At 35.6% G+C, this 142548-nt stretch overlaps 9 protein-coding genes, 4 long non-coding RNA genes, 2 other non-coding genes and 1 pseudogene across 26 annotated transcripts in view; 7 read left to right on the forward strand and 9 right to left on the reverse strand.

Moving 5' to 3' along the window:
- The window catches only part of LOC121261995 (alkane hydroxylase MAH1-like), a 1449-nt gene extending 801 nt beyond the window's left edge, over positions 1 to 648 (forward strand). The window contains exon 1 of the mRNA XM_041164444.1: positions 1 to 648. This exon is cut by the window's left edge and continues 801 nt beyond it. Within this exon, the coding sequence (XP_041020378.1) occupies positions 1 to 648 (648 nt within the window).
- Positions 649 to 3911: 3263 nt separating this feature from the next.
- Positions 3912 to 6551, forward strand: LOC121263182 (small nuclear ribonucleoprotein SmD3b-like). The gene is made up of 5 exons (XM_041166008.1): positions 3912 to 4144; positions 5563 to 5615; positions 5734 to 5800; positions 5888 to 5944; positions 6251 to 6551. The coding sequence occupies exons 1-5, from the start codon at positions 3986 to 3988 to the stop codon at positions 6311 to 6313; spliced, it is 399 nt and encodes a 132-aa protein (XP_041021942.1). The 5' UTR covers positions 3912 to 3985; the 3' UTR covers positions 6314 to 6551.
- Positions 6552 to 7948: 1397 nt separating this feature from the next.
- Positions 7949 to 8548, reverse strand: LOC121263243. The gene is made up of 2 exons (XR_005940216.1): positions 8286 to 8548; positions 7949 to 8178 (listed from the first exon to the last, which is right to left on the reverse strand). It is a non-coding gene; the product is annotated as an uncharacterized LOC121263243 (long non-coding RNA).
- A 276-nt stretch (positions 8549 to 8824) lies between these two features.
- Positions 8825 to 8897, forward strand: TRNAE-CUC. Its single transcript has one exon. It is a non-coding gene; the product is annotated as a tRNA-Glu (tRNA).
- A 590-nt stretch (positions 8898 to 9487) lies between these two features.
- Positions 9488 to 12894, reverse strand: LOC121262954 (G2/mitotic-specific cyclin-2). 6 transcript variants are annotated; one of them, XM_041165669.1, is made up of 12 exons: positions 12576 to 12894; positions 12371 to 12429; positions 12141 to 12255; positions 11846 to 11902; positions 11710 to 11755; positions 11477 to 11623; positions 11265 to 11390; positions 10844 to 10933; positions 10515 to 10736; positions 10321 to 10419; positions 10055 to 10233; positions 9488 to 9946 (listed from the first exon to the last, which is right to left on the reverse strand). In XM_041165669.1, exons 2-12 carry the CDS (start codon positions 12423 to 12425, stop codon positions 9802 to 9804), a joined length of 1281 nt encoding a protein of 426 aa, XP_041021603.1. In that variant the 5' UTR covers positions 12426 to 12429; positions 12576 to 12894; the 3' UTR covers positions 9488 to 9801. The 6 variants fall into 6 exon arrangements, with proteins under 6 accessions (XP_041021603.1, XP_041021602.1, XP_041021601.1 ...); XM_041165668.1 differs by having other exon boundaries at positions 12572 to 12894; XM_041165667.1 differs by having other exon boundaries at positions 12141 to 12273; positions 12576 to 12893.
- Positions 12895 to 23538: 10644 nt separating this feature from the next.
- LOC121262923 (catalase isozyme 3-like) lies at positions 23539 to 38968 on the forward strand. Its single transcript, XM_041165625.1, has 9 exons — positions 23539 to 23557; positions 35545 to 35600; positions 36443 to 36539; positions 36814 to 37091; positions 37204 to 37980; positions 38121 to 38210; positions 38313 to 38380; positions 38507 to 38600; positions 38707 to 38968. Exons 2-9 carry the CDS (start codon positions 35586 to 35588, stop codon positions 38764 to 38766), a joined length of 1479 nt encoding a protein of 492 aa, XP_041021559.1. The 5' UTR covers positions 23539 to 23557; positions 35545 to 35585; the 3' UTR covers positions 38767 to 38968.
- A 6785-nt stretch (positions 38969 to 45753) lies between these two features.
- LOC121263218 lies at positions 45754 to 49465 on the forward strand (annotated as a pseudogene).
- A 1890-nt stretch (positions 49466 to 51355) lies between these two features.
- LOC121262828 (protein NLP5-like) lies at positions 51356 to 56477 on the forward strand. Of its 4 annotated transcripts, none has more exons than XM_041165458.1 (5): positions 51356 to 51704; positions 52229 to 53352; positions 53824 to 53871; positions 53962 to 54787; positions 55198 to 56477. In XM_041165458.1, the coding sequence occupies exons 2-5, from the start codon at positions 52459 to 52461 to the stop codon at positions 56049 to 56051; spliced, it is 2622 nt and encodes an 873-aa protein (XP_041021392.1). In that variant the 5' UTR covers positions 51356 to 51704; positions 52229 to 52458; the 3' UTR covers positions 56052 to 56477. The 4 variants fall into 4 exon arrangements, with proteins under 4 accessions (XP_041021392.1, XP_041021391.1, XP_041021394.1 ...); XM_041165457.1 differs by having other exon boundaries at positions 51356 to 51594; XM_041165460.1 differs by having other exon boundaries at positions 51356 to 51594; positions 52297 to 53352.
- Positions 56478 to 57366: 889 nt separating this feature from the next.
- LOC121262802 (NPC intracellular cholesterol transporter 1-like) lies at positions 57367 to 80106 on the reverse strand. Of its 2 annotated transcripts, none has more exons than XM_041165409.1 (39): positions 79903 to 80106; positions 79335 to 79396; positions 78718 to 78817; positions 78300 to 78407; positions 77290 to 77406; positions 76405 to 76555; positions 75066 to 75313; positions 74733 to 74909; positions 73271 to 73347; positions 73075 to 73192; positions 72502 to 72585; positions 72041 to 72136; positions 71789 to 71890; positions 71163 to 71231; positions 70306 to 70401; positions 70110 to 70217; positions 68969 to 69082; positions 68687 to 68770; positions 68422 to 68550; positions 67926 to 68124; positions 67664 to 67807; positions 67473 to 67516; positions 66959 to 67042; positions 66760 to 66828; positions 66597 to 66673; positions 66200 to 66269; positions 64536 to 64685; positions 63965 to 64030; positions 63687 to 63831; positions 63466 to 63530; positions 63316 to 63381; positions 63081 to 63174; positions 61336 to 61372; positions 61133 to 61190; positions 60892 to 61002; positions 60333 to 60400; positions 58586 to 58652; positions 58432 to 58500; positions 57367 to 57795 (listed from the first exon to the last, which is right to left on the reverse strand). In XM_041165409.1, the coding sequence occupies exons 1-39, from the start codon at positions 79966 to 79968 to the stop codon at positions 57709 to 57711; spliced, it is 3876 nt and encodes a 1291-aa protein (XP_041021343.1). In that variant the 5' UTR covers positions 79969 to 80106; the 3' UTR covers positions 57367 to 57708. The 2 variants fall into 2 exon arrangements, with proteins under 2 accessions (XP_041021343.1, XP_041021342.1); XM_041165408.1 differs by having other exon boundaries at positions 61133 to 61226.
- A 12797-nt stretch (positions 80107 to 92903) lies between these two features.
- Positions 92904 to 97916, reverse strand: LOC121262959 (probable serine/threonine-protein kinase PIX13). The gene is made up of 6 exons (XM_041165681.1): positions 97736 to 97916; positions 97095 to 97441; positions 95843 to 95978; positions 95514 to 95650; positions 95280 to 95403; positions 92904 to 94162 (listed from the first exon to the last, which is right to left on the reverse strand). Exons 1-6 carry the CDS (start codon positions 97809 to 97811, stop codon positions 93699 to 93701), a joined length of 1284 nt encoding a protein of 427 aa, XP_041021615.1. The 5' UTR covers positions 97812 to 97916; the 3' UTR covers positions 92904 to 93698.
- A 6217-nt stretch (positions 97917 to 104133) lies between these two features.
- On the reverse strand, positions 104134 to 108622 carry LOC121262977 (probable serine/threonine-protein kinase PBL21). Of its 3 annotated transcripts, XM_041165710.1 has the most exons (7): positions 107864 to 108622; positions 107675 to 107710; positions 107394 to 107572; positions 106751 to 106940; positions 105249 to 105640; positions 104574 to 104922; positions 104134 to 104146 (listed from the first exon to the last, which is right to left on the reverse strand). In XM_041165710.1, the coding sequence occupies exons 1-6, from the start codon at positions 107964 to 107966 to the stop codon at positions 104614 to 104616; spliced, it is 1209 nt and encodes a 402-aa protein (XP_041021644.1). In that variant the 5' UTR covers positions 107967 to 108622; the 3' UTR covers positions 104134 to 104146; positions 104574 to 104613. The 3 variants fall into 3 exon arrangements, with proteins under 3 accessions (XP_041021644.1, XP_041021642.1, XP_041021645.1); XM_041165708.1 differs by lacking the exon at positions 104134 to 104146 and having other exon boundaries at positions 104386 to 104922; XM_041165711.1 differs by lacking the exons at positions 104134 to 104146; positions 107675 to 107710; positions 107864 to 108622 and having other exon boundaries at positions 104386 to 104922; positions 107368 to 107483.
- Positions 108623 to 110204: 1582 nt separating this feature from the next.
- LOC121263249 lies at positions 110205 to 113459 on the reverse strand. Its single transcript, XR_005940223.1, has 2 exons — positions 113161 to 113459; positions 110205 to 110611 (listed from the first exon to the last, which is right to left on the reverse strand). It is a non-coding gene; the product is annotated as an uncharacterized LOC121263249 (long non-coding RNA).
- A 267-nt stretch (positions 113460 to 113726) lies between these two features.
- LOC121263908 lies at positions 113727 to 113829 on the reverse strand. Its single transcript, XR_005940391.1, has one exon. It is a non-coding gene; the product is annotated as a U6 spliceosomal RNA (small nuclear RNA).
- On the reverse strand, positions 113727 to 114791 carry LOC121263255. The gene is made up of 2 exons (XR_005940228.1): positions 114563 to 114791; positions 113727 to 114085 (listed from the first exon to the last, which is right to left on the reverse strand). It is a non-coding gene; the product is annotated as an uncharacterized LOC121263255 (long non-coding RNA).
- Positions 114792 to 115240: 449 nt separating this feature from the next.
- On the reverse strand, positions 115241 to 119111 carry LOC121262916. Its single transcript, XM_041165612.1, has 9 exons — positions 118638 to 119111; positions 117954 to 117990; positions 117750 to 117828; positions 117611 to 117656; positions 117430 to 117528; positions 116990 to 117058; positions 116573 to 116906; positions 116311 to 116459; positions 115241 to 115781 (listed from the first exon to the last, which is right to left on the reverse strand). Exons 1-9 carry the CDS (start codon positions 119037 to 119039, stop codon positions 115452 to 115454), a joined length of 1545 nt encoding a protein of 514 aa, XP_041021546.1. The 5' UTR covers positions 119040 to 119111; the 3' UTR covers positions 115241 to 115451.
- Positions 119112 to 126428: 7317 nt separating this feature from the next.
- Positions 126429 to 128181, forward strand: LOC121263245. Its single transcript, XR_005940219.1, has 2 exons — positions 126429 to 126679; positions 127820 to 128181. It is a non-coding gene; the product is annotated as an uncharacterized LOC121263245 (long non-coding RNA).
- The last annotated feature ends 14367 nt before the right edge of the window (positions 128182 to 142548 follow it).

The raw sequence follows: 142548 nt of genomic DNA on the forward strand, positions 1-142548 counted from the left end.
TTCTTATACAAATGCATCTCATCAAAGCGAGAAGAACTAAGCCGATGCAGAACCCAATTGGAGGAAGCCGCGGACTTCAACTTGCTGACAGAATACATGATGCATGAGGATAAAGAAGGACGCATGGGAGGTACGGACAAATTTCTAAGGGACACAGCATTTAATCTCATGGCAGCAGGGAGCGACACAGTTGGTTCAGCTCTCACTTGGTTTCTTTGGCTCGTTGCAACGCACCCATCAGTGGAAACAAAGATTTTAGACGAGATGAGGAAGAATGTCATGGTTAAAGATGACCAAAAGGGTGCATGTTTTGGTATAAAAGAGCTAGATAATCTGGTGTATCTCCATGCAGCCTTGTGCGAGGCATTCCGGCTATACCCAGTGATTCCTTTCCATCCGAAAACTGCAGTTAAAGCAGATACTCTTCCAAGCGGCCACCGGGTTGGTGCAAATGGAACGATTGTAATATTTCTGTATGCAATGGGAAGAATGGAGGAATTATGGGTGAAGATTGCTTGGAGTACAAGCCAGAGAGATGGATATCAGAGCAAGGAGGAAATATCATATCTGTGCCATCTTACAAATTCTCTTCGTTTGGTGGGGGTCCCAGGAGTTGTTTGGGTAAGGCCATGGCTTTCATTCAGATGAAGATCGTTGCCACCTCCATCTTATGGAATTATCATGTTCAAGTGGTAGAAGGTCACCCTGTTTTGCCAAGTGTTTCTGTTGTACTTCAAATGAAACACGGTTTGAAAGTGAAAATCAACAAAAGAATTGTTTGACTTTGATGCAGCTAGAGATATTATATATATATATATATATATATATATATATATTAATTAATATTTGAAGAGAAATATATTAGTCATAAAATAATTATATAAAAATAATCTCATAAATTGATGTGATTTGATGTAATTTGTTAGATTATAAAATTATTTTTATTATAAATAAATCTGACAAATCACATAAAATTACGTCAATTTATAAAATTACTTTTACGTAACACGTGTAGCACTCCTCGTACCTGAATTATAATTATGTAAGATATTTTTTATAATGCTGTAGTCAAATCTTGACATGCCACAAATTAAAATTCAACGCAGCCTGAAATAAAACTACAATACATATGTCAGCTCAGCCGATAAGATGGACCTTGGCCTTCAACAAGGTCCGTCCATTCAAAAAGATTGGCTGGGGAGCCTGCAAATATAAAATAACTTAATAAGGCATAAGATTTCTCACTGGTAGGTCAAAGTCTTGCATATGCCTTATTTGGTTTAGACCGAGCTCCATATATACGTACGTAAGGTGGAAGGCTTACCATAATAGGGTTAAACTTATCCTTACAAAATCAAGTCCATGCAGTTTGGTTATATATCTTATTTTTACACATTTTTTTCAAGAACTTTTTTTTTTCTCAATTCATTTGCCTAAGTTTTAATGAAAAATAAAAAAATAAAAAAAAAAATTATTTCAAGAAAATATTGATCTTAGATGAAATTGCTCCTTGAATTTGTGAAATCATCCTTTGTTCTTAAAGTTTAAGTTGATCGAAAGATATTGATTTTATTATTTATTTTACATCTTAATACTCTAACTCAAGTGTGGGTCAGACTTCTCATCAATGAGCGAGCCCAAGACGTGGAATATTTAATTAAATGAAATAAAATGTAAAGTCAAGATTTGAACTCAGGACCTCTACTCCGATACATGTGAAATCATCACTTGTCTCATAAGTTTAAGTTGATATAATTATTTGTATTATATGCTTAATAAAATTGGTAAGTCCTTATAGCATTAAGGCATTAAAATGATTAACCTACAACTATTTTGCAACTTTATTTCAAATTAATTATAGTTTTGTAAAATTAAAATTTATTTTTAATGAAGTGACATGCTTATATTAGTTGATTGTAAAATGAATTGTAAGAAAGTTATAAGAAAATTGTAAGTAGGGCTGAACATATAACTTGTGTTCCACCCAAACCGATCTTTCGAACCGACCCGACCTGATTTGGCCGACCTGAAACAGGAAACAGGTGGAGTGTTCCACTTCCGATTTGTTCCGTTTGAAACCGGTTCGGAATCGAGTAATTACCTGATACCCGTAAATTTAGCCTTCATTTTTCCAGAATCCAGTCTGCGTGACTTTCCTCCCATCTTCATTCTTCGATTTCTCCAGACTCTTGATCTTCAAAAGACCTTTGAGCCATATCGTGGTTGGACACCGTCGAAGACATATCGATACTAAAGGAAACTCTCCATTTGCATTCCGCTTCATGTCTGGAGCATTGTTTTCGAGTAACATCCTCAATACGGAGTACTGCTCGTGCATGAACAGGGTATCTGGGTAGTGCAAAGTTTCGGTGTTTGAATAGTGGCCGAATGAGTGAAATGTCTCGCCAAAACCGATTCTTGTTTTGCTGTTGTACATAGATGAATTTATCAACCGAGGCAACACTGAAGGATGCAAGTCCTTCGCATAGGAACTCAGGCTACCCAACCCTAAAACATGAGTTTTCTTCGCAGCTGAGATCTTCTTGAAGATTCTGCAGATAACCCACTCACTCTAAAGAGAAAGGAAATATAAAATGAAGAAAATGACAAGAAATAGAAGATTAAAGAATTGCAAATATAAAATGAGTTTATGGACGACGTGACTTCTAAAGCAAATTCAATTACTAGTGATGTCTATTGGGCCACGTATTCAACCTCATATCCAAGAAAGACTACTGACTGCTATTAAAGACTGATATATTTAAAAAAAAAAAGGGTTCGAAATACCCGATTATTCCGAATTTATTTTCTAATCGGGCAATCGGTTATTCACGTAAAATGTCCAATTGGCTAATCGGAATGCACTTTATTCGGGTTGGGTTGGAAACACGAAATTCGGACCGGGTCAGGTCGGATGAACAACCCTAATTGTAAGTGTATCAAAGAACAAATGGTGAATTCTTATGGAGATAAAACACAAAATAATTGGGCTAAAAAAATACTTTATATAAACTAAGGGAACAAGGCATGGTGATTAGAGGTTGAAACTGTTTGCCAAGAGGTGCTATTATCCTTAATCACGGGGGCCTAAATGAGTCCATGAGAAGCCCCTTACACGTCCGGGTCAAATATGGGATCATAGGCGTTTCTTCCTCAAGCCATATTCTAAACCCTGACTCCATCAATATAGAGATCATAATTGGCATGAATCTTGTCCCATTAGAATCCATTTTGACTCGTATATCACTGTTTTGATAGGAAAAGTACTACAGTCACAAAAAAAAAAAAAAAAATCACATAAAAATAATTCTACAAAGTAACATGACTTCATATGACCTGTTAAATCTACTTTTCATCATAAAAGAATGTTTTCAATTGTGTATGAGAATGCATTTTATAATTAGATTTGGCTTGAGTCTAGTTCCAACAAGCTTGATCGATCCAAATCAATGTTAAAGAACAATCTTAATCACAAGATTAGCAACTGATAGAAAAGGTTTGTAGACTTGTGAGTCGAATTTCTTGTTCTTAAAATTAATAGCAATGTCTATTTGGTAAAAGTTTTTCTTTTGGGGGGGGGGGGGGGGGCGGGGGGGTATTCTAAGACTTATTAAGACGACTATTCTCGCCGGTTAAACAAAATCATCGTCTTAGTAATTAATAATTTTAACCCTTGCTTTCATTTTCGCGTTAATAAAGCAACCTATTGCGGCTGTGTAGCTCCTTTATCTCAAGACACTCGATACAAGTACAACCGTTGCAATCGATAGACTCTCGAGCAAATATAACGCCACGTGGATAAAGCTAAATTCTTTCATTCCAATAATAGCACCATATACTTTCGAAATGACAAAAATACTCCCGATTGCTGTTGCGAAGCATAATAGCTTATAAATTCAATTTATGACTCGAGTCCACGGAGAAACACACCGATTAGTTTTGGGGGTTGATTAGGGTTTTGCAGAGAGCGGGCGAGAGAGAGAGAATGAGCAGGAGCTTGGGGATACCAGTGAAGCTACTGCACGAGGCTTCAGGGCACGTGGTGACGGTGGAGCTCAAGAGTGGAGAACTCTACAGAGGTAGCATGATCGAGTGCGAGGACAACTGGAACTGCCAGCTCGAGAACATTACCTACACTGCTAAGGTATTTAAGCCCTACTGTTTGTTTCTTCAATTAGTTCTTTTTTTTTTCTTTTGGTGGTCTGGATTGATTTCCTGCTGCTATTGAAGCCCGATGTGGATCTGGTTGCTTTAGTTGTTTTCTTAGTTGCATTTCTTAAATCCTAATACAAAATCAGGTCGCATTACTCCCAGAGTAGACATTTTTAAACCCGTTATTGGTCGTTCAGGTAGTTATGCTTCATGAAAATGTCGTGTTCTCTGTGGTTTATTCTAAAACCGTAGGTCATGATGGATATACCTGAGAAAATTCTAGGCCGCTTGAGCTTTGAATGATCGGTCTGAATATACTTGATTCATAAGAGTTTGAATTGGGGAAATGTTTACTCACTTTTTCAAAAGTAGTTGCACGGTGATTGGGCACTCAATGACTGAAAATATCATTTCTCATATGGAAATACCTGCAAAGTATGGTGGCTATAGAATAACAAAATGACGTGATAGCTTAGGGGTGAATTGCTGGTCTATCATCGCTCTTTACAGAAGCTCATGTTAACCTCATGTGTCATCACGCCACACAGATCATGAATTTGAATAATCATAACCTTCCTCTATATCTATGAATGCTGTCCTTGGATATATGTGCATCTATTGTTCATTGCTGAATTTGGGATCATGAGTTACTTATCAAAAAGAATTTGAGATCATTAGTTATTTTGCCACTTCATTTAATATATTATATACACCTTATAATTTGGGTATAATGTATACCTGGGTAACAAGTGTGGTCAATAAAAATATAATTTCTAACAAAGATGGAATAACTAGGGCCACCTATGCTAACACTTGCTGGAATAAGTTTCAAGCGATCCTCTCTTGTATACCATCTTGTGTACTTGGGCTTTGCCTATCTTTATTAATATATCTTTGATTACTTATAAAAAAAAGAAAAAGAAGTTTCAAGCGATCCTCCTCAGTACCACCAATATTCTGTTTTGAGACATTATTCCTCGTTCAAAGAGGGTTTCTTTTTCAACCCCTAGGGGTTGGCTCAAGTGGTAAAGGCCTTGGACTTGGGGGTCTGCTCCCTTTAGGTCTAAGGTTCAAATCCCCTTGGGTGCAAGCAATTTCTAGGGGCCATCGGACTGGGAGATTTTTCCCTTGAATTACCCGAGGTGCACTCGCGGGAAACTCCTTGCCGAGGGCCTGTGCACCCCCAGGATTAGTCAGAACGTTGTTCCAGACACCCGGTGCCAATAAAAAAAAAAAGGGTTTCTTTTTCTTTTTCTGTATCTGCAAGCTCTTTGGCTTATTTCTACTTGTTTTTTTTTTGGTTCTAATTGAGTCATTCATTCCTTATAGCATATTTAAATTATTTTTTCCTCATGTTTCTGCTCTTGTTCTATTTCCAATGGTTGCTCATTCATGTTGACACATCCACAGGATGGGAAGGTCTCACAACTTGAGCACGTCTTTATTCGAGGCAGCAAAGTCAGGTATCTAAATGATGTGTTGCTTGATGAGAATATCTGTATCATTTGTTTCTCAAGTCACTTATTGCATGCTACTTGCAAATTGACTGCAATTCATTGAAATGATGTGAAACTTTAATAGGTTTATGGTCATACCGGACATGCTGAAGAATGCTCCAATGTTCAAACGCCTGGATGCCAGAATAAAGGTACCTTTCCGTTTTGAAGTAATTAGACACTCCTAAATTTTACTTTGCTTTACTTTTTCTAATCTATGCTTTGCAAACTTCTTAAAGGGTAAGGGTGCAGCACTTGGAGTTGGTCGGGGTAGAGCAGTTGCAATGCGAGCTAAGGTAAAATGCCTCCTTTTAGGGAGTTTCCTTAAAATGAGGGTTAGATCTTGATACTGAACTGGCAGTTTTATGTTTGAACTTGATTGAAACAAGATAAATGATTTGTAATGCTAATAAAATGAGGAGAAACTCATAAATGTAGGTTACTGCACGAACATTGTTTCTTCTTTTTGGTCTTTGAGTGCTGGGTGCCTGCCTGGCGAAATGTGTGTTTAAACACCTCGTTTTTGTTGTTCTGCATAACCTGTTTCTTATCTCAATGGATGGGAAGTGTCCTGACCCCATAAATAATACATTTTACTGCAGGCTCAGGCTGCTGGACGTGGAGCACCACCTGGTAGGGGAGTTGTACCACCTGTTCGGAGGTAGAATCAACCTCTGAATGGCTTCTTTTTGTCTCCATTCTTGAGCATGGATTGTCCCCGCTCTTGATATCTCCCAAATATGTGTAGAAAGATTGAGTTTTTGGTTGGGAAGGGAAAAAGAATGGAGACCCTATTTCTGAACTTCGATGGACTGCTCTTACTTTGTGTGCGTGTATGGTATTCTAAGTTAGTTCTTTTGACCACTTATTTATTTACTACTTATATAAGCAACTTTGTCTTTAGCGTTTGCGATTCTTAATTCATCTTTATAATCTGAATATTTAAAAATAAGAGGAAACAAATTGTGGGCAAAAGAGAGATAGTGAGATGAGATAAAATGAGATGGTTTTAGATAAATTGAATAAAATATTGTTAGAATATTATTTTTTAATATTATTATTATTTTAAAATTTTAAAAAGTTGAATTGTTATTATATTTTGTATGAGAATTTGAGAAAATTGTAATGATGAGATGAGTTGAGAGTGTTTCTGGATCTGAACGGGTAAAGAATAGGAACAGATTCGCTGGAAGACATACCCCTCATTCAGAGACATGTTACATTCGTTTAAATGTGTAGCACAAGTTTAACTAATGCAACGGCCACACTGTATACATATTTGACAAGGTGAACTGTGAATTTTGTCCTAACCAAACCTCGATACCGCAGCAGTAGTGCGTTGGTTATCACTTATAATTGGAGATGAGTGGATGAAGATTTCTACTCCCATCTTTGTAGGCAGAAGTAAATACATTTTCAGTTTTGCATTTTAAATTCAGAATTACCAAAATCAACTCATTGTATTCTTAAACTAAAAGAAATTGACCTATTTCGCCCTTCACCGTCATCTATATTAACGGTTTTCCGAATTGAAATAAGGGTACAAGATACAAAATCTTGATAGTTGAACTGTAATGTGCGAGTCAATTTTAATAGACTATAGTACAGAATACAAAACTAACAATAATTTAATAGTGCAGCTTTCATTTGCTTTCATCAATATATATTTAAAAAGGGCAAGAAAAAGAATGAGTTAATCTTCTAGCCGGTCCATCCATTATTATCCAAATTATAGCCCTCCAATAAGTGAGTGCCAAGTAGGCTTCTCAACTTAACTCCCATGTGACCGCACATCAGGAGATCATGCACAGTCTAGCCCCTCATCCCCTCTCTATCCTCTCGCACGGAAACACACCAGAAACCTCGCATCCCCCTAATCGTGACCCTCACCGTCTACACGATTAATAGCTCCACCCAATCCTTGACTTATTCCATAAACGACCACCACCCCAAATACAAAAACAACCACAAAAGCACAAATTCGAATGCAAAAACAACCACAAAAATCTTTTTGAGACTCTTTTTCCCTCTCAGTATCACCAGAGGCTTCTTCGAGATTCTCATCCTCCACCATTATTCACTTCTTCTGATACAGACTTTGAGAAAACAACAAAAATGCAGTTCATGAATCAAGTCTCCTGATCTGGAAATATCAAAGCGATCGCGTTTCCTTAGGAAAAATAGAAATTCTTGAAGTCTATTGTGTTTTCAACACCATATTTCTTGAAAAACAAGAAGTCAATAGCCACTCAGTTCGACAAAACAACATTTACTCAAATGGGCAACACCAAAGAAGATTGAAAATAAAATAAGATCTCTGATATGAGTTCTGTTTCCTGAACTGGGCTTCTTCAAACCGATGGAAATTCCTCAGACAAGAGGAGGAACTTGCAAAACCAAACCAAAGAAAAAAGGTAAAATTTCATATGAAGATTTCGGTGAAGAAAGTGGTCTTTATAAGCTCATCACCATCAAATCTATCTGGTACTTTTCTTCTTTGTGATTCTCAGCCACATAGATCGTTGAATTCCTACATAACATTTCCAAAAAAAAATAAAAAATAAAAATCAGATATAAGTTCACAGCTTTACAAGCTCTGGACAGAAAAGTTCAAAAATAAAAATCTAAAATGCTCACGTTTTTTTCACTTTTGCATCGTCGTAATTATCATCCAATTTGAGCACAGATGATTCCTTCTTGGTGGAGGTGCAAAGAGACGGGCTTGAGAGCTTGGAGATAGACGAAAAGGGGAAGAGAACTCGAAGAACAACAATTTTTGCCTCTTGCGTGTGGTGATTCTGTGCGGTGAGATCTAACTATTTTATTGTGTTTTTTCTTACGTGTCACTGTCTCAATGGAGGGCTGCTCTTCCACTTTTAACAGCCCTACCGTCCTGCAGCGTTTCTAAAAAAGAATACGACATAAACAACAATTGTGAAAGATGAAGATTGGGGGGGGAAGGTGAAGAAAAAATGAGAAAAAGTATGATACGAGTGAGCGAGTTAAATCGGGATCTTACCTAAGGAAACAGAAAGATTCAAGCTTGAGTTTCCCATCCATTCTAAAACATGCTCAAGGCGTAGTAAAAGATGCTAAATCTAGTTGTCTTCCTGAATCTAATACGATCTCTTTGTTTTGTTGTATTTAATAAATAATGTAAGCCAGTTTACCAACAATCCGTTGTAGTCTAGTTGGTTAGGATACTCGGCTCTCACCCGAGAGACCCGGGTTCAAGTCCCGGCAACGGAATTTTCTGTGGTTTTCTTTTTTTTAAAGTCCTGCTGTGGTAGGATCCTTTTCGATCGAGTCTCACATATAGCTCGTGTTATTTTTTATAAATTTGGCTGTCATAAAGTGATCATGTGGTTGGTTCATTTGACTTGTTGAAAACTCTAGCAAGTTTGTATGAATGATGAAGATATCAAATTATGAATGTTAGTTATTTTTATATACTATATGATTTTCAAAACATGATGAAGTTACTCTAAATCCAGTGCAAAAATTTCTTTGTAAAAAAATGAATTCCTAATAAGAATATTTTTTTTACACTTCTTTAAGGGGAGATCTACTTTTTTATAAATACACACTTACACGATGAGATTTGTACAAATTATTTCTCAAAAAAAAAAAAAAAAATGATCCAGTGGTTGTTTTGATCAGGAAACTGCGAATATCCTGACTTTAATTTCAAACCGCGATACTGTGCACAGATTGGTTTTTAGACATCCACTGCATGATGAGGGGGGCCGTTTTAACCTTCAAGATCAAACACATCATCATAATAACCCTAGTTTTTTATACATTTATTCGATATGGGAAAGAGAAGCAAACAACTTTTGAAACAAACAAATTCCCTTCAATCTGAATATCCACAACGAACAATATCCAAAACAAGTTCTGATACACACAACTTGCTCAGGAAAAAAGTTCAACAGAACTTAAACTTATTTTCCTCCGCAGACAAAAAAAAAAAAAAAAAGAGAGCTGGAAATACCTCTATGTTCAAATAAAACACAGAACAAAAGACCCCTAAATTTTGGAATACCATATCAGAATGTTCAAAAGCCCCAGGGGCAACTTATGTTGCTCAATTACACCCCATTTCCCCCAATTGCCTTGTAAAAAAGTTAGTTTCTTGAGCCAGCCCCTGCTGCTAGAATCTGGTCGCCAAGAGAAAGTTAGCAGGATCAGTTTTTGCTGCATAACCATACTTGGATGTACTGTACTTCCGGTGAACACCTGTGAGCTTCCCTGTGCCAGATTTCTGATGGAAATTAACCATCAACCTTGAGCATTCCCTGTGCATAGTAAAAAAAAGAAACAATTTTCAATTCAGTAAGAATGCAACCACCTAGTTAGTTAGTCAATCCCCAAAGTTTCTAGGGAATATATATATATCCACTTACAGCAGGTGCTCCTCCGAGTAGTTGCTGTGCCACTCACAGGTCTTGCTCCAGTGCTGGAACCCACAAAGAGTACATTGAGCTGTAAATATTGCAGCAGCAGCCAACAAAGAAGGTGGAAACTTGAGCATCTCATACTCAACTAGGCACATTTCGATCATGTAGAATGACAGCAGCTCAATCTGATTATTTCAAGGTCACAATCAAAATCATTGCAAAATATACAAAAGGCTGTGTGCAGTTTAGTTGATTCATATAAAATAACATACCTTCGTATCAGCTTGAGCAGCTTTGAGAAACCTCCTCATAAACACATATGGCGTGGGAACTGACAGATTGAATTGTAGGGTGTTGACCATTAGCTTCTCCTGCAGGCACATGAGCAAATCATATACCGAATTCTGATTTTTTTTATTTTATTTTTATGGAGAACCTAAAACATCAGGATTTTAGTTCAATCTACCATCTCAAGTACTTCTTTTCTGCTGTAAGCCTTGTCAGAAATCACAATGAAATCCTCCACAACAGGAACTGAAACTTCTTCATATTTGCAGGCGAGAAGCATTGCTGTTACTCCAACTAGCTGGAGTCTCCTCCTCACCACGGGCTGAGCGGCTAGGAATCTATCAATCAGGTTTATAGTGAGATATAAGGTCTCATCCATCAGCTCAAACTTGTAGTGCACCTGTTATTGTATTCACTAACGTGTTAGTGATTTCAGTTAAACCAGATAGCAAGTTCCTCAATCAATCAGGTTTAGCAGATGTAAGTCACAAACAGGATTTTAGGTACCTCAATCAGCCAATCAATGAGAATGGCTCTCATTCTCTCATTAATATCAGATTGTTGTGCTATATAGTCTGGTGGGACACAGCAAGAACTCTGCAAGAACACATTGAACCACAATATTAGTAAATTGTCAAAGAGGAGAAATTCGACAAACCGACTCTTCTTGTGACGCTAAACATCTCTCATCAACCGCAGATCAACATAGCGAAAAAATTCACCAAACCAACATAAAATCTCAAAGTTTAGATATACTATTCTTGGCTGATAATTGTGTAACATTCATTCTCGTTAATTAAAAAAAAAATTGCTTATGAAAAAGCATAAGAATTCGGAATTAAACAAAAAAAAAAAACTAAATCCACTAAATGAGTTCAAACAATCTTGAAAATGCCAAAAAAAAAACAGGGTTTTACGACACTAGGACCTCTGCTTTCTTGTAGTGTACATATAAATCATCAATATACTCAACAACTGCAAGCGTGTTCTTCTTATCACAGCTGTCTATGTCAACAACTGGCTCTTCGCCTATGTCCTCCATTTCTATCTCCTCCTGCAAGGAATTAAAACACAAATGGCATCCCAACTGAAACTTCCATATATAAATTGCAGTTAAAGGAGGGAGAGGTCGGACAATACCATCCGATCAATCTCCTCTAGCATTGCTTCTGTGTGTTGCACAAACATTGGCACATCATCAGTCTCCTTGTAGTCTTCCACATCTATGATGCTATAATCTTCAGACTCACTAGGATTTGGAACCAACTGCAGTGGTTTCTTAGCTTCCTGTTAAAGCAATAACCCATCAATCAATTACAACATCAATACTATGCAGTCAAATTAACTATCTTTAATTTTTACAGAAATAGGACCTCGGGTATAAGTTGCTGCTTGTTGGACATCTGGGCAGCAAATTTTCTGAAAATAAAAAAGCCACAATCAAAATCCAAAGAAAAATAAAGGAAAAACCGTTTAACATAAAAAACCATCTTACAGAAGACAACTGACCTCGTAATTGGTCGGTGTGCCGGAATTGGGGGTTTCTTATTGCGATCTGCATGTTTTCTGGCGACCAAACGGATCGTTTTATTTTCTTTGTCCTTGAGAATTATTTTTTAATCTTTTACGATCTTTTATATACAATCAGAAAGGAATGCATCGATTTTTCCCACTTTAATTAAGTTGATCAATTTTGCAAGAACAAAAGCAACAAAAGAAGAACACAACACTGGATTTTCCATTTCTATACTTTCATCTTGTTTTTTCGCAGCGACCAAATAGACAATAGGGTTTAAGAGCTTACTCTGAAAAGACATTTTTGTTGATTGCATAAGGGTAAGGAGGAGCTTCTATTATATTCCGGTCAATGCTGCTCAAAGCTCGCCGATTGTGTCCACCGCCCAAACCAAATTTTCCACCTCCAGCACGAAATCCACCTTGTAAGTCGCAAAGCAAAATGAGAAAAAAAATCCAGGCTGGGGTTTCGAGCGTAGACTTATATAAGTTTCACAACAATATCAGTGGGTCAAGTACCTTGAAAATTCGCCTGTCCGATAATGCCCGGATTGTTCTCGTCTGATCCAGCCATTTATCTGACAGAAAAGAAGAAGAAAAACGAAAAAGACTCAGAATCCAATTAAAAAATTATGAAAGGACACCGATCCCATCGGTCAAAATCCGAAGTAAAAGAAATGGGAAAGAACCCAATCAAGAACAGAGATTAACAAGCAATACCCAGGTCTTGAATTGCAAACTCCAGAAACAAAAACAAAGAATTTCTCGGATTCCCTTTACTGATTCCAACCAAACAAGCGGAGTCTTTCAGCCCGAGATACGATCTTTTCTTGGAACACGAAAGAAGAGAGAGACTACTCAGAAAACTCCATTGAAACCCAAAGTGGATCTCTCTCTCTCTCTCTCTCTCTCTCTGGCTCTATCGTGAACAGACTATTCTCTGAATCTTCTTCAGGTTTTCATATGTTTATACAAAGGGACAAAACAATAAAAAGAAGAAAAAAGGAAAGGAGGTAAAAAGGACGAACTGTATAAGCGATACAGGGAGGCAAACAGCGGATATATGTCCGCACATAGGTCCTCTCTCTTGTCTCTACAAATTTTTAAATCTAACGGCTAGTAAATCGTAGCCGTCAGATCTCGAAGATGAAAAGTCGCGTTCTTCCGTCTCCGCCTCAACGCAACGGCTACTTTCGCATCGCATGTGCTTTCAAAATTTCGTAATCACACTCGCACGTCATCTATATGCCCCTTAGGGTTGTATTAATTAATGAGTTATTCTATTTAACAGTCCTATATTATATGTTTATTGAAAAAAATTGATAAAAAAAAAAATAGATGTGTGGTGTAAAAATAATGAGGAGAATAACTCATTAATTAAAGGAAAATTATACAACTACAATTAGTTTATAATTATTTTACCTACTTAAAACGAATAATAGTTATGTAAAATCAAAATTATTTTTTAATAAAGTATTGTGATTATATTGGTTGATTTAAAATGAATCGTACAATAATCGTAAGATAAAGTAAATTAACAATCATATAGTACACAAGCGTTGTACACTCTTTTTTAAAAAACTGAGTAAATATAAGATTTACATAAAAAAATAAAAAATAAAAAATAAACATAATTTTTTTAATAGTGGATCCTACTATTTTTTAAATGACTTACACAACCCATAATTGTATCTAGTATTAATTTAAAAAAAAAATAAAAATTATAGTTGAGCCCCTCAAACTTACCACTCAATCTTACCTCTTATGCATTTTAATTTTTTTATTTTTTATTTAATGGTTAAAGAAATGATTATTAGTGAAATTATATACATATTTTTTATTTTTTCTTAATAATTAAGAATATTAAAAAAATACTTAAAAAAATAAAAGAAAAAGAACAACAAATTTATAAGTAGGGGTACGTGCTAGCACCATTTCGAAAAAAAATTCTACTTATCATTCATTACCTATCCTAATTGTAAAAGAATTGTAAATGTATCATTATCCTTAATTAAAAGCTACCCATCGTGTTAATTGCCTACCCTAATCTCGACTTCCTTAAATAATTATTAACTAGAAGAAACTTCTATTATGTTATAAAAAAAATTAATGTTATAAAAAAAATTATTCGTTTTCAAAAAAAAAAAAAAATGGATGGCATTAGGCATATATTTAACGTTAAGATTAAAGTATTTTGATTATTTCGCTCGTTAAGATAATGTGAGATGACTTTAATATTTTATGTTTTGACATCAAATGGATACTATCAATTTTAAATAAAAATAGAGAAAATCCTATCTCGTAAGAGTATACTCTTCACGTGATATGATATAATATATATTTTGAGTGATTTCAAAAATCAACTACTTGAATAAGAAAAATATTTAAAATGTAACCCAACAATGATTAAGAATAATAAAAGGATGCGGCTACTCGGTCATATGAGTTTATCGTTCAGACAGACTGCTAGACGTGGTAGTGCCATGTTATATTAAAAAAAAAAAAAAAAGGTACGGATTCGTTTCGAAACCAAATCAAACTCAATTCATCCTAATTCATCATTATAACTTTTTTAAATTTCAACATAAAATATAATAAACAATTCAACATTTTCAAATTTCAAAGTAATAATAATATTAAAAAATAATATTCTAACAATATTTTATCATATCAACTTAACTCAGCTCAACTCAATTTAACATCTAAACGCACCCTAAAACTCTTCTTCTTTTTTTATTATCGTGAATATTTACTTGTTATTACGATAAATATATCATTATTTGTGAATTAATGAGTGATTGATCCATAATTCTATGTAACTTATTATTATTATTATTATTATTATTATGAAAAATGATTAACCTATATTAAATAAATGATTAGCTTTTATTACAATTCTTTTGTAATTCTATAATAAATAATTGACAGTTTTATAAAAATATAATTCAATTTTAATAAAATTACATGCTTGCACTGATTAATTATAAAATAAGTTATAATAAAAGAGTTACAATATATTATTAGTCATTATTATTACTTCTTTTGTAGGTGGAGTCCACTGTCACGACTCCAGAATACGCTCTACAGCACTATGAAACTATGAAGTTGCGACTGAGCTGAAAGATCTTCTTTCAACACGTGGCTTGCTATCGTTTAATCTAGGTTTATCCAAGATCTTACCTGTTTGGTTACACAAACTATTTTATCTTATTTATTCATTATAATTTTTTTAAACTATTACACAATATATAATAAACAATTTAAAATTTTTAAATTCTAAAACAAAAATTATATTAAAAAATTATATTTTTATCTTATTTCATCTGAGTAACCAAATGATGACTAACCTCTTAATTACCTGGAAGTTATCAACTCTTTTTTGTAATCTTATTGAAGGACACTGCTATAGGCCTGTTCATCCAGGCCGAGTTTTTCCTGGCCCAATTCGAAACTCAGATAATCGGGTTTCAGTTACGGGTTCCAGCCTAGAACAAATTTGAGTCGGTACCTTTATAGAAAAACCTGGGTACACCTGGTACCTTTTTTTTCGGTTTGAATGTATTGATTTTTTTTTTTTTGTTCATTTCTAGCAACTAAATGGACGGAAACTCAAAAGGAAAATGTATATTATGTCCAATGAATCATTCATTTTATATTTTTGTTAACACTATTCTCCACGTGGTTTTTTATTAGTGGTCAAGAAACATAATTTAAAAAATTAAATGAATAGAGTTTGAATGTTGCATCAACATTTTTTTCATGAAAAAATATTCATAACATGTAAGCTTTGATTTAAAAAAATAATAATAAAAAAAAGGTTCAACCCGAAATCAGGGTTCCGGGTTTTTAAAAATCAATTTCAATTCTGATTCCGGTCTGGGTTTGACTCTGGCAAACCTGGTCCAGGTTCCGGCCCAGTTTTGAAACCCTGCTTCTGGTCCGGGTATATCCGGATTCTCAGACTAGAACCAGATGAACAGTCCTACACTACTACTATGCATGTGCAGCTGGGCGTGTCTTGTAGCAAATTTGTATTTATTATAATTTTTTTAAATATTTACAAAAATGAGTAATGCTAGATACAAGTCCCAAATAGACAAGCCTCATACAAGCCTTTTGTAAAATAATGGGTCCCACTAATAAATAATAGTTTTTTTTACACTTTTCTAAGGTGGGGTCCACTTTTTTACAAAGTGTAACACCCCGTATTTTAGTGTATTTTTACTGAAGGAATTATTTTTATGTAATCAAAAATTTATTCTCTTATTTTAAAATTGGTTGGATTTTTAGTGAGTTTATTTTCTATGATTTTAATTTGGTGAAAATTATTTTTATGTGCTTTCTTAATATTTATTTATTATTATGCATTTAAATTACTTTTAATATTTAAATTAATTACCGTGGGATTTAATTATTTCAATTTGACTTTACCATTACGTTTAAATTATTTTATTTAACTTGTGATTTTAAAATCATCTCCGTTGGATCATTTTTGTGACCCAAGTTATGAGGATTGGACCTCATTTCTTTTCCCTCCATTTTTCTTCCTCTCCTTTTCTTTTCTTTTCTTTCTTTTCTTTTTTTCTTCTTCCTTATTTCTCCCCTCCCCCGTGCGCGCGGACCCAACCCTCTCTCTTTCTCTCTCCCTGCGTCCGTTCCTTCTCCACCAACCAACGCCGCCGTGCATCGGCGGTGGTCGACACCGCCCAACCCGCTAGCTTCCCCAGCCGCCGGCGACCTCACCCCACCAACCTCACCTCCATCCGCGCCGCCGTTAACCACCAGTAGCCCTTCAAAGCCGCGGCCACCATTCGTTCCAGCGCCGTCGTCGCACCACCATTGGCCACCATCTTCCTACCACATCATCATCGACCTCTTGGCAACCCATTGGACCCAACCCCAGCTCCGATCCGCCACCGGTGAAGCTCCACCATCTACATTTCCGATTTGGGCATTTTGGTCTTCTACCGCCCATTTCGCCGCCACCCACGGCAAACCACCACCACCACTAGCTTCACCGACCTCCCTAGGCTCTACCCTATCAATCTTGGGTCTTCGTTTGCCTCCGTTTGAAAGTTGGTATTGTGACCCACGGCCACAGTGTATTTTACACTGTGGTGTTGCTCAAACGTCTCATTTTTCAACTTCGTGATCCTTCGGAAATTGTTATATTGCACTGCAAGTATTTCTCCAAAGAACTTTCGTAATTTAAATGTATTTTTGCACTAACCCATTTTACTGTATTTTTTGGCATGCCAGACTGAGTCCGAGGATTCGGGGGTCGGATGGATTTGTGATTGGAGTTGTTTGGTTGGATTTGATTGGATTGGTAATTGTTGGTTTGGATATTGTGTTGGTACATGTGCATTTCATTATTTCATGCATGATCATGTTTGTAAAAGCAAACTGGGTTTTCGTGTATTGCATTCATATTCATGTGTTTATGAAAACTGGGTTTTCATGTGAGAATGGATTTTTGGTGCGTGTGTATCACGACCCCAAGCCAAAATGGGATATTAACTCGGTGGAGCTCCTCTGGTTACTCGGGAGCGGAATATACTGAGTAACGTCCCCTGGATTGTCGCCGGGCGACAATGGGATCGGACGAGATGGTCTCGTGCCGAATCCGTGGTCCTTCTGCTGGAGGGGACTAGAGGATGTCTGGCCACGTACACGCTGGGCGCAGAACTGGACATCGCTCGTTGCGTAGTGTGGGTGCTTGGCCATGTACGCGCTGGGCGCGAAACTGAGCACCGCTGCGAAGCCAGGACGTGCGGATGGTCCATAGGGGAGGCCATGGTGCATATGGAAATAATGCATGGTGCATTTGGAATAAATGCACTATTTTTTGGGAAAATAGTGCGAGTTGGTTTTTGGGTAAATCATTTTCTAGGAAAATATTTTTACGGATATTTTGGGCCAAAATGGGATTTTGGCGTGCGTTGGAAAATTATCATTTTCGGGAAAAATGATGTTTTATGGAAAAATGCATATTTTTCATGTGCATGCATGTTAGTTGCATTTAATGCATTTTATATTACGTTGTTGTTTTGGGTTATACTTACCTGCGATACCATTTTGTAGTAATGCAGATTTTGATACAGATGAGGAGGAGGAGGGCGAGCCTGAGGAGACGGCTCCGCCTGAGGAGTGATCTGGGATCACTCGTTTGTTTATCTGGAACTATTGTAAATTATTTTATGGATGACTGTATAACTGCTATTTAAATCTTTACTGATGTTTGATTGTAAATAAATTCTGGTACTTAGTTGACTATCCGCTGCGTTATTTTATTTGTACACTGTTGCATGTACACACACTGTCACTTCGTTGGGATATGTGACCGTGTTGTCACCATCCTGGCGTCTCGATCCCTGTGTATTTATATAAGGGGGATTGGGGGCGCCACAGGTGGTATCAGAGCAGTTCGGCTCTGGGTAAAACCACATGTCCCTTAAGATAGTACCAGAAAATTATTTTTATTATTATTTTAAAATAATAAAATTTTTTTTTTGTTTAAGTGATGTAAGTTAAGTTATTTATTTTATATTATGAGTTTATTGCTATGTCATTTTATGTTAATTGATGTTATTTGAATTATTTTATTTATCACTTTAATTATTGTTTATTTTTGGTTGAGTATAAATTATCTGGATTTAAGCGGGGTTGGAGAATGTTCTATGACAGGATTATGGTGAGACCAAGAAGGCAAGCTGAGGTGCCTGAAGATGAGTTACCTAGAGGTGATGAAAATTATGCTATGGCAAGAGCATTAAATAGAATGACAGAATTTCTTTAACAGAATTTCCGACCGCCGCAGGGAGATTCAAGTAGAGGAGCCCAAGTGGGGTGTCCCTATGAGCGCTTCCTAACGCATAAGACCCCTGCCTTCACTGGGGAGGAGGACCCAATGCGAGCTAGGAGGTGGATTCAAGATTTAGAAAGAACATTTGAAGTTTGTGGATACACGGAGGCTCAGATGGTATTATATGGAAGTTATATGCTGCAAGGTGAAGCGGCAAATTGGTGGGAGACCAAGCGGACATTATTAGAAATGGAGTTGGGTTCCTTGGCTGCTGTGTCTTGGCAGCGTTTCAAGAAAGAGTTTGATGACCGGTTCTTTCCTGCTTCAGTGAGAAGGCAAAAGGCTCGGGAGTTCAATAATTTGGTCCAAGGTGGCATGACTGTTGAGCAATATGCAAGAAAATTTATGGAGCTTGGACGGTTCGCTCCTCACCTCATTACGACGGAGGAGTTGCGGGTCGAGCTCTTCCAGGAGGGTTTGCGCCATGAGGTACGTAAACAAGTGGCCTGCCTTCGGATTAAGGATTTTCAAGAGTTAGTGGATTTAGCCAGCATTGCAGAACGGGAAAATAGTTTTGAAGCAGGTTCCCCTCCGGGTCAGAAGAGGCGGAGTTACGTTGGCGAAGGGAGTAGTTCTGGGTCGCCTCATAAGTTCGTGCAAAGGACTAGTGCCCGTCCGCAGACGACCACCGGTGTTCGTGCTGGAGGTCGAGCTCCAGTTTGTAACAGGTGCAATAGAGCCCATGAGGGTGACTGCGGCCAGAGAGGAATTCAGTGTTTTAGATGTGGCCAGCCGGGTCACTTTGCTCGGGAGTGTCCTGGTCAAGTTCAAGGAGGGCAAGGAGCGCGAGGAGGTCGACGAGGTGGAAGGGGCAACCAGAGACAGTTGGTACAAGCTCGGGTTTATGCAGTGACCCCTGGTGATGTGGATTATGGAGCTCCAGAGACCCACGATGCTGGGGTTATTACTGGTATGCATTTAATTATTTTAATTTGATTTAATATTTGATATGGTTGGATTATTTGGAATTGTCTGGTGGATGTGTTTGCTTCAGGTAGAGTTCGCCTATATGATTTCTATGCATGTACTTTGTTTGATTCCGGGGCGTCTCGATCTTTTGTATCTGCCACTTTTGCACGGATGTGTAATCTGGTCACGGAGCCTTTATCGCAATCTCTAGTAGTGGCACTTCCAAATGGTGAGATGGTGTGGTGCTCTAAAGTTGCTTTAGGCTGTCCTTTGGATTTTGGAGGGAGGACACTGGATGCAGATTTGATTGTATTCAAGTTGCTGGGATTTGATATAATTTTTGGAATGGATTGGCTATATCGATATTCAGCAAATATTGATTGTAGAAGTCGGGTAATTGGTTTTCAACTCTCGGATGATGATTATTTGGAATTCGCGGGAAGTAAGTTGAAGGCAAAACCAACAATTATATAAGCAATTCAAGCTAGGAGAGATATAGCTCGTGGAGCATATGCTTTTTTGGTCCAAGTCGAGTCTACGCCATCTGAGAAGAAGTCGTTAGTAGATATTCCAGTTGTGGGCGAGTTTCCTGATGTGTTTGTAGATGATTTGCCCGGATTGCCTCCCGTTCGCGATATGGAATTTGTTTTTGATTTGGAACCTGATGCGGCTCCTGTGCATAAAGCACCTTATCGCATGGCACCGGCTGAATTAAAAGAGTTGAAGACTCAATTGCAAGAACTGGTCGACAAGGGATTTATTCAGCCTTGTACTTCACTGTGGGGAGCGCCCGTGTTGTTTGTCAAGAAGAAAGATGGTACTCTCAGAATGTGTATAGATTATCGGGAGCTTAACAAGGTGACTATTAAGAACAAGTATCCTCTACCGAGAATTGATGATTTGTTTGACCAACTTCAGGGAGCGGCTATCTTTTCGAAGATTGACTTGAGGTCAGGGTACTATCAGTTGAGAATAAGAGATAAGGACGTGCCCAAGACTGCTTTCAGGACGAGGTATGGGCATTATGAATTTAAGGTGATGTCTTTTGGGTTAGCTAATGCCCCTGCTGCTTTTATGGATTTGATGAATAGGGTGTTTCGGCCTTTCTTGGATTCTTTTGATTTATTCTCGAGATTTGGAAGAGCATGCTTGTCACCTTCGTCTGGCACTTGGGAAATTAAGAGAACATCAATTGTACGCTAAGTTGAGCAAGTGTGAATTCTGGTTAGAAGAAGTTAAGTTTCTTGGACATGTGATTTCTCAAGAAGGGGTGGCTGTAGATCCTAGTAAAGTAGAAGCTGTTTTGTCGTGGCCTCGCCCTTCGACAGTTCGTGAGATACGAAGTTTCTTGGGACTTGCCGGTTACTATCGAAGATTTGTGGAAGGTTTTTCTCGACTATCAGGACCTCTCACTGCCTTGACTAGGAAGAATACTGAGTTTGTATGGTCTGACAAATGTGAGAGAAGTTTTCAAGAGTTGAAGAGAAGATTGACAACGGCACCTATTTTGGCACTTCCGGAGCCACACAAGCCATTTGTGATTTTTAGTGATGCATCCAAATTCGGGTTGGGATGCGTTCTTATGCAAGAGGGACGGGTTGTTGCTTATGCATCTCGTCAGCTGAAGATTCATGAAAAGAATTATCCCACACATGATTTGGAGTTTGCGGCAATAGTTTTTGCGCTTAAGATTTGGTGGCACTATCTGTATGGCGAAGCCTGTGAAGTTTATACTGATCACAAGAGCTTGAAGCATCTGTTTACTCAGAAGAATCTAAACATGAGGCAGAGACGGTGGTTAGAGCTAATTAGCGACTATCAGTGTGAAATCAAGTATCATCCAGGAAAGGCAAATTTAGTCGCTGATGCCTTGAGTAGGAAGTCACAACAAGTGGATGAAGCGGAATCATCAGATGTGGACTCTCTCCTTTGTGGAATGAGGAGACTTCTTATCGAGAGTTCACAGCAAGAAGAATTATTATCTTCAGTCTTGGATGTCCAAGTAGTGGATTTTGAAGAATTAAAGACTCTTCAAAGAAAGGACCCTAATTTGTTGGCTATCAGGAAAAGAGTCAGAAAGTCTAGAGGACCCTTGCATTACAGCTTGGATAAGGATGGCATTCTTCGGTTTCGGGATCGTAGAGTGATTCCCCGAGATTCTGAATTTAAAGAGCGGATTTTAGCAGAAGCTCGTGCGGCTCCTTATTCGGTTCATCCAGGAAGCACGAAGATGTATAGGGATTTAAAGAAGAATTTCTGGTGGGAAGGAATGAAGTTGGACATCGCTTTGTTTATTGAGAAATGTGACACATGCTGACAGGTGAAGGCTGAGCATCAGAGACCTGCTAGTAGACTCCAACCTCTCCCTATTCCGGAATGGAAGTGGGATGATATTTCTATGGATTTTGTGGTAGGGTTGCCGAGGACTCCTAGTGGGAAGAACTCCATTTGGGTGATTGTGGATCGGTTGACCAAGAGTGCCCATTTCTTGCCTGTTAATAATACTGACTCGTTGGGTAAGTTGACTCGGTTATATGTCAAGGAGATAGTGCGTTTGCATGGAATACCCAAGAGTATCATGTCAGATCGGGACTCGCGATTCACGTCCCATTTCTGGAAGAGATTGCAGGCAGCATTAGGAACTAAATTGAAGTTTAGTTCGGCGTATCACCCCCAAACGGACAGCCAATCAGAGCGTACTATTCAGACTCTGGAGGATATGTTGCGGTCTTGTGTCATGGAATTCCAAGGAAGTTGGGAGATCACTTACCGCTTATTAAGTTCTCTTATAATAACAGTTTTCATTCCTCCATTCAGATGGCCCCGTATGAAGCTTTATATGGAAGGAAGTGCAGATCGCCTTTATGTTGGGATGAAGTTGGCGAGAACAAATTGCTTGGGCCTGAGATAATTCAAGAAATGAAGGATCAAGTTCAGTTTATCAGGAAGAAGATGGCTGAAGCGCAAAGTCGTCAGAAAAGTTACGCAGATACAAGAAGAAGAGACTTATCCTTTGAAGAATGAGATTGGATTTATCTTAAAGTCTCTCCTATGAAAGGCGTTAAGCGCTTTGGTAAGAAAGGAAATCTTAGTCCAAGATATATTGGCCCTTTTCAGATTGTAGAGAAGGTTGGGCTTATTGCTTATAGAGTTGCCTTGCCAGATTATTTTGGGGATGTTCATGATGTGTTTCATGTGTCCTCATTGAAGAAGAGTTTTGGATAGCAAGAGCCACGTTTTGTGGATCCCGAACACATTCAACTGCGGCCCAACCTTACTTATGAAGTTGCTCCAACCCAGATCGTGGATTGGAAAGAGCAAGAGTTAAGGTCCAAGGTAATACCTATGGTGAAAGTGTCATGGGGTGATCCGTTGGCTCAAGATTTCTCTTGGGAGAGAGAAGCCGACATGAGGAAGCAATATCCGTACTTGTTTGATTGATTTTGACGGTATGTTCTAAGTATTCTCTTGGTTGAATCTTGATTTTGTCTTAGTTTAATATTTGACCTTGCCAATTTCGTGGACGAAATTTTTTTTAAGGGGGGAGGATGTAACACCCCGTATTTTAGTGTATTTTTACTGAAGGAATTATTTTTATGTAATCAAAAATTTATTCTCTTATTTTAAAATTGGTTGGATTTTTAGTGAGTTTAATTCTATGATTTTAATTTGGTGAAAATTATTTTTATGTGCTTTCTTAATATTTATTTATTGTTATGCATTTAAATTGCTTTTAATATTTAAATTAATTACCGTGGGATTTAATTATTTCAATTTGACTTTACCATTACGTTTAAATTATTTTATTTAACTTGTAGTTTTAAAATCATCTCCGTTGGATCATTTTTGTGACCCAAGTTATGAGGATTGGACCTCATTTCTTTTCCCTCCATTTTTCTTCCTCTCCTTTTCTTTTCTTTTCTTTCTTTTTTTTTTTTTCCTCTTCCTTATTTCTCCCCTCCCCCGTGCGCGCGGACCCAACCCTCTCTCTTTCTCTCTCCCCGCGTCCGTTCCTTCTCCACCAACCAACGCCGCCGTGCATTGGCGGTGGTCGACACCGCCCAGCCCGCTAGCTTCCCCAGCCGCCGGCGACCTCACCCCACCAACCTCACCTCCATCCGCGCCGCCGTTAACCACCAGTAGCCCTTCAAAGCCGCGGCCACCATTCGTTCCAACGCCGCCGTCGCACCACCATTGGCCACCATCTTCCTACTACATCATCATCGACCTCTTGGCAACCCATTGGACCCAACCCCAGCTCCGATCCGCCACCGGTGAAGCTCCACCATCTACATTTCCGATTTGGGCATTTTGGTCTTCTACCGCCCATTTCGCCGCCACCCACGGCAAACCACCACCACCACTAGCTTCACCGACCTCCCTAGGCCCTACCCTATTAATCTTGAGTCTTCGTTTGCCTCCGTTTGAAAGTTGGTATTGTGACCCACGGCCACAGTGTATTTTACACTGTGGTGTTGCTCAAACGTCGCATTTTTCAACTTCGTGATCCTTCAGAAATTGTTATATTGCACTGTAAGTATTTCTCCAAAGAACTTTCATAATTTAAATGTATTTTTGCACTAACCCATTTCACTGTATTTTTTGGCATGCCGGACTGAGTCCGAGGAGTTCGGGGGTCGGATGGATTTGTGATTGGAGTTGTTTGGTTGGATTTGATTAGATTGGTAATTGTTGGTTTGGATATTGTGTTGGTACATGTGCATTTCATTATTTCATGCATGATCATGTTTGTAAAAGAAAACTGGGTTTTCGTGTATTGCATTCATGTTCATGTGTTTATGAAAACTGGGTTTTCATGTGAGAATGGATTTTTGGTGCGTGTGTATCACGACCCCAAGCCGAGATGGGGTATTAACTCGGTGGAGCTCCTCTGGTTACTCGGGAGCGGAATATACTGAGTAACGTCCCCTGGATTGTCGCCGGGCGACAATGGGATCGGACGAGATGGTCTCGTGCCGAATCCGTGGTCCTTCTGCTGGCGGGGACTAGAGGATGTCTGGCCACGTACGCGCTGGGCATGGAACTGGGCATCGCTCGTTGCGTAGTGTGGGTGCTTGGCCATGTACGCGCTGGGCGCGGAACTGAGCACCGCTGCGAAGCCAGGACTTGCGGATGGTCCATAGGGGAGGCCATGGTGCATATGGAAATAATGCATGGTGCATTTGGAATTAATGCACTATTTTCTGGGAAAATAGTGCGAGTTGGTCTTTGGGTAAATCATTTTCTGGGAAAATGTTTTTACGGATATTTTGGGCCAAAATGGGATTTTGGCGTGCGTTGGAAAATTATCATTTTCGGGAAAAATGATGTTTTATGGAAAAATGCATATTTTTCATGTGCATGCATGTTAGTTGCATTTAATGCATTTTATATTACGTTGTTGTTTTGGGTTATACTTATCTGCGATACCATTTTGTAGTAACGCAGATTTTGATGTAGATGAGGAGGAGGAGGGCTAGCCTGAGGAGACGGCTCCGCCTGAGGAGTGATTTGGGATCACTCGTTTGTTTATCTGGAACTATTGTAAATTATTTTATGGATGACTGTATAACTGCTATTTAAATCTTTACTGATGTTTGATTGTAAATAAATTCTGGTACTTAGTTGACTATCCGCTGCGTTATTTTATTTGTACACTGTTGCATGTACACACACACTGTCACTTCGTTGGGATGTGTGACCGTGTTGTCACCATCTTGGCGTCTCGATCCCTGTGTATTTATATAAGGGGGATTGGGGGCGCCACACAAAGGTTTGTATGGAGCTTGTCTATTTGGGGCTTGTACAAATCATTTCTCATATAGAAAAGCTATCAGAAGAGGGCTATGTTAAGGGAATGTGTTTGGTTTCTTTGTGTAGAGTCTAATTTTGGTTTTGTGCCATCTAGTTTGATGATCCAATTTGATAAAGATTCATTGCGAGTTTTTGGTAAATTTTCAATAAGACTTGAGCTATAGAGGGCTTGAATTGACCCGACCCGTTACTTAGGGTTGGGCCATGGTATCATGCATTGCAGACACTACATCTAAAGTTTTATGATTATGTTGGCATTTGGGATATATGGGTGCCCATCAAACGATTTGTTCTCCTATTTATTGTGACAATCGTGATGCCATACCAGTTACTCATAATGATATTTTCCATGAGCGTGTTAAAAATATCGAGATTAATTGTCATCCACGCGATTTCATGATTTTGTTTCCAAACTCAAGTTGGTTCCACCATCTAGAGTTTGATGGGGATGTTGATGTATATTACTTTAATTAGAATACTACCTAGATTATGTTGATGCATATTATATTGATTAGAATACTTTATGATTTCACTTGGCCTCTTTCTCTATAAATAGACCCTCTTATTGTACATGTTATTCATTTAGAAATTATAGAAATATCATTCAAATTCCATTTACTTATTTTCTTCAAGTATATATATTGTATTATTTTCATACGGTCGTTGTATTGCCACACTGTGTATTTGATTGTTATCTAAAATAAAATTATCCGTAATTTCGTAGACGTAGTCATGTTCTTGGGCCGGACCAAATAGGCCTCTCACTTGGTGGGACAAACCCATCAAAGGCCGTCATCTTCACTTTGCCAGATCGATGAGCCTCCCTTTGGATTGTGGAATCTCGACCTTTTAGACTGGGCCATTTTACCCTCTCCATGGTTGTTAAATCAAATTCAACCCATCTCAAACTAATTATTGATGAGACTCATTACTTTTTTAATTTTTTATAAAAAATTAAACTCATCTTAACTTACTTCATACATTTCAATCTAAAAAGTTAAACCCATCTCAACTTAAAAAGTTAAACACATCTCAACAAGATCTACAAAATATTATTATTTACAACTCAACTCATCTCAATATCCAAATGCAGCCGAGTAACTTTTAGCAAAGACCTTTCTTTGCTCTTACCTTTCTATTTCTCTTTACCCCCAAAAGTAGTTTGTACCATCCTTTTTTACTGATTCTCGATCTCTTACAAAAAAAGTTTAACTGAAATAGTAATTAATGACAAGTATTGGAACAATGATATATAATATTACTAATCTATCTGTTGGGGTTAAATCAGCAATCTATAATTTAACCTTGAGATAAGCCAGAAACTCAAGCTAAGAGATAAAGCCATGAAGAGATAAGACAAATTGACTCAGACACCTAAAAAGAAAATGATTCAGACTCCTAAAAGAAAAGGGACTTAGATTCCTAAAATGAAAGAGATTCTCAGACTCCCAAAAGGAAAGAGACTCAGACTTCTAAAAGGTAAAGGCTTCACAAGGCAAGTTGAAACTCTATATATATGAGGAGATCCCCCACAAAACAAAAGAACTCTCGACAATCTCTCTACATAGAAACTCCACTACAACTCCAAATGATCTTCCCCAAATTCTTCCATTATATTGTGAGATACATGAGGTCATGAGAGATTGTAAAACCACCCATTATAATAGATTTCGCCCCCAAACAACCCATGGGTGTAAGTATTATGCCGAACCATGTAAATCCATGTGTCTCTCTTCATTTATTTTTATACACTTATTTATTATTTATCATATGGATGACGCGAAAAACATCGTATCGAAGCCTGAATCATCTCGTGGGACGGGGATAATTCTTTCTTACATTCTAGTCTGCAGTGCAAATTAAGGCATTAAAAATTGGCACTGTCAATGGAATCGACGATATCTTTTATACCGAAATTGGGAGAAGGATATTCTCTGACTCACGAGATCTTCTCCAGAAAATCTTAGATAAGTTCCTCGACCTTGTACCTATTATTTTATTTCGTAGAACATATATATATATATATATATATATATACATATATATAGGGACCCACGAAAGGGGTGCACTGCACTGTGAACGTGCACCGAGCACTTGGTGATGTATGCCATGCACGTTACGTGCTCGTGCATGGCTCGATGCACCTGCACGGCCCCTTCAAGCATCGCCAAGCATGGCGGACTTGCTGTCCACCACCTCCGTGTGTGGAGCAGCACAATTTTGCCAGGAACCACAATAAAGCCGACGAGGGTTTCCCCGCTGGTATCTCACCGCCAGGAACCCAACAACTAGCGAGAGATCACCCATTAGCTGCCTAGGGGCTGCTAAGACTACCAACAACCACAACTGGGCTTGTCGGTGTTGTCTACCGCCGGCGAGGTGATTCCCTCCCGTTGGCATGCCTAGATCCGATGAACGGAGGTGGGTAGAGGATTCATGCATGATGCACGCTGCAGGCATATTCACCCACAGGAAACTCGCTAGCCAGTGACCACCACCAGCCTCTGTCACTAGCACAATGGTCCTTTACCACCGTTAGCCACCACTCTTACAGCTGGAGCTCCCTGTCACCGACGAGATGGTCCTCAACCATGGAAGCAGTTCATGCTGGGATCAGTGTAGGCAGAGGACGCACTCTCCCGAAGATCCACAAAAACCAGGCATTCATGTATCGTCAAGACCGCCACCAGCCACCACCTAAGCTGCCGAAAATTTCTATAGCCAACAAGGAGGTCACCGCCCACAAAGTATTGCTCGCCGACCATCCCTTGACATTTTCACCAGTGCACACCAGCTTGCTCGACGTTGACTGTCACTCGCACCATTTTTTGTCACCGGCATGAGGGGATCCAGCTTGTTTGTGATGGAATGGAGTCACTGTCGATAGCGATTGGAGTACTGGGAAGAGCCACAACAAGATGATTGTGAGCTGGTAGACCACTAGCAGGAATGGAGTCACCATCGGCGGGTTTCTGGAATACCGAGAAGAGCCACACCAAGATGGCCTTGAGCTAGCAAACCACCAGCAGTTGCCACCAGTCCAACTGCCATTTTCTGCCGCCAACAAGAAGGAACCCGAGCACAAAAGTTGTCCTCGCAAAGATTCTTGATGCTGGAAGCCCAAAAGCATACAAGGAAGACTTCGTCGATTGATTACGAACCAATGAGACCACTAGCAACCTCCATCCAACTCGCCGGTGCACTCTATCACTATCATGACTATCCTCAACAATAGAAACTCCACCTGTTGCAAACCTCCTCGCCATAGTGGCGGTCAACAAGCACACCAGAAGGGGTTGGAAGCCAGCGAGCAAACCACCTGCAGGCTGTATTCTTACATGCAACTACACGGTAGCAAGGGCACCCACATTCCCGCCAGGAAAAGCCACAGAGACCGATGGCGATCATTTATGCCGTTGGTGAGCTTCAACAAAGGCGCGGAACAATGCTAGAAATCTAAGCATTCCCACAGTCCCCGCCACCCCAGTGGCAGACAATGACCTCACCTAAAGGAACACGACCTTTGGCAGTCGGCGATACTCTACCAAGCTCGCCACGCCTGTGGCATACAACCAAAACGTAGCACCACCAGCAGGCAACGAGCATGTAGTATGTTTTGGTTTCATGCCAAGGAGACCAAGACTTCACACCACAGAAGCTCCTCGCCACCCTCATCGACCTTGTACACACTGAACCATAGAGAACTTTCTCATTTACAATTGCTCCTCACCCACGATTGAGTGAAGCCACTAGTGCCAACCATCCAGACCGTCAAGGTTTTGTGCCATGGACTCCATACTAGTTAGAAATGAACAGCTTCCACTACGCAAAAAATCGATTGGCAGCAAACAATTTCAGTTGTGAAAAATGGAAAACAGGGAAAAAATTGCTATGGTTTGTCTCTATAAAACAATGCTATTTAAAATTTATTTTTACTAACAAATTTGGCTTTTGGAGATCTTTTCCACTGAAACTCCTTGAGGTTCCACAAGAATCCGAGTGGCTACATGCCTCAGGAATATACTTTGCGAAAATTGCCCATGTGACACAGAACACTGGCTATGAAGCCCCTCCCAGGCACCATACAGGCTTCTTAATCTGTTTGCATCAGAGTAGACCACTCGATATCGAGGGCATCTTGAGCCATCATCAAGGCCAAAGCATGGTTGCCTGCAGGCATCGCCCATGTGTCACCAACCTTCACTACGTTCTAGCAGAATGACTCAAGTTTACAAATTTCAAACTTATAATTTGTATTACACTAACCTATTTGGTTTTAGGTGAAAACCTCTCAGGACGATCACTCAACAGGCGTGGAGGTCAAAAGACCCCACAACCCACCAACAGTTAGCCACCAGTGTCGAGTCTAACTCGCGGTGCAAGCAAACAGGCAAAGAGGTCATCAGACCCCACGACCCACCAACAGTTAGCTACCAGTGTCAAGTGAATACTCGTGGTGCAAATCAACAGACGGGAAAGGTCAAGGACCACCAGACGTCTATAGTTAGCCACCAGTGTCGAGTTAATACTTGCGGTGCAAATCGACGGGCTTAGAGGTCACAAGACCCCGTGATCTTAATAGTTAGCTACCAGTGTCGAGTCAATACTTGCATTGCAAATCAACAGGTGGGAAAGGTCAGGGACCGCCCGACCTCTACAGTGCACAACATCTTCTCCAGCAAACGATGAGTGTTAATGCTTACGCCACAATCGCTGCCAGTGGGTTTACCTTCTGGTACGAGCCACCAAACTCTACAATCGCCTTAAGCGGGTTACTTTCGGAAACGAGCAACCATGCTCTACAATTGCCTCGCGTGGGTTTCCTTTGAAAACTAGTCGACGGGCTCAGCAAGCTTAAGATGGATCCAGGGGATTGACAGACACCCTGACCACTTAAGCACTGGTTCCTACAAACAAATAACAAAATGAGAACACCAATAACAATTTACACCAAGGGGTAGAAAACCCACAACTACCAACAAAAGTAAAAACAATCACAAAAATACACTCAAAAAACCAATAATGGAAATAAGCACTCTTCGCCGCTAATAAACAATCTCTCAAACAAACATGCACGCAAATAAACAAACTCAAAGTCGAGCCCCGCACTTGCCGTTACCGCAGGTGAGTACATCTCCCGCTCAAGCAGAGTTTCACCCTCTCTCTTAATGCAGTTGAGTACATCTCCCGCCAAAGAATAACTCCACGCGCCCACTTAATGCAATTGAGTAATCTCCCGCCAAAGTAAAGCTCCACGCTCACACCTAATGCGGTCAGGTACATCTCTCGTCTATCTCTCCAAGCTGAGCCCCTCACCACTTAGCACAAAACAAATTGAAAACCAGGACAGAACAACAAACCAGGGACCAAACAGGAAACCAGTGACCAATTTTCAAAATTTATTTTGCAAATTATTGACTTGAAGATTCTCAAGACCTTCTTCTCCAGCAAATTACCCTTAAGAATCGCGAGTATCTATAAGGGTCAAATAAGTAGCCTATAATTTAGCCTTGAGATAAGGTTGAAAATTAAGCTAAGAGATAAAGCCATGAAAAGATAGGACAAGTTGACTCAGACTCTTAAAATGAAAGAGATTCAGACTCCTAAAAGGAAAGAGACTCAGACTCCTAAAAGGAAAGAGATTCAGACTCCCAAAATGAAAGAGACTCGGACTTCTAATAGGAAAAAGGCTTCACAAGACAAGTTGGATCTCTATATATATGAAGAGATCCCCCACAAAACAAAAGAACTCTCGACAAGCCCCTCTACACAGAAACTTCACTACAACTTCAAAGATCTTCCCTAAATTCCTCTTTTGTATTATGAGATATATAAGGCCATGAGAGATTTTAAAACCATCCATTATAATGAATTTCTCCTCTAAACAACCCTTGGATATAGGCATTATGCCGAATTATGTAAATCTTTGTATTTCTCTTCATTTATTTTTATTCACTTATTTATTATTTATCATATGGATGAATGCGAAGAGTATCATATTAAAGCCCGAATCGTCTCTTGGGTTGGAGATAATTTTTTCTCCATTTCAATCTGTTGTGCAAATTAAGACATTTATAGTATCCGTTGTTTGCAACCTTAACTAGATGAGTTCAGAACAAAAGGTGAAAGGCAATGCGAGTGTGAATTTGTTTTCATGATGTTTCTGATACAAGGCAAACAAATCCACCTCCAATCTCTCCTTTCTAAAATGAACCTACCTCTACCCTCTGCGACTAAACGCCTTTCGCTCAAGAATATAAGATGTCGTTAAGTTTGGATAACGTTACATATAATTTTAAGATCTACATAATTTTTTGTAAAAAAAAAAAAAAAAAAGTCCCATTATTAAAAATAAAATTTTTTTACGTGAATTTTAAATATATTCACTTCTTTAAGAGGGTGGGTGCAAAATTTGCACATTTTAAAACTATTTAAACCATTTTTTAAATATGTAATGTTTTAAATGAAAACAAGAAAACTTAAAAGTGAGTTTTATAATATTTATTTACCAATCAAAATGTCAACAAAATTTACAAATTTAAATTAAATAGAAATGATATTTGTAGTTTTAAAATGTAAATTCCACACACTCATTTTTTAAAAAAAAAAGATCTATATAAAAAAATAATTTTATAAATAATAATTTTTTTTGAAAATCAGTGTATGAGAATAACGCATTTTAAATATATATATATTTTTTTATATTTGAGGTAGAATTATTTTTTTATTAAAAAGTTTCGCAAAAGTTATCTATTTGACATCCCTAAAATCATTCCTCTTATTCTTTTTTCTTTTTAAGCCAACAAATATATTTCATTAAAAAAGATGATACAAGAGGAGAAGTGAAGTTTCCTAACAAACACTCCAAAATAATAACAATAGTGTAAAGTGGTGGATAAAAAAGAAAAAAATGGTTTTTACAACCAATTTCTTGGTCGTCACTCATGTCTTACAAAATGGACGTGATGGAACCTTCGCTGAAAATGGTGAAAGTAGCAGGTGCACTATTACTTGTTGTCTTAAGATAATTTTTTGAGAGATCCTTATATCCTTCTTCGAAATCACGGTTTAAGAAAGCGATAACATAGTGGGATATTCGGCATCAAGTGGACTGATCTGCTGATCATCTTCATTTCTGCGCTCCTGTGATGGCATGTGGCAGCCACGCGTTGGTGTGATGGAGTCTGGGTGGCCCAAATCTAAAAGATCTCGGCGAGACAAAGCTGCTGGTACGATGCGTGTAGCCGTCAGAAGCGTCGTTGTGCAATAGTGCGTGGGGAACACATGCAGAAACAAGCTATGCGTGAGGACTACGTACCGACCTTTTTGGCCCGACTCCTTGCCATCCCAGTATATCGACGGATGTAGGATAGGATGGTGAGGTGCGTGTAGGTAGACAGCAGTCAGAGAGCAACAAATCTAACCAAAATCGAACTAATGGAGGGAGGACTGAAAAAACACTATCTTAAAATCGTATATATAATATAAAAATGAGAAGAAGAAGGAGAACAGGGCGAGAGAACGTAAGATAGTGTATATACAATGCAAAAATGTAAAAGTATATGAAAAATTATTTACTATCAGTCGCATAAGTTGCGGTACACCGTGTTGAAGAAGTAAAAAACAATAAAAATAAAAATAAAATTCTAATACCACGTCGAGTGTTCATATAGTACGACTGATGCACGTCACTGCTAAAAGTGTGTATACAGCTCCACCCATCACGGAAATGGGGTTATAGCATAGAGAACATCTGGAATAACCCCATTTCTCTCTCTAAGAAACGTCAGTTACGTCGCGTTAAATCATTCCTCTTATTCATTACACATCACTCGATTATTTTTTGTTGGATGATTAATGGCGTCTTATCAACATCAGGTAGGGCGTCTTATCAACATCACCTTTTTTTTATTTATTTATATTATGTTTCGTCTGAAAAACCTCTTTTACATCAAAGGATGAAGCGAGTCATAAAATTGACAATCACGGGATGTCTACCCTGCAACTTCTGGGACCATGACGTCTGAATCATGCAAAGAAAAGAATAATCACCACTTAAATAGGTTCCTGAATCATATATAAATAAATCTAATTATATATATTGTGCATATATGAGTTTTTTATTATTTGAATAATGTTATTTATTATTTTTATTTTTATTTTTTTCTCATCATTTAATGATACTTTATTATTTTATGATATATCATCATATGATTAAAAATTATTTATTATATTTTATTTATAAATTTATTATATAATATCATATTATAAAATGATAAAAATTAAGATGATGAATAGATTTTTTTATTATTAAAATACAGTCAGTGGCCCATCTCACATGCTTAGAAATTATAGCAAAATACCAAAAAACGAAGATTTTCCATATCCTCTCTCAATCATCTTGGCGGTGAGATTTTCCATCTTTAGACCGGCACGTTAAAGGATATGCTTTAATAATCCTATCTCGGAAAACTGCACCAGTCTAATTGTGGGGTCCTTTTATTTTAACACCAAAATTCATTTCTTAAAAAAAAAAAAAAAAAAAACCCAAAATCGTGGATAAGGTTATCTAGAGGCCTACGTGTTTTTCTAGCGTATTAAGGTTTTATTTATTTTTACAAATTATTTTATTTTATATCATTTAATTATTATATATTTTTTTAACTCTAGTATAAAATAATTTAATTTTTTTAAATTTTAAAATAAAAATTATATTTTAATAATATTTTATTTAATTTTTAACCTTTATTTAATTTTATTTTATCTGTATAAAAAATGAGGTTAAAATAAAATGGGGTATTTTTTTAATATTTATTTTTTAAAAAATAATAATTAAAGTTTTTTTAACTAAATAAATAGTATTTATTCAAATCAATTACTTGAAACTCCCAACGGTACTTTTCCAACATAGTGGGGTCTGGTTAATCAATAATTTCAACAGTACCTTAAGCAGGATAAGATGCGAGTGAATTCAGCGACCGATCCCACATCGAGCAATAAAATTACTGATAAATCCTTGAAAATGGAATTTATTATTTGAGTAAGCTGGTGACGATAAGTTTTGCTTAAAAAAAAAAATCGATTTTATTATTAATTTTATTTTTATCTAAATTATAAATTTATCTATTTTTTATTAAGAATACACATGACTTAGATTATTTAAAACTGTAAATATTATTTTTTTTATTATTTAAAATGTATAATTTGTTATCATCTCATCTAATTATTAATTATTTTTAAATTTATACATAAAATAAAATAAATAATTTAAATTTAAAAAATTTAAAAGAAAAATAATATTAAAAATATATATTTTTTAATAATTTTGAATTTCTATTTTAACTCATCTGAGAAAGATTCGCATATTTATAAACAAATAAAGCGATGATTATTTAAAATAATCTGATAGAGTGCTGACTCCGAGCCAACTCAACTTTGCCAACTCCAACCAATTATTTCAACGTGGGGCCCACTTCTACTGTTGGTCCCGAATTGATAAATCATAAAATTTGGTTTAGCGACCAACTGATTTGTCTTTTCCGAAGGTATGGGTGGAAAATGAATACCAAATACCCATCTGAGATGAAAATTCTCTCGTTATGTACGTTTGGATGGTGATAAGGTTTCAAAAGAATTATAAGCAGTAGGAAAAATAAAATGAAAGAGCAATAAGAAATACATTGGTTAAAAAGAGATTATATAAAAATAAATTTATAAATTGACTTAATTTGATGTAATACGTCATATTATAAAGTTATTTTTATTATAAAATAAATTTAATAGATTATATGAAGTCACGTAAATTTATAAGTTTATTTATATATATACTCTTTTTATGTATGTATTACTTTTTAAAAGTAATAATATAATATTAAATAATAGTAATAATAAATAATAAATAGTAATAAAAAATAAATAATAAGTAATAAATACAAATGAATCAGTATTACGAGGTATTCTGTCTCTCTTTTTTTTTTTTTTAAAATAATATTATGCAGAAATAGAAAGACAATGCCCATACATATAGAATATGAACCGTTTGGTTATAAATATCGCTAAATCAATAACAAGAACTTCCACACTCATTCTACTCCTGTTCCCGATCTCTTTCTTTCTTTCTGATCTTCCTTCTAGCTAGCTTGCGCCATGGATCCCTACAAGGTATATATATATATATATATTCCAAACTCATATTTCATTTTGTCATGATCCTTATGCCTACCAATTTCTTAATTCTTCCCGGGGAAGGGGAGTCGTACGCTTCCTAGTTTTCGTTTCTGCTGTTTATTTTCTTTTCATTCACCCATGTTTCTTGGATTTGGTTTACAAGAAGGTCCATGCATGTATACAATGATCGATGATCGATCTCAGATCTCTAAGTGTGTGTGTATATATATATATGATGAATTCTTTTTGTTTGGCTAGCTAGCTAGCTTAAATTATTAATTGAGATGTTTAAGGTATCAGAATTAATGATGGTTTGGGAGGAGTACTACTTCTTCTATTTATTAATATGATGCCTGGTCATATATAGTTCCGTACGTTTAGATTTTTAAACGGGTTCACTACTTGGAGTATTATATATATATGGCCACGTATGATCTATCTATATTATTGTGAAATGGAAAATTCTTCTTATTCCAAGCGACTTCGCGTATCAAATCGTGCACCAATATTGACATGTAAGATAATCGTTTAATGAAACGGTGTGAATTGAAAATGGAAATGATTTTTGTGATAGAGGACTTTTTATTCTCTCAAAATTTTTTCTTTTATTTTTCTTTTCAATAAAAAAAATATGTGAGAGTCAGTATGTGATTTTGTGTGTCAAATCGCTTATACCTAGTAAGACTCTTGTGGAATTTCGTGAAGTTCTTGATCTGTTTGTACACAATATATATGGTCGTTGTGAGCATTTGGATCGATCGATCGGTGCTCTTGATGGAAAGCTTGCTGAATATGGGTATATATATAATAATTTGTGTTTACACGATGGCATGCAGTACCGCCCCTCAAGTGCTTACAATACACCCTTCTGGACCACGAACGCTGGGGCTCCCGTTTTTAACAATGACTCAGCCTTAACCGTTGGATCCAGAGGTATTTTCACTACGTACGATTGTTATTTATAGTCACTTAATATAATTGGTAATATACTTGCATCATGTTCATGCTTAGGAGACTCAGTTATAACTCATTAAGGAAAGTAACCCTTGTTAATTTATGCTCAGAATAAGAATTTTTGTTTCGTATTGCCTGCCTCAGATCAGCACACATATATAATCCCATGTTTCATATATTTTTTCTTTAGTTGAAACGAATAGAGTTGAAATGATGCAGGATTTGTAACACTCTGTTTCTGTTTAATTCACAGGTCCAATTCTCCTTGAAGACTATCATCTGGTTGAAAAACTTGCCAACTTTGAGAGGGAGAGGATCCCCGAACGTGTTGTCCATGCTAGAGGAGCCAGTGCGAAGGGGTTCTTTGAGGTCACCCATGATATTACTCACCTCACGTGTGCCGATTTTCTGCGAGCCCCTGGAGTTCAGACACCTGTGATTGTCCGTTTCTCCACTGTCATCCATGAGCGTGGCAGCCCTGAAACCATTAGGGATCCTCGAGGTTTTGCTGTTAAGTTTTACACGAGAGAGGTGAGGTTTTCTTCTGATATTTCAAGATCAGGATATATATGAACACTCAGAGACTGTATTGGATTGTCGTATTTATATATGTGTTTGGCTTGACGTTTTTCTTGGTGCTCAGGGTAATTATGATCTTGTGGGAAACAACTTCCCCATCTTTTTCATCCGTGATGCAATGAAATTTCCCGATGTGATCCATGCTTTCAAACCCAACCCTAAGACGAACATCCAGGAGTATTGGAGGGTTATGGACTTCCTCTCCTACCATCCAGAGAGTCTGAACACGTTCATGCTCCTGTTTGATGATATTGGTATTCCACAAGATTACAGACACATTGAAGGCGCAGGTGTTCATACATATACCCTGATCAACAAGGCTGGGAAAGTTACTTATGTTAAATTTCACTGGAAACCCACTCTTGGGGTCAAGTGTTTGTTGGAGGAAGAGGCTATTAGGATTGGAGGAACTAATCACAGCCATGCCACTAAGGATCTGTACGACTCAATTGCGGCTGGAAACTATCCTGAGTGGAAATTCTACATCCAGACAATGGATCCCGAAGATGAGCACAAATTTGACTTTGACCCTCTTGATACAAGCAAAATCTGGCCTGAGGACATCTTGCCTCTGCAGCCAGTTGGCCGCTTGGTCTTGAACAAGAACATCGACAACTTCTTTGCAGAGAATGAGCAACTTGCATTCAACCCTGCTCATGTTGTTCCTGGTATCTACTACTCCAATGACAAGATGCTCCAGGGTCGGATCTTTGCCTATTCTGACACTCACAGGCACCGCCTCGGACCAAACTATCTCCAACTCCCAGTTAATGCACCCAAGTGTGCTCATCACAACAATCACCATGAGGGTTCCATGAATATCATTCACAGGGATGAGGAGGTATTACATTTTTTGTCAATCAGATTCAGACTTGTATGCAAGCAACTTCCTTGGTGTCACCCTGCAGGAATGGTGGAAGATGCCAATTCAGGTGGTATTGTCTATTTATTCTGATCAAATGCTTTAATGCTAAATTTTAGGTAAATTACTACCCCTCGAGGTTTGATCCTGTTTGTCCTGCTGAGAGATTCCCCATTCCACGTGATATACTCTCTGGACTACGTGAGCAGGTTAGTTCCTCGATCCAATTGCATCCTCCTTTTTTCAAAATGTACCTTCGACATGTTGTTGAATGTTCACCTCTGATCATGAAAGACTACTGGTTAATGCAGCGTGTTATTGAGAAGGAGAACAACTTTAAACAGCCAGGAGATAGATACAGATCCTGGGCACCAGACAGGTAACCTGAGTTCCTCAACTGTTTTAACTATAAATATATATATATAAAAACAAATAGATGGGCATGTCAATTTAGCATTAATTTGCTTCTTTTTCACTTATGATTTGATCATGATCTTTTTCCCAGGCAAGATCGATGTGTCCACAGATGGGTTGAGGTTTTGTCTGACCCACGTGTCACCCATGAGATTCGCAGCATCTGGGTCTCATATCTCACTCAGGTGATCCTCTCGATCTCTTTCTATTTAAGTTCTTCAAAGCTGGTTAGAGCTGTCATGATAATTTTGATGTTAACCGTTGGCATGCATTGGCTATATATATGTACAGGCTGACAGGTCTCTGGGTCAGAAGGTTGCATCTCGCATTAATGTGAGGCCAACCCTGTGAATTAAGGTGAAGAAAGTTGCACGTTTTTATGAGCTGAAGAGAATCGAGAAGAAGATAAACCAAAATGTGAGGGGAAGGGACAAATTAGAGTGTTGTTGATCACATGCATATTTACCGTACTTGTAATATCAGATACTGAAACCTTGGCATGCATCTTGTGTTTGCTTCAATCCAATAAATTATGCCGGTTGTATATCTGCAATTAAGTTCTATTTATATTTATTTTGGGTCGGTTTTATAGAAAATAAAATATAATATAAAAAAAAAGATGGAGAAGAGAGAAAGAGGGAATGAGGCGTTGAAGGTTATATCTTTACTTTCTCAATTGTTATTGAATACAAGCTATACATCTCTGTTTATAAGAAAATTATATTAAGATAAGATAAAATAAATATTATTAAAATCAAATCAAAATAATATCAAATCAATCAATGCAATATAAGTTATATAACCAGCAGCCTTAAGGTGACAAGTTCTGTGAGGATCCTGTTTTCATATGGTTTGGAATCAAAGTCCAAGGCCCATTTCGTTTATGAATGCACAGGAAAGTGGATTGGCATGATTTGATTCTCGTTTCAGAATTTGCTCAAAGCTGCTTGATCACTGTTAATCTTGCAGCCACTTGCTAAAAATAAAGTAGAATCTTTGGGTTCACCTTGAAGTCCAGTAAGGGGTTATTTGCACTTGATATTATTAAGAGTGACACAATCCGTTAACTCAATATGAACAGGACACGATAAAAGGGAATTAAGATTTAGCCTTAAAGGATTCGGATAAAAACGGATTGACCCGTTTAAGACACAATTGCTTAATGGGTTGATAACAGGTCAACCCGTTATGACCCATTAAGAAAGTTAAAATTACAATTATACCTTTATACCTACAAATGAAATTGTTGAAATTTTAATTTCGATATTTTTATTATTTGGATTATAATTTTTGACTTGTAGTTAATTTTATATTTTTTTATAGATATTGTGATTTTAATATTTATATAAAATTATGTTAAATTTAACTAGGTCAAACAAATTAATTTCGGATCTATTCAACTCATTTACATAAACGGGTCAAAATAGGTTGATACGACACGATCCGTTATGTTAATAGGTCGTGTTAGGGTTTGAGATTTTGACATGATAAGTTTAACGGGTTAGGTTAGAGTTGACCTATATAGTATAATATACATGTATTGATACGGTACGAATACGATCCGTTAACACGATTTGACACATCTAGATATTATTGCTATATTATTGTCTAAACTAAATCCCCATAGGTACATAGAGTTATTCTATTCTCATGGCTAGAATTTTTACAACTAGAATATTAGATTGTAAGATATGATTTATAAAATTCAAATTTTAAATTTCTCTTCCAAATTTATAAATTATACCATGAAAACACTAATTAAATTTGTTATCCGTGCATGCTGACTTATAACTAGAATTTTTCACGTACATAACATTGAGTTACTATGTAATATTGAAATGGTGCATCTGGCATATTTAATACACAATCCAAGTCCGAACTGATCGTGACTATTTCTATGGAGAGTTTGACGAAGAAAAGTTTCCCATCTGGCACCCAAATAAGCATTTGTTATGAATCCAATTAAATTGGACTGGGGTTGATGGGCTCTACTCAGTTGTTATCTTTTATTTTTATTTGAGTTGTCAAAGTAGTTTAGTGGTCCATGGGCTCAGTTAATATGAGTTAAAATTGGCCTATGGCCTTAGTTGGTTGCTGCCGAATTAAGTCATCATCTTTTAGTATATGAAGAGAAAAGAGGATCCTTGTTTGGGAGCCTGGAAAGTATATTGCTGAACTGTTGTTATTTTCATTGGAGGAATTGGGACCTCGAATATTCTAAGGCGTAGTTATTTTCATCTTCTTCATTGTTATCTTTTGCATGATTGTTACATTCATCTAGTATTATCTCTCTCTTGTTCTTGATCTTCTTTATTTTCTATATTAATGTTTCCTTCATGAGAGGGTTCTTTACAGCATTTGATTAATGGTATTATTTTTACAATGAAAAATAGTATTTACAGTTTTAAAGTGTGCAAAGTTATAAATCGACCTATTTATTCTTTTTGAAAAAAAGTAAGTAAATTTAAAATTTACATGAAAAAATTATTATTCAATGACGGACCTTATTATTTTTTAAAAGGAATGTGGAGTAGTTTCCTAAAATTATATCTTCTTTTATAATATTCCTTTTTAACTTTGTTTGGAACAAAATACAAGAGTCTTGTGGCTAAGGTTAACATTAATAACGCTCACCGTCACTTCTATTAAAAGCGTTCCAAACTTATCTCATAAATATCTAAACTAGTTAACTAAAACTCGTTTTATCTATTTTAGCTAATAATCGTTTTGTCTATTTTTTCTATTAGATAACTTTTTTATATCATTTTATTTAAATATATTTTTTATTCAATTTAAATAGTTTTTTTTCTAACTTTCATTAATTTATTATATTCTCAATATAATTTTAATATTTTTCACATTCTCTTATATATTAATGTGATTGAAATGTCTCTCCACTATTAAAAATAAAGAAAATAGTCCGATTAGAAAACTAAAATAAAATAAGAAATAAGAAATTTGTTTATTTTATTCTTTGTGGAGGAGTACCATTTACCATTTTTCATGTCTTACAAAATTTGAACACAATAATATTCTAATTACTTTTTCATCATGTGCTATTAATGAAAGTACAAACGTAATAAATATAAAGAAAGATAAGTAAAAGAAAAGAAAGGTATGTATTTGCAGTTTTAAACTGTATAAATCTCGTGTATATATATATATATATTTTTTTTTTTTCAAATTTAAGAACCACATGAAAATAATTATATTTTTAACTATGGATCATGTTTTTGTTAGAAGGAATACATGATCTTTAAGACTATATATATCTAATATTATTAAAAAAAAAATACAAAACTCGGAAGCCACATATATATACATGATGTATATAATATTATATATATATATCTTATCCTATCCTATATATCATATATGTATACATATATATGCATATATATATTAATTAGTAATATTACCAGCTTTCAGTACAGTTCAAATTACTAAATTCACAAACACAGGTTTTTGGCTTTTGGAAGCAATATATCGATCGGGGAAGCAACACACACACCACCTCCCATGCATGCGCCCCAACCGTAAGTGCTGGTTGCGAAAACGTGGATATATAAGGAACGCCCCATGAATGAATGAATCCCTTGCGTGAGTACGTACGTGTAGAAACCCTAGAATGGGGAGAATATTTTGGGAAAGTTTTCCTCTTTTCGTAAACTCTTATTTCACAAATAAGAATGAACAATGCATAATTACAATGAGAAAAACTGATTTATATACATGTCCAAAATAGCTAGAAGTAACTTTTGCCTGCTAAGTTTATTAGCTCTAATACTCCCCATCAAGATGGAACATGAAGATTATGAATGCTCATCTTGGATAAGAGAAAATGAAACTGAACTTTGCCAAGAGCCTTGGTGAAGATGTCGGCCAGTTGATGAGCTGAAATAATATAAAAAGTTTTGATAACACCTTTGGCTTGTTGCTCCCGTATGAAGTGACAATCAATTTCAACATACTTTGTGCAAGCATGATGATTTGGATTGGCTGCTAAGGATAAAGCAGATTTACTGTCACAATATAAAACTGCAGGTGAGTGATAAGGAATGTGTAAGTCATGAAGAATTTGTAATATCCAAATTACTTCACAACTAGTTGATAATAATGCGCGATACTTTGCTTCAGCTAAACTTCTGGACACTGTAGATTGTTTCTTAGATCCCCAAGAAACCAATGAGTCACCAAGAAAAGGCAAAACCCGGTAATAGATCTTCTGCTATCAACACAGGCAGCCCAATCAGAGTTAGAAAAACCTTTGATTTGTGTAGAATATGAAGCAGGAAAATATAAACCTTGAGCAGGAGTCCCTTTGACATATCGAAAGACTCAATAGGCAGCATCTAAATGTGATTTGCAAGGCTTGTCCATGAATTGTGCTAGGGAATGAACTGAATATGACAAGTCTGGCTGGGTTATGGTAAGATACAATAATCGACCAATGAGCCTCCGATATTGAGATGGATCTTCTAAAAGATTGACATCTGATTTGGTCAATTTAAGTTTAGAATCCATAGGAAATAGAGCAGGTTTACAACCAAGAAAACCAGTATCTTCCAAAACTTCAAGTGCATATTTACGTTGAGAAACAGAAATTCTAGCAATATTGTGAGCTATTTCTAAACCCAAGAAATTCTTAAGCTGATCCAAGTCTTTGATCTTGAATTTATCATGAAGATAAGACTTCACTTAAGTGACACATGACATGTCATTGGAAGCAATTATGACATCATCAACATAAATAAGAAGTGCTATAAAAAAAAGAACCTTGTACCTTTGTGAACAAGCTATAATCAGCTTTAGATTGTTCATAACCCAAAGATAATAGAGCAGTAGTCAATTTTTGAAACCATTGGCAGCTGGCCTGCTTCAATCCATATAAAGATTTCTTGACGAAGAAAATGAATATGACATATTGTAAGATCAAGAAGAAAGCAGAGTGTGAAGGCAAGCGAAAGAGATGTAGAAACAATAGAATGGGAAGAGTATTTTGGGAAATTATTATTCTTGTTCGTAAACTCTTATTTCACAAATAAGAATGAACAGTGCATAATTACAATGAGAAAAACTTATTTATATACATGTCCAAAATAGCTATAAGCTAACTAACTTAACATAACTAAGAGACTAGAAAAGTAACTTTTGCCAGCTAAGCTTATTAGCTCTAATAGTACGTACGTCCTCCTCAATTATTTCCTACAAATTTATTTCATGCATTTATTATACGTGTCTCCGATTTGAGAAAAAAGTCATAATTTACGTGCTTAATTATTATGTGCTAGGCCAAATACGTTGCTCATATTTCCAAATCAAGAAAATCTGTAATAGATTAATTGCACCCAAAACTCAACAACATTTATGGCAAAATTTCTCTTTGTTTATTGAATATATATATATATATATATATATATTTATATATAAGAATTAGGTCTCTCTTAATTAACAAGTAAAAGTTCGTACGTAATATCCATTTAGGCTTTTCGTACCAGTCGGTGATCATAATTAGTGCTATTCAACCTGCATATTAGTGTTAATTATTTCCATTTATTTTATTAATTTCACTAATTACCAATTTCTAGAACGTAGATTATTAACTAATAAATGATCATATCATGATCAAATAATAAATTATAATAGTGATCATATATATTAAATTGGCTACCTTCATAGTTATAAATATATATGTCATGACTACGTTTTTTTTCCCACATGTTTTATTTAGTTATAAATAATCCGAAGTCATGATGAAGTGAAATTTTTTTAAATCAATATAAACTATATATAATTAATAAATTTTCCTATCAAGCGCCATTGTGAGATGATTTTGCATACTTTTAGTTAAGATTAACTTCATATCATTCTTAGTATATATTGTTAAAAGAACTGATCAACTAGTAATTAACAATTGGCGTCATCATAAATTATATATTAGAATTAGACGTTGTGTGATGCACTGAAAAATTATCAATTTTGTTTACAACTTGATAGTGAAAGTACTCTATGTGCCATTTAAAAAAAATTAAATATAGAGGAAAGAAGACAAAAAATATAAAAGACTATGAAATGTTTCATCTCTTAAGATTTTGGATTATTTAATATATTATTTAATATAAAGCTAGCTAGATGGCATGGCTTAACAGAAACAGAACTCCTACTTCAAATAGAAAAATGTTTTAGCCACAAAAATATTCTACAAAAATAAATCTACAGCTTAATTGTTGTGGTATGTTTAATTGTAAAATTAATTTTATTGTAAAATAAATATAACACGTCATATGAAGTCATATTAATTTATGAGTTTACTTTTATAATATTTATTTATGACTTTAGTACTTCTTTTTAAAAAATTATATATGTTATAGATTTATCCTTCCCAAATAATTGACAATTAAATCCCTTGCATGTTTCTAAATATGTCTAAATTCAAACCTAAAAAAGAATTTGCAGGCCCGATCACTTGAATCTCTACTACCAGACCTTTCAGATCTGATCTTTGTGGTTGAAAAGAGACAAATGTGTTGTATTCACATGCCGTCACAGATTTCAAAATCTACCGGAGTTGGTCCAAACTGTATAATCCATTCTTTTTCGCATCTATCTTATTGCTTTCCATATTTTTAATTAAAATTAAAAAAAAAAGTTTGTATTTCCAACATTTGTCTGTAGAGGTTGAGTCATTTCTTTCTATAAAGAATGAGGTTGAGTCTCTATTTAGGCAGAGAGTGTTATCTCTTGAACGTTTCTCTGTAGAGAGTATTAGCAATAGTAAAGATCAAATTAGTCACAAGAGGAAATAGCCTCGTTTGATTTATGATGTCATGTTTGATATGCAGACATTCTAGAATGTATCTGGTCATGGATATAAGTTTCTCTGGTGAATGAATGATGACGGTTTCTCTTAAAAAAAAAATTACAAAATCACATTTAGATATTTATATTGATCTGAAAAAACCAATCATGATACAATGAAATCGTCGGTTGAATTAATGAGAGGATGATTATAGCCTTGTTTGTTTTCGAAGATAAGATGAGATGAGATGAGTTGAGATTAAAGTTAAAAATTTGAATAAAGTATTGTTAAAATATATTTTTTAATATTATTTTTGTTTTGATATTTGAAAAAGTTGAATTTTTTATTTTATTTTGTATTGAAAGTTAGGAAAGTTGTAATGATTAGATGAGATGAGATGTTTTCTTAAAATAAACGAGAGTTTATACACTCCCAAACCAGGCACCATGCCGGCATGCCCCACGAACTGACCTCAACTCCCCTCTCTTCCCACGCACAGACAGTGATCTCTCTCTCTGTGACCCAATTAAGGGCCATGCATGGATCCCTACAAGGTATCCCCATTTGATTCAGCTTTTCATGTTCCTTTTGTCGTTTATAGCCTCGACTTCGAATTTTGTTGTTATTCATGGTGTGCTTTTTGTTCTCTTCCCTTTTTTTAAAAAAAAAAAAAAAAAATCTCTTGAATTCATTTTACACGGAAGAATTCAGCTTATTTTTGCTTGAGGAGAGCCTTTTTCGGTTTGGACATATAATTGTGACGTTGGATAATTTAGGATCTGATTATAAGAGTTGGACAGGTGATCTTCGTCTCTTCTTAAATAATAATAAAAAAAAAAAAAAATCTGGAGCTACGTACATGCCTGAATATGCATGCATGGTGTTTAATTTTGTCTGTATGGTACTGCAGTACCGTCCCTCAAGTGCTTACAAGTTACAACTCACCCTTCTGGACTACCAACTTCGGAGCACCGGTTGGAACAACAACTATGCCTTGACCATTGGATCCAGAGGTTATGCATGCTTTGTGTTGATTTTCTGAATGATCGACGTGCATGGCTAGTGTTGCTGCATGCTGTGAGTGTCATATTAATCTAATCAACCCTCTTTTGATTGATTATATATTTTTTATTTTTTGGGTTGAATTTTCGTTAGATTGAAATGTATGTATCCTTTTTAAATGGGTTTTCAGATATAAATAGGTGCTCGATCGAGAATTAATAGATTGCTGTAATCGTTATTTTTATAGTAAAGGTCTTGAGTTCGATCTATTCAGACTCTACACTTAATTTATAATTTCAAAATCCTATTAGAATTTCCATAGCTAGCTTTCTTCATGGGAATTTATTTCTGCATTTTTTTTACACAAAGGATTAAGGGATTTTTATGGGATATATTATTAACATAAATGTTTTTATATATAAGAACAAATTATTTAACATAATTTTGCCTATTGATCAATGTCAAAGCTTGTTTTATTCTTTTGATCCATTTTCTTCCTCGTAAACAAATAGAGTTGAGAAGCTGTATTTAGGATTTTAAGTCCTTAATTAATTTAGTTGTTTGTTTGACAGGTCCTATTCTTCTTGAGGACTATCATCTAGTGGAGAAACTTGCGCGGTTTGATAGCTAGGGAGCGGATCCCAGAACATGTAGTCCATGCTAGGGGAGCCAGCGCGAAGGGGTTCTTTGAGGTCACCCATGATATAATATCTCACCTAACATGTGCTGATTTCCTGCGCACCCCCGGAGTTCAGACACCTGTGATTGTCTGTTTCTCCACTGTTGTCCATGAGCTTGGTAGCCCTGAAACCCTGAGGGATCCTCGAGGTTTTGCAGTGAAGTTCTACACCAGAGAGGTGAGGTTCATCTAATTGGCCAAAACATTGCCGCCCAGAACTAGTCGCTGCTTGTAAAAAAAAATATATAAATTTTATGTTCATGATGTGACTCATGAATTGATTTCACTGAACGCTATAATAGTCAATGGCTGTAAGCTTCCAAGTTCCACTTTTGTTTTTCATATCTTGACCTTTTCTTGTGTGCACAGGGTAATTTTGATCTGGTGGGAATTAAACAATTTTCCTGTATTTTTCATTCGTGACGGTATGAAGTTTCCAGACCTGGTCCATGCTCTTAAACCCAACCCTAAATCTCATATCCAGGACAATTGGAGGATTTTTTACTTCTTCTCCCACCATCCAGAAAGCCTGCACATATTTACCTTCCTCCTTGATGATCTGGGTGTTCCACAAGACTACAGGCACATGGAAGGTGCAGGTGTTAACATCTATACCCTGATCAACGAGGCTGGGAAAGCGCATTATGTAAAATTTCACTGGAAACCCACTTGTGGGGTGAAGTGTTTGTTGGAGGACGAGGCCATTAGAATTGGAGGAGCTAATCACAGTCATGCCACACAGGACCTTTATGACTCAATTGCAGCTGGACACTATCCTGAGTGGAAACTATACATTCAGACAATTGATCCTGATCATGTTGACAAATTTGACTTTGATCCACTTGATGTAACCAAAACCTGGCCTGAGAATGTATTGCCCCTGCAGCCAGTTGGTCGCTTGGTCTTAAACAAGAACATTGATAACTTTTTTGCTCAGAACGAACAACTTGCATTTTGCCCTGCAATTGTGGTTCCCGGTATCTACTACTCAAATGACAAGTTGCTCCAGACTCGGATCTTTGCCTATTCTGATTCTCAGAGGCACCGTCTTGGACCAAACTATCTGCAGCTTCCAGCTAATGCTACCAAGTGTGCGCATCACAACAATCACCATGAGGGTTCTATGAACTTCATACACAGGGATGAGGAGGTACTTAACTAGCTTGACCTGTATGGAACCTTAGTGCTATATTATATATACCCACTAAGGTGGTATTGCAATTTTATGCTTTCCAATTTACGTAGAAGGCTTCTCAGGCGCTATGGTGCTAATTTGTAGGTCAATTATTTTCCATCGAGATATGATCCTGTTCGCCATGCTGAGAGGTTCCCCATTCCTGCTGCTGTCTGCACTGGAAGGCGTGAGAAGGTCAGTTTCCATCAATTGTATCAGTCTTTCATCAAAATATAACTTTGATATGTGGGTTGTTGAGAGAGTTCAACCATAATGATCACAGTTGCATGTATAAATGAGCCTTATTCATCTTCTTCCTTCTTTCAGCAAAGCTGTTCCCTCGATTAGATCATCTAATCGTAGCAGTGTAGGTTTTGACCTTCTTGATACCATAATTACAAACATTGAAAAAAAAAATTGCCTTTTCCTTCTCCTTTTTCTCTAGATCTACGTTTCTCTCTACTCCTTTTTCTCTAGATCTACTTTTCTCTCTAATTGAGCAAGAACATTTTTTTTTCATTTCCCAGATTTCAGGCGTAAGTTAAGTAGGCCGTGTGATAAATAAAAGTGGAAATATTTGTATAGCAATTCACCCTGTATTTGTTGGTTATATAATTCAGCGCATCATTGAGAAGGAGAACAACTTTAAACAACCAGGAGAGATACAGATCCTGGGCACAAGACAGGCCAGTACTTGTTTTCCTCCATTGTTCTAATTAACTACAAATATAAAGACATATATATATATATATATTATGGATGTGTTTTTAGTTTAATATGATGATTTCTTTTGCATTTCTCTCGTGATCTAACCCACGTTTATCTGTCGATGCGTAGACGCTTTATCTAACCCACGTTTCACCCATGAGATCCGCAGCATCTCGATCTCATACTGGTCTCAGGTGACTCCCTCTCGAAATTATACCTTTGATCATGATTTTAAGGCCATGATTTCAGAATGAATTTGTGGTATTTTGATGTTAATTGCTGCTGGAATTAATTGTCTACAGGCTGACAAGTCTCTGGGTCAAAAGCTAGCCTCTCGGCTTAATCTGAAGCCAACCCTGTGAGGCCGGGTACTGATCATGCAGGCAGGCTTGAGTTGGAAGAAAGTAGATTAAGATCAAGGGCTAAATTTAAGAGGAAGCCGATCATTTGGAAGAATAAAATCAGTGCTAATACAATGATATAGGTATACTTATATATCTTATGCTACAACTTGCACATTGAATTTCTTAAACTCAATGTTTCATTAATCTAAATAAATGCCGGCCGGAATTCTATTTGCAAATTCATGAATTTGATTCACCCAACTGTCATCCATAATTCATGAATATTAAGGATGATGATCATGTGCTTACAACTATTTTACACCACATTTATAATTAATTTATCAGTCGTGTGTTCATATTAGAACAACTTATTCCTTTTTTTTTTTTTTTTTTGTTTTTTTAATGTCTAGTGGTTGATGTCACACATTAATCAAATAGTTAAGGAACTGCCTATATAAGGTAGGATTAAGTACGTATTAGTAAAGAAAATAAATTTTACTTTCTTTTTAATATTAATATATAGCCACTAATTCTACGCAGATATATAGTACATGAGTCTCGCAAGCAAAGTACTAGAATCTCAAGTCAAGCAACCTTACAACGACTTCCACTTGGTTTCATTACAAGAATTATGGCCTTTTGCCATGAATTTTTTTTCCAACACACGGTCGTGGCAAATAATTACCGAATCACACGAAAGCCGTACGTGAAAAATAAAACAAGCCTTTCCCCACAAAATATTGTCGGCAAGTAAAACTTTGTGAGGAAAATATGTTTTGACGGCCAAGAAAGATTTAATTAATTGATCTTGATAAGGTTATAACACTTGCAATAGTTGGTCCGTCCCAGGATTGTTGATCCTATTATATATATTTAGTATGGATTACCACTAAATTAAGGAACCCATATGGAACTTGGTCGATTTTTGGTTGTTGAATTGAAAATGAACGTGTCATGTACATGATCGATCAAACTCTTTCGATCTTTAGAGGTGGTTTCATCCAGATCCATCTAATTTTGAGTAGAATTTGTGATTCCTTAACAATATGCATTTATAATATACATTAAGATGAGAAAAATTATTAAGATGAGAAAAAATTAAGGGATGTAATACAATTGGTATAGATTTATTAACATTCTATAATTTTTTTTTTTTAAAAACAAAAAAGGACTTTTTTCGATCCTCGACTGCATGGGAAGTAAGATTGTGTTGATAAGTTCAACGGTGGTGTTTCCGGACGATTTGACAATCGACAGTTCAACTAAAGCCGGATGGTTTCCTGCAGGTATCTATCTCACGGAATCCTGGACTCAATCCTTTTGGTTGTGAATCTATCAGAATCGGAGTTATGGGAAGCTCTCAATCTCAAAGCTGTACGTAGGATCATCAAAAGAAAAAGAAAAAAAAAAGAAAAGTATAAATTTTTATAATGGATGTCCATTGATCTTCAATCTTTATTGGTTAATATTGTAACTGGGATCGATCTTCCGACGTCCAAATTAATCAGCCACACGATCAGAGATGGAGCACATGATGAGACAGCATAAATAATGCTATATATATATGTTTTCGAACAAGATGCATGGTTACGATCCAAGGAAGTCATAGGTTTATGCTTGTTTTGTTCTCATGCACCTGTTTGTCCTGTCTTAATTGCTTCCTCTTGAGATCAGTTTCTTTATGAAAATTGAGGCGATGATAGATAAGTTTACAGGTGTTGGAAAAGATGAACTTAAAACGTTTCTTTAAGATTAACGCCCTTCCTTGTATAATCTCGAGACCCTTTCTGCTTGCATGCATTGTGACTACTGGGTTTTGGCTGTATTTGAGTTTGAGCAGGACCAGAATATTGGATATGTCATTTATAAAAAATAAAAATAAAATCTTTTTTTTTTTCCTGTGTTTTTAATAGATCACTTGTAGTCCATTTTTGAATCTTTAGAAATGGTATATATTTTTCTTCCTCGGCTCTTTGAAGGCAGATCGAATCCCAGCCGAGCATCCAGCAGTCGTTGTGCAAACTGCAAAGTGCCGACGAAATGGCCATTATTTTAAACTCTCTTAATGCTCTCATTCCCACCGAATCCATCCCTAATAATAATTAACAAACAAATTTATAATACCACCAACACGACAACGCCAAAATTGATCCAACCAACATCATGCGTAGCGTCAGCAGAGAGGCTTTCATGTTAGCTGACTTTACATTGGGAGTTCCCAGGCCAAAAAGAGCCAGCCAGTGCGTATGTATGTGCCTGTGTGGGGTCGTCCTCTTGGAATGAGAATCTTCTTCTTTATCAATGGCCTGGAATCATAAAAGACTGTGAATCAGACTGTGTCTACAACTACCGAATTTGGAGAGAAAAAGACAGTCTACAACTCCTGACTTTGGAGATAAAAAGGTTGTGGAGGTAATACCAGAGTCAGGCTACTTGGAGTTTGGCGGCCGAAGGGGGATATTACAAAGACAAGGTACAGGGGACAAAGCTCTTGAAAGCAAAGCTTTTTGTCTACTTCACATGATGCTCTCATGATTCTGCCTCTCGGACGGTTTTTCTTGGCGTACTTCAGGAAAAATGAGAGTAAATAAATAAAAAAATAAAATTCCCCCTAGTTTCTCCTGGAATCTTTTTTTTTTTTTTTTTCCTTTTCAATTTTCTTGTTATATTTTACTGGTTTTTATTTGTTTTGGTGTTTTGGCACTTTTTGGTCATAAAACTAGTTTAGTTCCATCATGAAATGTGATTTTGTTCATAGTCCATCGGGGGAAATGAATTTTGGTACCCTCTTTTTTTTTCACTCTTTTGCTGGAAACTTGAATTTTTGTTGCGGAAGATATTGACTGACCGTCTTTATAAGATCTACGAAAAGTGGGTTTTCATTTTGTGTTCTTTTCTTTTCTTCCTTTTTTAAGTTTTCATCACGAAAGTAAATCAAATTCCAGGATATGGTGGTTTCCCAAATGGGATTTGATTGATTTCTGCAAGTTGGCCATATTCTTGACATGCAAGTGGAAAAGAGATAATCACTCTTTATTAAAATTTTACACTACTTTCTTATTATGTTATACTTTTGATTAGTCAAGTTTCTTTGCCTTTTCTCTCAGAGAACATTTGTTGGCTATTTCTCCTGTCTCCGAGATTCTTGTTGACGATGTTTCACCAATTTGAACAGCGTAGTGCTTGAACCAGGAAGAATGGAGACCGGAAGTTATCCCATAACTCCTTTCATTCTATATTGTAGCTAGCTTTATATCAGTTTTGGAACCACAAACTTCTAAAATTCAGAGAAATAGAGTCTACAAAGAGGTGGGGTTTTGAAGAAGGATCAATCATAATGGAAGATGATGTTTCATCACCCGGTACCATGCTAGGTGCTCGTGCTGATTTAGCAATGGATCTGGATTTCATGGATGATCTCCTTTTCGATGGATGCTGGTTGGAAGCGATGGATGGATCCGAATTCCTTCATCAGAATCCCTCTACGTCTGGTGCCCAACTAGACCCTTCATTGGAATGGCCTGATTTGAAGGCTAATGACAACTGGAGATCGAATCCATCTCAAACGGGCAATGAAGAGGAGATACAGAGACCATTACCTGATGAATCACAGGAAAGAAGTTTAGTCAGTGCCGCATCTCTTGGACAGGACATGATTAATGTTGCCAGGTGTTCTAGTGAATCAAAAAATAATGTAATTGAAGGTTCTGAACTACGCACAAGGTGGTGGATTGCACCCAGCGGAAATCCTGGTTGTGCTAATTCTGTAACACACAGATTAGTTAACGCTATTGGGTACCTCAGAGAATTCACGAGAGATAAAGGTGTTCTTATACAGATATGGGTGCCTGTCAATAGAGGGAATGGGCGTGTTCTAACTACTAGTAATCAACCTTTCTCGCTTGATTCCAGCTGTCCAAGGCTTGCAAGATACCGAGACATCTCTAGGAAGTTTCAATTCTCTGCTGAGGAGGACTCTAGGGAGTTGGTGGGGTTGCCTGGAAGGGTTTTCTTGGATAAGGTTCCTGAGTGGACTCCTGATGTCCGATTCTTTAGAAGTGATGAGTACCCAAGAGTTGGTCATGCTCAACATTATAATATTTGTGGAACCCTTGCTCTTCCAATCTTTGAACAAGGTAGTAGGACTTGCTTCGGTGTTATTGAGGTTGTGATGACTACCCAGCAGATCAAGTATTTCCCTGAGGTTGAAAGCGTTCGCAAGGCACTTGAGGTCTGTTTTCTTTGTTCTTTTTTCAGAACTTTGTCTTCTTGTGTATGTTCGTCTTTTCTTTGTAGCTAAATGTTAGGCATGGCATTCAAAGTTATGTCAATCTTATTTTCACACTTGTGTTTTATACTGATAAGCTTAGTTTTTCTGCTCGAGTAAAAGCCAAAGTATAAAAAAACAAAAACAAAAGGTTCAAAAGCGTTGTTGAATAGCTGATGTTTGTTATGTCTGATCCACCGTCTAATGAAAGTAGATTGAAAGACCTTGGAAAAATACTGACTTTATGCAGAAGACCTTACATTTGCAGACATTTTCAGACATTCTCTAAATTGAGTCTAGGTATCAGTCTGGAACCACGGACAGATTGTAGCTTCTCTTGTATAGCTAGCTGGTTTACATGCCTGTTGTGGAAATTCAATGCAGAATTTGCATTAATTCTGTTTTTCTGATTGGACCAAACTCGTTAATTTGCAGGCTGTTGATCTTAGGAGTTCTGATGCTTTGAGCACTGATAATGTAAAGGTAAGTGGATAACTGGTGCAATATAAAATTTGTTCATCAAAACTATCCAATCTTTCTTATTCATGTTATTGTTGGGGTTTCTTTTAGCAGGCATGCAACATGGCCTACCTAGCTGCATTACCTGAGATTAAAGAGGTTTTGAGATCTGCTTGTGAGACACATGGATTGCCCTTGGCTCAAACTTGGGTTCCATGCATTCAACAAGGCAAAGCGGGGTGCCGACACTCTGATGATAACTATGTCAATTGTGTCTCCACTGTAGATCATGCTTGCGTTGTTGCCGACCCCAATATGCAGGGTTTTCATGAGGCTTGCTCTGAGCATCATTTGTTAAAGGGTCAAGGCATTGTTGGGAGAGCATTCAGGACGAATCAACCATGCTTCTCAGCAGATATAACATCCTTTGGCAAGACCGAGTACCCTCTGTCTCACCATGCAAGGGTGTTTGGATTGTGTGCTGCTGTTGCAATACACCTGCGCAGCATCCACACTGGTACAGTTGACTTTGTCCTGGAGTTCTTCTTACCCGTGAATTGCACAGATTCTGTGGAGCAGAAGAAGATGCTTAGTTCACTGTCCATTATTGTACAACATGTTTGCCGAAGTTTACGGATTGTAACAGACAAGGAGCTAGAGGAGGATACTAATTTGTCAGTTAATGAAAAACCTAGGAGGGAGGAGATGTTATATGATGAGAAATCCGCAGAGCTTTGGCAACATCGACAAGATTCTAAGCTGGAAAGAAATATTGAGTTTGGTGAAGAGTGTTCTGCATATGATGAGGGTATCTTCCCAAGTGTAGGCATGAGTAAAGCAGGAGAGAAAAGACGTTCCAGGGTCGAGAAGACTATCACCATGGAAGTTCTTAGGCAATATTTTGCTGGCAGTCTGAAAGATGCGGCAAAGAATATTGGAGGTAAAGCTTCACTGAAATTGAAGTGATGTTTATTCGATGCTTTAATGTTGGTGACTTTTATACCCCACCACCCTCAGCCGGCCTAGGGGGATGAAAAATCTTTAAAAAAAAAAAAAAAAGTATGTCGGGTAACCTCTCCAAAGCAGGGCCCTTCGGACCCATCCCTGCACCTATGTTGGGTAAGAGATCTATACATTGTATAAGTTGTGTATTCGTATACAACTACTCCAATGTAAATTCTCCCAGAAAGATGATCACTAGTATCAGTTTTGTTGGCTGATGCATTGATCTGTACTCAAAAATTGTTTCGATTTGTGTGAATCTTTTTTTCCCTTCAAGATAGAATATGTTAATAATTTCCAATATCTGGCTCTTCATTTTTACTTCTTTTAACCATTATTTACTTTCAGTTTGTTCGACGACTTTGAAAAGAATCTGCAGACAAAACGGGATTAAACGATGGCCTTCTCGACAAATTAAGAAGGTTGGTCACTCCTTACAGAAAATCCAACTTGTAATCGACTCAGTCCATGGTACATCTGGTGCTTTTGAAATAAATTCCTTCTACACAAACTTCCCAGAGCTAACCTCTCCAAAATTATCGGGAACCGGCCCACTTTCGGCTAGAAAACTCAGTGAGTATACGCAGCCATCATCAAGCATGCAGCCTGAGGGTGAGCTTTTCAGTCCTCAAGCTGCTGCGCCGAAATCAACCTCCTCTTCATGCAGTCAGGCTTCGACCTCAAGTCATAGTTGTTCTAGTGGGACACATCAACATCCTCCCACGTGGAACATTGCTCATTTCGAAGATGCAATAATTGGAGAAAATCGTCATCAGGATGTGCTAAGTGGGATCAGCGGTGCAGCAGAGATCCAGGCCCCAAGTCAAGGACCAAAGCTCCTGCCAAAATCCCAGAGCCATCAATCTAATGCTGAGAACCTTGTACCCTCACTGAAAGATAGTGGTCATGTAGCTCAAGAATGGTATGCTCAGAAAGTAAAAGTCACATATGGAGATGAGAGAGTCCGATTTCGGGTGCAAAACAATTGGAAGTACACAGACTTACTTCTAGAGATTGCCAGGCGATTCTATATAGATGACATGAGTAGATTTAATCTCAAGTACTTGGATGATGATGCCGAGTGGATCTTATTAACATGCGACGCGGATTGGGAGGAGTGTATCAATGTCTGCCAATCATCACAGAGCCACACTATCAAGCTCTCCCTCCAAGTTTCTCGTCATCAATTAGGAAGTCTTTAGACAGCAGTGGTTCAAGTTCAAAATGGAAGTTTCACATCATCATTTGGGAAAGTCTTTATTAGGCTTGAGTAATCATTCTTCGTTGGAAAATGATCATCAAGCCTTGCCTGCTTTGAGATTTACTCCTTGTCTTCGAATGAATATCTCCAGAGATTCTTCAAGTTCACAAAGGATTCAAATCATTCCAGTAATTTTTGTCTGGAGTTGTAATCTATAAGGGGTGGTTGAAAGCAGAGAATCTTGCTCGTGGGCCACAATAGCTACGGAATCTTTATATAATATGTCAAAAAATTAGGGTTTCTCCTCAATAAGTGTAGCTTGTAAATTCTCTATAACTTTTTGTATATTTTAAGGCAATATTGTTTTTCAATCTAAGACTGAAAATGAAAGGTCTTATTCAGAGACGTATATGGATGGATATAGCAAGTGGAAAGTCTACCCCTCCTTTCTTTCACTTGTTTCCATCTTCTCCTTTGTCGTGTGCAAGATTTGTAGGGGCATGCATTGTTGAACGTGACCTGGCAATTAGGACACCTGGAGTGTGTAATTTTTATCATATATGTATACTCTATATACACATGAAAAATGATACTTGCAGTCGTGAACGTGCAAGCGTCACGCAATCACTATAAAAGAATAAATAAATACGGAACCTACATGAAAAAAAAATAATAATTAATTTTTTAATAGTAGACTCTACTATTTTTCAAAGCAACTGCACGACGCTTACATATTCCACAACTATACGTAGCATTAGTAGACATATATAATGATTCTTGCGTCGAGCCCTTCAATAATCATGAAGAATAATGGAGGTGGGGTTTTGCCTTTCTGCTAAACAATTGCTGATGCTATCAGCATTTTGGGCTCCTGGGCAACCTCTTTTGTTTCAGCGCAAGGCCATTCAGGTTGGTCGGCATATTTTAGACAAGGAAGTGTTCCGTGGGTGATCATGAAACTCTTAATCACACTTGTCTTTGATCTTCCAAACAACATAAAATAATGCTCATACGTCATCCAAGACCACTCAATTATACACATTTTATTATTTACAATGGTGGAAAACCAAATGGTCCAGGAAGTGCAATCTGCGTCTGCTTATTTAAATCTACCGAAAGGGGAAAGGGGCGTCATTGATTTAGACCCCTCATTTTAAAAGTTGAAGGAATCAACAAAGATTAATATTAAAACCATCATTGGAAACTAATTTCAATCCAAATATGATGTGATGATGATTCCACCCAAGTGGAAACTCAAAATATTAGATTCAGTTGTCTGAATAAAAAAAACCAGCAAGCACACAAGTGGCGACCAATTCAAGCCAATTTAACTAAACATATTCATTTTCTTTAATTCTTTCATCAATGTTACACTTTTCATCTTAGTTGTACATCAAGAAGTACTCTAATGGCAGTCTGAGTCGCCACAATATTAGCCGTATGGGAAAAGACCTATCAATCTTGACGGACCAGAAGCCTAGCTAACAGAAGCTCCTTCTATGGCTAACACTACCTTTTGTCTTCTTTTTTTTTTTTTTTCTATTTTTTTTGTTGCCGATATAATACACGTCGGAACCTACTTGACATTTTCTTGAACTATCGATACATGCAATTTAAGTATAGAAGAGAAGGATATTAACCTACAAAAAGTTTCCTTCCTACAGCTGTGATGAAGCAGATGGATGATCTTCTAGCTGCTCCACAAGAACGCATCTAGACGGCGGACCAAATATGCTCAAAAATACCTGTGAACATAAAAAACCAAGAAGAGACATGACTTCTTCCTTCCATTATTCATCCCTTTAGGTAGGTGTATCAATTGGAAACCAACATTCACTTCAACAGTCTGGAATATTTCCGCTCTTTTTTTTTTTTTTGGGGGGGGGGGGGGGGGGGGGGGGGGGGGGGGGGGGGGGGGGGGGGGGGGGGGGGGGGGGTGGGGGTGGGTGGTTAGTGTAAGCTCTGTACAACTTTTGAGGCAAATTAGACTCCTCAAAAGCAACAAAATAACAGTCGAAAGTGGATAATACAAATTAGGCCATCTCAAGAAAACTTCACCTTTTTTCTCCTTTTTATGGATGATATGAGAAACAAATCAACTCATGCACATTTCATAAAAGCAAAACTAGAGGGATTACCATGACGTAGTAGCTAACAGCCAGTTAAAAGATCACATTATAATCTTACTATATTTTTTGAACTGGCTAAAATGATGCAGCATACTTTCTCGTTGCCATCTTTAATTTAAGGTACATTTTGATCTATAGAGCAAAGCAGTGCTGATTCGTGCCTAAAATTGCTCACGGTCTCAGTACTTTCCATATATAGACAAATGGAAATCACAACTTAGTATTGTAATGATGAGATTATTGTGGACTTACCGGTAAGAATACAAGTCCATGCAAGAAACCAAGAAGGACCAATGTGAGGTACATTTGGAAGTAATAAACCTGCAAGACATAGGCAGAGAAGATAATTAAAAACGCTGGAAAATATTGGTCAGTGTAATTACAAAATTTAGAGAGGGATTAATACCACAAAAACTTCAGTCCTCGAGAAACAAAGAACAATCACGCCAACTAGCTTTGTCAGTGTGATTCCACTGCAAAATTATGTCAAAGGCAGGTAAGTTGTTGAAATCATTTTAGATTGCAGAAAACTTCACACTGAACTTCTGACAGGTAAGCGAGGACAAAACTCATTTTGCAGCAGGTCAGGAGGACACCAACTATATTTAACCTCTAAAATGCCATTTATTTGATAAACCATGGTTTGTAGTTTAACCACAAAATAGGAGTTTTGAACTGCAATTAGAAGAAGCTGATTCATGTATAGAACTGGAGCTATTTGAGAAAGTTCAACAGTCCATTTACATTTGTCAGGAATTGTAATATCGGGGGTGAATTGTTTTTTTTTTTTTTTTTTGGGGGGGGGGGGGGGGGAGGTCGGCCATATCACATTGCTTAGGAGAGAGAAGTTCTGAAAAATCAGGGATTAAAATCCCAAATACCAAATACACCTAGAGGGGGTGAATAGGTGTTTTCCAAATTTATTAGACTACTTAAATTAATAATCAATCAACCACTCAATGAATCAAATCACAAGAAATAATCAACACAGAGATTTTGTTCATGAAGTGGAAACTCATTTGAAGAACTTCAAAATCTAAAGCCATTTGGGTGTAAGTCACCACCAGTCTTTCTATAGTTTTACCAAGAGCACCAACTCGATCTCTACACCCAAGTAGCTCCGGAAATCCTCCCAGCCAACAAATACATCACACCAATGGATTCAGCAATACAAGTACACGAGCACAATATGATGGAGGTTTGTTTATCAAGAGAGAATCGATCTTCAATGCGCAATGGATCTCCTTAAGGTTTTCTCTCAAGAATATAATGAATACGACAGCTCTAGTCTCTCTCCACACCCTAGAAGTCATGCATATTATTCTATATGTACTTAGGGCTCGTGTAGGCCACTTAGAGAGTCTAAACCCTAGTGAAAAAGTGATTTCCGGAATTTTCGCTCGACCCAATTGTCAAGCGAACTTTCTATCCAGTTTTTTGGTCATAAGATTGTTGAGCTGTTTTGACCAAGTAAACATTAGAATTTGAAGATCCTTGCGAAACATGAATTTGTAGATAATTGAGTTAGCTTTCCAACGCCACCAAGATCACCTCAATCCGATATGGAAATCAAAACTTATGCTTGATTTAATCTGACCAGGTCGATCTCAACAGGTCTTGCGAATTTGCGATTTTTGCACTTTTTGTTCTAATTGAGACCTAGACTCTACCCAACATACTTACAACTCAATTGGAATAAATTTTGTCATAAGAACATGCCAACATATTATTTTTACACTAACAAGTTCAAACCCTTTATAACGATTCTAAAAAGCTCTAATTGTAACCTTACTAAATGTGACTTGGACTTTCTTTAAGTTGTTACAAATAGTATTATTCATTCCAAACCAAAATTGTGAGATTTGAGCCGTGCCACCTATGATGGACTTGGCCCGACGAGGACATCAGAGTATAAGGAAGAAGATTGTAATACTTCAGATTGTGCATGAGAATGTGGTGAATGAGATCCCACATTGGGAGGGAGAAGTCCAAGCCCTTTATAATAATTCCAATAGGCTCCAATTGTAACATTAACTAGTTCTTTTGGAGTATGGGCTTTGATGTGGCTTGGGCTTTTCTGATGTTGTTATAAAAAGTAATGCAATGTTCTTAGGGATCTGGATTAGCTATCTTGCCAAAGAAGGAAAAAACACCTGAAGACAGATGCTCCCATTGTACCCAGAGCCTCCTTCATGCGTTGTTCCTTATCTCCACTGCTTACCTGTGCAAGAAATATATAAGAATAGACTAACAAAAGGAATTCTGTTATCACGCTCTAACAAAAATTGTAAAGTCAAAAGGAAGAAGATTTCCCCATATTCAGAAGGGGAGCCATCAGTGACTCACCTACCTTGACTAGTTATGTTAGTATACTCCATTTCAGAACACTTAATTTTCACTGTTCAAAGAATATAGCTGTAACCATATTAAAATTAAATTCAACTAAACCATAACAGCAACTAATTGGGGTTGGTTACATGGATCCTTTTGCATCATCACATGGGCACATTTCATGCTGGGCATCTCTCCCCTTGATATTGAGATTCAATCAAATCATATATGGGAAGGGAATGAATTTCAACCAAATCCATTTTATATTATTGAAACATATAGATAATGTAGTATGGAAAAATTAAGTTTGCACAAGTCCATCAAGCAGCAATGGGAAACATCTTTTCCAAGCAACAACTAGGACTTGAGAGTGATACTGACCGAGAAAGCATGTGTCATATGCACACAAAACTCAACAGCAACGCCCACTGACATAACAAGGTTAACGACGGAGACTGCATTCAATTGGATATCCAGAACTGCCATCATACCCTGTACAGTGTCATCTTGTAAGCAACTTAAAAGAAAAACAACAATTGGGTCAATTGTAAATTAATTACACAATAATTGTCATCAATATTTCAAATAAAGCAACTCTATAATTATCAAGGAAGAAAATTACCATGAGATCTACGAGAATCATTGTTAACACCAGAAAAATAATTGCTGAACTCCAAAAACTACAATTGGTAAGCCAAGAACCAGAAATGGAATGTCTGAGTTATTTCAGAAAGAATAGAACATTATAGTCAAGTATCAAAAAGCAGAAGGAAAAAAAAAAAAAAACTATAATCTAAAGCAATAGCTAAAAACGTTAATACCAACCTACACGTGATGATTAAGCAAACGATAAACACTGCACCTGTTTACATCATCAAATGGATCTATTTAGTTCTTGTAAGAAATAAAATTACTGATTTGAAACATGCATATTTATGTTAGATTATTTAATATTTGCTGTAAAATCCAAATTTTATGTTATGAAAATCAAATTATTAAGACAAATACTATTTTGTTGACAATTTTGACACAAATAATTGCCGAATAGCATTCTCTTTAACATCCCAGCCCCAAGCTGACCTTTGGTAGTCTAATATTGTTTGAAGTCAAAGGGATTATAGAACAAACAAATTTTATTGATTCCAAGCCTCCAGTTGCCCCTTTCAAGATCACTAATGAGCAAAGTCTTCCTTATTTCTCTTCATCACACATGGGTCTATCTTCCTCAATCACATCAATGTCTCTCTCTTTGCCCATGTGTGTTGTGGCCCATTGACTTTCATCAGTCCTTCACCTTTAGCAGCATGGGTTGAGAAATAACCTTTGTAGGTTGCTTCTTAGCCTGCTCATGGCCGCCTACCAGGCCCAGTTCAAATTCTTTTACAACCCAATACACCTTCCCCCTTCACATTTCCAGCTGTTGTCTAACAAACCACAACGTGCAGACGACATTCCATTCTTCAAATTCATCTGACGAACCCACCATAGCGGAGAACTAGGGCTCTTCTTCAATGACATGTACATCTGACAACCTTAAATTCTTTATGCTCATCGTATCTACTCCTATATTGGCTATTTCAGATGACTGCAAGTTGCCCAAGTTGCCCAAGTGTTGAGTAATTCAAGTCACCGCATCAGCCCTACAAAGACTGTTGCATATGATTGCTTTGAAACCATTTAGAGTATCCATCTTTCCCGACAGCAAGAAGCCAAAAAAAACCCTTCCAAGGTGGTACAACTTCGGAACCATTATCAACAAATGTTTGGAGGAAAGTTGCAGGATACTGCAATTTTCCATATTTTCCTTCTGGGATGACCAGAAAACTTTTCCTTTCACTTCCTCTGTATTCCACAAGGGCCAAATTACAACCATAATGGTTTGAACATTGTCAAGCAATGTATGCTCTATTATCAACCCTTAAAAGTTCTTACAAATTCCCTCAGCCCCCCACCAGAAAAAGCAGTGTCCACAGATGACCTTACCCAGAAATATCGAACAACAAACACCCCTACTCCTTTAAGTGACATTAACAGAAAAATCCTCTGCTCTACTAAAACTCAAACAACTTGGTCTCGATGGAAATCAGGCTGAACAAACCCATTTCATGAAAAGGATTTTGGATAAGAGCGAGAACTAAACAGAGAAATTTCGCTATGGTGAGTAAATATTTTCATGGGTTTCCCTCCCCATTTGTCTCTCATCATTAATGAATGAATGAACCCTAAGGAACAAAGAAAGCAATATATCACTACTCAACTAAACTGTTTAGTTCAAAGATCCTGAGAAGGGCATAACCAGGGTCTTAAAATACTCCAATCAAATATTTCAATTTAGAAACAACTACAAAACAAAAGATTATGGTTACGGATATGCCTGTTCCCTCTATCTAGTTGAACATTTTTTAGACAAGGCACTGGGAATAAGACATTCCTAGCTATTAGCAGGGAAACCAAGTATTTTGCACTCATGAAAAGGAAATAATTGAAGTGATGAACTTAGTAGATCAAGTTATCCCATGAAAATAAAAATAAAAAATCCGTTTTCCATAACAGAGTCCTCATTCACTAACCAATAGCTATAGCAAGGTTGAACAGAGCCGTCCTCCAAATATCAAGGTATTGCTCGAAAAACATATAAAAGACTGAATATGGAAAGATCTCTATCTGCAGCAAAATAACCAATGTCATGTAACAGATGTAAGATGATCAGCACAAAGAGCATTCCGAAAAATATCCTTTTCTTGCTTTAGAGAAAGGGAGCGTAGATAAATGAAAGAATTGAGACAGGTAGCACTGAAATATTACCTTCAAAGAATCAGAAACCCTTGACGTGAACTCTCGAGCAGCCCTCATTGAATTAACATAGTCAACCTAAAATACAACAAATTGGAGATCTATGCAACGCAATTACAACAAAAAGCAGTCTGACTCTCATCATGACAAGCAGTGCCATACCTGCTTGTTGAGGGGTGTATGATACGTACGGAATGAAGATGCTAGAATGATACCATTCTCATATCCTGTTAATAGGAGATTATTAATTATTAATTAATCAATACCAAATTTAGATTTCTCACCACATATTTTGACCTCGATACGTAAATCATTGCATGTCTAAACACTGGCATATTTCTTTAAAAAACAAATAATGGTAGAAAATACTCAAACCTATCTACCTTTCAGTTCCACACTACTAGTGTAAGCCCCATGGCCACCTTTGGCACAATCAGCAGAGGGTAGAGAATTCAGGAACCAGGGAAGTTTCTCCTTAAATTGTACTGTAGATGGACGATCATTATCCAAATCGGAGTGATGAAAGCACTGAACAACTCCAAAATCGTTAGTTGTTAAGAACCCTCAATCTAAAAATGTGTTTCACAAACAAAAATCGAATTATGTGACAAAGCAATGAGAAAAAGTCGATTCAAAAGATATTTCTTTAGCATATAGTTACCGTGGTACAATCTTTGCATACTCCATCCACACCACAAGGAACTTCATTAGGAGAGCAGCAAGGAGGCTGGAAGAGAACTTACTTCAGTAATTACAATGGGATGCACATTACCAACGCAGAACAATATTAATAACAGTAGCTAAGTTGATTTTATAGCAAGATCATTGTTTCATTCTTACTATGACGAGGGTCATGCATAGTTAAGCAAGAAAGTGGAATGAAAAAAGAAAAGACATCCTGTTGCTTTATAATTAAAAAACGGAGGTCTTATTACCATCCATGTCAGAAAAATGCAATTCTGCATTTTCAAAGTTGAAAGAAGTTTCCACTGCTTTCAGGGAACTCATTTTTTGCCTAAGCCTTTGTATAACTTAAAACCGTTTTAGTACAAATTCCAATACCTCTGTGCATCAAAGTCTAATGTCATTTAAATGAGTAAGCCCAATCTAAAGCAGTCATTTATTAGGTAAAAGGATCAATTTAGGCACAAAAATTACCCAAAGTTTCATAGTAATGTTAGAAAAAGAAAAACTAAAAATTCTAAATATTCTAAGAATGATTGGGTCTTGACCTGATCATCAGGCGGGCAATAACTCCCATTTGTGAACTTCCGACAGCACCCAAATGCTTCTGGAGACATCCATACAAGAAAATCATCAAGCCATGAAGCAGCTGGCTTGGCAATATAAGTTGAGTATGGTATTGAGGAGGCTCTTGCAATCTACAGAAGCAAAAAAAAAAAAAAAACAAATAATTCATATCAAGAGAATATACTGCAGGGACAACCAAAGAGGAAAACACATTGAACAACAATAAATTAATCCCACAATTTCATGCTACTAACAAATACTGAACATATTCAAATATGAGTAAAATACCATACAAACATATAAATATAGCCAAAGCCCTTTATATCTTATCTTTATTCTAAGTATAACCTTCATGATTTGCTCTTAGTTTTTTCTAGCCCTTAGCTTGTATTTAGATGTTTTCTCTTGTATACTTCCTGTGTACTTGGGCTATACCTATTTACTTGTCAATAAAATCTCTTATTACTTATAAAAAAAAATATCTTTATTCAAAAAATGGTTATGAAACTTGCACTCTTCCACCCCTAAGGTTCTGACATAGTCGATAAATATAATATACATATTCACAAGTGTAATATGACAGAATTAGCTAGATTAAAAAAAAAAAAACAAAACATAAATGTGTTACTAGCTTCAGTTCATATTGCCTAAGCTTAGTTTTCTTGATAATTAATAAAATTATCATGCCTATAAAAATAAGACTCTTCGTCTCAAATTGCTTGTATATTGTTCTGCTTTGGGACATCCCAAAATATTATCCCTGTTGAAGAGTCAATTGCCACAATCAATTGCCACAATGTAACTCTCCTTAACCTTTATTTAAAAAGTCAATGAACCTTTTTATTTTCTTTAATTGAGTTTAAATTAATGGGGGTAATTTCAGGAAATTGTGACTTTTTGCGTAATGACCCAAGAAAAACCCAAGCCACATCCACGCTAATAGTCCAAAAAGAATAATTAGTTATATTCTACATCTGGGACTATACTCCAAAAAGACTAGTTAAGGTCAAAATTGAGTCCCTTGGAATCATTATAAACCGCAAGAACTACTATTAGAGACAATATGGTTTCCATTCACCACTCTCCTACCCTCCAATACTCAATCCAAGGCATTGCAATTTATTTCAAAGAAATGCATTATAAATTCTATCCCCTTAAAGGCCGAGTTTTTAAGGGTGAACAAACAATAAGGAATGGAGAATTTAAGAATAACTATAACTTTTATTCAAACAATTGTTTCCAAAACTAGAGAGAATGAATAATTTTACCAATGAACATCCCTGCATGTACCCATTCATTTACAAATATATGGAAAAATATTTGCTATTGCTTCTAGAGAATATCTAATCTTTTAAAGAAACAAAAGTTATATTAATTAACCCATAGAAAATTCTACAAGAAAGCCAAAGAGACTTTAACAGGGATGTATAGAGGGACTTGGAGTACAAAAGGGAAAAGAAAATTGAGGCATGTAAAAATATACAGAAAGGCTCAAGCAAGTAAAATAAAATGCAACCTATGTGTCACCTTGCACAAAAGTGTGAGGTATCAAAAGAAATGAAGAGCGAAGGAGCTGGGATGCAAGGCAGGAATATAATAATAAATAGTGCTTGAGACATTTTACATCAAACGAAGAAGGTTTTACCTCGTTTAAAAGGGAGTTTGAGTCACATTGGTTGATGGAGCATAACTGGTTTGTATGTCTTGATTCTGAGCTGAGGAGTAGTGGAACATCAGTAACATAGTCTCAACACAGTGACAAACTGAATCAAATTAAGATTCATTCCCAACCCCTCATTTTCTCCCACAAAGACACGTAGTGGTGAAGTACACATAAACAGTATCACAATCAAAGCTTCATCATAGCACACCAGCAAATAGGGTTCAAAAATTAAACTCCATAAAACGAAACAGGCAGCTGGCAGTTAATACTTATTCCTCTCTTCATCAAGGTGGAGAACTGCCGATATCATGACAAGAATAGCAGAGGTACAAAGGAGATCAAATTGGAGGTAAAAGGGAATATAATGATAATATGATACCTATAGTTATAGTTCTTCACAACAAAATATAGCGGTGGTCCAATTCTAAGATATTCTGAAACATTATTAAAATATCCCTGTAGAAATGAAAATGAAGTCTTAGCATACCAAATAAATAATTCTCATAATATATGCATAATGAGAAGGTTTCAAGTAGTTCAACCTGAAGATAGGAGTCTCGAGGAAGAACAATCTTTTGTTCCAAACCAGGTTCAATCCTAGTGCACAAGGCCTGAGATTTTTTTTTTTTAAAAAAAATAAACAAATAAGCAAGATTAGTTTCATATGTGTAGGAGAAAAAAACAGATAAATGTATAATCTCACAGAATGTCAGAGGATGATTAAACAAAAAAACTTCTTACAATACTAGCGAATGCACATCCAAGAAAGACGGAAATGACAACTACTTTCACTCCCCGAAGACTGAGGAAGGGTGCGTGGACTTCCTGAAATGTAAATTAAAACCCAACTAATTAAAAAGTAGGTCAAGCAATAAACACCAAGATTGTAGCCAGAAAAAAGAAATTCGAATCACCAAGCAATAATGATCTGTTTTTTTTAAAAGGAAAAAAATTAGCACAATGACTCCTGAAAGTTAATAGAAACAATGTTTACTAACGAGTTGCAAAATAATTTATAGGAAATCAATATAACCACACCAAGTCATGATATGATTACAAGGGAAGCCCATGTTAGCAGAAGATTCCTGACATTTCACTACACATTGTTTTAAGCACCACTGAATCGATAAGACATTTAAGTCGTACATTTGTCAATATTGTGTGCTACCATTATCTCCCAATCATACATGCAGAGTATCGGTAAGTGAAAATATTAAATCATTATAATATTCGTGATTAAAAAGATGTTAATTACCTTCATATAACAAACCAGTAATCCAGGCTTTCTCTTCCCAATGCCTATGCTACCATAAGATAGCCTTCAATTAGATAAGTGTGAAAAAAGACATGTACAGCAAAAGAAAATATCATACGTCACAGTCTAAAATAATCTGCGGGAATCAGGATAATGCATCAGTTAGGCATAAATTATAAACATATAAGTACCTTTACCAGAGTCCTCATCTGATGAAGAAACTCTTATGCACGGAAAGCAGTCAACCCCCCTATCCTCAGCTCGGAGAAAGTCAAAAACAATTAAAGCTACAAAAGCAGTAACTTGCAGAAGGAAGTCCAGAAGAACAGCCAATGCTGCAAAAGAACGTGCAAACATAATTAGCCAGAGATAAAGCATCATGACAGAATAAATATATAAAACAAAACAAATCATATTCATTGCTACATATTGAAATGCATGAACATGTTTAACCTGCAAACATGGAAAACACACGGCAAGCTGGCATAGGTATAAAACTTCCAACTGCAAAAGCTAAAACCTCCGAGAGACTGGCTAGTGTTATGGATGGCCCTACTTCCACAAGTGCATTGCTCATCCGTCCTTCTAAAGGCAACTCTGTTGGTTGCCGCTTCACAGCATGCACCAGTATACACATATTATCCACCCCCACCTGATATGAAAAAATATTAGCCTTATAAAGATGATGTCAGCACAACAATGCGGGGAGAGAAGGTGGAGTAAGGATGAACCAAACCTTTCATAGATACTAAAACAGTTAACTGAATGAAGAGGGACAAATTTTATCAAGATAACATTTTGGAACTAACATATGGCGTTCCGAATATACAGCTTAAGTAAAATGAAACAGGATTGAATGTGTATCCTTCACTTTAGGAACAAGGTAATAACATAACTAGTGGGAGAAATGCATGAAATCTAAAAGACACAGGAGAGGGAAGGAACTTACAGCTAGAACAAGAAAAGGAATAACTTCCATAATGATCAGTGTAGATTTTACTCCAATGGCACTAAAAAATCCAACTGATCCAAGAACAGACAACATGACAAGAATAACTCCACAGAGACCAAGCAACACCTGGAATCCAGCCATCAAATGATACAATTATATTAAATATAAGGTAAGTAACCTATGCAGAAAGTCCATAATCCATACACTAAAGAGCATGTCTCCACGATATGGAAGAACATTTAAACCATGGATGAGACCATACCTTGGATGAAATGTAAAAGGAGGATAGACAAGGTGTATCCCCCAAAGTAAAAGAAATGTAAGCAAACATCACAAGATAGCTTATCTGCAACAAAATAAAGTATCAAATATAGACAATGAATAATTAACTTCATTTAGAAAAAGCGCTTTCAAAGATTATAGAAGAAAATAGCTCATCCACAGGCATATAAAATTAAGACTTCCATTATAAATGAGTGGCAGTATTTGAACGTTGTTTCCACAAAAAAATATTTTCATGAAGGAAAAAAGGGGGGAAACCCACCAATATAGTAATGGCATCTGCAGTACTTTCTCTTTTGAGTTCCTCCTCAATGGAGCTTTCCGAGGAAAAGGAAAGTGTTAAATTTTTAGACTGCACCATTGGCAATAACTCATCCTATCACAAAGAAGTCAACAAGTAGAGGAGATTCAGAAAAAAAAATGGAGCCAAAAGGAGTTTTAACCACCAACAAATTAGTAATGCTTATGCATGAATGCGAGTATAATCATATCATATCAACAGTTCCGAATCAGCAGCCTCCTAAAGCAGGGTAGCAAAATGGTAAGACTCTATCTCAATGATTTGGTTTTCTAACTAAATCCCTTTCCACCTTTTTAACCATTTAGGGCCAGATTGTATTTTTTCATAGGCTGCCATGAGTTTGTAAATAATCTTGATTCATTTCCTTGTTGCAATGCAGAAGTTCAGGTGTTTACATTGAGAGCGCAGAACTTGGCTATGCCCACACCTTCATATCTCATGTCCAATCGCAGCAGCTTAACAAGATTTATGTTATCCAAACTTTGTTCCTACAACCACTCGAAGCCATATTTATATTGTCTTGAAAAAAGTTGGAATAATCTAACCCTAATACAAATTATATATAACCGGATATTCCTTATTTTTTTATATAAGAAACTGGATACTCTAACTTCATTACAAAGATGACTTTAGCACTTCATCGTTCTCCATATATCATTGAATGTTGGCAGCTCAGAGTGAAGAGGGATCTGGCACGAGTAAGATGGTATAAAAAAATTACATAAAAATTTGCTATCCTTTTTAACTAGAGAACAAGAAAGACAAAGGACATTTTTGTACTAATATATAAGATACTTAGCTATGTCAAAAATCATCTACGGTAAGAATGACGTAGAAGGCTCATAAGAACCATATAGAAAAAAACACCTTCACTAACAAAATTCTCAGACAAATAAAAATGTTAAAATAGGACTTACGGATATAGCATGATATAAAATTTCACATCAAGTGTCTTTTACTTGTGGAGAAAACATAGCAGAGAAGCCCAATACTTGATATTAGTGCATAAGAAAAGAACAATTGCACACATAACAAACATCCAATGAAAGGGAAAAAAAAAATTATAAGTACCAATGAAAGGAAAATTTTACCGAGAACAAACCTTCGCTAACTGAATAAAAGCCTTCTCCCAAGCCACTGCTCTTTGAGTTTCATTTCCTTCTTTGTCAAACGCGTTGTTGACAGGGTAAGTAATTACAAATGCAGAAGCCTGTCACAGAATTATCACCGTAGGGTTATTACATGCTCCCACAATCAAATTTAAGTTGGAAAGTTAAGAGAATTGAAAATATAATTACATCAGAATAATTATTCGGGGGGAAACCTCCTAATGCAGTGCTTGGATCTAACGGAGCTTTAAACGCACTCATACATTTGTCTGCAGAGGAATAGTGCTGAAAGAATAGAGTACATAAGTGAAGATTAAAAAAATGTTATAAACTCTAAGAACACTAACCTTATGAATATAAAGTTTGCATAATAATGTTTGAGACTGTTCAATCTCAATTTATAGTGATATCTAACCTCACGAATGTCATGTCTTATTATTGAAATGTGTTTGATGGTTTTTCGAAGCAAGAGATGAAGGTAATATACATCGATTACTTGTTACATAAAACACAAGCACCAATATGTCTCTTTTGCTAGAAGGACAAAACAACAATAAGATTCAGATTTCATATTCATTTATGCCTTCTCTTTCCCATCAGCTCCTTGCACCGGGTGTTTGGTGATTATGTGTGGTGTGTGTCAGATTTCAGATACAATCAATTGGATTCGAAATAGATGTACCAAAATACAATCAATGTATATGCCCAATCCAAGTCAAATAAACCACCTCTTATTCCAAGTATCCAGTACTTCGCTGCTCATATCAATACATACAAGCAAATATACAATCATCTATCCTCCAAAAAATGAAAATTCTTAGAGATTGTACGGTCTTTAGCAGCTGATTTGGAAATGAAAGACCCAACCCAATATGTTGCAAGAGTTCACTAAAATGCAAGCCATTTAAAAGACAAAACAGTAAATCCAAGCTATCGAGCGTTTTTTTTTTTATCAGTAAGCAAGTTTATTGATAGATATAGGCATAGCCCAAGTACTCAGGACATATACAAGCTTGAGCTTTAAACAACATAAAGATGAAAATTACCTCAAAACAATACTCGAGGTGAGCAACTCCCCCATAATTATCATAATTTTCGGGATCCATTTCAAAATACTGTCAGCAAGAAGAGGAAAAAAACAGATGTTGTTAATCTCATTTACCAAATAGACCTATCAAAAGAAAGAAAGTCAATCGTGAAATTAAACATTAAGTTGCTTCAGCCATAATTAAGAATTGATACCCCATGGCACTTCAACAAAAATATATTGCAACAGTTGGAATAGCAAGATCAATGCAACGGTGTAAATTAGAGATAAGTTAATATGTATCAACAAGTTAATATGTATCAACAAGACCTGAAGAAAAGAAGCAAATTAATAAAAGAAATAAAAGGCTTTTAGGCTAGTATTTCTGACATAGACACAAGTATATAAGAAGCACTAGGCTAGTGCAACTGTAACAAGTTTTTCTGCTCATGTCAATTACATTAAAAACAAAAATTGCTACTCATTTAGACTTTTTCAAGCATCCAAAAATGCAAGCAGCCCAAAATTTTCATTAAATCGGACATATTAATTGAATAACAAGAAAAGAGAAAGAGTCTACGAGTTCTCTCGTTACATTCAATAGTGTGAACTACCCAAGCACAGGCTACCAACTACCAAGTTTACCTGTAGAACACTTTGAGTGGCACAATCCTGGTCCAACGGTTTCGTGCAAATATCATTGAGACTAATCATTGATCCTGAATAATTTGCATGAAGTCCATCAACCTGAAAAAACACAGACTAATGTTGGAAAAAAATACATAGCCAAACTCACAAATTATTTATAAATAATATGAAGAAAAAAAAACCCTACTCATAATCCATTGCAAGTCATATAACCTAGTTATATCTAAAAAGAAATACCGCAATGGATACCTTTTTTTGTATCTCAAACAGTAGCTTGATGTTCTTCTCTGTCACTATACTTGGTAATTTACCATCTAACGCATCTGGGATCGTTGCTAATATGAGCTGCATAGAAAAATGCAGACCATCATTGGTACCTATGTGAAGTAAAATAAATACTATAATCCCCTTGCTGCGGTGGTGATTCAGAAGTGAAAAGTGGCAAGAACTGTTATCAACTCCATGCTCAGTGGCAGATATGACCAATAGAAAACTAGTGGTGTATTTGAGTCTTTGACTCAAACAGGGCTCTAACCTATACAATAAGAAATAGTGATGGGTAACCTCCATGAATAGTACCAGCAAAAGACTGGATTTGGGTCTCCTTAGAGCCATAAAGACAGTATTTTCCTTGTACACGTATTAGCTTTTAAATCAAATGGAAGTATGACAAGACATATTAACAACAAAAACTTATGATAAAGTAGAACCTGTTCAATTCTGTAAAAAGGGGCTAGGTGACTGTCAAAAAATTGTTTCTCTTCTGCAGCTTTACTCCCAGGTCCTACCCATAGCTGCAACAGTTGCATATATCAAAGTTGACATAAGTGTAGGCAACGCAAACATAGTACTAACAGTACTATACAAATAAAAATGTTGCTTTTGACAGTTGAATCAGCCGGTTCCAGCTCAAAACTAGAAATAGGATCAAGCTATAAATGTGCCAGTAAATTGACTGTATATCACTTGGAGTTACAAGATTCCAAGAAACTGTATACACACTTGAGAATCCATGTATACAGTATAAACAAGATGATTCCCCCCAGTGCACATTACAAGATGATTCCCCCCATCTTGGCAATGCTAAGAATAAACATGACCAGTGATTTCATAGCAGAGAATTAAGAATGGATTCCTCCCCAAGCAAAAAGGCAATGTGATATAATTAAATCCAAGTGGCAAATTCAAGCAAATTTGACAATCAATAGGTCCTGAAATAATACACTAGGAAGCAAAGTGAAACAGGTTCTTTCACAAAAAAAAATTAAGTGCCAAACAAATACCTTCTCAGGCCGTGTCTCCACCGTGAAATGGACTAGACCTAAACAAAGCAGAAGAACTATAGCCAATGATGAACATAAAACTAAGGTTGGATTTCTAGCAACCCATGTTCCATAACTCCTGTACATGAAACAATATACACAACGTCAAAAACTATTCCAGCAGTACAAGCATAAGCATTAGTGGCATGGTAATGACCTGTAAAATTTGGACATGTATCCTTGCACGACTGAAAGTCGGATCCCAATTCCAATTTGAGGAGCATCTTCAAGCATCTGATTAATAAAAAAAAAACATGCATATGATTACCAACAAACGAAAGGCAGAATGTACCATTTTTAAGTTTATAAAATCTTTTGTATAAAATTTTGGAATAACTGAAGCTGAGCTATGTCTAAGTCCCTTTGGACCCTTTCAGAGCCAGATAATGAGAATAGCTAACCCTATTTTAAGAATATATATTGGTTGCTGACAAAGCAATTCTTCAGTCACGCAAAACATATAAGGAAAAAAAGTTCAGAGGCAAAAGCATGTGATGAGCATGGCTGGTGAGTTCAGGTTCCTTTTTTTTGTTCCTGGCCTAGAAAAATGGATACCCACTTCAATTACAGTGCAAGTAATCTATAAGTTTCAGAGTCAGCAACATCAAGGATGCTGAAGCATTGACATAGAAACACTGATAAGAATATTAATTACTTATCCAGCAAACAGGTCAAACCATACGGACAATTAGAGTCAATAGGTACAGCTGGAATAGTAAGGAAAAGCAAAATAGAGAGAATTAATTTTACAAAGATACAGCAACTCATCAGACCCGACTTCTCCTGACAAATTTACTCGGTCAGAGGATGCAGTTGAGTTACAATAATCCTAAATTACTGAGTCTACTAGACACACTCCCTGGGAGAAACAAGCAACAAAATTTGAAGAATGGCCATTACTTTTTCTGGGGCCCGGGGGAGCAATATGCAAACCCCAATCAAACTACCACCCAATTTGCAAGCACCCATAAAGTATTAATTTTGGAAATTAGCCCCAAAATACTAAGAAATAGCAATGTCACTTCATCTTAAAAATAGAAAATTGCCCCTAAAAATTTTCAAAAAATAAAAAATATCCTATTAAATTAAAAAAATATAAATTACTTTTATAAAATAAAAAAATAAATTCTTTCAAAAAAATGAGAAATACTTCTTTAGAAAAATAAAAAATAATTTTTAAAATTAGAAAACTATCTTTTTCATATTTTATTCTTTGTTAAAAAAAGTTATTCATCCTTTTTTATTTGTTTAAATTAATTTCCAAATTTTATTTTATTAGTTCTTTTGAAAACAATTTATTGTTCTATTATTTTATCTTTTGGATTTTTTAATATTATTTTTCATTTTTTAATTCTTAATTTTTATCAAGAGTAGTTATATCAAATTTTATAGAATTATTGAATTAGGATAGTTTGAGGAGGTAATTGTTAAAATTAATAGTTTGGTAGGTGATTACAATTTGGGTAGCAGTTTGAGGGATGTGTACTTTTCCTCTTTTTGTTATATCAGCCAGAGGTAGTGACAGGTGAGCCTTGCAATCAAGTTGAATTATTAGAGGTGATCAACTTAAAGAGGATGATGGTGTAATCACTGGGAAGGAAAGGTAAATCAGCATGCACCTGCATGGGGAAGTTCTCATCGTTTTTCCTGTTAACTGAGTGCATGGCGGCATGCAACACTGGTTTTGTTCGATAATGTGGTTTCCTTTCTCTTGTCCGATGAAATAAACCCCATCCTAAAAATATACAAACCAATATGATATACAGGATTGCTAAAGCAAAGTCAATACATTTGGCCTGCAGTTGGCAAACAGAGAAACCATATTAGCAAGTTAGCAACACTGCATTATACAGTCACACAACATAAAAGTACCAACGAGAATTTTCATTGGATTGAACATATCAACCAAAGCAACCGCTAAGGTTTGGAACAAGAGTACCATAGGCTCTCACCTTAATAGACCCAATTCTCACCAAACAAGAACCCCTTTCGTGGGGAGCAGGAGGAGATGTCTTAGAGCATACTGGAGATGAAGGGCAATCACCACAAGAACAGCCCAGTGAAATATCACCACATGAATAAGTAGAAATATTCATAGGTTTCATTTGAGATGAATCAATAGCATTTGAATGGAACTTAATGGCATATGGTGAACCTGGCACATTTGGCCCTGCTTGTCTACCAATAAAAGCAAACCACTCTGCCAAATAAATTAAAGTATGAGCACTACAACCCATAGAACAGCACGAATAATTACAAAGAAAATTAAAGCATGCAGCACCTTGACAACCAAAAATATTCTCCCTCAATGCTAAGTGATAAAAATATGAACAACTTCATAAATTTATAAAACCAAAAAAAAAAAAAGTCAAAAGGAAGAAGGATACATATTTCAATATTGCACCTGTACATGCAGTAATAACTATAAAATATAGTGTACTCTCTCTCTCTCTCTAAAATCTCACCTTTTTATTACAAAATTGTGGAATTTTCTCCATCAAATTAGTTTGACCTATCAAATTTACGCCAGGAAAAAGAAAGTTAAAAAAAAAAAAAATCTATCAGTAACAATTTGTCTTAGTCATGGTGTCCACATGAACCTAGGAAATGAGATCAAATACATCTTTCTTTTTCAACCCATCAGTCCAAGGAAAATCAAATTTCCCACTTTTCTTTTGATAAGTAAATTTCCCACTTTCTATTCAAGCAATCACATAAACCATAGAAAACCCATTGATCAAATAAGTATCGAACTACACTCTTTTACAACATCATTTACTCCTGACAATCCCTTAATACTCATTCACAACGATCCATAATGTTATATCCACTTGAGGAATTTCATTTACTTCATCTATACTAGCCCATACTTGTACTCATATCTCAAGTACGTTCAGAGCACCTTTGAACATATGATGGCATAAGGATAAAGTTGATCATGACTAATTGAGCATCCACTTCAAAATTTCACCCCAAGGTTAAAATATTATAGGTGTTTTGCAAAATTCCAATAAAATTCCAATCTAAAAGAATTTTTGCATATAAGTAAAGGTGCCACATTTTACTAAAAGCGCTAGGGGCAACCAAAATACACTACGGGGTGTACAAAGCAGAACGCCTAAAACCTAAGCCAAACCATTCTTAAATAGTCAAGAACATGGATATCCTTCACAAGTTCAAATTCACAAACATGATTCTATATTTGTTATTTCCCATTACAGCCTAAAACCATTGCGTATATGGCGCACAGAGAGAGAGACCTTGGGTTGAAATTCAAAAATATCATGTTACCTTTAAAATTTTGAGCACCAGCACCAATAATTTCTAGAGCTTGAGCATTCATGGTGCCAAACTTGACATCCTTGCAGGAGTCATATAACCCTTCACCAAAAGTATCAGTTATATAAAAATCAATTCCATCCACGGTCAAATTGCTATTAACCTGAAAAAGGAATAAGTTTACATAAATAGAGTTACAGTTTTACATACATAATTATGTGTCTTTCTCCGATAACATATATCTCTCTGGAAATAGCCTCATCAAACACAAACAAAAGCTTTAGCAATTTCAAACTATTTTCCAACAGAAGATATGCATTCACTTCAATGACAGAATAGAACGGGAAGCTACATGGATTACTATCTATCTTGTCCACGTTATTATCTATGCCTAAGAGAAAATATCAAAGACCATAGATGACACTGTTGAAATAGGTACTTCAAACAACTCAACTTAGGACACAAAAAGCTGTTTATATATAACAAGATTCCACATAAGATTTTGCTACTGTTAATGTGTCATTCTGTTTCATGTTCTATATTTGCCTAGATTTGCGCTAAGAAGAGTCACATTTTTGTAGGAATATTTGTGCAGCATCTTTTAGGACCTTTCGAGACATTCAAGTGAAGTTTTCTCTTTTGCTTGGATAAATTTTAACAACCTTTTAGCTTTACCAAGATTGAAAACAGCGTTTGAGATTTATTTTTTTAAAACAAAAAAATTCCACGTAAGATTATAATATATTTCCAATATTATAAAATGGTACTTGTCGCAAATTTATTGTTCTTTTCTGACGTTAGTGTGCAACTAGATTGCCCAATGAGGGGCTCAACAGAATGACAACAACAAGACCTCTCGGTTATTATTACCAGTGAGGCTAAGTGGGAATTCCTGACCTTGGAAACAGAAGTCACATTGATAAACAAACTCTGATTCGGAGAGCAGGTGAGCTCACAGAACAGATTTAAAAAGTTTCTCAAGCATGCTGGGCAACCTACAAGGAAAGGAATTGCCTGCAAGAAAAATTAGTATTAAGGTTAGATAATGACTACTTTGGGGGAGAAGGAAAGCTTGAAAAGAAAGAGCAAGATGAACAAGTACATCTAAGAAGATCTGAAACTCAGCCCCAAAAAAATAACTAGAATCAGTAAAATTATGGACCATTAATCAATGTTTTGAATACCGTACCGGAAGCCGTACTGGTCAAGGCATTGGAACGAAATATTTCAATACCAGTACCGTTTCGTGTACCGTTTCGGAATAGTCGATATATGAATAAATTATATATATAAATTATATTCCAAAATAATAGTCTATATATGAATAAAATATATATAAATACATATATATATATAAATTATAAATAGCCTAGTCTGAATTGAGGGTCAAAAAATAAGCTTGTAGTTTGAAAAAAAAAAAAAATTGAAAGCCGAAATATAGGCCGGTACAGGCCGAAATTGAGGCCGGTACCGGCCAGTATGAAATGTATATGGTACTTATACCGGCCCAACGGCCGGTACGGTAAATATCGGCCGTACCGGCTGGTACGGTACAAAATTGAAAACAGTGCCATTAATACCAAAAATCAAGGTTCACATGTCTCTTGGGGAAAAAAGCCTAGAGAAGTTAATATTTATAATTCAAAATATAACAAACATAAGGCAAAGGACAGTAGCGGACCACAAACAGTAAACCAACACTACCCTCAGTGTAGACATTGCCATGAAGATGAGTTAATATTAGCATTTACACAAAATGCTTCTCCAGTGAGTAAGAAATACAAATTAATGCAATACCATATAATGCCTGGACTACAGCAGGAGTGGCCAATCGTAGGGAAAGTAACAAAAATAGATTTCAAACAACGAGACTGGATACAAAGAATAGATTTCAATAAAGATCTTACTTGTTGGACTTGGGTCAGTAATGTGTCAAACTGAGCTTCTGTACAACAAACATTGCCAGTAATCGTTGGACATAAACTCTGAATCTTTGACGAAAGCAACTCTTCTGGCTGGTAATCATGACAATATGTAATTATCAGCTAACTGTAGCCTTCACAGGTTCAAAAACAAAAAACTTGAAACTAACAGAACCAGAAGGAGCGTCTACCCTGTTTTAGAAACAGGGACTAATCCTGAAATCAAACAATGCTATATATGTTGGATTATAAACCGAAACATATACATACATATGTACACGGATACATAAAAATATAACAGGAGCAACACTCGGAGTAATAATAGTAATACAAGGTGTCTTGCTGCTGCCTCCACTAGTGCAGAGCTAACACTGAGACAACAATAGGAAACTTTATCAAGTACCTTCACGGAAGGGGAGCCGAAAGGACAGTTCAAGACTTTTCCATCCGTACGTTTTCCACATATGCCATACATCGCACAATAGTCTTCAGAATGCCTTTCCCTAAACAACATGGAGGATTATAAATACTCTACTTTGTAGATAAGATGAAATAAAATAACCAAAATTGTGTTCATTTCATCATCTTCAGAAGCCGATATGGTTAGAAAGAACAATTCAAATCTTGAAAATCACAGAGCAAACTATCAAGATTACGTGTCAATATTTTACAGATCAGTTAGTTTCCGTTAAATAGCAGTTGTCTTTCTTTCCTGACTGGGACCCGAGGCTCTTATAAAAACAGAGCTTTCATCTGTATTCATTCATTCAATAAGAAGGAGTTTCTTTCATTTTATGTCATGTTACCAGAGCTTTTCATTTTCTGTCAAAAGCAATTCTTATAAACTTTTCCCGCAAAATTGTGCGTGTTGCCACCACAGAATACGCAACGTAACCACATCAGAGAATATACCGTACAGAAGCAGGGCGTGCTGGCATCGCAAATTTTTATGCACTAATTATGACGACTGTAATGTATGGTATACAATATGATGCGAAGGGACAAAAATAACCGCCTCACCCTGAGATGACATCGGACGTCAGTGCATTCTCTGCGCTCACTACAGACACGTTCAGTATGACCTGCACATAATATTCAAAGTCGGCCATATTCATCAAAGAAGGTGTTCAATTCCCTTGCATATCTAATCAAAGTTGTTTAAACATGATTGTGGAGTTACACAAATTAACTTCATTTGATTGAGAGAGAGAGAGAGAGAGAGGGGGGGGGGGGGACTGATTTCTATCCTCTGTTCTCGCTTAAAGATCCGAGTAGAAGGCTTAGCAGAGACAAAGTTTCCGCCTCTTTCAGAATAACTTCGAAGATGAGAAATAAGATTTTTCATTTCTTCATTATTTTCGTTTCGTTCGTAAAAATACTTCGACAATGAGAAACAAGATTTTTCATAAAAGTAAATGTATTCTCATTCGTTTAGTTGGAGACCAATTAAAGGAAGCAAGAGGCGAAAATAAAAAGAGATCGGAGAAAAATCAAGAAAAAATTTCGGACAAAAACAGGAAGGAAACGAACAGAAAGGGAAAAAATATGAAGAACAGAGCATGAACAAAATAAACAGAGTTGAACTTGCCTGGAACAAAGAAACCGAAACGAGAAAACCTAGAAGAAGCCCCATTGTCCAGTTCCAGAGTTCCATTCGAGGAAGATAACCAAGACCAATGCGTATTTCTCTCAATCTTTAAGAGAGTGAGAAAGTAAAGAGCCGTTGCGGTCGAATACAGAGTGCGAGTAAGAGAGTCAAAATCTCTTTACACGAGACTCCGAGAGAGAGGGCAAGAGGTTTTTCTGACGTTGGTATTTATTAGGGACAATCTTTTTCGGTACGCGCGCTTATTTACGATACTGCCCTTACTTTCGGTGGTTTTATCGAATGGTCCGATTTTTCTATCGATTCTTGGTTGAACTCGAGTGTGCCCGCTCCGTTGGGACTGAGGGTGTTCCCGTAGTTTTAGGATAGTGAGAGCTGAATTTACGAGAGATTGCTCGAAGCAAATATAGACCACCTTTCTACCTGTGAATCAACGTGGAGGATACACGTACTTAGACTCATTTAGTTGACTTCATTTTACGATATTAGGGTTGTTTAGACATTAAGAATATTTTAAAACATTTATAAAGTAGTTTATAAACAATATTAAAATAGTTTGATAAGAGCAATGACATAAATAATCAAAAACATAAAAACGATTATGTTCCTAAACGAAACCTAAAAACCGAATTAGACAACAAGAGATAGATTTGACTAGGGGTGAAGAAGTTTAGGTCTGGACCGAAAAAATTGACCGGACTGATTGGTTTGGTTCGGACCAGATTAGATTGAAACTGTAAGTGGTCAGTTTCGGTCCCACAAATGGTGGACCGAATGGGTTTCAATCCAGTCTCGGGGTCTGTGATTTTTTGATCGGACTGGATCGAAATCAACCGAACTATATTTATTTTTTAAAATAATATTTTTTTATATATAATATATTATTTTATATAATAATTATATTAGTTAATTATGTAATTTTCATCTGATCTATTATCATTGACCATAAAAATGTTAAATAATATATGTTATCAATTAATAATATATAGATACATTCATACATACTCTATTATTTATACTTAATTAAAGTAATACCATTTATGTAATTTTTTTTTAACCTAAGTTACAAGCGAGCATGAATAATTTATGTACGATGAAGTAATTTAATATTCATTAACCATATATAAAATGTAGAACATTATTAATAATTATGAATACTAACGAGTAAAGTCTAAGTTAGTAAGTAGTAATTATCAATATCATAAATATAATTATAGTGAAATACTTTTTTAATGAGTTAGTTACATAATTCACATTAATAATTTACTTAATTTTAATTTTGGTCGAACCGACCAGAACAATAACTACTGGTCCGGTCTGGTCCACTAGGGGCGATTGGTCCAATCCAGTTCTTGGAAATAATGGACTAAAACTTTCAATCTATCATCTCCAGACTAGACTCGACCGATTAACACCCTTGGATTTGACTAGCAGCAAGCCCCTTTCAAAGAAAGCCATTGTGCACTAGCCTAACCACGCTCAAGATGGCCGGGGGAATAACAGAGTGAAGCATCCAATCTAACTAAGGGATTACAAAATAGCTTTACAATTTTTGTAGTCAACTATTTTCACCATGTAGGATATTACCATTACCCTAATCCAAAACAAACTATCATAAGCTATACTACTGACATGTATAGCTTTGCCCTAATCCTTGTGTTCCTTTCCCTCCAAATAGCACAAATTGAATTCAAATATGGACAATGAGTTCATAAGTTGACTAAATATGACTTATAAAACATGTTATATATATATATATATGTATGTATATATATATATATATTATATATTAATATGACTAAGAATTATAAGATTTAAGAGGAAATAATATTACTCATTAAGAAATGAATCACCCATTTGCTGATTTTGAAAACTTAATAGATAGTCTTATATCTAATATTTTATCATTTTTTTATCCAGAGATAACAATTTCTACTTATATAAAATATAATTGGAAGAGAAAACATATCAACTCAGTATTATGTAATTAAAATTACTAGTCATGTAAGAATAATTTTAATTGGCATAATAGTGTTGTTAATGTTGTCTTGCATACACCTAGGCTAAGTTCCAGCAATCCGGGTTGGGATTTTTCTACTTGCAATGACAAAGATAAAAGTGGGCTTGATGGTGATCCGAAAAGCCTTCAATGTTGAAGTCAATACTTCATCTGGGAGAATTGTAAGAGAATAATAGTTTTTAAGAGTTCTTCAAACCTAAAGCATGGATTTTATACGAGATTTTGGGAGAACATTTTGTACCATGTGTCAGTGGCCAGTATCACGCTTACAGTTGCTCCAGTCACGGCCTTTAATGCGGGGTGACATATGAGGTGGCACCATTAATGCAGTACAGCTCCCTAGGTGGCGCCTTAACGGTAGGTTAGGTAATTGATGTGGTCACTTATGGTTCTCCGTTCACTTGCCGGCGTAGATCTTTTAATGTTAGGTATCACAGGTGAGCATCAGGGTCGACGCGTCATGTCTATCTCCCCCAATTGGTTTCATAGGTGATGCATCCTCTTTCTGTTAACACAGTTTGTAGGTTAAGCTCTTTTAGTGATTCCTAGACTGTAGAAGGCCAGGTTAGATCTAGGCCGAAATGGGATTCAACGTCTTGCCCAGGTCCAACCCAATGGGTCGAGAGGGTAATATCCCTTCCAATTATATTAAGAAGTGAATACCGAATATCCGTTATATAAGAATACTTAAATAATCACTCTCCAAGAAGAGGTAGTAATAGATTATTTTGCTTTTATAAGGATGCATTGAAGTAGGTTCTTAATATTCATTGAAAATAAACTCTTCAGGGCTTCTAATAATATGACTCAAAGTCAAATATAGACAGTAAATTCATAAGACTTATATCTCACATTAATTAAAATTCATCATTGATAATAATCTTTATATCCAGCAGACGATCATTATGCATCTGTCAAAACTTTTATTCTATATAAAATCACGCAAGCAATGTGTACAGAAAGAGTCAACCAATAAAACATCATTATGGTTAGGATGTTAAGGAAATGATGAAAAAGAAACACTCACTAATTAGTAGGGCAACGAAGGCAAAGGCCTCAAGTTCTCAGTGGATTTGCTCATTCAGTAATTGATGTATAATTTAACTCGAGAACAACAAACGACAAGAACCAGGCTCTATGTTTTGACCATAAACAGTGGAAATTGGGTCGAAAATCGAAATATATATACTTTCTCAATCATTTTTTAGCTTATAATATGATTTGGGGATGCGGGTTCAATTAATATATACAAATAAATAAATAATTTTACTTATTATTTTTTCACCTCTCATATCAACGTGTGATTTATCATTTTTATATTTTTATTTAAACATAAATTTTAAATAAAATTATAAAAATAAAAAGTCAAATATGGTATGGAAATTATTCAAATAAATAAAGTTGGATGAATTTGAGGGATATTAAGAAGGGTAATTAAGCAATTTGGGGTAATGTAAGTGGGAGTAATGATGGTGGGGACGAACAAGTCATTGGGGAAGGGAGATTCTAGACGAGGGGTAGAGTTGGCATTTCAGGGGTGTCCCTTGGACTTGAGAGCTTAAAGACCCATATATCGTCATAATTGTCACTCTTCTGCGCTCATCATCACGCTCGGCGCCACGCCTCGATCATGCAAAACCGGCAGACACTCCAAATGGACGCAAGGCATTTATTTGACCGCATGGTCCGATTTAAATCTTTAAAGTTCCTATATGAATATTAAAATCTACAGTATTTATAGATATCTAAATAGATATTTTGAAATGTTTTTGTATTTGTTTTTCTCTTGTTTCACAAGTCACGAAAGGTTTCCTAGAGTTATCGAAAGTGTCGATGCCCGGTGGATTATAAGGTAAATGATTAGTCTATAACTCTTTTATAACATCATATTAAATAAATAGTAATTTTATAAAAAAAAATTATTCTATTATCAAGTTAGTATGTAGAGCACACCATCCACATCACTTAAATGATAATATTTGATTTCTAATAATTAAATTTTAAAATTTATCTTTCAAATTAGATTATATCATATAAGCAATGTGTGGAATAGAAACTTTAAAATATCAATATTTATGATAAGAGGCAGATATATCTGTTAATATCATATTTCGTACACATTTGGACCGAGTTCTAGTAACTTGAATCTTGGTCCTCGCACCTGCACACTTAAGAAAACATAGAGAGTGAAGGGCCTTGATGGAGGCCGGAGAGTCTCCAATGCTTAAGTCAGTATATCTCTTTAATAGTTTATGTGAGAGTTTAAAGGAATCAGAAAGAGTTATTCATACCTGTAGATCGGCTTTTATACTAGATTTATGAGTGAGGATAACTCATACATTGTCTCAGGGAGTTCATGTTACTTCAATTGTTCACTTAGTCAAAATATTTTAATGTGTCATGACTCCTAGGGCGACACCATTAATGTGGTGTAGAATCCGAAAAGTGGTATCATTAATGTGGCGTGACTTCCTGACTCACTTTATCATGTGGATGTTTATTGTTAAGACAATTATGTCTGTTGTTAAGAGATTAAGGATTCCCCACATCTCTTGCCTTATCTGTCTGCGCGTGTTCCCGAGGGCTAGGTGTCATTGGGGGTGTTAGGACAATGAGTTTCATCTATCTTTATCCTTCGTTTTGCACACGTGAAGGTGGTTTCATGGGTTGATTTTGCTCATAGGCCGAGTACTCTGTAGAGGTTCATTGACTCATTTTAAAAGAAGCTTGTTAGGCTTGATTGGGCTCTCTCTCCTCCTCCTCCAGAGATCCCTCATGAGCTCGCTATACGAACTAATAAGGAGGGAAAAATACACTTACAATATCGTTACTTTTTTATAAAGACCTAAGTTTTCATCTTTCAATATTGTTTTAAACACGATATTATGTTTTTCATTTAAACAATATATACGGATGCACTTGGATGCTGAGATGATTTCAAGTGATCTAAGTTGATATGTGAATAATATTTTATAGATCTCATTGAGACGTATTTGAATATAAATAAGTTAAGATATGTATTTGAATCTATGAACTAAGTTGAAATAAATTTAACTTTTCTTTTTAAATATTAAAAAATTCTATTAATAATTAATTTAAAATAAATTAACATAATCTTTTACATCCAAACATAACTTGAATCTCAAATGAAATAAGAGTGTAAACGCGTAGAAGTTTTCAAAATGGTACTACGAAGTCAATACAAGACCACGAGAATAGAACGAACGACTCAAGTATGCCATAACTCTTCCGACAGTTGTAGTATAAAGGGGGCAAAGAAAGGGTCTCGCTTATTAATCGAAAGTTCACGAGTTCAGGGTTGAGGAAGACAAGTTTGACCGAACATGAACATGAACATGAACATGCAACTACGTACGTACGATGAGAATTCTGCAACTTTGAAGTTTGAAGTTCCGGCGGAAGGGGTTGGGTCCTTGGTCGGTGGAGTTGTGGGCCCACTAAGATCACTATAGAATAGCAGGCGGAATAATTAAGAAGGTAGACAAAGCACAACTGCACTGCTTTAATTATTTGATATAGATGTCTTATGATAATAACTCCGCAGATGGTATCATGTCTTTTTTGTAGTCCACATATTTACCAACTTTAGGAATTTTTAAAATTCAGCTGAAACTACGTCATTTTCATAAATTCAAAATCATTCGAACCATAACTTCATATTAGATTAATCAAAATAATAATATAATAATATTTTTTTATTTTTTTCATATTTTATAACTACATTAATTATATATGAATTAATAATTTAATTTTTACTTAAATTATTACTCTCCCAACTATTATTTTTCAAATATGAAGAAACACTCCCAAACATTATAACTCATATTTTAAGTTCATATTAATTGACTACTCTAATGGAAATCATTCTAACCATATTTCTTGAATGCCAGTGTTCTTACCTTACCTGCTTTCTTGTTCTTCTTAAAAACTCTATACTCGAGAAAGATTACTGTTGAAGAGGATTATGAAATTGTCTACAAAACTCTCAATTTCAAGCATAAGGATGTTTGCGAACGAGATGAAATTAGAAATTTATAAATAATTTTTAAATAATATTAAAAATATTTGAGTTATAATATTTTATGAGTTTTAAAACGTAGAAAGAAAAAGTTAAATAAAAATATTATAACATTAAAATATTATTAAAATATAACTTTTTAATATAATTTTTGTTTTAAAATTTATAAAAATTGAATTATTTTTTGTGTTGTGTTTGAAAGTTCAGAAAAATTATAATGATGATTAGTTAATAATTAGATGAAAAAGTTAAAAATTTAAAATTGAAAAGTATCTGTGTTTCCAAGCAAGCTCTAAGTGTAATTATAGGCATTTTAAAGAAGATAAATTATATTTACAGTTTTAGGGTGTTTAAATTTTATGTATTCCTTTTTTAAAAAATGGGAAAATCTATGACTTATATAAAAAATTATTTTTTAATGATAAACCTAGCTTTTTTTTTAAAAGGAATATGCGAGATTTGTACACTCTAAGATTGTATCTAACATTACTTTTTAAGAAAATATTTTGAATGATTTTAAATAGTACAAATTCAAGTGCGCATGAATCAATAGAAAGATCAACTGAACTCTCGTCTCAAAGATGCATTTCTGGTTAGCTTGCTTCATAAATTCCCTAATATTCTTCAATGAAAATGATTCAATTGCTCAACAATTTATTTGCATTTCTCTATAACCTAATTTATAGTATTTGCTTTAAAGATAAAAGAATAATACAATTAACAAAGTTGAAGAAAACCCATTGGTCGAGGTCGCGTATGACTCTTCTACCCTTTTTTTTTTTTTTTTTTGTGGCCTAATATCAACAGCAAATAAATATCCATAAAATCACCAATCAGGCTTAGCTATTACTCTCAGGCATATATTGATTTACAGACAGATGCCAAATCAAGTATGGGGTGAGGGACAAAAAAGCATGAAATATAGCCGTTTAGCTCTACTTAGATTACTGAGGGAGGGAATGATTAATTTTATATAGCTTCAAATACGCTTTAAATTTTATAACTTCAATTATTAAGTATTTAAACTTTTTCGATTTATATCTATGAATGAATCGCATTAAATTGTGTGTATGTGTGTGTGTGTATATATATATATATATATATATATATATATATATATATATATATATTTAGAGGACTACTATAGTCACAAAAAAATTATACAAAAGTAATCTCGCAAGCTAACGTGATTTCATGTGATCCGTTAGATCTACTTTACAATAAAAATAACTTTACAATCTGACAAACCACATTAAACCACTTCAGTTTGTGGGATTATTTTTGTGTAATTTATTTGTAGTTAAAGTATTTCTCATATATATATATATATATATATGCTACAATTGGATACACTTGCACATCTAGAGCCTTGTGAGTGATTAGCAATATGTTTGGATAATGAGATAAAATAAGAATTATGTAAATAGTAGTTAAATAATTTATAAATAGTAGTAAAATAGTTTACGTTAAGATGCTTTATTGGATTTTGAGAAATAATTGAGAAAAAAGTTGAATAAAAATATTATAAAATTATAATAATTAGATGAAAAAATTGAACATTTGAAATTGAAAAATAGTTTATATTTCAGTTATATTTGAAAATGAAATTAAAAAAAAAAATTTGAGATGAGATGTCATTTATTACATGGCCTAAGTAATTTATTACATCACCAATGCACATGACCACTCTTATTACACGTCATATTTGGACTTGGTTGAAAATTCGATAGGGGTTTTAGCCGAATATGATTAATTAAGGAGTGTCCACGCGGATTAATAGAACCATAATTCAAAATGGAATAATTACATTTGTTGAATAATCAAGTGGTGGGTTGAGCAATTACTCACAACTCTCCACTAATTGAAGTTTTTTACTCATCTCCTTTGTAAGCTTTTAGTGCATGTGTAAAGAAGAAAAACAATAAACATCTTCTATCTTTTCAGCCATTTCTAAAACTTTTCATTGTATCATGTTCTTGAATATGAAGCGTAAAGATCGATCATTGAAGAGAACTCTACTAAGTTTTTAAATGAATATCCGAGCAATTTTTGTAAATTAAACATAAATTATAAGAGGAATAAACAATTAGTCTTGTTGTCGATATTCAATTTTAAAGAATTTTTAAAAAACAAAACCCTAGTAAAATTGCACTAATTATTTTTGAGAAATTTAAATGCATAGAAGAATATCCATAACATGTAACGACTAGGTTAAGAACAAGGTCTTGCAAGATGATCATGCACCTAGAAATGTGAACCCAATCCATCAGGATTGAGAACATGGATCTATGAGATGTTGGGATTCACATGCATATTATAGATGCAGTGCATATGATATACAGGGCAGAAAACATGCTTGAATCTTAACCAAGATCACCAAGACATGATCAACTCATCATCATGTGATATTGATTAAAGCCAAACTGACCTGCCGGGTGGAGCTTTAATTCTCACACATTCATCACGCCCGCCCATTGATTGTTTGAGCAGCCGCGCGCGGGGTCCATGAATTGTGGAATATGTCACATACTTGGAATTATTCTATTATACATATAGGTAGAATTAAATCATGCGTGGAGCATGCACCAGCCGTACTACTAACATATATAGATAGATAGCTTTCCCAGATGATCAGCGTGCAGCTCCTGGAATCATGTTTATTAATTACGTTTACCGCATTAATTTTAATTATTAAGCTTCGAATTAATTGGTCATCTCTTACCACCAGTTTGATCCTTCATTTTGTCTTTCACACTAAGATAAAAGAGAATGATATTTACAGTCGTTGAGTGTGTAAAAATTGTATATTTTTTTTAAAAAAAAAAAAGTGAGTAAATACAAGACCCACATGAAAAAAATTAATTTTTTAATTGTAAATCATACTATTTTTCAAAAAGATTTTGTAGTGCTTGTACACTTCACGACTGTATCTAACATTACTCATTTTCAAGTAATATATAACTTGTTAAGATAATTATAAATAATTAAATTTACCTCTTCACATCAATTTTTAAAATAAATAGTGATTTCATCACATAATATCATAATAGATGTTCTATGTTGGGATTAAATAAGATTATAAGAGCCTGACCTATGCGTAAATGAGAGCGCTAAAATTTTAAGACAAATGAGAATTTCACAATACTCAAATAAACACCATGATTGGTATGAGTTGTTTGAAGTTTTTCCCACCATTATCCGAGTCTTGTAGTCTCTTACTAGGATTAGGAGATAGATAGAGCTTAATAGGCAAAACATTTTCTTGCAGCAAAGTTAATCGATTTCATTTACATAAATTAATGCATACATAGCTAAAACAAAGAAAAGGAAAAATGAAAACAAAAAAATCCATATGGGAGAATGAAACATTAATAATTTAATAATAGTGCTAAATATAGTCGTACAATGCATAAGCGTCTCACAATTCTTTTGAAAGTATATGGAGAATAGGAAAGCTGTCTTTGGGGCAAACCTTGTTCAGATCCATGAAATCAACACACATTATTCACTTGTCGTTGGTCTTCCTCACAAGCACGACATTGGATAGCTAGTCTAGGTGGCATGCTTCGCGTATGAACCCTATTGCTAAGAGGCGGTGGACCTTCTACATGATGGCTGTGCATTTCTCGACACTGAGGCTCTGCCTTTTTTGCCTAACCTTCTTAACTTCTGGCTCACACACAAACCTCAATCTCCCTCTCTGTTGCACACACACAAACTACCCTCTCCCTCTCCTTCTCTTTCTCCGTCGACCTGCTCTAGCTGTGTTTGGGGAAGAATGTGTGCAAAGGGTGCGAAGAGAGAGGGAGAGAGAGAGAAGGGTGCGAAGAGAGAGGGAGGGAGAGAGAAGTCCTAACACCATACGAAGAGAGAGGGAGGGAGAGAAAAGTCTCTGGGGCGTACGAGAAATGTGTGCGAAGGGCATTTGGATGTAAAATACTTCTCATCTGTACAAAGTTATCTGAGAAGTGTTGAGAGTATCTAACCATCCAAACTCAGCCTTAGTATTGTCTAGGGGCCTTGCTCTTCACAAGCAAGTCATCCACGTAAACCTCCCTCCATGCTCTACTATATTTGTTCTTTGAACATACAGTTGACTCACTGCTGGTGGGGGCATTTTTCAGGCTGAAGGGCATGACCATGTAGTAGTATAGCCCCTATCCATGATGAACGATGTTTTCTCCTCATCGTCGAGGTTCATGCGGATCTGGTTGTACCCTGGGTAGCATCTATGAAACTGAGCATGCGATGTACCGTGGTGGAGTCCACTATCAGGTTGATCAGGGGAATATGGAAGCTGTCTTTGGGGCAAACTTTTTTCAGATCCATGAAATCAACACACATTCTTCACTTGTCGTTGGCCTTCCTCACAAGCACGACATTGGATAGCTAGTCTGGGTGGCATGCTTCGCGTATGAACCCTATTGCTAAGTGGCAGTGGACCTTTTACATGATGGCTGTGCATTTCTTGACGCTGAAGCTCTGCCTTTTTTGCCTAACCTTCTTAACTTCTGGCTCACACACAGGTAATGTTGAATTAATGCATACATAGCTAAAACAAAGAAAAGGAAAAATGAAAACAAAAATATCCATATGGGAGAATGAAACATTAATAATTTAATAATAGTGTTAAATATAGTCGTGCAATGCATAAGCATCTCATAATTCTTTTGAAAGAGTATGATCTATTATTAAAAAATTAATTTTTTTCATGTGAATCATGTATTTACTCACTTTTTTCAAAAAAATTGTACGACGCTTCTACATTTCACGATTTTAAATATCATTTCTCATAATTTAATGTGGGTTCAGAGCCACGATAGTCATATTTGAAACATGTGGCTCTTATCTTTCTTTATTTTTAAAATAAGAAATGACAAAATGTAACACACTGATAGTTGATGTTTGGCTGAATAGAGAATGTGAGAGAAAGTGCAAGAAAACAGTGTCAAATTTGAGGATGACCTTACCTCTAAGATGACCTTACTTCTAAGAGAATAAGAAAAAGAAAAAGAGATAAACTAAAAAAAAATTTATATTAAGATTCTCGATGATTTACAAGTGCGTCCAACACCCCTACAAATACTTATCTGTTCTTACTAACTAGTGGGCCCGAGGCCAACTTAACCCACTAGTAAAATAAAAAAAACGGCTCATATAATCCTAACAATTATAAATGGGTTATAACCTAAATCAACACTAACATGTAAGTAAAAGAGAAGGTTACAGGCTACACTTAGAGTCCGTTTAGATAATAAGATGAGTTAAAATGATTTGTAAATAATAGTAAAATTATTAATTAAAATTAAATAAAATAAGATGAAATTTCTATATCCAAATGAACCCTTAACCGTTGCTGAGTCTAACTCTTGAAATCTTATTACCCCACCAAAGCCCCTGTGGCTTCGGCCTTCTACTGTCATTGTGACAAGTGTGGCACAAAATCACGGGAAGGGAGCACATAAAACAAATACGAAAGGCATTTTCTTTTCTTTTGATAGGAGCTTTTAATTATTGCTAATTGTTATGACTAAATATAAAAATGTCTATCTAATCTCTCTTATTATTAAAAAAAAAAAAAAATTGGTTAGTAAATTGTTAGAAATGTCACACCAACACCAATGGCAGTTCAACACGTGTCATTTAACAAGATTTGTACGTATCCTTTGACAAACCATGTGTGCATCACGTGTATAAGATATTAGGGAAACTTAAAATAATGTTAAAGAAAATAATTAAAAAGGCAAAAAGACGAAGGTGAAGGTGAAGAAATCTTTAGGAAAAAGTATGCCCGTCTCATGGGTCACGTTGGGCCAACCATCGGATTGAGTTCACTAAAGATGGATGATATGCATCAGTCATTATTTACTTATATTCTATATTTAAATTTTTTTATAAAATATAGATATATTTTTTATAAAATGTGATTATATTTTTCATAAAATATGAGATGTGGAGTGATGAATAATATTTTTCATAGGGTATAAGTTTATTTTGGTGAAGGTTAGTATCTCTTCCATTTTATTTCAAAATGGACAGATGTCAAATTTATGTATCAGTTAGCACGCAAACGACATGCACTTTAATTTATATATATTTATTTATATGTATATGGAGTATGGTTTTAAATATTTCTGTAGTTCTTTTGATTATTATGAACAAAATATAGTTGTCTTTGGGGCAAACTTTGTTCAGATCCATGAAATCAACACACATTCTTCACTTGTCGTTGGCCTTCCTCACAAGCACGACATTGGATAGCTAGTCTGGGTGGCATGCTTCGCGTATGAACCCTATTGCTAAGAGGCGGTGGACCTTCTACATGATGGCTGTGCATTTCTCGACGCTGAGGCTCTGCCTTTTTTGCCTAACCTTCTTAACTTCTGGCTCACACACAAACCTCCATCTCCCTCTCCGTTGCACACACACAAACTACCCTCTCCCTCTCCTTCTCTTTCTCCGTCGACCTCCTCTGACTGTTTTTGGGGAAGAATGTGTGCAAATAGTGCGAAGAGAGAGGGAGAGAGAGAGAAGGGTGCGAAGAGAGAGGGAGGGAGAGAGAAGTCCTAACACCATACGAAGAGAGAGGGAGGGAGAGAGAAGGGTGCGAAGAGAGAGGGAGGGAGAGAGAAGTCTCTGGGGTGTACGAGAAATGTGTGCGAAGGGCATTTGGATGTAAAATACTTCTCATCAGTACAAAGTTATCTAAGAAGCGTTGAGAGTATCTGACCATCCAAACTCAGCCTTAGTGTTTGAGGGCAAACCCACCATGAACGTTCATACACACTAAGAAAGTTTTGAACTTTGATAACTTACAAGTTTTTGTTTTTGTTTTTAATATCCTATTTCCTTTCTAATTGTTCTATTTGCTTATCACCAATAGCATGAAAAATAATTCTATTTAAAAGTTTTTACACCATATACTATCTACGTGATATAATTTGATTTGAAAGATAAATCTCAATGATGTAACACATTATAATATGCCCTGGCCCTCGACCTTTTGCAGCAGAGAAATTAACACAACCCAAAGCCGAGAGTGCTTTTTTATCTGCACATGCTAATTGCTAGTGAAAATAAGCCCCCGTTTGGATACAGAAACGGTTTCATCTCATCTCATCTCATCATATCATTACATTTTTCTCAAATTTTCACACAAAATATAATAAATAATTCAACTTTTTCAAATTTCAAAATAATAATAATGTTAAAAAATAATATTCTGACAATATTTTATTCAACTTTCATCTAAAATCATCTCATTTTATTTTACTATACAAACAGGGCCTAAATCTGGCATCTAAAGAAGATATGGGCTCCTGAAGGATTAGATTCAAATGGGAGATGTTTTAAAGTTTGAAATACCCATGCATGTAATTCTTTATAAGGATGAAGTAGTGTATTTAACTGCATTTTCTGTAATCTCTTGTAATTTTTATTATCTTTACACAAAAATAAAAACTCAAAGCTGCATGCTATATTACTAAGTCCCGCCTCAAAAAAAAAAAAGAGAGAAGTACAAATGTTAAATAATATGTAAAGAGTAATACTAGATACATGTATAGATTGTGCAAATATTACACACGCCTTTTGAAAAATAGTTGGTCTATTATTAAAAGAAAGATCATATTTACTTTTTTTTTTAAAATGAATGTGTGACGCTTGTGCATTCTATAATTGCAAATATCACTTCTCATGTGTAAGCCATGCATTCACTAACTAGAGATGATAAGCTGATCTAGTACCTCCACCACCGTAAACGCCTGCATGCTTTTGGTGATTGGGAGAGACCCGATGGTTTTTGGTCTGCTCCTGATCTTGGTGTCTGTTGGCACCATGCTTTGCGATGTAAGTTTTTTTCTCTTTTGCTGTCATCTCAATGGCGCTGATCTTTATCAATTCCTCCAATACTTCTTCCATGGATGGACGATGTTTGGGGTCTGATGCTAGACATTTTAGTATTAGTTGCGCTGCTTGGAATGCAGCTTCAAGTGGGTAATATTCGCATAGCTTTGTGTCCATTATTTTCTTGAGTTTCCTCTTCTCGGAGAGAGACAGTCTAGTCCATTCCACCAAGCTCGACAAACCATTGGCTCTATGTGGGTCGAGAGCCCGTTCGCCTGTAAGCATCTCCAGCAACACCACTCCAAATCCGTACACATCACTCTTTACGTACAAATGACCTGTTGAGTAGCGTGACATGTAAGGAAAATAATTTCAACCTTCTATTTTTAACTTTTATCGAAAACTATATTATATCATCTTATTATCTAAAGAGAACCTAAATAGTTTGAATTTATTTTTATTTATTAGCGTATGTACGTAGCTGATATCAACTTGAAATTACATCTCAAAAGTAATCTTGTTTTTTCACTTAAAAGTAATCTTGTTCATTCATTTTTCAAACAGGATATATTCAATAACTTTTTAACATGATATAAGCCAAATGCTAAAAATTGATACGTTTACTCATTAAAGATATATTAAAATCTATATAATTTTTTCATCACAAGTACATCAGGTCAGTGATTAATTCTTATTACAACTCTGATTTAAGTTGAATGTGCAACGTGTTAGTCCTCACCCCTCGAGGGAGTTTTGGGTCTACACTCAGAGGGGAATTTATTAAAATTACAATTCTTATCATATAGTTATAATTTTAGGATAAAAAAACAATTTATTAATTGATTACTATGCACATCTTGTCATCGAGAAGATATTATTTAAAAGAAAAATGATATTTATCATCTACACATCACACACCACACACTAACATATGATTTTTCATTTTTAAATACACATATTTACACATCAATAATAATATATGTGCTTAAAGGAAAATTCTATACACCATATTACATCTCACTTTCATCCCACTAAATATAATATGGTACATTTATTACCATTAAATGATCATTTATTATATTCTTCTTTATCATCTAATGGTGATAAATATGTCACATACTACTTAGTATGATCAAAATAGGATGAGAGTGTGATGTATAGTATTATTCGTGCTTAAATAAAATGATAAAAATAATAAATCACATATTGGTGTGTGGTATAAGAGATGACAAGTAAAAATTTTCTAGTTTAAATAGACTCCAGAAAATTATATATATATATATATATATTATATTTAGATTAAAAATCTAGAGCCTAGAATCAGAAATAATTTGTGTCAGATAAAAATTATAGATAATCTAATCATTATTAGCTATAGATCAAGAAGATAAAGTTTTTTTTTTTAATTTTTTTTTTGGAAGTATTATTGTACTGAAAATTCAGTATTACTATTACCGGTTGCAATGTATTCGGGAGCTGCATAACCGTAAGTGCCCATGACACGCGTTGTCACGTGCGAGTGGCCACTAGCTGGGCCCAACTTCGCCAGCCCAAAATCTGAAAGCTTTGCATTATAGTCCTGAAAATAAGAAATTCGAAGCAAAGTAATAAGTAATGGTCTTAGAAAATTAAAGCCCCCTCTCTCTGTTCAAGTGGCTTTTCAAGTCACAAGCGGGAAAGCTCACTCACCCCATCCAGCAATATATTCGAAGTCTTGAAATCTCGGTAGATTACTGAGTTTTCTGTTGTGTGCAGGAAAGAAAGCCCTTGAGCCGCTCCTATTGCTATTTTTAGCCTCGTCTCCCATGGAAGTGGTTCCGGAGCTCCTGTAACACAAATGCAAACAGATGGATCTTAAAAACATGTTTGCAATCCGACATATATGACACATCTTTTTCATTGCTGACATGTCATTGCTGACGTAGTAGGCCATGTTAGCAATGAATAAGGAATCCGACATCTATACCGATTTACAAATAGAAAAACAGAAAAACCTCTTTAAAAATATGAATTCTTACTTTTGAAAAGATGGTTTTCCAAGCTTCCCTTCTGCATGTATTCATAGACAAGAAGGTATTGTTTATCTTCCCAACAATAACCCAGGAGCTTAACTAGATTGGGATGAGAGAACTTCCCCAAGAATTTCACCTCAGCCTGCATACCCACAAATACAGGTAATCAAATTCGATCATCAGCACCGTCAACAGATAATGTTTTGACACAAATCCCCCAGCATGCAAATTAACCCCAAAAGAAAAGCTTTAGGTAATTGGGAAAATGCACTTTTGGGATTTCAAGGCCTAATGTAGAGCATCAAAATTCCTAAGCTGATTCAACACAAACACATGGAAAGTTCCAAAAGAAAGAAATAAAAATCGCTCTAGTCATGTTGCTCATCTTTTTATGGAAAAACAAATGGCGGCATATTGTTTGTGAAAATCAGGGAACTATTTCTACTTCAAAACCCACAAATTTCCTTCGTCCCTTCATTATCCGCACAAGAAAATGCCATGGAAAAGATAAAAAAAATAAATAATATTTATAGTTATAAAATGAGTAAACCGTTGAGTAATATTTAAAAAAAAAATGAATAAATATAAGATGAAAAAAAAATTAATTTTTTAAAAATAAATCTTACTCTTTAGATTATACGATACTTATAATCTACGACCGACTGATTATAGCTTTATTTAGAAACACAATTCATCTCAATTCATTATTATAATTTTTTTAAATATTAATATAAAATATAATAAATAATTCTAACTTTTTTAAATTTTAAAATAAAAATAATAATATTTTATCAACTCAATTTTACCCACTTCAACGTCTAAACGTACTCTATATGTAACAAAACCAAGCCAGGTCAATGTTTCAAAGAATCGGTCAAGCTTCAACCATTCAATAAAACATCCAAAAAAGTTCCACATGGAAAGTTCACAAATACAGAAGAATCCGTCCGGGTGGGCCTTCCAATCAAGAGTGCCGCACTCTCCGTACAGTTCACATGAAATTTTTTTTTTTTTTTTTAAATTCAGCAAGTACATGGTGTGCTGCAGTTATATATGCTGATTTGCATATTTTCTCCCCAATTATTAGTTGGGATGGAAAGAAATTAGAAAAAAAAAATGAATTTATGTGAACGCTCGAAGCCACTTCTTTTGAATGGCCCCAACTCTAGGAATAAATAGAAATTAGACAGTGTGGTACTTTTTATTCAATTTCCGATTCAATGGTATTGAAACAGGAAACGCAGACGATTAAACTTACCAGCCATTCTTGCAACCCTTGGCCCTGGGGACCGCTGTCGGGCTTCGATTTCTTTACGGCAACGGCTAGTCCGACGCCGACCTTGGACGGCGCGTACGTGTTTTCGTCGACCCAACCCTTGAAAACCCTTCCAAACCCTCCCTCGCCTAGCACCGTATCCGGTCTGAAATTTCGTGTTGCACTCTTCAGCTCGTCCAGAGTGTACACTTTCAGATTGGGCGTTATGACCCGTCCGGCGGCCTGAGCGGTTTCACCCAAGGTTCTTTCCACGAAGACGTTGCTGCTTTGCGTCGCATTGCTGTTGCTTGGTGTCGTACCACTTTGTTTGCCAATATTTTTTAGTGTTTCTGCATCATGGAAAAAACCATGCCTTAAGTTAATAACAAGGTTACTTTAAAAAGCTACCTTGAATATAATGACTTCTGAAACAACAAAATAGACACGGCAGACAGCCTAGAGATCAGAGAAAGAAAAACACAAGAGCTAAGCCCGACCTTGATCAGTTTGCTTTGATAATCTTTGACTTGGGTTTTCTTGGCAACCCTAGAGAAAGCCAGGAATCCAAGAGAAGATAGAAGGAAGGATGAAGGAGAAAGCTAGCTAGGGATAATAGGTTGGTGCACAGGTATAAGGATACGTACCAGCTGGGGTTGAAGATTTGGTGGTGCTTGGAGTACTACTGTGGTTGTTTACCGGAGCTCCAAAGCAGTTTCCCATGACGATTACTCTGTCTTTTTTGGGGCTTCAAGTCTATCTCAATGCAGCGATATATATGTTTTTATGTACCGTGGTTTCCAAGTTGGTTCCCCTAAAGAGGAAAGAGCGACGAAGGAACCAAGCCGACAGAAAACTGGTGTATGGTGCAGAGACTTGGACCTTCTCATTATTGGATCACCTCTCTCTCTCTCTCTCTCTCTCTCTCTCTCTCTCGTTTACGTCGTTTACTATTACTCCCACCGCGTTTTATGCTCTTTCTCGCCCCCACAAGCCTATCTCTCTCTCTCTCTTTTTTATCTAAAACCAATTTTCCGCACACTTATTTTTTTAAAAAAATAATTAATTTGAAATTTACATAAAAAAAATTATTTTAACGGCAGACTTTTTTTTTATAAAAAAAATACATAGAACTTACACATTCTAAAATTACATAATAATAAAAAAAATCTGATAAATTAATTTATCATTTTATTTTTCTTAGATTTGACAATTTTATCAATCAAATCTAGCCGTTAATTAATTTTCTGTTACAACTAATTTAAATACTAAAGTTTTTACTCTTTTTTTTTTTAAATAAGTTTTGACTCTTTAAATGAATCTTGGAACTACGTTTCAATTGTTATATTTGGAAAATATTTTATGATTTTAAATTATTATTTTTTAAATATTTTCGTTTTTATAAACCTATAAAACTTAGTGACAATTTTAGTCAAGTTTGGTAGGTCATGCATGCTTGCATTTATTGGTCCATGACCTAATTACCTGAATATTTTTCATTGATTTGTATTTAGTGAAGGAGTGCCAATATTGTTTAAATAAATAGATATATTAAGCCTCAACGAGATTTTAAAAAAAAAAGCTTATAAATTAACGTAATTTATAACATGATGCATGCGTCATATTAGGTCACGTCTAGTTATAAATTAATTTTTTATTTTTTATAGGCATAATATATTTCTCAAATAAAACAGATTATATTCAACGCACATTTAAGTCAAATTAACAGTGTGAACAAAAAAAACAAGACACTGTCAACAAGTGAAGGAGGACTTCGTATAATACATGCATATACACATATATAAACAGTGTGAACATGGAGAGCCAAGTCCAACGTATCTGTCAATGTTATCGTGAAATGTATTGTGAAAATAATAGTAAAATAATTTGTAAATAATAATAAAATAATTTGATTTAATATGTTTTATTAGATTTTAAAAAATGAGAGAGAAAATATTGAATAAATATATTATAAAGTTAAAAAATTATTTAAATATAACTTTTTAATATAATTTTTATTCTGAAAGTTGAAAAAAATTGTATTGATTTTTGTATTTTATTTTAAAAATTGTAATAGTTATAATGATTAGATAAAAGAAATTAAAAATTAAAAAATATTTTGTATTTAAATAATATTTAAAAATAAAATTATGAAAACTTTTAGAATTTCTCATCTCGGATTGACACTTCATTAATTAAGTCAGTTTATTTCATTAATAGATAGTTAAAATGTGGAAAATAACCTTTTTTTAAAGCGCCTCTTTTAATTATGGCCCATGAATGCCGAACACATGGCGGGCTTGGAGCCATTTGATCTAGACACATCGTGCTGAATGGAACTCATTGATTAATTTTAGTCCAACCTTTTAGAATTTTTTTTTTTTTTTTTTTGTTAGCAAGTTAATTTCATTAAATAGGAAAGGTGATACATGAGGAGGGGGTGGGGTTCCCAACAATCGTCTCAAAGCAATAAAAAATAGTGTAAAATAGTGATACATAAGGAGGAGGTGAGGTTTATTTGGGACCAATATCTTAATCTATATCCATATCCCTGTCCTACAAAAGGACGCCATCTTAAATAAAGACGGAAAAGTATTCGTAAAAAAGAGAACAAGGGAACGGTAGTTTCTCTGCTAGAAGAGTTAAAAGTGGTGGGTGCACTGTCACATATTCTCTGAAGTGGATTTTTAGAGAGATCCACGATCCCTCTTACAAGATCACTAATTAGGAAAAATAGTAACATAGAGCAGTCGGAATCTAAGTCGAGTCGACAGCAACAGACCAACACAGGAGGTGGCAGCGCGTGTAGGATACGCACCACCTAAGGAGATAAACGGACGAGTAGATCTGAAGGATCTGAGGCCTCTGAAACTAGTGTGGCCACCAAAGCCCTTCTGGTACGCAGTTGTGACTGAAAAAACTGCACGGCTATAGTCGCGCGTGCCTCGAACTCGTCGAGCAGAAGCACATTCTTCTTCTGCGAGCATGAAGATCAGCGACCATAGAAGCTAAACTGGCGTCACGTGTTGGTTGGAAGTTGTCGAAATGTAGTAGATTGGGGAGGATAGGCGCTAAGGAGAGAAAACTAGATAAAGTTAGGAAAAAAAGACAGACAACAAACTATATTCATTGAAAAGCCTCTGGGGCTGGCTAGGGGAGGAAGTGGTCGAAGCCTAAGCTCCGAACCCCCTCCACCCAGTGAAAACAAAGGGTTGGTAAACTTCAGTGGAATCTACTTTTTTTAGACATTTGATATTTCAAGTAGTATACAACTTTAGAACATATGGGTACAAGGGAGGATGGATAATGATAAGCTTATTATCTTCTTATCACTCTTTTACTATTTTGTAGAGTATTTGAAATTTTTATGTTTTTATTATTTTCTTTTAAATATTTTTTTTAGCATCCTTAATCATTAATAAAAAATTTAAAAAATATACAACTTCACTAATAGTCAATTCCTTAACTATTAAGTAAAAATAAATAAAGAGAGTAGTAAATGAGTGGTAAGAAGGAGTAAACCTATCATTATCTTGGAGATAGATATCTATAACTATTGATGTTGGACGTTTGGGTGTGAGATTGTCTAAAAATATAAGAGAAATGCTTTAATAAAAAAAAAAATTTATAAAAATAAACTCACAAATTAGTGTAAGTTAATGTCAAATTTTATATTGTAAATTTTTTTTATTATAAAATAAATCTAACGTATCATATAAAATTATATCAATTTATAGATTTAATTTTATAAAATTTCTTTACGCATATATGTAAAGATACATCACGTTTAAGTGGAAGAAACTTCTGAGATATTGAGTAGGATTGGTATTTGAGAATAAATAAATTGAAAATGATTTATACACAAAAAGTCGTTGCCAAAAAAGCAGCCACATTAGAAATGTGATTAAATTAGTAGATCCAGGCTAGCTGTTGTCATTCCTTGAAGCTGTACATATGCTGGAATACATCATTTTCCAGATAACTGACGATATCATCTTCCTACGTTCTTAGTTATTGTTTCACAGTTTCAAAGGATTGATGATGATGTCTCATCTCTTTGCAGGCCAAACAGTATTTTCCCATTATCTAAACAAAATTAACAAACAAATGAGGCCATAACAATGCAACATTCCAAAGGGCCGTGGGCAAATTATATATTAATCTTCTTTTTATTATCGACGTGGTATCAGATAATTGGCTGATAAATAAAAAATAATATAAGATTTTTAAATCATTTAATATCATGTGAATAATGTTAAATACAGTCATAGATTATATAAGACTATAAGTGTTATACACTTCTTTTAAAAAAGAGAAATTTATTATTACAAAATTATTATTTTTATATGAATCTTATATTTATTTATTTTTTTAAAAAAAAGTACGCGATGTTTACGAATTCTATGACCGAAAGTATCATTTCTCGAGATGAGTTTATAAAAGAAGCCATATAATTCAACAAATTTTGATTTTCCCATGTTAGATTGATTGCTATGTTTACGTCAATAAGCCTACTTTAATGGCATTTGTCCTTTTTATGTGGTAAACTACCCAGAAGAAGTGTTGCCGTCCTAAGATTTCCCTTGTCCTTAAAATGACACAAGCAACCTGTGTTCAACCAACACAAGGAACAAAACCTATTGTCTTACAGGGAAGTGAGGACAAACTTTAAAGATAGAAACAATGAGAAGGTAGTACTAATGAGTAACTATTGGAACATCCATACCCCTAGCCTCCAGGGGGGAAAAAAAAACAAAAAACCAATGAGTGGGACAAAATGGGTTGAATTCTCTAAATAAAAAATATTTTTTGAAAATAATATATGTGGAAGTCTTAGGTGCGGATTGGATAATAAGATGAGATGAAATAATTTTATATAAAAGTTAAATAAAATATTCCTAGAATATTATTTTTGAATACTATTATTGTTTTGATATTTGAAAAAATTGAACTGTTTATTATATCTTTTGTGAAAATATGAAAAAATTGTAATGATTAGATGAGATGAAATACTTTCACTATTCAAATAAGGCCTGACTACATACTTCCACCTAATCAATGAGTGATTTGTCATTTTTAATATTTAATGCTTAAATATGTGTGTATTTAAATAAAATGACAAATCACATGTTAAATAAGAAGAGATGCATGATGTAAGGCTCATTTGTACCATTTATCTTTAAGGAATTATTATTTAAATAATTCACATAGAAAATCATTTAAAATGTGAACGGAAGATAACAAATAGCATTGCTTTCATTTAGTTCTTGGAAACATAGTTCTTTCCTTAAGAGTTCCCCTCATTACATTTGCAACAACGAAATGCCTCAAGATAAAATTCTCTTTTTTACGACATATGATATGATGCTTCTTTTTTCCTATACATGGTATACTCAAGAATCTGGACAATAGCTGATTAGCTCAAAGCTTAAGGATGAACCCATATTGTTCCAAGCAAACAATATAAGATTATAGGTTCTTCCAATCTTTTCCTCTGATCATCCATAGCTAAGCACGACAGCGCCAATTCGAGGTCGAAAACAAGCATTTGGCAGCTCCCCACGGCCTTCCTATTTTCTTACTTTCATATAATATCAAAGAATCTACAGTGTAATTACTCTTGACGAAAAGGAGAACCCCTTTATCTCGAGATGACCTTATTTTGCTCCTTCTGTTGAACTCCTCTTTCTATATGATTATCAAATGCCACATCATGGGATGATGAGAGGATAATGAGAAAATAGATGATGAATAGAATTTTTCTATATGTTATTACATTGCAAATGGATTTCATTTTCTTCTCCTCCTTCAAGTTTCACAAGGTAGCAAACCTGCAAGCACACATGGTGAAGCACACATATCAGGATGCAGATTCCATAATCTTATCTACTTAGTATCAGAGAAGGAAATAAATTGACACATGTACTAAAAGGAGTTCATAAATGAATTTTATTTGCATGATAATACCAAATTCATGTGAATATGATTTGCAAAGATAGATATGTGTGGCAACTCTGCCACCTCCAAAGTAAATCTCAGAATAGAATGCCATTTAGATACTAAATTAAGGGCACTTGGGCTCCTGCCTAGATCTCAGTTTTCTCAAAAATGATTAAGGAAACCTAGTCATTAGAGTGTCATTTTAATGCTAAACATACATGCCCCACACAACAGTATTAGATTATAGAAGGGTAGGGCTACTTTGTGCAGTGACTCCAATGATTACTGCCCACATTCATAACAGAGGCACTGTATAACTGGAATCACTCGAGTGCCCACCCCCTTTTCTTTCTTCCAGAAACAGCACACAACCTAGTGATTGGTGTCCAATTACCAAAGAAGACCTAACATAGTGGGTCAAAAGGTAGCTAATATAAGACTATAGAGACATTGAACCGCATAGATCTAAACCATAAATGAAATGCTGCATAAGCATGCCTCATGGCGGTTAAAAAGCATACACAGAAGATTTAATGGAATGCTAGATTCACTTGTTTGGTTAATAATTACCAGGGAAACAAAGATGCTAAATAAAGATAAAGAAAAGCTAAAAGACTTGCCAAAGATTTACATAAGGTATATTTTATGTTGATGATGATCATATGAATGAATGAATGAACATGTAACAAAAAGGCTGATGACCCTTAGGCCAGTTGGCCGCTTCACTTGCCCAAGTATGGAAATTGCAGGACATCCAAAGCTCGAACCCCCTAGGAGGTTTCATTTCCCAGTTGCCCAAAAAAATGTAACAAAAAGATGACTCCTAGCATGAATATGATTATTGGACTTTAAAATAAAACAATGGAAATCAATAGCTTCTTCTGAAATTTATGGGGGTGGGAGCGGCAGGGTAGTTGCAGTATCTCTGCAATCAATGGGAGGAGCTTCCTACTACATGCTCTGGTAAACAGCACAAATAAGCATTTTTAGTTCCTCTTTTCTTACTAGGGGTGAAAACCGATGCCTTGGGTACAGTTTTTGGGTAAAACCAACGCCGACCGACGTCTGAAAAAATGGAGGACCAACCGACCATAACTGGTCAATGAGAAGAAGAAAAACCGGCCGGTGGTTCACTGTCGGTGTTCAGTTCCCCTACGACGAGCTTCTTCTAAGAGAATAGAGAGTGTTGTGGAGGAGTGAAATTCAATCGGGGAAGAAGACGACTCCATCTCGAAACGATGCCGTTCCACTTAAGTGGAATGGTGTCATTTCATACATATTTTTTTTCATACGTTTTGAATAAAACAACACCCGTCATTTCCATTATGTTTTGACAGTTTTGTATACTTATAAGTGTTATTTTATCGGCCGGTTCAGCAGTCCAGTCCAGCTTTAAACTGAGACCACCACTGAACGTCAGTTCCTTCAAATTTCCACCACACGCCAGCCGGCCGGTTTCTGACGCGGCCGGTCGGTTTCTGTTCACCCCTATTTCTTACAACATCTTGAAATTTTCAAATCCAATAGTGAGTGAATTGGTGCCTTACAGTATCAAATAATTTCAGCAGCTTCTGCCCACCGATGTTTAAACAGAAGTCGCACTTCTTCGATAATCCGATTCATGGGAAAAGATATCACTGTCTTGTTGCGAGGATGATCGAGGCAGGGAACTGCGGATTCGGCTATTATGGACTTCATAAGTGTTACTCTGAGAGGACAAGTACTCAAGCGCTACAACAATATCACCAATAAGAGGGCGGAAAGTTGGCTGCTCTTGAAGACACATTGCAGTAATGGCAATTGCATGACGCAAACAACGAACAGGGAAGCGCCCTTGCAATAAAGGATCAACTAATTGGGTGAATTTCCTTCGATCCCTCAAAAATGGACGAGACTGCAATGCAAAAAGTGTAAATATTACAAAAACAAAAATACAAGGTTATAGAAAAGAGTCACCAAAAACAATAGCTTTGTACTTTATGGGATACACAACTCCTAAGGCAGCAAGTGCATATTTATCATCACAGAATAACAGAATTGGACCCCAATCACCCAACTCATTCAGAGAGTCTAGCAGTAAATATCGATCTAGCTAGAGCAAATATCAAATTATACACGCTTAATAATTCTTGGACATGAACTTATAAAGATAATGGGAAATGGGGGGGGACAACTACACGACTGACATGCTACAGGGGAGAAGAGAGAAAGTTAACACACCCAGGCAACTAGGTTCTGCTCTCCCTGCTTCTTACTGCAGTCTATTGCCCTCCGGCCAGTGATCAACTCCAACAGAACCACACCAAAGCTATATATATCAGATTTAAGGGTCAACTTGCCACTCATCGCATACTCTGGGGCACAGTAACCATACGTTCCCATCACTCTGGTTGAAACATGAGTATTGTCACCAACAGGTCCCAGTTTAGCAAGCCCAAAATCCGAGAGCTTCGGATTGAAATCATTGTCCAGCAAGATATTTGCAGATTTTAAGTCACGGTAAATAACAGGGGGATTGGCTTTGCAGTGGAGATGCTCAAGCCCCAGAGCTGCACCAACAGCAACTTTTATTCTACTATTCCAACTCAGTGGCTCTTTGTTAGGGTCCAGATCTGAATACAGAAAAGGAATAATCAGTCACTTCAATCAGAGTAATTAATATAAGGTGCCACCACACAGAGTAATTAATATAGTACGCCAGTTGTGAAATTAGCATTTCAAAAACTGCACGCCCACCAAAATGGATTTTCCAGTTTTAAAAACTTTGCAGTCTATAAGTGGATTTAACAAGAAAGAAAAAAAACCAATAAGCTACATGACAATAAGCTGCAATCCTCAAGGTTGTCGAGAAACAAATCCTGTTTGATTGCTAACATTGAGCCTTTTTTAAAGAAGAGCTCATAGCAATTAAGGAATGAAAGTTTCCAAGATCGTCCAGAATCAAAATTTCCAGTAAAAGAAATAATGTCAAGTGCAGAACAACAAAGCAATAAAAGCATGCTCAATTATAAAAAATAAAAAATAAAAAAAATCTCATTATCTGGCTCTATATACACTTGAAAAAAGTACAGGAAAACAAAGCCCTCACACTTTTTGATGCAGAGGATGTTCAACTCCAGCAAAACTGTGATTTCACTTCTCACTTATCTGGAGTTCCATCTAGTTGCAACTACTAATGCTGGTTGATTAACTTCGTTATTCTAGTATTATTTCTTACTTGATTTTCTCTATCTCCTAGATTATCTAATAAATAGGTATCTATTTATAATGTTGATGCACTCCATTGGAAAAGAAATGAATGAATTTGATTTCTATTTAAACTTCTTTGAGACGAGGCTTCTCTTTCTTTTCTTTTGGTGGAGATATTCAATCAAGTTTCATTGTCGAAAAGGCACCCTCCTAGTCAGGGTTGTCTCTTGTATATACTGGGCTAGGCCTATTCTTGGAGTAATATAATTTGTTTACTTATCAAAAAAAAGTTTCATTGTTGAACAGTGAGACTCTAGCTTAACACCACTAGGTTATTTAGGGAGACGCCATTCAACGTGGAATTCATTCATCTATTTCTCTTGACCTGCACATCTTATTGCTTAAGGTTAAGTGCTAAGGTGGAGCCTTTCATCCAACATATGTTTTAGAAGTTAAAGGTACTAAATATAGGGTGCACAAACATAAAGTAAAAGAATCAATTAGAAAGTGTAAAAGATGCATATCTAACATACCAAAGAGATGATCTTCCAAGCTACCCATTGGCATGTACTCATAGACCAACAGCCTCTGATCCCCATCAGTGCAATACCCAATCAAAGTGACAAGATTAGAATGGTGTAACAAGCTTAACATGAGAACCTCCACAAGGAATTCCTTAAATCCCTGGACGCCATCATGATCAAGTTGTTTAATCGCAACAACCTGCACATGTAAACCAAGTGGTTAATGACAAATACAAGAAAGCAACTCAACTCACACCCATATTAAAAAATGCAGCCGGATGGCTGATAACAAATTTATTTCCATCAAAGGAAATTTTGACTTAAATAACATACTTTCCATATGTTCTGAGATTCACAACCCAGCAATTAATAATACTCTACCTATCAATTTAACAAAGGCTACATTTGAATGCGAGAAAAGAGCTATATAATTTGAAAGAGAGTGTATTTCACCCAACTGTGTCATATTCCTTATTTTGAGCAAGTAAGGTTCTTAACATTAAAAATAGGTGCGATTCGTATCCTACCCAAGCAATTTAAACTAAATATTAAAACCCATTTCCCCTTAATTCTTATATTTCCGTGCAAGCAAATGCAAATTCCATAATATCCCGATAATAACACACATGTTGTAAACAGAACCAGAGCTTGCCTCGCCCGTCTCAAGGCGGCCCTTGTAAACCCTTCCAAAACCCCCTTCCCCTATCAGATTCACCTCCCTAAAACCTCTCGTGGCTGCTGCTAGCTCAAGAAACGTAAAACTGCGCGCCCCACTGCATCTCGTGCTGTTGCCCTCGGTATCATTCAAAGTCGCCTTCCCTTTCCCATTCACTGAAATGTTAAACACCCGAATCAACTCCCAGCATTCTCACGATTTAACTTGAAAAGAAAAACCCAAATTCCAAACAAGCGCTGTGGATCGGATTCCCTTACCGTTATCGTCTGAGTCCTTCTTTCCCCTCCCACTACCTGCATATCCATATCCCAGAAAAAAATACATTTAGCAAATTGTTTCTGTTAAATATAATTCAATAGAATACGATAAAATCAAATTTATTAATAAAACTAGTCTGAATGAACCCGGAAATTCCAATCTTTAGCTACACAGATACACACGCAGACCTGCGGAATCAGCAGAGTGCCGAGAACCGGATCGTGTGCCATTCTCAATTTCAATCCTGCGCACACCATTTCCTCCAGGACTGAAGCAAGAAAAACAAACCATTCTCTCTCTCCCCCTTCCCCTTCCCCTTCTCTCTCTAATGCACACAGAAACCAGTAAAAGAAAATGCTAAAATCAACGGTGAACCACCACCTGAAACAAATTTGTCACCCCACTCACCCATCTCAAATTCCCAGAACATAACGCGCTTTGAGAGGGGGTGGGGACTGGGGAGATCAAGAAGCCCCTCAACCAAATAAAAATAATAGTACTTAAAAAAAATTAGCCAATAAATACAAGCCCAAAGTAAAATATCATTCAAAAATAGAACAAAAACAAAGACAAGGACAGACAGACAAAAAGAGCAAATAAATTTTACGAAAATAAAACTACCCAAAAAGAAAGTCCTAGAACCGTCGGCTTGGCAAATGACGTTATAGGAAAACGGGAAAAGAAAACACGGAGAAAAAACGAAACTAAAATTACGCGGACAAGGCAAAAAGAAAATGTGTTTAAGTTTCTTGCGGCAAAATTTACAGAAAGATAAACACAGATAGACAGAGAAATAGAGCGCCACAAATTTAGCGGCACAGTTAGCGGCGACTGTAATAATAGCTGGATTTTAACCTTTGGTTTATGCCTCTCTATCTCCTCTTTTGCTTTCGGAAAATGTGGACCTGAATATTTGTATATTTTTATAAATTTTTTTTTTTTTTTAAGTGCTGAATTCCTTTGCCTGCCTTCTCTGCTCGTGTGATTATAATTACCAGCCAGCATCGATGTTTATGCGTGATTATTGACCGGTCGCTCTCGCCGTTCCGCTCACTCTGATATCTTTCTGGCCGTTCCTTTTCCTCGCCCTTCAATTATCTTTTCTGCTGCATTTAAACGTCACGGTCCCCTGGGTGAGATTACAGTTTTGAACTCGGTCGTGAGCTGTTTCTTACTAGGTTTGACATTGACATTTCGGATCTAAACCGAACTGACTCTGCTTTATGCGACCGACGTTGGATCCGTTTATTTTTTTGTTGTCAACGGCTTCGATTTGCGTGATGTTCTGGTTCCTTCCCGCCTAGAATACTTTGGCGGCTGACCTCGCAAAATGACAGAATTGAGAATTGAAACCCAAGAGCCACGTGACGTTCGACGACCACTCTGCTTTTACTTTCTTGGCTCGTTTAGAGTCTAGACACCTATATATCTGTATGAGTTTTACGTAATTTATTTCTCAAATATTATTTAAATATAAAATATTTTATAATTTTAAATCTTTAATTTTTTTTATTAAATCAATACTTAATCATTATAATTTTATAAACTTTTAAACAAAATATAAAATATAATAAAAAATTTTGAAATCTCAAAATAAAAATAATATTAAGACAAATTTTTAATTTTATAATATTTTGAATCTATTTTTTTCTTTCATTTTTTAAAATCTAATAAAATTTATTAATTCAAAACATTTAACTAATATTCACAAAATTCTATCTATCCTATTACCTCCAACATGTCCTGCTATCTTAATCGAGATTTTATTTGATTACACAGTTTAGATAAGATGAGATATTTTATTGAAAGTTGAATAAAATATTATTAAATATTATTTTTTAATATTATTTTTATTTTATAATTTGAAAATTTTAAATTATTTATTATATTTTATGTGAGAGTTTAAAAAAATTATAATGATTATATGAGATGAAATTACATAATTTAATTTTGTATAACAAAATTAGCCCTCAGTGTTTTCAAGTCCCTAGTTGTCCTTGGTTAATTATAAAATAAAGCAAAAACTTCCAAAAACATAAGCGCATTTTAAAATTTAGAAAATGTAAAAAAAGGCTGGACATTCCAGATTCATGGCACATTCAAGTGAAAGAACTTAGGTATTGTAGTACGAGTGGTGCTACTCTGCCGCCTATATGTGCCCATTCAGTGTGCTGTTTAGTACAAATTGTACTTTTGTATTTTTTTAGCTTTTTATTTCAAACATTTTTTATAAACATATTTAAACATTTAAAAAAAAACAAATACACTAATAATCACTTATTTAACTATTAAAAAAAAATTTAAATGCATGAGCGGTCAAAATGAGAAGGCAAATTAAAGAGGCACAATAGCATTATTCTTGTAGTATATCCCCCGCATGGATGATCCTGAATTGAAGGTTATCTCCTAAACTCTCCCAAGGCAAAAAAATTGGTGCAACCCCTCCAAACTATCATTTAATTTTTAAAATATTTCTTTGAACTTGGCAATTTGTTAAAACACCAAGTAACTGCAATGTATCCTATTTTGTTATTAAAAAGATAAAATTACTCCTGAATTTATTAAACTTCCAGACATTATCTTCAAAACTCCACAGATCAATTCAAAACTTGGGGGTGAGGAATATATATATATATAATTTACTACAAAACACAGTTTCTTCAGAGCTCACATATCTAGTATTTCAGCATCCATACTCTTGACTCTCCTCCCACCAATATGACTTCAAACACCACCAGCCCGGCTCTAGACCAAACCAAGCCCAACACCATTCCCGGTTGATCGTTTAACATGTAACTTCAGGTCCCAACATCTCATTTCCAGGAAATGGCTACGCAGTGAGTGCATTTTTGCACCAGCACTTCAGAGCCAGCAGGAATTACATCGTATGGATTAAAAATCCTACTATTCGTCCGTGATCACATGGAAGAACTTGGCTGTTTCACAAAGCAAAAATCACATGAAAACACATTTACAGAAAGAAACAAAAGCAGAACACAACCACCTAAACAAAGCATACTGCAAAAGATACTTTCAGAGAAATCCCAACAATGCACAAGTTACCCAATCTAGAGGATAGGAAACCAAGAAATACATATCCGTTGCACTCCAATATATGAACACTAATCAATTTTTCTTTTTCTTTTTTTAGACACCACAACTTCATCAGCATAGTTAACAGTATGAGCATAGAGAGTAGATCTACTTTCAATTTTCAAGTTTTGGTTCTTTCCATCTTCTCTAACTTGTTACTCATTTTCTCTGTAGTCTGTTCTGTTTTCTGTTTTCTGTTTTTCTCTCCCTCTCATTGTTGTCAAAATTTATGAAATTGATAGCTTCAGTCTTGTCAGTATTATTTATTGACTACAGATTCTTGAAATACTTGGAACGCCCCGACATCATAATTCATTGACTGCAGAAAATTCTTGAATCGTGAGGAACACAATTAAGTGAATGAAAACACCAAACTAGAATTTGATGTCATCACCAGATTTTTTTTTTTTTTTTTGAAATCCAGACTCATTCTCACTTATAACTCATAAAAAGTCAATTACAAGCCATCTCCTGCACTACAACAGATTCAATATCAGGTGGTGCCTCTTCCATCCATATAACTTCCCCTGTCATCTGTAAGACCATCCTAGATAGGGAATGTGCTGCAGCATTTCCTTCCCTATATGTGAACTCCAGCAACCAGTCAGATCTCCTTGAGAAAACATACCTGATATCTTCCACAATTTCTCCCGCCCATGAACAATCCTTCCTGCAAACTTTAACATCTTGTATCACATTCTTTGCATCTCCTTCAAAAATAACATCTTTTACATTCATCTCTTGACAAAGCTCAACAGCCCTCCATAATGAATTACATTCAGCCAAAAAAGGTACACCAGTAAAATATTTACCAGCACATAGAGAAAAGAGAACTTCTCCCTTACAGTTTCTTGCTATTAGGCCAATCCCCAAAGAAAAGAATTTTAGCTGATGATGGAGATGATGAGAGGGTGGGTGATTTTGTTAAGAGATTGAGGGGTGGGGAGGAAGAGGAATTTTCTGTTGCCAATTTCTTCCACTTCCCTCTGGTCTGAGTTTGATTATGACCATCTACAAGAGCACAGGTTGGTACTTCTATATCTTCATTCTGATCTTTCTCAGGGACCAGTGTTTGCTTCCTCACAACTGTCTTTCCTCTTGTTGAATAATAGGACTGACATTTACAGAGATGGCCTTCCTAGTTAAAACCTCCGAGTCCAGCCCCTCCTTCCATGCTCTACACAGTTTGGAAAATCACCAACCTTATCCATCTTCCAGTGACTTTCAAACTTCCCTTCCACGTTCTTCTCCAACTCACCCTCTCCACATTTTTCAACTGTTGTCAATATCAGTCCAGTTTTTTCAGTAACAACTCCTTGTTTTTGTCCACTATTCTCGTTTAATTCCAAACTCCAACCATCTCTGCAAATTCCCACCTTCACTGGAACTTTCTTCACCACCGTGCAACTACTCCCACTACCTTCAGGAGACAAAGTATACCCATAGCGAAGAGGAGGTCTTCTCATTGCATTTGTATCTGCTCTCAACCAAGAACCAAACTGATCTGAACGTGCACTTTGCCCAGACTTGTCTTCCGATCGAAAAGCACACCCCTCAGACCCGTGAGCAATACATCCGCAGTCCAAGCATATACGAGGCAAGTTTTCATATTTTATGGGAATCCATACCCTCTCCCCATGAACACAAATAGTACGACCTCTGGCCAAAGGATTTGTAAGAGAGATATCAATCTTAGCCCTAATATAAGGACCCCAACCAATACCATCTTCTGGCAAATCCATTTCAACTATCTTCCCAAGTGAACCACCAATTTGCTTCCCACACTCTTTATTCATACAAGCTACCGGCATATTGTGGAACTGAATCCAAAATGGTTCACTATCAAAACGTATTTTATGCAGAGGAGATAGTCCATCAAACACATTCAATGCTAATAAACTGTTGTCAAAAAGCCAAGGTCTTCATCCATCACCTTTGTTTATCAGCATGCGTAGCAAATGTAACAATGAACAAGTTCGGACCACAAACTTGGAAAATTGCTGCTTTACTCACCCTCCAGATTTTTCCCAAAGTCGCTGCCAGCACCCCTTTCCCAATCATCCGTTCCATATACAGCTTTCCTACTAAACTACGCTCACCCTTCCTCTCTGATTCTCTAATACTTTCATCAGGCATATTCAATTCACACCACCAATTCTCAATTTCCTCCATCTTCACAGTACTTTCCCAGCCAAATCAGACCACTAAGAACCCCACAACAACGAATTTTCTGAACAAAAACCCTCAAACACTGTTGTCTAGGGCGAATGCAGTGCTTTTTCAGCCAAATCAGACCACTATGAACCCCACAAGAAACAAGAAACAGAACAAAACACACACCTCCAGCCACTTCAGCGAACAAGAACTTAATTAGCAAAATCAGAATTCAAACCTGTTGAGGAATCACAGGCACCCAGGTAGGTAAGACCGATTGAAGCACAGCTCCCTAACTTAATCACAAGCCATGAAAGATTTCTTCGAGGACCGAGGTACAGATCTCTACCATTACGGTTTCCTCCACTTTCAATCTCAAGCTCTGTTTTACTTTCAAATTTTCTCCTGAGTTCTCTCGGGAAAGTCTCTCAGGAACGAACAAGAACCCCACAACAAAGCAGGACCTGAAGACAAAACTCAACCCCTGTCGTCTAGGTCGAAGGCAGAGAAAAGACTTTTTCGCTTTTGAGTCGGCGCCTAAATCGCACCCAAATCTGCATCCTGAGCTATCAAATATGATTTCATCACAGCTTTTAACATTCGATAATATCAACCACCCCGATTTCAAAATCTCCGTCAGTATCTGTAGGAATCAGGGAATGTTCAATCGAGTTTCGGAAAGAAAAATCATCCGAAACTTCAAAAAACTGTAAACCAGGTCATGCGGTGATTAAAACAGGGCTTCAAGGTTTGAATCGACTCCGAGCACAAGGCAGTTTAAGGTCGCGGGGAAAAGGGAAAGAAAAAAATTTGGACCATTTCTCGATTTGTGCGTGTCATCCTTGCGCAGGGGCCATGCTAATCTTCTCTGTATCGTTCCAATTTTATCGGATGTCCCCGAAGGGACGCTCCTTTATTGCTTCCTTCTGCCTTAAAAAGACAATTACGCAGTAGTAACTAAACCATGTGGGACTCGTCGTCGCCCAACTACATTGTGTAACTAGTAGTTCTGTCTCTACTCGTTAAAGAGACAGGCCTTTTTGACACAGAGTTCAACAATTGCTATTTGGGCCTGGCCCATTATAGTTGGTCCCAGACTCCCAGTGTTGAAATTCTCGTGGCCTTTAATGTACTTCAGTCCAGAAAAGGACATTGATTCTGCACTGAAAGATGGGAATTAGTGGAGACGTAATCTTAAATGAGTAATTACGAGACAAGTAAGGTTAGATATAGTCTTAAAATGTACAAGTCTTACATATTTTTTAAAAAAATAATAAATTTTTTTTATATAAATTCCACATTTACTTTATATTCAAAGAGAGCGTAGAGAACTTGCACACTAGAACAGTATAAATAATTTTCGTAACGAGATAATCTTGATAAATATGAGATAATTTTGAAATAAGAATGCATAATACTTCATCCTATTCATTAATAATTAATGTTTATGTAAATAATTTTAATAACATCACATCATATGACTGGATAGATTTACCCTTTATTATGCCGGACTTACCCAAAAATTTTTATCTTAAACATCCTCTTAAAATAAAATAATATGTCAGGTATATGTCAGATTTTAAAGGATAGCAAAGGGAAGCTGGAATGCATTTGTTCCAAAAGAATCTATCCTCTGTTACCTCGAATGGATCGGCTCTTCTATTGCACTAGCAATTTCAGTAGTTATACAGGTTCCAAAGATATTCGACTCTAATAAACTTGAGAGCCAAATCCATCACCAGAATTGAAGATATTTACAACAAAGCAACTTACTCTTAGATAAATGGAAATCTCTCAGAATATAATTAATCGTACCATTACAAATTCGTCTCTGCTCTTTGCCACTTAAAACCCACCTTGGTCCACAACACAACACGTATTTTCCCTTAGTTTTTCATTGAATCTTTTAAATGTTTCACTATCAATAAGATTCAATCATTTCAACCTAAAACTTGGAGGCACTTAACTACACAAAACTTCACCAATAGCCAAAATGTGGCGACTCATGGATGCATGCCGGTAAGTTCCGAGATGATCCACTCCCATTGCTGTCAGAGCTGCAATGTTGAATCCTGCTGCTGAGATGAACCAATCTGAACATTAGAACTAGGTGAACTCGTTTGCTGAAATCTCACATTTACATCAAGAGGAAATGAATAACAATGTCTGCAAATATGCCTCCCCCACCAAGGATCACTGCTGATATTCCATGTCACTTAAGACCAGAGTGTGTTGCAATTTCAGGGAACCAGGCTTCACTTGATTCAGAATAATTTATAGGCATTTGGCAGGAAGTAGTGTTACTACTTGAATTTACATCAAACATCTTAGAAGACATGACATATTATCGGAACCTGACAATTCAGTTAATCGGGCAAGTCTTACCGTCCTGATATGTGACTTTAAAAAATCAATCCGACCCAAAACCACCATTTAAACCATACATATCAGAGCAGACTATGCATTTCTGCTTATTCCGAGGAGGCATGGGTTTCATTCCACCAATATGTTTAGGGAAGTCAACTCACATTAAGAATCCAATCCTATTCTTTTGAGGTCTTCTTGACCTTGCAACAAGAATCCATTTGTATAACCAGTGTTTGATTCGGATATCCTGTGATATAGAAGCTTGCTTTTACAATCATCCGGTATTGAGCTCTCAAAAGATCTCACCTCAGTAAATAAAGATTGCTCCTGCATTAACGCCTCATTTTCTCCGGTCCATCCAGGACCAAATTCGAGTCCCCTTGGCAAAAATCTATCAATTTTCTTTGAAGCAACCTTCCAAACTACGGGCCCAAGGTCAGCAGCAAATTGAGCTAGGCTTCTCGCATAACCATGCTCCAAGTGCAGACTTGCCTGATTTTTACATTTACATTTAGAAGAAATCGTGCACATACTATAAAACAGTACTAAAAACAGCAATCACACATAATAAATTGGGGGAAACCATCTTAGGGGAGGTTTGGATGGTGAGTTGAGATAAGATGGAATTCGAAAGTTGAAAAAAACAGTTAGAATATTATTTTTTAATATTATTTTTATTTTGAGATTTGAAAAAATTGAAGTGTTTATTATATTTTGTATAGAAAGTTAAGAAGTTGTAATGATTAGATGAGATGATATGAGGAGCTTTTTGTATCCAAACCTCCCCTAGTGACCAAGAATATCACTCACTTCATGGGCATCATTTGCAGGTTTTCAACAATTATCTTTCTTAATATCTGGTTTACATAGCATTAGAGAAGATGTTCGGCCAAAATCAATCCATTATCTCCATTTCTAATCCTTTTACTTTGTAATAAAAGCACCATCCCCCCTTTTTTAAACCCCAGCCTTGAGAGAGAAGAAGGATACACAAAGAGAGAGGAAAAGCCGTCTTACATACCTCCACTAGTTGCTTCAATTCCCCATCCAGTGCAGCCCAGACAGATGGCCCACGGCAAGAGTCCAAGGCATGCTTATAGGTGTCACGCCTATTCACATCCAGAGCAAATTGCTTCTTCCCGTACTTCAAAACATACTTCAAAACAGAAGCTGCAATCCATGAGAAAAACAGCTCAGACGTTGTTGAAAAGGCTAGAAATTCGAAATGACAAAGTACAGACAGAACATATAAAGTACTACAGCACACTCGATTCAAGCCTTACCTGGAAATTCATTCTCCCACTCAGACCACCAACTAGTACAAGTTTCACTGTTTTTAGGCCAATGGGAAGTCCTGACCAATTGAGCAGGTGGAGTAAGTCCTTTTCCTAGATTGTAAGCACCGGAACCCCTTGCATTACCTCCTCCAGAAACAAGAGTTGCATCCAAGGCCGGCCCAGGACAAACATGCTCAGAAGGAGAGCTGCCAGGGGACTTCCTCAGGTTCTTGCCTGGAGGCCTGCCTCTCTGCACAACTTTGGGCTGTGGCTCATTATCATCACTATCCTGCCTCAAGTTTTCGAAGTCCTTTTTTGCCAACTCTTGCATAGACCGTGCCTACCAAAAGGGTAAAGTTCCAGTGATGCAATAAAGAGAAACCCAAAAAAAGATAAGAATACAAGTTCCAGAGAAGACCAAACCTGTCTAAAAAAAATGGTATCTGGTGCATTGTACTGCATTGCATTTTTACATATAAGAAACACATCTTTCTGTAAGTTAGATAGCAAAGAGAGTTAAATTCCTTCACCAGGAACGCAAGAAATAAGAGAAGGCTTCACCATAATCAAACTTCCCGTGTACAAGGTAAAATTAAAAAACATTTTGCTACATTTTTAATATAAGGAATCCCAAAAAAGCAAAATCTCAGTGAGAACAGAATTAGCACGCAAGTACATGTGAGCATGAACAAACACGAACAAGAACATAAAGCAACTACTAGAAAATTTATGACCTGTATAACAGTTGCAACGGAATTAGAATGCAGAGACAGATCGACATTTTTGAAACTCTGGTTACAAATATATGTTCATATTGAATGCGTATGAATGGGAATTTGCAGGAAGTGCAATCTTAAACCAACCTCAAACTGTTCCAAGTTGGCATAAGCTCCCCCATCTAGTTTCTTCCTCACGGTTTCAAAATCCATTGGATTCTCAATGATGTCATGGTAATCAGGAAGCTAGAAGGAAATCAATTTATAGCAAATCATGAAATGGGTATTCAAAAATAATATACAAATTCTAATTACCATACAAATTCACCTGTTCCGGGTCCACGGGCTCCGAGAATACCCCACGAGTGTCCTTTCTGCAAGCGAATTGGAGTTAACCGACCAAAACCCAAGCTTAAAATAATGTTTAAAATTAAAATAAAATATACAAAGCTAACAACAAAACACACTTTTGAAGCCTGTCAAGGATGAACACCAACAACTTTTTGTCTGGCAAGGGTGTCGTGGGACCGGAGTCCACCTGCGACCCTGTCAAAATTAAATTAAATTATTCAATACCTTGGCCCTTCATATAGAAAAACAAAAAACAATCACTACAAAAATCCCCCACAACGACTTTCAGCAAAGAATTGAGATTGATTCACTTTTGATACCGTGTAGGGTGTCTGTCGCTTTCGAAACCTTTTCATCCTGCAAAATTAGTCCAATATCCATGTCGAAATTACCAAAAAGATAATAGAAAAAAAAGGAAAAAAAAATAAAATTGCATAAACATTCACAAAAAAGAAAAAAAAGAAAAAAAAAGAATTGCAGAAACACTGTCATTATTAGAAAAGGGAAAAATAATCATATGAAAAGTTATATTAAAGGCGACAAGAAGCGGAAGAAGTGCAGGCAGGGGGAAAAGAAAATTCTGAAACTAATTAACGAACAGACAAGTTAAAGTTTCTCGTATATGAAGGGCGCGCGTCTCTGCGTATTAACACACACAGTAGGAATACAGAAAACAAACAAACAAACATTAAAATAAATGGAAGATTTATGTTAAGAAATGATAATAAAGAGAAAACTGAAGCCCACTCAGATTTCAATAAAATTTAAAGAATATTATTAATTTAGACCGAGTCAAACTTGTCCATCCACAAGTTGATCTAACGAGCCCACCACCAAAACACCATGAAATTGCGCGCGGAATCCCAAACGATTCAAACTACTTTTTGAAACGCAAACGGCAACACAATCGCATACTGCATATATATCTCGGTTCCTCAAAACGATTTCAGAAAATCACTTTTAAAAAATTAGGATTTTCTGTTAAGTGAATTGATGATCATTACCACTGCGTCAGACCCGTGATTGAAGACACTGATCTTGCGCCTCTTGAGGGCCGCCTCAGTATCCTCGATATTCGCATTCGAATAAGATCCGTCCGGATTTAAGTCAAATGTCGAGGAATTGGGCGACAATGTCGGGTAATACGGATGGGGGTCGAGACCATTTAGGAGCTTGAGCTTCTTCTCTTTGCGTTCGTCGTCTTCGCCGGAAAAGCACTCCGGCTGGTCAGGGAAAGGGTTCCGTCGAATGGAGCGACGGGTAGGAATAGAGATTAAATTGAAAGAGTTAGGGTCTTGTTGCTGCTGTTGTTGTTTGAGAGAGCGTTTTTGGAGATCCAAGAGAGATGGGCGTCCCTTCTTCTTCTTCTTCTGCTGCTGCATCGTCGTCTCCGAAGCTTCGCCCATTCTTTTCGTTCTCTTTTCTCCCGAGAAAAATATTTCGTACGAAATATTGGGACAAGTTTGGTCCGCACGTGTGGTGTGCTGACTTGGGACCGAGTCTCTCAAGTTACGTGAAAGGAAGGCTTTGTCACGTGATATGGTTGGTGGCTATTGGGAAAGAGTAGTGCTAGGCTGCTATCGATGATAGTTGGGCGTATCGATTAATACAAATTATTCTTTTTAATTTTTTTTTATATTTTTTTAACTTATTTAAATATTTAAAAAAAAATACCTCAATATATTAAAAGTCATTTTCTTAATTATTAAGTAAAAAAAATTAATAAATAAAATACATAAGCGATCAAAATAATGGGACAAACTCAGTCGACATACTGGTATTTCTCATTGGGAAATACCGATGTTTTTTTTTTTAGTATTTCTATAAATCAACAATTGTTCATCGTACACCCCACACATGATGTGGAAATTAGTTTTTTTTTTTTTTTTCCCTACAGAAACGTGCATTTTGGAGAAACAACCACATTTGTAGGAAAGGAGGATATAACATATATGGATGACAGAGATAAAGATGGTGATCTACAGCTTGATGGTTCAAGACAAGTTGATGATTCCACTCCTTTGAAGAAGAAAGCAAAAAGGAACCTGGACCAAGGCCTTGGTAGTTCAGACATGGAAAACTCTAAGCCACGTGTTATAGAAATGGGAACAATGGAGATGGAGCTAGAAACCAAACTATAGAAATAATAGTTTACCCTCATTACACCTACGGTTCATATGGGCTTCTCTTTTTCTATTATACATCTTCTTTGATCTGTAGTTCGATTGACAATGATTACTCCACTTCTAGAAGATATAGAGGTTAGCAAACCCCTAAAGGAGCAGAACAAAAATCATGAGTGTTGATGGGAGTCATGGGACTCCTTCTCTTGAGAAGGTGGATATCAATGTCTCAAAGAATGGTGGGCAAGAGAATGTGCCTTTTCTTACTGTTCAGGAGATTGTTTGTTTAGAAGATTATTTACAAGAAACGATACATTACCCTCCCACATATCTAAGTAGTGAGAATTTAAGTGTGTGAGTAGTGAGAATTCGGCGTCGAAATCGCAGAGAAGAAGAAGAAGAAATATCAACGCAGTAGAAGAAGAAGTGGAAATCGTAGTGTAGAAGAAATCTGAAGAAGAAGAACTCATATAACAGAAATCTCATTGAGGGCTTCGAGGGGAGAGACTGAGGGCTTTGGGGCTTAGGTGCAAAACCGTTCACTTGTTAGTGAACTCGGTCTGCCACGTAGGCTGTGGGGTGTGCTTTTGAAAATTGGCCGATACCTAAATTTATTCATTTTTTTAACTTAATTATTAATGAAGTATTTTTAAATAAGTTTATGCATTTTTTCTTTTTCTTTTTTTTTTATTAAATATTTAAAGAGATCTAAAAAAATATTTGAAAAAAAAATGCACTCAATACAAAAATTCAATAGGGCTCTCGGTGGCCCTAGCACCACCCGGTGGCTATTATACTGGGCAAGCGGTATCCGAAGCTGGATAACCGACCTGCCAAGTCAAGGATAGATAACCGACTTCAATGTCTGCCCTATACTCAAGTGGATAACATATAATTTTTAAAATGATAAATGTTATAAGAAAGTCTTACTACTATGTGATTTGTTATTTTTGTCATTTTATTTAAACATATATATATTTAAGCATTAAATTATAATAATAAAAATGACAAATCACACATTTATTAGGTAGAGGTGTGTGGTATAAGGCTTCTATGTAGAATTTCTCAAAAATATATATAATTAAATTTGAAACAAAAAATATGAGAAATTATATTTGCAATCATAGAATGTGCAAGATTCGCGCACTCATTTTAAAGAAAGTTGATATATCTGTGGCCCACATGAAAAAATAACTTTTTAAATAGTGGATCTATTTTTTTTTCAAATAGAATGCGCATGACTTATAAATCTCATGATTATATTTAACATTACTCAAAAACCGACATTGCGGCCCTTGTGGGCGACTACCACGGGATGACCTAGATTGAGCTATCCAAGGGGTACCACCGTAGCCACCCTCAACCATTAAGGTGTGGTTTGGATAGTGAATTGAAATGAGATGAGTTGATATGAAAGTTGAAAAGTGAATAAAATGTTATTAGAATATTATTTTTTAATATTATTAGTATTTTGATAATTGAAAATTTTAAATTATTTATTATATTTTGTATGTAAATTTGAAAAAATTGTAATAATGAGATGAGATGAAACATTTTTACTATTCTAATGGGACCTAAAATTGACACATTTTATCTTCAAAATATCACAAATTACAGTTTACAGTTTGTACACTTCACTAAAATCTAAACGTTAATATTGTATTATAATACCAAAAATTGGCATTTTGCACAATATATTAAGATCTAATCGTTATTATTGTGTTCCATTACCTATTTCTCATAAATCTCAATTGTCATAATTTAACGTGGGTACAAAGTGTCCGTTTTTTTGTAGTTATAACGTGTTAGTTTTAATAATTTGGCATGCAAAGTATAGAACCCTTGATAGTTTGGAAGTACGAAGTATACTTTTCACTATATGTATTTGATACATAAGATTCAACCCAAATACATTTATTTGAGATAAAAAATTATTCAAGAGTCCTACATTATGGATAACGTGATACTCACAACATGTGACGCCCCTAGCTCCTGCTTGGGATTGAACAGTAACTGAATCGCTGGGACATGCAACGTATGGCTACATACCCGTACATGACAGATAAAATACAATGCTCTTAAGTATACTAGCAGTATGCAATAATTAATGCAACGGAAAATATAAGACTCTGCATAATTAACTCCTAAAATAATTGTCTTAGCACATGGTATCGTAAGTGTGGCGCCCTCGACCCCCACGTGTTATTTTTGTGGAGTTCGCGACACCGGGATGATGACCACACGGATCATGCACCCCAACGACCAGTGCTCAATATGTGTACAACATACAATAAATGTATAGTATAATATTCGCAGCGGAGAAAAATAAAAGAGTCTTTCTTTATTAAGTACCAAAATTGTACAAAAAGCAGTAAAATAACTTTACAAGAATTTTACAGTCTTCCAACATATAATTTAAAGAAAACAAATAACATAAGGGAAACAAGCCCCAAAACGCTGAACAACATAACAGCGACTTAAGCTTCTGGCGGAGTCGGTCCTTCAGGTTCATACTCGGGCTCTGCATCAAACTCTACGGCACCATAAAACGGAACCGTAGGGTAAAACACCACTATGAGATTATGACATCTCAGCAAGTAATTAATCAAAACAACATCCAAGAGATTTAAAACACAATTATATAAACACGCGTTTCCATACGGACAGAATAACAACCCACATTCATTTTTCCCAAAAATACCATTTTTTATACTTACACAAAAAATCCCATTTTTTTTTTGTCCCAATCATATTTATTATGAAAATTACGCATGCACCACGATCTCCCCTATGGACTGTCCGCACACCCTGGCTCTCTTCGTCACATCACGGGTAACGTCCGTGCATGAGACTTCGTAACGAGCGATGCCCAGTTCCGCGCCCAGCGCGTACATGGCCAAGCATCATCTAACCTCGCCAGCCAAAAGGTCACGGAATCGGTACGAGAGCGTTACCGTCTCGTCCGTTCTAGTCATCGCCCTGCGACAACTCAGAGGACGTCACATCAGTTTGTTACGCTCCCAAGTGACCAAAGGAGCTCCACCGAGATAATGCTCCATCTCGGCTTGGGGTCGTGATACACACGCACCCACGCCATTAATAACAATAGTCTCAATTTCAACAGACAACGTGACATCACAGCACAATTTATTATAAACGATAAATATGCATTGCAACAGTTTATTGGAATTTAAATATTTCATTTACAATAAAATAAACCTCCATTTTACAATTATACAGTTTCACAAATACACGCGAAATCCCGTCCTCCAATCCGGCCCAAGGCCCAAATCCAACAACTCCAATTTAACAAACCCAACACTTCAACAGCTCAAGGCCTAATTTCCAACAAAACTAACAGTTCAATAATTTACAAATGAACAACAGTTATAATGTTAATTTAAATCATTTGATTTACGATGGAAAATTACATACACACGATGATGGGTATTTCTGAAAGATCACTCGAATGGCGTTGCTCAAGGCGGCGGCTCAACAGAACAGTGCCCAAAAATTGGGTTTTATCACACGGCAACAACAACCCAACCGATCAATCAATTTTTTCCCAATTAAAACAAAACCAAGCACAACAAAAATCTAAACTCTCGGATTCAATCACCCAAAATTCACAAATTTCAGAATTGAAGCTCTCGGATTCAATTACCCAAAACTCACAATTTCAGAATTTGAAGCTCTCAGATTCAATCACCCAAAAATTTTATAGATCAACACACAAAATACCAAGAGGTGAAATGGCTTGAAAGAGAGAAAGAGGATGAGGATCTCCGAAAAATTAATCTGAGGAACCCGTGGACTATAAATAGACCAACAATGGCAGTTTGAGGAGCTGTGTGCCGCACGGGTAGAGAAGATGAAAACGACATCAAGCCGTGGAGGAGTGAGATGTCTTCGCGCGGACGTGTGGTGCGGCGGCAAAGACAGCACATTCGGAGCCCATGCCCAACGCCACCGAGATGCTTCCGAAAGAATGAGGTGGTGGCGTGGGGAACGGCAGCTCAACAGCAAGCTTCGGAGTCACTACCGAAAGACACGGAGAGGAAAAGGCAAGGTGGAGGTGGCGGCTTGCGGCTGATTTGCAGAACGAAGTCCCGATTGGCGTCGGCAGTAGCTGCGTGGAGGAAGGAAGAAGAAATTTGCAGAAGAAATGAGAAGGAAGGAAAAGGAGAATTAGCGCGGCGCAAGGGAGAAGGAGATGAAACCTTAAGCCATCCTCCAAAACGACGCCGTTTCTGATAAGTGAGGGCTGAATCTCACGAGCCGCACGGGCTGGGCCGCGCTTCGCACACGGACTGGGCCCTGCTGGGCTGGGCTGGAACCGGCTCACCAAACTCACACACCTATGGCCCACAATGAAAAATACACATACACAAAGCCCACAATGAATAATACTACAATAAAATTACACAAAAATTACTAACACATATATAAAATAATTAATAAAGAAATTAAAATCCCAACATACCAAAAATAATTAACAATAAAATAATACACTTTAAAAATAATAAAATAACCTAATAATATAATTTAAATAAATAATTTAAAACCCATAAAAATAGGGATCTCACAGTAAGACTATGCATAACCCAAATATTGTCTTTAACATAAAATTCATATCAAAAGTACCCAATGAAGGATATGTTCATTGTCTCCCAAAACAATGATAGCTAACAAAACCTTTATCCCTAAAACAAAGGAATCGATTACAAAATGGCTTAATTCATGAGACGGGAAACTTCATTAGTACTAAGGTCCCTTCACTGTGAGACTTAGGTTGCGTTTAGATGTTAAAGTGAGTTGAGTTGAGTTGAGATGATAAAATATTATTAGAATATTATTTTTTAATATTATTATTATTTTGGGATTTGAAAAAGTTGAATTGTTTATTATATTTTGTGTTGGAATTTGAAAAAGTTGTAATGATGAGTTGAGAGGAGTTAATGATCCAAACGAAGCCTTAAGAAAATATGCCTAGTCCTCATGGGCTCAGGTTCTAGTAGTCTCAAACTAGCAGCAAGTACCTTAGCCTCTATTGAGGAATCCTTTGCCTAACTTAGATATCTGGTTACAAAATCCAAGTGGTCCTTGATTGTAGAGGCTTTCTCGGTCTCGGTTTTGTAATCGTCCATATTGAGTGCTTCCAAAAGTCCCCTAAGGCATTAGACCATGACCTTCAAAAGATCGGTCGTAAAGTCATAACGGGCTTCCACGGTTAATTCATATTCTATTAGCTTATTACTCAAGTTCATGATTTTGGGTACCTGTCACAACTTCTACCATTCAGGATGGGAAATGGTAGTTGAAACTATCACAATGAAATTTTGAGAAATCTCAGCAAGTAAACATACAACATACAATGATTAACATAAGCATACAAGTGACAAACTGTGAAATGCATACATGAACATGTACTTGACACATGACGTGACCCAAAACTTAACTTATGCACTTTACCTTTTTCAAAAAACATGTAACAAATTCTTTGGACTTTTCGAAAAAATATTGTTTGACATCATTTCATATCTAATCATATCACGTGATTCATGTCATATCGTATAGGATCATATCATGTGATCCATATCATGTGAGCTCATTGCCTTGTTCTTATAACACATTGAGGACACATCACGGCTCCCTTAAGCACCGCGTGTTCCTGCTAGTAGGGTTGAGCAAAAATCTGACAATCTGACTCTGAATCCGACTCCGCTCCGACTTCGGAGTTGGAGTCGGAGTTTCTTCCCTATTGAAAATCGGAGTCGGAGTCATTGACGAACCGACTCTGGCTCCTCTCCGATCTGCCTCCGGCTCTGATTTTATACATATTTTATAAAAAGATATATGTTTTTCTATATATTAATCATTTAAATTTTATACAACTATGTCTTATATAGTTAGTTAAACTCAATAATATACTAGTTAAATAATATATTTATACTAAATATATAGACTAAATTGACTAATAAATAATAATAGTTTAGTATATGACTATATGTAAATATCATACTATTACAAATTTACAATATTACTACCATGTTACATGTAAGTTGTAACACTAAATTACTAATGTATAAATATAATAACATGTAATACTAATGTATATATAATATACTATAAACACTAAGATGCATAATAACATCAACATGTAATACTAATGGATAAACACTAATCTATAAATTTATAATAACATATAATACTAATGTATAATAACTAAAGTATTATTCATATAAATGTTATATAACAATATCTTGTATGAATTATATTTTTTCGCCTAATAAATTCTCAACATATTCCTTTTGATAAATATATTAGTAATACTAATATACATTAGTATATTAATTAGATTTATAGTCTAACACTAATATTATTAGTAATCCACTTTAAGTCTATATATAAATTGGAAAAATCTTCATGGCAGCCACTAATTGGCTACATCCATTGCACACATGACGTGTAGACCGGATATTCACTGAATCGATTTTGAGTCGTTCAGTCTCTCTACTCACTCCCCTCAATCCATTCATCCACGTTTTGAACCCTCCGAGCCCTCTCGAGCCTCAGCCCTCCCAACCCCACCACGACCTCGCCCTCCCCACTCCACCACAACCTCAGCCCAACCCCGCCCTCCCCAACCCTGTATGACCTCGCCCTCCCCACCCCACCATTACCTCGCCCTCCCTTCCCCACCACGACCTCAACCCTCCTGAGGAGATCAGTCCCCAAGCCCTCGGTCCCTCAGTCCACCAATGAAGCCCTCAGTCCACTGAAGCCCTCAGATCTGCGGGAGGTTTAGCATACATTTCAATTTTTTTTTTCATCTGTTTACTCCTTTATCTCTGTATTTGCTAAACCAACCCCACCAGTTTACATGCTTAAATACTTTTGAATAAGGCATCAAGAAGTATAAGGTATCGAGAGCTTAACTTTTGAATGTTTTTCAAATCAGAGTGGTTTTTTCAATTGACGAAAGTTGGTTGCCTGAAAGTGGAATCAGACTCTGAAGTTTTGTTCTCACATATGAATATAGTATGGTTTGCTTGCATTTGCTTTTCCATTTTTTGGAAATGAGAAGAATAATCGAGTTTGGGGTCTTTTGATTTTCTCATAACATATTTATGAAAATTTACTATCTTTGAGTATAATGGTTGCTTATGATTTTTTCTCACCTTCCCTTCACATCAATACTCTCATTCTCTTTATTCATTTGGAATAAAAGCATGACTATGAACCTTAAATTGGAGGGTTGTTCATTGCATAGTTTAATTTACTCCATAGTTTAATTTACTCTATAGTTGAAGGATAAATTGTGTTTCTAATTAACTAGGGTTTCCAGCTTATAAAAAAAATGTGAAATTAACATTTCCTTACTAGTAGTCTATTTTCTCTATCTTAATAGTGTGAAATCCAATAAATGCTTGCAATGGGCAGCAGTGTTGCCCAGAACTCCCTCCATCTGGAAGAGACTCTTCTTCTGAAATTCTTAAACTAAGTCCAATCATAGTTGGAGTCAAGGAATGGAACAGATTTGCTAAATGAGTGCTGGATCAATACTGAGAATATGTTCATTTGTCTCATGTATACTCACTAACTCAATAATGTTCTAAACTAATGCTAAGATAGCTATTTAACATATACTTCACAACACATTTTTATTGCAACTCGATGAAGTTCATCAACATGTTGATATTGGATAACATGATTCAAACTACTAAACAGTTGGTTGGAGATCATTTAATTAGAATAATGAACTTTGGAATTGTCTAAGAGCAGACAATTCTTCTTTGAATTTGTCTTTGGTTTTTCAGAATCATACATGGCGTCATCTCAATCATCATCTTTAGTTAATAATTTTGTGATGGATTTACCAACTTGTTGGTGTGGTTTGAAAATACCACTAAAGACGTCCTACACTAAAAAAAAAATCCTAGAATGAGATTTTTTGCCTGCCCAAAGTATAATACGGTAAACAACTTTTTATTTGTCATATTTGCATTGCTGCTAGCAGGGTGTATTTTATCATATTAATTGGGAGTTCACACTATGTGCAGGATGATGCGAGGTGTGAATTCTTCATATGGGCAGATATACTTAATATGTTAGAGGAGAATTTTTGTGTTAAAGAGAATGAGGCTTCAAAGACATGGGATGATGTACTACAGCGAGAGTATGGCGTTCGGAAAAGAGAAGAAAAGTGAGAGAGATAGCGAAGAATCTAAAAAAGGAAAAATGAAAATTGTTGTGTTTGTACTGAGTTATCACATTTGTAATAATGTTTGCTTGGTTCGGATAAATTCCTAGACTATTTTGCACGTTGTATGGATTAGATTTTGATAAAAACCATGTAAATTATATGTTGCTAAATCAACCTGTGTAATGAAAACAGGTTGTGCACTTCTCTGTTTTTTGAAAACTTTTGCCAAGTCTTATGTAGTTGATCGAGATTAATTATGATTAACTACGTAGAATTGTTGTTGTTGCTTCTCTTTTTTTTTTAGATTGTCATGCAAGGGGGGTTGAGGGTTCCTGTGGAAATTATTGGTGATCATAAAGATTATTTGTTATTAGATGTTTTTATACAGTGGCCTTGTGTTTTTTTGAAAGAAATAGATTGTGTTTCCTCTCGTATTGGCATTGCTCAACCTGAATATTTATCCTCCCCGTGTAACGATATTGATGGTGTTGCTGCGTGCTTTGGGAATCTCTCCCTCAGCTCAGTTATTTGCTTCTTTGGGAGAACAATGGAGCAACGACATACATACATACATATATATATACTAGGTCAGGACAACGTGCAAAGCACGTTTACCTAGTTAGGTGAGACAAGATTTTTAATAAAAAAAAATTTGATTTTTCACAAAAGCAATCCATCTATGCCAACATAAGCAAGAAAAATATCAATCCATCTAAAAAACCATTTCGGACAATTATATCGAGTTCAAAGCACACATTTTTGTGTTGAAGTAGGGTCAAAGCATAACACATGAAAACATGTGACACCATACGACAAATGATTTTCAATATCAACACTCTAGAATATTTATTTTCTAGGTCTTGAATAGATAGTTTCTATTTTCTTCATTAAACAAATAGACAAATAAAAGGAAAGAAGGAACCGTAATAGTTACTTAAATGACAATGCATCAATAGCAAAAAGGACACCTTCCTTGATAAATGAACTCAGGAAAATATCAGAAAGCTTTTGCAGGATCATCTCACCAATATGTAGAGCTACTAAGAGCACATGCTGATCCTTTTGAGTGAACACTCCAGCCAAAAAATTGCTGATTAGAAAAAAAAAATCTTCAGTTCAAGAGAAATATTATCAGGATTAATACTGTAAACACAAGATAGCCTGGTTCACCTTGAAATGTTGGTATTCTTAAGTAATTCATGTCAGATTTGCTGAAATAAACTAACTTGTTGATAATAGAAAGGAAGCCATAGCAAAAATATAAATTTGCACCAGAATTAACTACTTGTGCAAGGGGTGAAGGCAACATTACAAAGCCATATAAGGAAAAAAATCAATTTACTGCTATATACCACAAAACCAACCTGGATCAACAAGGGAAGTATATCAATTCCGAATTTTTGCAAAAGACTGGGGGAATTAACTAAAACGGAATTCCTTATCCAACACTTGTTGAGCATCTTGATCTCTAGCTGTAGTAGGTAGAGCTCATTCAGAAACTTCAGAACTTCATAAACCTGAGAATGAAAAAATAGTAATAAAACCACCATTCTGTTTCCTCTAATAACACTATGGAATGCATGAATTAAATTCCATAGTCACGTGCAAAATTGGAAAGCAATAACTGAATCTATAACAATAAGAATCTCACACTAAAAAATAAATGCAAAAACCTCTATGCTACAATACGACATGGCTCATACTTTACCCATAAAAAATGCAATATATGGCTCATATTTCAGCAGTCACATACATAGTTGAAAACAATCCATGTACCCAAAACCCAATGATATAATATCAAACCTACATGAATATCATGATGTTCTGTCATTAACCATATTGCTAACCCAAGTCTCCAATCCGAATGCTTTCTTTTCAGAGAGGTTGTAGCAAAAGACTTTCAAGGATAGTAGTTTTGTCAACTAAGAGTAGTACTCTCTCTAACAAAGCAATTCCTCAAACCCTTTTACACTTCAATCTCCAAAGACACGCCAATACTACACGACTTCTTTTATTATAACAGTTGATTACTGATTACAGGAGGACTTCCCACAGTGACCTCACCTAAATCTTCAAACTTGGTCCATTCTCCCATACAATTTTCTAAAGACAGGGAACATCAGAATGTGAACCCATTTTGTTTCTCTTCCTTTAATATGCTTTTGCTAATGACTACTTGGGCTAACATTTCCCCTACACTAATGGGCTCGAGAAATAAATCGTCCCACAAAGAAACAAATAGTGTATTAGTTTTTAGATATAAAATTGTGACCCTGTATAGGTGTCCTCCCCACAAATTAGTAAATGTTTAGAACAATTAAGTACAAAAACAAGTAAATAGAGCTAAGCATGGAGCAAATTCTTTGTTACACAGTCAGTCCTGCAAAGTACAGGGGATGGTAGCAATGTAGGATAAAATCATCAAATCCGTATATGGAAAATGGATAAACAAAAAATGAAATATAAACATAAATGACAAAAAACAACTGCAGATAAAGAAGCCAAACCATATACATGAAGTGGTGGGCTTACCAAGTAGGATAGCGATCTACCACCACCTGCATTCGTGTAACCACCCATATCAGGTTCTTTTTGCACATCAAGAAGTCCAGCACTCTTAACATGATTAAGGGCTGTTTCCTGGAACCAAAAGCAGGAGGAATAAGGCAATAGCTCATGAAAAAAAATCTCAAACACATGTTATTCAAGAAAAACAGAACGGCCTGTTAAAGGATGTAATTTTGGTTTTTAAAGAAGTGGTATAAAATTTGAAGAATTAATTGTACCTGCAAATGATTCATCAATGTCCCTATAGAAGCTGTATGATCGGCACCTACTTCATATGATCTAATAGAAAAATTCTACCGGAACACAAAACCATCCTGAATAATTCTCCCAAGACCAAAAGGGTCAATGAGCATGTCAGGCTGCCTAGGTTTCCAATCAAGTATCATCCACTGCTTCTCAGTAGCCAAGAAGATTGTGGTGATAGCGCCAAGAAGCATGCTCCAATCAGGTAACGTGTTAATGAAAGTCCTAGGGGCAGGTGACAATGTGTCATGATTCATATACTTTTATTTTAAGCAAAAAGTTATGATACTAACCTCCATTAACCTGGATATAAGTTGTACTTTTTCCTTGTTCTTCTCATTGAAAGCCTCAAGAGCTTCTTTGTATTCTTTCTCCTGTATCAAATTATAAACCCAAATCCACTGGTTCTGATTCGGTTTTCTCTTATAAATCAAAGTAAGATGTTGGATTATTCAACATAATATGCACAGAAAAACTTAATAGAGACCAAATTTGGTATTAGATAAGTGCTTTACCTTCTTCTGGCAGGTATGCCCCACTGGATCAGGTCACGCTTCAAGCTCCTGATAGATCCCATCCATTTTATTTAAGATCAGAACAAAATAGAAAAAATGCAGTCTTACATTTTTCACAATAATTATTGCACTCGACCGACTTTATGTATCTACAAATAACACCTTAAAGTCTCACAATTACAAACGCCAATATTACAACAAAAAACTTGCTAGTACTAAATATTCTATTAAAACAATAGTACTGGATAATTGGTTGGCTTGAATTATTCAACTGGCTTGCATCAAAGACTTTCAGAGGGCCACCTTTGAGTTAACAAATTACCTTGCTTTGCATTGAAAAGGTTCACGAAAAACAAATGATTCTAAAAATTTTTGGGTCTTAGATGAAAACACCCTGTCGCAAGCTCAATCTTTAATGTTTTTTGTTTCAGATCTCGACTTTCGGTGATTGTTTGAACCTATATATGCCTTGTAAAAGTTCATGAGAATTAACATCGAGAAAATAAACCTCGTTGGTAGTATCTAAGTTTTCTCGGCCTTTTACCTCCTCTCCAATATATTTAAAAAAAAACACCTCATTTTCCAATAAGATTGCAAAGACGTTACCGCAAAATATAACAAGATATTGACAACACAATAACCAATCATGAACAAGCCTTCAATAAGACATAATCAAAAAAAATCTAGAAAATGAAATATATATATAATAATAATAATAATAATAATAATAATAAAAACTTGTTCTGGAAAACAAATACCTAGTTCCCTTCCGTCACTGCCTCCATACGTTGACTAAATCTTCACTTTCTGCAGATCCCAGTTCCAAACCAGAAAAAGAAAACGAAGTTAACCAGGCGGGGCCAAACACTGGATTCGCACACTTGAAACTTGAAACACTTGAAAAGAAACTTGAAACTTGAATCACATCTTCCCACTTCTTATAAAGAAACTTAAAGCAGTGTATACCAAACAGTAAACTAAGATTGGATATTTCTTAGATTTCTTCAACAAAACAAAAAACACGAAAGGAAAAATTCAGGCTTTACAAGTGAGAGCGAAAGAAAGCCGGAAAGATCGAAAGAAAAATAGAAGGTAGAGACTTTGAAAACCCAAAGATAAAGTAAAGATAACACGAAATGGAGTCAATCCAACAGTGATCTTCTTTTTATGGTTTTCCAGTTGCAGATCTAACAGGAACACAAACACCGAAGCACTCAACTTGCTAAAAACGCCGAGACATTCACTAAAACGGCAAAAAACTATAACACCAAAAAAAAAATCTTTCAAAAAATCAACTTGGAGATCTAAATTAAAGAAAGATGACTTAGAAAATAGAATAAGAAAAATAGAAGGAAGCAGTTTTGATGGTTTTGCTTTGCCTTTTGTGGTTTGGAGGGTGCAAAAGTGGTTTTGTTCAGGGAGAATGGGGCTGCCAACGGAGACTTAACTGAGACAAGCTATGAGAATCGGAAGCTCTAGGGGAAGAATGAGAGGGAGGGAAGAACCACAATGTGAAGAATCGAAAGTGTTTGAGCATATTCCCGTGGAGTAGGCTGCCGTAAATAATAAAAAAAAAAAAGATCAGAAGAAGAAAATAAAAAAACTCCACCTTTTCAGTGAAGAACCGTGTTCTTCGTTGGCTGACCTAGCTGCAGTTTTCTTCATTTTCTTTGAGACCAAACACGGGAAACGTTTGTAGAGAGGAGATTTGAGATATTTGAGAGACACGATTGAAGAATCGTGAGGACAGAGTGAGTTTGAGGAGGATCGAGGGTGAGAGAGAGTAGGTCGGGGGGAATATACAGAGGATTGAGAGAGAGCGAGAGAGTGGGTGGGGAGAAGCTTCGAGAGAATGCACATTCCGTTTGATAGCCGTTAAAATAAGACTTTCCGCTCAGTTAAAACAAGAATTTCCGTTTAGCGACCGTTTGATAGCCACTTATATAATAGTAATAGATATATGGCCCTGATTTTAAATCCAGTTTGTCACATGCTTCTAGCATTCATGCTTAAAATATGAAAATCAACCAAAATTCTTGATAAATACGGTATCTTATTTGCAAGTCACCAAAATATATGGATAAATAAATAAATAAAGGGTCTGAATTGTGCATTCTCATTCAACTCTAAAAGTTTCTGTTCAAATGGTTCTATTATATATTCAGCAAAAAAATGGTTTTATTACGATGCACACATCCAAATGGTGAGTGGTTCAACCTGATCGACCAAGATGTACAAAAGGGAGACTGATTGCCGCTTCCTTTTCCTACAAACACTTCCAGAAAGGTGGACCGTATATTTACAAACCCAAGGCATTAGAAACTGATAAAATTGTTTGATTTTTGTATGATACATCGCTGCAGACCATCCTTTTCATATGGCCTAAAAAAGAGAGAGAAGTAGCATCACATTTTTCATATGGAGTGTCACAATTCTTCATATTCATCTTTAAAAGACTTGGAAAAAAACAAAGAGCTCACATACCATAAACTAAGCATCTCATGGAAGAGTGCAACCCACATGTTCGCAAATCCATATTGCTTCTATCCATAATGTTTGACAGAAATCAGCAGGAACTCTTTCTTATGTTTTAATTTTATGACCTCGGAAGTTAGCAAAACCATGATTCAGCTTCCCTTTGTGGCAGAAGGGGGGGAAGATGCTTTGAGTTCTATAATTCATGCAAAACAGAAAAAAAAAGTAATAGGGAAACTTCTTCCGTATGTTTCTTTAAATTGAATATTGAGAGCCAAGTATAGTATGTTTATTTTTATGTGCATTATTTTGACATACTTGCTTATATATTTCTCAGATTTGGAATTAAAAATAGCAGTTCATTTTTCTTCATTTTGGAATAAAGTGTCCTTTGAGTAAGGTGTATTTTTTTTTTTTTTTATGAAAAGAAAATTTCCTTTTATTTCTAAAAATTAGTGGGGGTCAAGTTTTTTAGAAAATAATATTTTTTCTTCAAAAATTCAACGTTTCCTTCAGTTTTCTTTTCTTTGAGTTTTGAGAGCAAAGCCATAAATGGTGAACTTTTTGGTAATTGGTGTACGTTTACAAGAATTTTTCAAAGCAACAAGCAGTTTATATTTAATTCGAACGGGTCTATTTTATTTGTTGCCGTTTGCTTTCTTTAAACGTATTTGGTATTAATTTTGCAGCTTGGATATAGCCAGCGTGATTAGCATTGTAACGGCATTTCTTATACGAGATTTCAGGATCCTTCTTTATTCTCGCAATCTTCGAGACATGGGATCTCGTCCACCTTTAGTGCCATAACTGAAAGTTTTAATGCTGAGATTTGATTTTATTATCCTCAGGAAATTTGGATGCATATATTATTATTGCTTTGAGCTGCGGTATTATTGCTAAGTCAACTATGGAGTTGAATTGCTTTGGCTTTGATAAAGAAGTAAATTTGTTGAGAGATTTATTTTTTTGATGGAGAAAATCAATTAATTCATTGTGATAGTACTACTATATTTGGTAGACTACAAAATCGTTATTGTAACGGTAAATTCAGATCCTTTAGAAGAAAAATACAGTATTGTGAGATTTTTTTTACTGATGGTGTTATTAATGTGGATCCACTATACAAAACTTTGACAAGAAAAATGATCTGAAATACATCGAGGGAAATGAGATTAAAACCCATAATTCAAGAGCCATGTATGAGGATACCCAACTCGGAGACTAGAGATCCTGAGAACTGGGTTCAATGGAAAAAACGAATTATATGATAGTCGTAAGAAATGCACTATTTATTTTATTTCTCATTCCTATGATGTGAGTACATTTATCCTGTAATGTTGTAGAGGATGAGTTTTTGAAAGAAATTCTTAATGAAATTCTGTAGCTCTTATGAGTAGAGTGTAAGAATTACAGGAACACCCTTGATAGATTTCACCTATGTGAGTGTGAGAGTGGGGCCGTTCTCTATGAGATTTGGATTTATTCTCAAATACACTCATGAAACTGGGAATGTGCTGGCTAATAAAACTCATGTCAATACCTAGATTTTTATGTGTGAGTAATAATTCTTTATTTCTCTTAAGCAGTCATAGTTTAAATTTATGACCACTACTAACTCTAGAGTAAAAGTTATTATTTCACTAATTGAGGGTTCAATGTAGAGCACATCTTCATGATGCATAATAATCATTCTTTGTTTAGAAGTATCTTTTATATTATTATTTTTATTTTATTAAAAAATAGTGAGAGAATGTTAGTATTTTTTAATAATATTTATCAATAACGTTTCTTTTAAGATGTCATAACCGTTGATTTCCTTCTATCTCTGGCTCTTAAGTGGGTAATCGAAAAAGGATTCCAAAACGTTTCAAGGTTAACGTTGGCTTTTACAAAAAGCATCCTTATTTATTATTCATTATATTTGTCTTATTATCCATTTGCTTAAGCTGAGCCTTTTTGAAAAATCTACAGTTATAAACTTTTAAGTTATTAGATGTTATGTATTTATCGTTTGAACGTTATATAGCCTGCATTAATTCTCTTGAATTACTAGTGGCCGGATCTCTTGAAAAAAAAACGGTTATGTTTTCATTTGTTTTTAAATTCTATTGAGGATAGAAAAGGTAGGCAATTTTCTTTATAAGATGAGTTCTCTCTTTCGTACGTGGTGGGTGATACTTTTGAGTGAAATATAGGTATTCTTTTGAGTGAAATTTTGGGCTCAACTATTTGTGCAGAGTAGGCTTGAATCATACGACGATTAGTTGGGCTGTTGTATCCTGGAGGAGTCAAGTCAAGAAGAGTTCTGCTGCACCGGTTAATTTGAGACTTTGTAAACTACAGGGGCTCGAATCTCCTTAAAGAGAACAATATTTTCGTGCCTCAATCCAAACTGGCTTCATTTTAATCTTATTTTAATTATAATTTTTATTATATTATTGTGTATTTCACCAACAAATTGTACATCACTTTCACTTGAGGTTTGACTTACTATCTACTTTGTTTATACCATATTTATTTAAATTTTCGAGACCTCAGTTCAAACAAGTTAAATGGACCAATTCCTCCAAATAGGCTTTTTGAGAATATTACAACTATGTAAGATTCTGCATCTTCCTAATAAGATATACACGTGCTTTTATGTTTGTTTAAATTTATTTTTCAAATGTAATTAAAGTTGGATTGTTTTCCTTCCTAATATTTTCATTTTTTTTTCAGGCACAATTTGAAAGTTGGAACATTTGGATGTTTGTAACATTTAATATATTTTGGTTCATTTGTTGGGCATTTAGAATATTGTAATTTGGAAGTTTTGTAATTTATTTCATTTTGGTGCATCTGGACGTTTGTAATTAAATGTTGTTGGAAACATTTATTTTGGTTGGCATTTAGAAAATTTTGAATTTCTTTTATTGTTAAAATGGAACTTAGAAAACATTTATTGTAGCAGTGGTAAGTAAATATTATTATAATAGGTGTGTATGATGGATGTTAGGTGTGGTCTGTGTAGATGTTTATTGTAGTGATTAGGTGTGTATGATGGATGTTAGGTGTGGTCTGTGTAGATGTTTATTGTAGTGATTAGTTGGATGTGGATATGGAATTATGGATGATGAGAGTACATGTAAAAATAGGACTTTTTTTTTATTTTTAATTTTTGAATGCATATTAGTATGTTACTTGTTTTATTTAAGTTGTATTTTTTGTTATAATCAAAAGTTTAATAAGTTTAGATTGTAATTTTGAGAAAATTGAAATTTAAAAGCCCACAATATTTTTTAAAAAAAAAGTGGATCAAATATGAAGTTAAAAAAGACAAAAAAAAAAAGTCCAAAAATCCGACTCCATTCTGACCAGTCGGAATCGAAGGCAGAGCGGATTATGTACATCTCGGAGTTGGAGTCGGAGGTTGGGCCCTCCGACTCCGAAGTGGTCGATGCTCAGCCCTACCTGCTAGTTAAGACGTGTTCATTCTTATACTTGACATGTGACACATGAAATGTCATATATGAAATCATCAAACGTAACATATTCAAATCATGACATGATAACATAAGACATGTGAAATATCAAATTAACTTTATGAACATAGAAAAATATGACTTGGCCAAAACATCAAAGGCATGTAACATAGAGAAATTTCACTTTAACATATTCCAAACTTGAAGCATAATAGATAAAAGTTATGGCAATGGTGAAACGAACATTAAATCATGGCAACGTCACATAAATCCGAAACACGTAACCTTACAATAACCAAATCTTTATGACACATAAAATGTCAGCATGTCCTCAAGCAAAACCGAAACATGTGTATGTGAATCATGACATTTTCAACATAGATCTGAATCATATAACCTCTTTCATGATCTTATACAAAGTCAAAACAACATGTTCAACCAAGTAAAACATAGATTGGCAATCAAAGGTAATCAATAACAAAAAAAGATTTACACAAATATATAAGCATGTTAGCCAAACTAAATTGAATGTTTACTTACAAAAAATCTTCAAGAAAGCACTAGCAAGCTACAAAATGGAAGTACAACTTGTTAGAACAAGGGTTTTAAACCATAATCCGTGTGTGTGAGTGTGTGTAAGGTTTCTAGGATTCATCACGTGTTGTGGGAAATACTTCAGTCTTTCGGCTCTAGGGTTTTTGAACATGAAAACCCTTCATGTTCATGTAACTATGGCTAGGTTATTAACATATGAGATGTGTGTGTGTGTTTGGCTGATTGTATAGAGGATGCAAGTCCTCAAAGTTTCGGCTTCTCTTTCCCTCGAAAAACCTTGAAATCATACGTGATTCTTTGAGAATCTCAAACTCTTTGGAGACTATATCATCTCCTTGAGAGAGGTGTGAGTAATGTGAAGAAAGATGAGAAAACGAGATCTTTATCTTGGATTCCTTTGTGCTTGGTGTCGTGGTCCTTCCTTGGATGTAGAGAAAAGTTGTTTTTCTTGTTTGGCTGGAAAGCAAACTCAAGAAAGTAAGGACAACACCAAGTAGTCGTGTGAGAGAGTGTGGAAAGCATGATAACATGCAAAATTCCAAAAATGACAAAAAGAAAGCCCTTAGGCGTGTGGCTCCTCCCCTTTTATATAAAACTCTTCCACAAATCCTATTGGTTGCTAGAGATCCATTGCATAAAGGACAACTAGCGTATAGTCTTTCCCCTAGCCAAATGTAGGGCTGAGCACCGACCATTTCGGAGTCGGAGGGCCCAACCTCCGACTCCGACTTTGTCAGAGGTTGAGTCCGACCTCCAACTCCGACTTTGAAATGTACAGAATCCGCCCCACCTCCGACTCCGACTTGTCGGAGTGGAATCGGATTTCTGGGTTTTTTTTTTATTTTTTTTAACTTCATATTTGACCCACTTTTAAAAAAAAAATATTGTGGGCTTTCAAATTTCAATTTTCTCAAAATTACAATCTAAATTTATTAAACTTTTGATTATAACAAAAAATACAACTAAATAAAACAAGTAACATACTAACATGTATTCAAAAATTAAAAATATAAAGAAAGTCCTATTTTTACATGTACTCCTATCATCCATGATTCTATATCCACATCCAATTAATCACTATAATAAACAAAGGCACCGTATACGAAATGAAGATTCAAAAAAAAAAAGGCACCGTATAGTTACTATAGTATACTATTATAATTACTATGAATCTATTTTTAATTTTATATTATATATATATATATATGTGAAGATTCATAAAAAATATATTATTATATATGAATATTAAAAACAAAAGGCACCCTATACGAAATGAAGATTCAAAAAATAGTATTACTATTTTTTATATAATATGGCATTACTATAATATACTATTAGTCTATTACTATATCTTATAGTATAATTACTAATACTATAGTATCATACTATTAGTATGTTAGTGATTTAATATCATATATATATATATATATATATATTAAATCTCTAATCTCTTATACTTGATATATATATATATATATATATTAATATATATAAATATTAGAAATACACTAATAGTAGTGATATTAGTTATACTAATAGTTATATTAGTATTAGTTATTATTAATATTATATATTATACTAATGGTGATATTAATACTATATATAGTTATAGTGATTTAGCATAACTATATTAGTATAAGTTATAGTGATTTAGCATAGATATAATACTATAAGTTATAACTAGTCTATATTAGTATTAGTATAAATATTAGTATTAGTTATAGTGATTTAATATAACTATATTAGTATAAGTTACAGTGATTTAGTATAGGTATAATACTATAAGTTATAACTATAGTCCATATAAATATTAGTATTAGTATTAGTTATAGTGATTAGCATAATTATATATTAGTATTTGCTATAATGATTTTAATTTAGTATAACTATATAATACTATTAGTATAAATCATTATAATAACTATATCACTGATAGTATTAGTATACTAATACTAGTATATCACTACAGTTAATAGTATCATATAGTAATGTAGTATTAGTAATTAATGCTATAGTGATTATATAGTAATTTATATATAGACTTAAAGTGGATTACTAATAGTATTAGTATTAGACCATAAATCTAATTAATATACTAATGTATATTAGTATTACTAATATATTTATCAAAAAGAATATGTTAAGAATTTATTAAGTCAAAAAATATAATTAATACAAGATATTGTTATATAAAATTTATATGAATAATACTTTAGTTATTAGACATTAGTATTATATGTTATTATAAATTTATAGATTAGTGTTTATCCATTAGTATATATATAGTCATATACTAAACTATTATTATTTATTAGTCAATTTAGTTTATATATTATAGTATAAATATATTATTTAAATAATATATTATTGAGTTTAACTAACTATATAAGATATAGTTGTATAAATTTAAATGATTAATATATAGAAAAACAAATATCTTTTTATAAAATATGTATAAAATCGGAGGCGGAGGCGGAGGCGGAGGGCCAAGTTGGAGGCAGAGTGTCGGAGGCGGATCAAAGCGGAGCCGGAGTCGGTTTGTCAATGACTCCGACTCCGACTTCGATTTCCAATAGGAAAAAAACTCCGACTCCGACTCCGACTTGTCGTCAGAGTCGGAGCGGACCTGGAGCAGAGCCGAAGCGAAGTCAGATTCAAAGTCAGATTATCAGATTTTTGCTCAGTCCTAGCCGAATGTCTCTTCACCTTCTTCATCATTGGATTGCTTTGGGAAGGCTAAAAGGCACATGGTGTGGCGTGTAACCTCCCCCTTGAACCTATTGGTCTTCTAAACCCCTATTTTCTTGTCTAAGTGCAATGTACCTTAGGGCAAAAGAGTAAAATAACCACAAGTGTGGGTGACATGGCATAGGAGTGTGTGTGTGCCCTTGTCGTCTACTTCCTCTCCTTTCCCCATGACGATTGTTCATCATCTAGTGCTCCTTCTCTAGGTGGCCTTTTCGAATACCTAAGGCTTTCTTATGAAATCCTAAAGTGACAAGTGGCGCATGAGTGTGTGCCCTTGAGTGTAGTGGTCGAAAATCTAGGGTTAGGATGGTTATTGTTCTCACAAGTCATTTCCTCTTCCTTCTAGAAACTCTCCTCTATCAGTGCATGACTGACATGTGGTGAATTGTCAGAAAAACACTTGAGTAGGCGTGTGGGTGAGGAGAATCTGAAAATCCCCTTTGTCCCTTGAGCTTCCTTATGCAATTTCTTGAAAATGATCTCTTTTTGTCATCCATAGGTGCCACTTTCCGTGAAAATTTTCTTGGAACTACAAGCAATTGCCACATGGCATGGGGTGTGCGTGTGGATGGGTTGGTCGAGTGGCCTTTGGCCTCCTCTAGGTCATCTCATCATTCCTTTCTTCTAGAAGCCATCTTGCATGAGGGACAAGCGGCAAACCGAAAGGCTTGTCACTTGGGTTGGCATGCATGCTTCTATTGGCTTCTCAAACACTCTTCTCTCTCCCTCCTTAGCCCACTTACACGTCCAGATTCATGGGCTTCTTATGTGTGACAATTGGCACAAGCCTTATGGCTTAGGCATATCCCTATGTTTCTTCTAGGGTTTTTGGGCTCAAGCTCGCTTTGTTGGCCGAATTTCTAGGGGTTTGAGTAGCCCTTTCTCTTGGGCTTTGGATGCTACTACAAGTCCAATGCCTCTATCCAATGAGACCTAATCTTATGGCCCTAAAATAATACTAAGGCAACGAAAATAATTACGAATGAAATCTAGCTAAGTTTCGAGTTATCACACAATCTATCACAACATATTCTATCATTCAAATTGCTTATATAAATATTCATTTTTATGACATAACCATGATAAGTTGGGAATACCGGTATGTCTATTATTCCGGACTATTTAATAATTACTATTGTCGAGATATATTTTATAAAATTGGATTGGGTTAATATATAACAAACATAAAATTAGTGAAAGCTTAGAACCTTGTTTAGTTTATAGTTCAAACGTATGTAAGAGGTAAGTTTTGTAAAGTTGTTTACTGTACACTGAGAATTCGATTGGGGGCAAAAACAAGCTCAATCATAACCCTTAGGGGTTAGATCAAAGTGGTAAAGGCTTTGAGTTTTAGGGTATGCTCTTCTCAAATTTAATGTTTAAATCTCTTTGAATGTAAACAATCTTTAGGGGCTATTGGACTGGAAGATTTTTCCTTTAAATTATCTGAGATGCACTTGTGAAAAACTTATATGCACTCCTAGGAGGGATACTTTTCTCGAACATCCGGTGCCAATAATTTAAAAAAAAAAAAAAAAAAAAAAAAAAAAAAAAAAAGAGAAAAAACCTCAACCACGACAAACTCCAAGCATTTATCTCCCAATTTTTCTAATGAGCAACACAAGTTCACTCTAAACATTAAAAAATAGTACACCTAGGGCCTAAAATACAAAAGAGCTTTTCCAAACATTAACGCTGCGAGCAAGGGCAAGCCTCAAAATTAGATACATGTTATTGATCACCCGAAATTACTATTTTCAACATCCATGGAAGTGATTTTATCATACCAACATTTATTATATTTTACACAAAAGTCTGAAAACTATAAATCTCAATGTTCCTATCATGGAAATTACTAGTAACAATATACATTATCTCAAAATTATTTTACTTTATCTTTATCCTATTTTTGCTTTGAGGGCCACCATGCAAATAAAATCAATCATAAAAGGAAAATATTATCTATATTTAAAATTTTATTTACATAACTTTACATACTGATGTATCAACTATTGAAAAAT

The sequence above is a fragment of the Juglans microcarpa x Juglans regia genome, chromosome 4S, assembly GCF_004785595.1.
Source record: "Juglans microcarpa x Juglans regia isolate MS1-56 chromosome 4S, Jm3101_v1.0, whole genome shotgun sequence".
Lineage (NCBI taxonomy): Eukaryota > Viridiplantae > Streptophyta > Magnoliopsida > Fagales > Juglandaceae > Juglans > Juglans microcarpa x Juglans regia.

What these genes read in the sequence shown, in the direction of transcription:
- LOC121263182 (XM_041166008.1), top strand. Translation starts at nt 3,986, where the DNA reads ATGAGCAGGAGCTTGGGGATACCAGTGAAGCTACTGCACGAGGCTTCA. An exon ending in ACATTACCTACACTGCTAAG is followed by an intron (nt 4,145 to 5,562) that starts GTATTTAAGCCC and finishes ACACATCCACAG; the next exon opens with GATGGGAAGGTCTCACAACT. An exon ending in GCCTGGATGCCAGAATAAAG is followed by an intron (nt 5,801 to 5,887) that starts GTACCTTTCCGT and finishes AACTTCTTAAAG; the next exon opens with GGTAAGGGTGCAGCACTTGG.
- LOC121262954 (XM_041165667.1), bottom strand. Translation starts at nt 12,425, where the DNA reads ATGGCTGGATCAGACGAGAACAATCCGGGCATTATCGGACAGGCGAAT. An exon ending in GCACACCGACCAATTACGAG is followed by an intron (nt 11,756 to 11,845) that starts GTCAGTTGTCTT and finishes TTTTATTTTCAG; the next exon opens with AAAATTTGCTGCCCAGATGT. An exon ending in TACACTACAAGAAAGCAGAG is followed by an intron (nt 10,934 to 11,264) that starts GTCCTAGTGTCG and finishes GTGTTCTTGCAG; the next exon opens with AGTTCTTGCTGTGTCCCACC.
- LOC121262923 (XM_041165625.1), top strand. An exon ending in TCATTCACAGGGATGAGGAG is followed by an intron (nt 37,981 to 38,120) that starts GTATTACATTTT and finishes GCTAAATTTTAG; the next exon opens with GTAAATTACTACCCCTCGAG. An exon ending in TCTCTGGACTACGTGAGCAG is followed by an intron (nt 38,211 to 38,312) that starts GTTAGTTCCTCG and finishes TGGTTAATGCAG; the next exon opens with CGTGTTATTGAGAAGGAGAA.
- LOC121262828 (XM_041165458.1), top strand. Translation starts at nt 52,459, where the DNA reads ATGGAAGATGATGTTTCATCACCCGGTACCATGCTAGGTGCTCGTGCT. An exon ending in TGAGCACTGATAATGTAAAG is followed by an intron (nt 53,872 to 53,961) that starts GTAAGTGGATAA and finishes TTCTTTTAGCAG; the next exon opens with GCATGCAACATGGCCTACCT. An exon ending in TGCGGCAAAGAATATTGGAG is followed by an intron (nt 54,788 to 55,197) that starts GTAAAGCTTCAC and finishes ATTTACTTTCAG; the next exon opens with TTTGTTCGACGACTTTGAAA.
- LOC121262802 (XM_041165408.1), bottom strand. Translation starts at nt 79,968, where the DNA reads ATGGAACTCTGGAACTGGACAATGGGGCTTCTTCTAGGTTTTCTCGTT. An exon ending in TTTCGGTTTCTTTGTTCCAG is followed by an intron (nt 79,397 to 79,902) that starts GCAAGTTCAACT and finishes TATTATGTGCAG; the next exon opens with GTCATACTGAACGTGTCTGT. An exon ending in CAAACTCCCTTTTAAACGAG is followed by an intron (nt 64,686 to 66,199) that starts GTAAAACCTTCT and finishes TTGCTTCTGTAG; the next exon opens with ATTGCAAGAGCCTCCTCAAT.
- LOC121262959 (XM_041165681.1), bottom strand. Translation starts at nt 97,811, where the DNA reads ATGGGAAACTGCTTTGGAGCTCCGGTAAACAACCACAGTAGTACTCCA. An exon ending in CAAATCTTCAACCCCAGCTG is followed by an intron (nt 97,442 to 97,735) that starts GTACGTATCCTT and finishes TCCATGATGCAG; the next exon opens with AAACACTAAAAAATATTGGC. An exon ending in AAGGGTTGCAAGAATGGCTG is followed by an intron (nt 95,979 to 97,094) that starts GTAAGTTTAATC and finishes GTGGGTATGCAG; the next exon opens with GCTGAGGTGAAATTCTTGGG.
- LOC121262977 (XM_041165710.1), bottom strand. Translation starts at nt 107,966, where the DNA reads ATGGTTTGTTTTTCTTGCTTCAGTCCTGGAGGAAATGGTGTGCGCAGG. An exon ending in GCACTCTGCTGATTCCGCAG is followed by an intron (nt 107,711 to 107,863) that starts GTCTGCGTGTGT and finishes ATGGATATGCAG; the next exon opens with GTAGTGGGAGGGGAAAGAAG. An exon ending in GAAGGACTCAGACGATAACG is followed by an intron (nt 107,573 to 107,674) that starts GTAAGGGAATCC and finishes TTAACATTTCAG; the next exon opens with TGAATGGGAAAGGGAAGGCG.
- LOC121262916 (XM_041165612.1), bottom strand. Translation starts at nt 119,039, where the DNA reads ATGGGCGAAGCTTCGGAGACGACGATGCAGCAGCAGAAGAAGAAGAAG. An exon ending in ATCACGGGTCTGACGCAGTG is followed by an intron (nt 117,991 to 118,637) that starts GTAATGATCATC and finishes CTAATTTTGCAG; the next exon opens with GATGAAAAGGTTTCGAAAGC. An exon ending in AGCCCGTGGACCCGGAACAG is followed by an intron (nt 117,529 to 117,610) that starts GTGAATTTGTAT and finishes ATTTCCTTCTAG; the next exon opens with CTTCCTGATTACCATGACAT.